We start from the raw sequence: 117681 nt of genomic DNA on the forward strand, positions 1-117681 counted from the left end.
AGAATTGTGAATGCCGGAGTGCCCTCCCATAGCACTGTCATGATATAATGCTATTAATTGCTTCCTCAAATTACCATGACAACCCACATACAATCTATTGTTGTAATACAACAGCCCTTGCTTCAAATGAAACTTGAAATGAGCCTTACTATCCAAAGAAAGTTGAGTAATTAAATCCGTAGCCTTAGAATCATTAACATAGCTATTAAGGACATTAGCCATCCAAGTAGGAATGATTTCAGAATGAGCAGCAGATAATTGATTCACAGCAGAATGTGGCCTTCTAGATAAAGCATCAGCCACTCTATTCTCCACCCCTCTTTTATACAAAATTTTATAATCTAAACCCAAGAGTTTAGAAATACCTTTCTGTTGTAGGTTAGTGTGAAGTCTTTGCTCTAAAAGGTGCTTGATACTTTCATGATTAATTTTGATAAAGAAGGGACCTTGCTCAAGGTAATGCCTCCATTTAGTGACAACAAAAGTGATTGCCAGCAACTCTTTGTCGTATATAGAAAGGCTTTGATTCCTAACCCCAAAAGCCTTAGAAATATAGGCAATAGGGTGTCCATTTTGCTGTAATACAGCTCCCATACCATAGCTGCTAGCATCAGTTTCAATGATAAATGGCTGAGTAAAATTTGGTAATGCCAGAACAGGAGCAGAAGACATAGCTACTTTTAATGAGTCAAATGCTTGTCTAGTAACTTCAGTCCATTGAAAGTTGTGCCTCTTTAATAAATTTGTAAGAGGCTTACTAATCACCCCATAATTTCTAACAAACTTCCTGTAATACCCTGTCAATCCCAAGAAAATCCTCAATTCCTTGACAGAAGTTGGATAAGGCCAAGCTACCATAGCCTCAATTTTGTCTGGATCTGTAGATACTCCTTTTTCTGAAATAATATGCCCTAAATAATCAACAGAATTCTGACCAAAAGAGCACCTAGACATTTTAGCAAAAAGCTGCTGCCCCTCCAACACCTTAAAAATAGATTCCAAATGCTGTAAATGAGATTCTAAATCAGGGCTATAAATGAGTATGTCATAAAAAAAAACCAGAACAAACTTCCTTAAAAATGGTTGGAAAATTTGGTTCATGAGGGCTTGAAAGGTGGCAGGGGCATTAGTCAACCCCAAAGGCATGACTGTGAATTCAAAATGTCCATGGTGGGTTTTAAATGCAGTCTTGGGAATATCAGGAGGATCCATTTGAATTTGGTGATATCCAGCCCTTAAATCCATCTTAGAAAACATTTTTGCTCCATGTAATTCATCCAATAGATCATCTATGATAGGAATAGGAAATTTATTCTTAATGGTATGGTCATTCAACTTTCTGTAATCAACGCAAAATCTCCAAGTGCCATCCTTCTTCTTAACTAATAAAACAGGGGAAGAAAATGGACTAGTGCTAGGCTGAATAACTTTGGAATTCAACATTTCAGTCACCAACTTTTCAATCTCATTTTTATGATAATGGGGATACCTATAAGGTCTCACATTTATAGGTTTAGTATCAGGTTGTAATGGAATATTGTGGTTATGACTTTTAAAAGGGGGTAAGGAAGTAGGTTCAGCAAAAACTTGAGGGTATTTATGAATAACTTTCTGAATATCAGGGTGTATATTACCTCTGTTAGCTGCAAACAGAGTAGTAGCAGCCACAAAATGAATTCCAATAGCCTGCTCTATCAAATTAACACAGAATAATGGAGACTGGAAATCATTTCCCTTCCTATGCAGCAACTGCTGCAAGGAATTACATTCTTGAAGGCTACCAGGTTCCATCCCCTCTTTAATCCCTTGCAAAGTAACTAAAGTATCCCCCTTTTGAAATGAGATTTGCAATCCCTTGAAATCAAATAAAATTGGACTCACACTTCTCATCCAATCTACTCCCAATATAACATCAAATCCACCCAACTCCAAAAGTCTCATAGGAAAAGAGAAACATTGGTTCTGAGTGTGCCAATGAAATGAAGGACACATTGTAGAACTTATTAATTTCCTTCCATCAGCTACAATAACCATTGACATAGGTGCTTGCACCACTGGAAGTTTTAAATCTTTGGCCATTTTTACATCCAAGAAACTGTTAGTGCTCCCACTATCCACCAATATAACTAATTGTCTATCCTTATGTCTCCCCATCACCTTAATTGTGTCTAAACCTTGACTGCCTTCCATAGCATGGACTGATAGAGTCATTTTTGGTTGTCCTTCCCCAATTTCCTCACCTTCTACCACTTCTTGATACTCTTCCTCCAATTTTTCTACTCCTTGTTCCTCCAACTGAATGGCCATAGCAGTCTTAGATTTACACTGATGACCAGGGAAAAACTTTTCCCCACATCTGTAACAGGGTTTGGACTGTCTACTTGCTGCTGGAGTTGGAAGAAAACCTGGTTTAGACAAAGGTTGAGGTAGTGAATTAGCAAAAGAGGACTTAGCAGTGGTTGCAGAAGGTTTTTGGTTGTGGTTGTTATCATTTGGGGGTTTTGGTGGATAAGAAAGTGGTTGAGAAATTTTGTAGGATTGGTTTGAAGAAGAATATGCAAAATTAGGCTTATAAGCACTATTATACCCAGATCTTGGTAGAGAAAAGGCTTTACTATTACAGAGCATCCACTGCTCTTGTAGTCTAGCTGCTTCAAAAGCATGAGCTAGGGTTGTAGGTCTAACCATTCTCACCATTGGCCTAATTTCATCCCTCAATCCTCCGATGAATCCAGACAAAAAATAAGTTTCCCCTAAATCAGGCATAAACCTCTCCATTCTCACCCTAAGATCCTCAAACCTATCTTGATATTCCCCAACACTACCCTCCTGCCTTAGTCTCATAAACTCCTCCACTACATCCTCAAAACCTTGTTCTCCAAATCTATTGCATACTGCTATCTCAAATTCTTCCCAAGATCCACTAATTTTAGACTTATTCCAATTTTGAAACCAAGAGTCAGCTCTTCCTACCATATACAAGCTTGCTATTCCCACCATCTTATCTTTAGGAACCCTAAAAACTTCAAAGTACTTGAAACACTTCCTAACCCAAGCCCTTGGCTCACTCCCATCAAAAGTTACTAATTCAATCTTAGGCAAAATCTTTTCTGACCCCATTGATTCCATAACAAAATCAGAACTACCTTGATCTCTAGAATGAAGATTCAGAGTTTCCTTTGGAGTTGTTAAAGAATTCTTACCTGTCACTCCATTAGAATTCCTTTCATCAGAGTTGATGATTTCCTTCCCTTTTTCCCCAAAAAACCCTAGCATTAGGGTTTCCAATCTTCCCACAGCAGTCTCAATTGTAATTTTATTCTTGGAAGCATTTTTCTTGATTCCTTCTTGTAACTTCTTGAAGTCCTGCTTCAGAATCTCCATTTCCTTCCTGGTCTCCCGAGATTCCCCTTGCAACAGATCCAACCTTTCTTCCATTTGTGCCATCTTAACAGCATTTTGACCCACCACTGCTGATTTGGTCATGGTTTGCGATTCCAAAGAACCAAATTGCAGATGAACCTACCCAGTTTTCAGGCTCTGATACCAATTGTTAGGTAGAAACCCTAACAAGCAGTTATTTCAGAGTTGAAATTAAAAGAACAGAAAATCAGAAAGAAGAGAGAGAGAGAGAGAAAGAGAGAGAGAGAGAGAGAGAAGAATTGTAAGGAAGAAGATAATATTTCATTGAGAATTTGAATGAATCTTTACAATATCTCACAGCCCTATTTATTGCCACTTTCCCTCCAAAAACAACTGCCTAACCCTTGCTACAATTTCTCCAACAACCTCTAACAGAAAGCTACAACAATTTCAACTACCATCACAACTAATTAATCAATTCACTTATTCTTATACTTCCTTCTTCTGTACGTGACAAATAATTGAATGCAGCGAGAAGATGGGGCAGATAGCTTTTTACCATGTATCCATCTCATGTTCAAGAATTGAGAGAGAGTTTTGAGAAGCACTTGATAAGGATAGACAACAATCTAATGTTTGGGTAGCTAAGGTGGAGAATTGGGCTCGAGCTTTAACACAAGCAACTAGCTAAGGTGGAGAATTGTGCTCAAGCTTCAACACAATCAGTAATGTAACTCCCGCTTAGTTTGCATGCTTTCCAACAAAATCATGTCAAATAAGGATATGTAAAGCTATCAAAAAGGGCAATAACCTATGCTTAAGGTATTCCATTAGCTATTAGTTTTTTAGGCTCCACTCTATAGATAACCACAATATGCAACTGTACAGTGTATACTGTTTAATGATATGACAGTCAACAATGCTGGCTAACCTGCAAAAATATGGTAAAAAAAAAAAATTAGAAAGAGCGTTATATACATGATTACTAAATAAAATTTCAAAGCAATGTTATGTATCCAATTCCTAAATATATAAGTTCTGGCAATGCGGATTCTTCCTATCAAAGATCAATTAAACATCTATCTCACCCTCTAACTGCAAATGCTATATCCCACATATTCCTTGGCTCTACTGAAACCAATTTTTTCCTTTTGCTGCTCTTACATAATGTGATAACCATATCCATCTTGTATCCTAGTATAACATGCCACCCAAGATTGGTAAAAATTTACGATTCAAATTGCACCAAATCTCAATGCTGAGATGAACCACAAGAAATATTTTGAAAGTTCATAAAAATATAACGTAGTCTCACCTTATAAAGATATAACATTAGTATCAATGTCTTTGCCACTTGGAGAGGAAAACAACATGTTCTTTGCCACTGATTAGTGAGTGAGGGTATTTATACCAAGAGGGAAATCATATCCACTGCCGAGCACCTTAAAAGTAACATGAGGTGTTTGTTCTTCTCCATGTTTCAGTCTTTTAAGGGGAGGCTGCTCCTCCTCCTCCTCTACGTGGATACCACACTTAACTATCCCATTGTAACTGCGTCCTTTATTGATATACTCAACAAAAAAATTGAAAGACCATGCTATTCTCTCTGAAATTAAGAGAAGAATGCCAAAAGAAGATGTGTTCTGAATGAAGAATGATTTTATCCTTCGCATGGAGATTACCATTAACATAGTACAATTTACCCCAATAGTAGTCAAACTGATATTGGCTATGTCCAGACTCATTTATAGAATGGACTGTACATCCAATTCTTTTGACATGACAAGGATGACAAACTTTGGGGTCAAAAACAACAAAAATTGTGAAATAGGTAGATTTCACCTGCTCCAGTTGTGTAAATGACAGAAAGAAAGAAGATCCACAGTCATTCTGATATTTGATCCATTGTGGCACTTGACTTCCAGGAAAACAAAAATTCTGTGCCATGTGAAAATCTTGTTACTCATTTACTATATATCATAAACTCTACCAACATTAGGAAAAAAAAGTCATAAAATACTAGAGAAAGAAAGAGAGATATACCACTCCCCTTTGCCAAGGAGTTTGCAGTAAATGGTCCACAATTTTATTATGTTCATCACCATCCAAATTGATGCAGTTGTCAAATTCTAAAAATTTAATACTCTGGAGTTGGAATAAACTGGATGCTGATTCAAGACAAGTACAATTCATTGCACATAATTTGAGGAGAGATGGAAGCTCCGGTAAATATTTTTGTTAGCATAATTACAGCAATTAGCATCATTATAATAAGTTACGCATCTCTCATCATGTTACCTTTTGGGACAATACTATGTTCTCTTCTGTTTCCAAATTTCATCACTCTGTCAATACTGACTCTCTATTTTTCACTGACTCCTCCAAAGAGCTGTTTCCAAGTCCTGATCCAGGTGATTGTGATGTGCTCAATATTAGCCCAACTACACCTGCCCCTGTTGAATCGGCACCAGTTGTTGATCCAGTACCTGCGCCTGCATCTCCTCCTAGCACTACTCTTCGTCGTTCTACCCGTGTAAGAGAAACTCCTCATTATCTTCTTGATTTTCACTATTACTCTACTATTGAAACCCTTCATGAGCCTCGTTCTTATCATGAGGCAAGTACTGACCCTCTTTGGCAGCAAGCTATGACTGACGAACTTCAGGCTTTAGAGAAAACTCATATTTGGGATTTAGTTGATCTACCACCAAACAAGACCCCTATTGGTTGCAAATGGATTTACAAAATCAAGACCCGTTCTGATGGAACTATTGAACGCTACAAAGCTTGCTTAGTAGCCAAAGGGTACACTCAAGAGTATGGTATCGACTATGAAGAAACTTTTGCTCCAGTGGCCCGATTAACATCTATTCGCAGTCTCTTAGCTATTGCTGCAGTTCGTAAATGGAAACTTTTCTAGATGGATGTCAAAAATGCTTTTCTTCATGGTGATTTAACAGAAGAGGTTTATATGCATCCTCCTCCTGGTTATCATTCTCCTCATAAGGTTTGCAAACTTCGGCGAGCCTTATATGGATTAAAACAAGCTCCCAGGGCCTTGTTTGCCAAATTTAGTTCCACTCTTGCTCAACTAGATTTTCTCTCTAGTCCACATGATTCTGAATTATTCACTTGCCGAACTGACAGTGGTATTGTTCTTCTGTTGCTTTATGTTGATGATATGATAATAACAGGAGATGATTCATCTGGTATTTTAGAGTTACAACATTGTCTCAATCAACATTTTGAAATGAAAGACCTGAGTTCTCTCAGCTATTTTTTGGGTCTTGAAGTTTCTCAAAATTCTGATGGCTATTATCTATCTCAAGCCAAGTATGCATCCGACTTACTTTCTCGAGCAGGCATCACTGATAGCAAAACAGTATCGACCCCATTGGAGCTCAATTGCAAACTTATACCTCTTGATGGCACTCCTCTTGATGATCCTACTTTATATCGACAGCTTGTCGGGAGTCTTGTTTATCTCACAGTTACTCGACCTAATATTTCATATCTTTGTTCATCCGTCACCGGTTTATGTCCGCTCCTCGCTCAACTCATTTCTCTGCGATGCCAGAATCCTTCGTTATATCAAAGGCACTCTTTTTCATGGTTTGCACTTTTCCGCTACCTCCTCCCTAGTATTATCTGGCTACTCTGATGCTGATTGGGCTGGTGATCTGACAGATCGTCGCTCTATAACTGGTTATTGCTTCTTCTTGGATAATTCTCTTATCTCTTGGCGTAGCAAAAAGCAAACTGTTGTTGCACGTTCTAGCACAGAATCTGAATATCGTGCTCTTGCTGATGCTACATCTGAATTACTTTGGTTACGGTGGTTATTAACTGATTTCGGTGTCACTCATTCTTCTGCCACAATGCTTCATTGCGATAATAGAAGTGCCATACAGATTTCTCATAATGATGTATTTCATGAGCGTACCAAACACATCGAAATTGATTGTCATTTTGTACATCATCATGTTGCTCATGGCACCATATGTTTGATTCTTATCTCCTCTGTCAGCCAAACCGCTGATATATTCACCAAAATGCATCCTCCCGCTCACTTTCAGGATCTCTTAAGCAAACTCAAGTTGGCACCTGTGTTACCACCTTGAGTTTGAGGGGGGGGGGGGTGTTAGCATAATTACAGCAATTAGCATCATTATAGGAGATTTGTGTAGCATAATTACAACAATTAGCATGATTATAGAAGATTTGTGTAGCATAATTATAGCAATTATTATTCTTGTCCAAATTAGCTCGTATTCTCATGTATAAATAGATGTAATATCTCTGTAAATAAGACACAGATAAATACACAATCCTTTCTTTCATTACTTGTATTCTTTCTTCTAACAATTTTAGTCTCTTGCAATCACTTAAATCAAGTTCAACTAGTCTTGAAAGTTGTTTAATGGTATCAGGTATTTTCTCAAAATTATTTCCACCTATGTACAAATGCTTCAATGACACTATATGGCAAAGAGTGTTGGGAAATTCTAATAGGCCACAGAACGCCAGATTAACCTCCTCTAGAAGGGGAATCCCTGCCAAAGCAGGGATTATCAAACCTTCACATCTCCTAAAATTTAATGTTCTCAAATTTCTTAACCGATTGATAGAAGATGGTAGTCTTTTTATCCCAGTGCCAGGTGCTGTAACATGCTCCAAAGATTCTAAATTCCCAAAGCTCTTTGGCAATCCATGCAGAACTATGCAGTGACTAATGTAAATAATTCTAAGTTCTTTCAGATTGCCAAAGCTGTCTGGTAATTCTTTTATACCAGTACCATGTGCTCCAAACTCCTCTAGAGATTCTAAATTACCAAAGTTCTCTGGCAGACTCTGCAGATATACACATTCATTAACAGATAAAATTTGAAAAATAGATACCCGACGTATAAAATTCGAACGCATTACTGTTTGAAATTCATTTCAAATCCATTTTAATAATATTCAGTTGGATCCGATACCGAAAATACCAGATCAATCGCTATCCCTACTTACACACGCACACATGTAATTTTTGTTAATTTGTAAAATCATTGTATGTTATGTTTTTGTAAATTTAGAAGTAACTTACTTAGTGTTATGCGAAACCAAACCAGCCATCCCAGCAATTTCTCTCAAAGCTTGGCACCAGCTCTCCACCTTGTCTAAAGAGTTCTTGAATTCTTCTCTATGCTTAGTAAGTGCATCTCCAAAGCTACCCGTAAGTTTTGGAACATGGGTTGGATCTATACAGTAGAAAACCGGTAAGACCATTTGACCCATGGTTTTCTTGCACTCAAGTATCTTTACAAGCTCATCCAAACACCAGGGAGAATAAGCATAATTTTCCGAGAAAATAACCACCCAAAAGTATGATTGTTCAATTTTTTCCAAGAGGGAGGATGAGATCTCTTCTCCCCTATCAAGTTTTTCATCCACAAAGGCATTGACGAGGTTTCGGCTCTAAGCCTCATGCAAATTGCTGAGAAAACCAACGCGGACATCGGCACCTCTAAAACTAATGAACACATCATACTTCTTCGATTGTAGAGTGATCAAGGAAGAAGAAGAATTCATAAAACTAATGAACTTTTATTTGGTGATGTTAAAATTTTTTATAAATAATTATTTTAATAAAAAAAAATTAAAATAATAAATCGATTGTAAAGTTGGTTATTAATTACAAAAATAATTGTAAATCTGCTTGTTTTATTAGTGTTCATAGCCTATTTCGAAAAAGAGTTCAACATAAAATTACTTAGCGATTCCATTCACATAATGGTATAAAAAAAAACAAAAAATCTGAATAAAATTAGAAGGAAAATCTCATATTGGTAGTCTCTAAATATTATTTTTTTAATAATAAATTTATTGAGGCAAAAATTTATTAGTTTTTAAATATTATATTACTTGTTTTTAATTCATTAAGGTTAATTTTATTTATATAAAAAAATTTTAAGTACCTTTTTTTTTTAATTTATCCCCAAAAAATTTATTTTTCATGAAAAAAAAATTCCTTTTTGTTTTGCACAACCTGCCGTCGAAGACGGTAAAAACTTACAATTCAAATTGAAAATTGTACCAAATCTCATTGTAACGACATCTATTCTCCTGAAATTAAGAATAGAACACCAAAATAAGATGCGTTTTGACTGAAGACCCAATTTATGCTTCCCATACAAACGAAAAAGGAAAATCTTCTTCATTCCAGTAGTAAAAGCTAGTTTAAGAGGAGAAAATTTATCCAAATCTTATATATAGTATAAATACTTTATTTTAAATTAATGTAGAACAACACACCCCGCTCAGGCATGAACATATAGAGCATGAAGTTTGCAGGTAAATACATTTACAAGTGGCTTAACATTGAAACATGGTAAGTTCTGATACTATATAGAGAAAATAGATCGGGCCTCACTCCATCTCAAAAGCTAGTTCAAGGAGAAAATGTTTGCTCAAATTTTATATATAGCACATACATCTTATCTCAAATCAATATAGGACAACAAATAATGAAGAAATAATTTATCACTTAAAGTAAAATTATGGATAATATTCTACATGTTTTTTGTAAGTGATAATTATGAAATTCTTGTGCAAGGTGGAATGAGATTTCACAAATATGATTTAAAATTTTATTCAATAAATCAATCACTATAGTAAAAATAAATATGATATTAACATATCAAACAGATTTTACACTGAACATCTAAAATAGAACATTTTTTGAAGAGATTGAATTACCGGACCAAAAAGTTCTCCATAATCATATTCAACACTAACTCCTTATCACCCATTCAAGGATACAATGAATCCATTGCTAGAAACACTTATGTTTGATTTTGATTATTGGAAGAATTTGGAAGATTTGGGGAGGAATCAGGTCAATTTTCTGAGACATTTATAAATGATTGTTGCATCTAATGGCACTCACAAACGGCATAGCAAGCATCCATCTCAACTCACGGCACATATTTGAGCTTGTTTGTAGGGTGTAATCTAATCGAACCGAGCCAAATTTTAACTTATTTAGGCTTGATTCACAAGTATATGGGTAAATTTTATTAACGGTTACTGAACTTTAAGGATTATTACAGTAAGATCACCCAATTTCGATTTTTTTTATAAAAGTACTCCAACTTCAATTTAATATACAATAAAGTCATTTTCACCATTTTCTGTCTAAAACTCCAGCGATTTGATCACATGACAATGCCACGTGGCATTTTAAAAAGAAAAAAAAAATTTCCTTCTCTCTTCTCTGTTATCGTCTTCTTCCGTTGATTGTGAATTTTCTTTCCTTCTTCCTCCCAATCCACCTCTGCTTTTTGTTTTCCTTAGTTCTTCAAAAATCTAGATAAGAGGAAGAGTTGCCGCCAAGATTTAAAAAAAAAAAAAAAAAATTAGAGTCTAGCCCGACATCATCGATACTGCAAAGGATGCGGCCTAAGCCTACGATGTTGCTGCCCTTTCCCTCCGTGGACCCAAGGCCAAAACCAAATTTGTCATTTCTTCCTTCCATATATCTCCTTTCACCTACCAAAGTCTCACAGATCCTTTCATAGATTACAGATATTTAGCAAATGGGTTTGATGAGCACCACATAAATCCTAGCAGTCAGAGCACTACTCTCTTTCTTATTTTTCTTTATTTTTTGGCAAAAACTAAAAGTGAAGGAGTTGGGTTCTAATGATGCAGCTTCACCTTGGATAGGGATTATGAGCAACTAAAGATGGCATGGCACCTCTGTGGCTTTTCCTGGGTTTGTTAGGTGGATGGACTCACATTCAAATGGTGGTGGGCTAATGGCTAATCTTATTGATTGGTGTACAGGTGAGGAGCTTGCTTGGGCTGCATGTGTTTGTTATTTTATCTGGCATGCGAAAAATCAATTGGTTTTTATTGGCCATTCTTGGTTGTCTTATGAGATTGTGAATAGAGTCGAGTATCTCTTGCTTGGATTTTAGCAGACTAGAGTGGATGATGTTGATGTTCAGGTGGACACCAATCGCCCAACAAATTGCAGGTGGACTCTTCCTCCAAAAGGTTGGTGAAACTTATTGGGAGCATTTTTTTCGTGATGATTAGGTGAGTATTGGCTTCAGCTTTGAAGAGAATGCATGGGTCTTGGGCTGTGATGTTGCAGACGCTATGGCTATTTTTTACGGGTTTTAGCTGGCGATTAATTTAGGTTTTAAGCAGTAATTATAGAATTAGATTGCTTAAAAGTTATTGAGTTATTATGGTCCATAGATTTTTTCCAGAATGGCCTTATTATGTGTTCCAAGATTGTTTAGATTTCGCTTAGCTGCTGGATTCCTATTCTTGGTCTTTTGTGCTTCCATCTGGCAACTCAATTACTCATGCTAAGGCAAAGCTTACTCTTGTAAGTGATGGTAAGAATGAGTGCATATGTATAGAAGAGATGCCTAATTCTGTTTCTAACCTTCTTCCTCCTAATGCAACAATGCAAGGAAGCCACAGCTCTCCCCTCTCTTTTCCAACCAATGTGGGACAAATCCCACGTAAGGAATGTTTTTTTTTTAATTTATTAGTTTTTCTTATTAAATATTAACTTTTACTTTTATTTATATAAATAATTTACTATAATAAAGACCTGATAGCACAGTATAATGTATTATTAAAATTTTATTATATTTATTATTACATTTATAAACTTTTAAGATTTAAATTTGAATAAAAATCATATTGACATTATACATATACTTAATCTAATTTTGTAGCTTTTAACTAAACTCAATAGTATTATGATTTAATTAAAAAGATTACTATATGATACAAATTTAAGATATTATATGATATAAATATATTAATTATAAATATAATTATAATCAACTCAATTAAATAATACAATTTAATTTTATAACCCTAACTAAACTCAATAGTATTATGATTTAAATTTAATATTCTAACAATTTAATTTTTAAGAAATAAGCGGACAATATTAAGTAGGAAAAGGTTTAAGAGAAAAATTTTTAAATGATGTATAAAAGAGAGAGTGCCTAAAAAGGGAGGAGGGTAATAATAATGGAAGGATAGCTCAGTATTAAAATTAAATATTATTCTTTTAAGGGTTTAAAGTTCAAATAAGAGTGAACTAATCAAAGACGTTGAGAGGGAGAAAGACTATATACAGAGAGAGTAATAATAATTATTGAATATATTGGTGTTAAAATTTGAAGTTTAACAATTAAAAATTCAAAATTTAGATAGAACAGGAAAAGAGGGAGAGAGAGATGATTCATATTTCAAATCACACCAACACCAAAAGCATGTAATTTTAATTTATTTAACAATTTAAAATAGATAAAATAGTTAAAATAATTTTTATGTATTCATTATCAAATATTCTAAATTTATTTCTCATATTAAAATTAACTTATTTTTGTAAAAAAAATCTAAATTGCAAATAACTATATAATTATAAATATATTTTATATATTGTTTATATCATTATTTTTAAATAATATATTATTTTTAAAATAATTATAAGTAAAATAAATATTTATTACATTATGAAACACAATAACTAAAATATTTTTTTTTTTCAAATGAGCCTACAAATGAGCTTATAAACAAGTCTGTTCATGAACTTATTTAATAAGCTAGCTCATGAGCTTGTTCAACGAACCAACTTACAAACCTATTTAACAAGCTAACTCGTGAACCTATTTAATAAGTCTGCTTGCGAGCTTATAAATAAACCAAACTTGAACTCGAGTTCAAGCTGAATATTATTGAGCTCAAATTCGGCTCATTTATTAAACTAATCTAAAATTCGAGCTCAAACTCGATTCATTTAGAAACAAGCCAAACCGAATTTTTATCAAACCAAACCTCAAGTAGCTCACAAGTGGTTTGGTTCATTTACACTCTTACTTGTTTGGGTTTATTTTAAGAGATTAGGGGTTGAATTGAGCAACTTGGACAAGAAAAGCCAAAATAATCATTGGGCCAAATACAAGAGGCTTAGGACAATGAATTTTTAATCTTTGAAAGCTCAAGTGAGCCTTGGCCAGAGTACTTTTGTCAAAATTGCCCCTAAACTTTCATTCTATTTTACTTTTTTTTTTTCCAATTTTCTTTAAAAGATCAAATAAATAAATTATTTTTTTTCATCATGAGTCTAAAATAATATATTTTAAATTATTTGGTTATATTAGAGATTGAAAATATTGAAAATTTTTATTTAATTTTAAAATAATCTCAATGTTATCTTAAGTTATTTATTTGGGAATTAATATAATCAGTCGTATAAAAATAAAATATTAATTTTTATAATGAAAATGATTTAGTGGACTTAGTAATTATATCTGTTTTAAATTAGTGTGGCAAATCTTTTTTCTTCCTTTGAATACAAATCAGATAACCATTTTAATTTTTATTTAAAAAATATTTATTTTTTTATTTATATTTAAAAAAGTTAGTAAAATTGTCACGACCCAACCTATGGGCCGGACCGGCACTAGGACCTGGGCCGGCCTAAAGCCCCCGAGGCCCGTAGTAAGCCTAACTATTCCTTAACCCAACTCAAAGGCCCATTTGGGCTCAATTTTAAGAATTCAATCGGACAGAGTCTGGGCATAAAGTGGACCTTTCAACAGGGAGTTTTTGACTCACCCGACCTGTAAACAAAATATATCATCAATTGGGGAGCTCAGCTCACCCTCCACATACTGAAATCAACATAAAGATAAATGGGAGCTCAGCTCCCTCATCCAGTCCATCAAACATGCATATAATAATTTTACAGGTCCACATGACAATTTATATTACAGACCCGAATCATTTAAATATTTCTAACACATGCGGAAATTCTAGAAGTAAATAAAATTACACAAATATTGATAAAACAACCTGCGAAGGAGAAAAGCAGGTTAACCACAATAAAATCCTCCTGTAGCCTGGAAAAATATTGAACATGAGTGAGCGTTCGACTCAGAGAGTAAAATATCAATTTTAACCATAATCTCTATAACTATCTAAAACTAATGCACCCTGTAGAGTGAAATGCAACACCAGCAATAATTTCACATCATAACATCAAAAAGGTAATTTGGAGCACTCACGCACCCAGTAATATCAATCATAATATATATGGGAGCTGATCCCCTATACAGCTCTCTTAGTTCCAACTGTGCCAGCCAAGAACTCAGCTCGGACTTCCACTTAATAACCAATTCGGGGTCCCAGCGAAGAACTCAGGCCGTGTCTACCCCGAAGGACCGAGTCCCAGCGAAGATCTCAAGCCGTGTCTACCCGTCCTATCCATAGTCCACACCACATCACACGCACGCCGACGCACGCACACTGCTCCAAATTACCACAACAACATACATGGCACTTTCACAGTTATGAATGCAACATAAATCGTGCCTAAAGTTTATCTACATAGATATATGCATATAAGTGATGCATGGGCATACTTGAACATATAATAATATCGAAATTACAATTAAAATTAATATTTTACTCACAGACTTGACAACGGTCACTGTGGCGGCTGGGAGGAGGAAGAAGGCTGTCCCGGTTCACCTGACAATTACATTACAATTATTTAACACAAATGACTCAATACAAATCATGAAAAGACCAAATACGTCCTAAGTCGTGCCGAAAATCCGGCAAAGTCTCCCCTATACCTAGGACCTACCCAACCTGCAAAAGGGCTCAAAACACACTTCTATATTCACAATCCATATATCCCCAACTCAATCACATCACACAGCCCCTCCTGGGCCCATCAAATCAGTCACCCATCACAATATGTAAAATTTCAATTTAGTCCTTATAATTGATCATTTTTGCAAAAACTGCCCAAATAAGCTCTAAAAATTCTAAAACTTTGCCCCGCGGTCCTTAGCAATATTACTAGGCTATTACAAAAAGAATCAAAATTTTCCGAGCTACCACGAATATTTTATGGATTTTTAATCCTATTTAAGCATTAGAAAATTACGAAAAAGTAAGGTTCGGGTTTACCTTTGCCGATTCTGACTTCGGGAACGCGCTCGGGATGTCTGACAATGGGGGGGTAGCCAAAACCTCGGTCCAATTCGGAGACTTTTCCGGTAATGGGTGCATGCGTAGGAAATTCACTGCACTGACAATCGTTGAATTTCCGCGAATTGAGGATACCTACACGAAGCCCACAACACGGGGGTTAGTACATAAATTTTTTGAAATTTTCTAAGCTCATTTAATGCTCGGAAAAACACTGCGAAGTTCTGTGGGACCCACCGAAAAACGGTGTCGAAAAAATTCAAAATTTATATCGTCGCGAAGCTCTCGACGAGTGGAGCGCTCTGGTACTCTCGGTTTTCTCGTGGGGTTCATGGTTTGCGAGAAATCTAGCCCAAAAGTCGAAATGAGTTAAAAACTTCCCGGGCAAAAATCGGACAAACCACTCGATGAATTTCGGTGTTCTTGGTGTCTATGGAAAGCTCTCGACGAGTAGATGAGTTTAGACACAAGACCCGATCCGATTGGTGGCCGGATCGGCTGGATTTCAGCCGGGAAGACGAACGGTTGCGCGCGCGCGTCGCTCCACTTCGGGCACCGTTTTCAGCGTTCAGTGCGGCCGGTGGATCGGGACGGTGGGGTGGCGGCCGTGGTGGGGTGGCAGGAGAGGCGGCGACGCAGCAAGGGGAGGAGGGAGGAGAGAGAAAACGGGAGAGGAAGAGAGGAGGGTCGGGACGCGCGCGGGAAGAAGAAGGAAGAAAATGAAAAGGCCGGTCCGATTCGACCGGTCCGATCCGATCCGGTTCGATTCGGCCAGTTCGATTCAGGATACAAAATTTTTAAATTTTTACTCTGCCTCGGGACCGAAAACAAGGTTCAAAAATTTCAAAAAATTCCAGAAAACTCAGAAAAATTCGTAGACTCCAAATATATTTTTAGTTTTGCCACGTGGTCTTTAAATTAATTTTTAAAAATCATCAAAGTTTATATTTTCAGAAAATCGAACCCAATTTTTAAAATCCGAAAAATCTCAAATAATTTCTTAAAATTTAAATAAAATTAAAATATCAATATTACTCATAAAATAATAAATTTAAAATTTTTGGGGTGTTACATTCTTCCCCCCTTACAGAAAATTCGTCCTCGAATTTTACACAAGGCAGAATAAAGTACATGATTACACATTGAACAGATAAGGGTACTTACTACGCATGTCCCGTTCTGACTCCCAGGTGCACTCTTCCACTGACTGGCTCCTCCATAAAACCTTAACCATAGGGATCTGTTTTGATCTTAGCTGTCACTTGGTAGTCCACTATGGCTACAGGTTGCTCCTCAAATGTCAAGTTCTCTTTTAGCTCTATTACATCCGGCTGTAGTACATGAGAAGGATCTGGAATGTATTTCCTGAGCATGGAGATATGAAATACGGGATGAACGTGAGAAAGGTTGGGTGGTAGTTCCAATCGGTAGGCTACTACTCCAACTCTGTCAGTAACCTCAAAAGGTCCAATATACCGAGGTGCCAACTTGCCCTTCTTTCCAAATCTCATGACTCCCTTCATTGGAGAAACCTTCAAGAATACATAGTCGCCTACTGCAAATTCTACATCCCTCCGTTTGGGGTTTGCATAACTCTTCTGCCTACTGAAGGCTGTTTTCAATCGTTCCCTGATTAAAGGAACTATCTCTGAAGTGTACTGCACTAGGTCTACATCATGCACCTTCGCTTCTCCCATTTCCGTCCAACACAGAGGAGACCTACACTTTCTTCCATATAGTGCCTCATAGGGTGCTACTCCTATGCTGGAATGGTAACTGTTGTTGTAGGCAAACTCCACCAAAGCTAGCTAATCATCCCATTGACCTCCAAAATCCAAAACACTCATGCGAAACATGTCTTCCAGTGTTTGGATTGTCCTTTCAGACTGTCCGTGTGACACCCCTTACCCGTCTACAGTATATCCGAGTAAGATATGTCACACGGTGTACCGGAACACTCTATTTCATCTCAATCATTTTTATTCTTCCTTAATTTATTTTTACTATAATTTTGAATATAACTTGTGAAATATAACTCATTTAAGTCATTTATTGAAACTTATATAATGTATTTTGGTATTAATGTAAATAGTAGATACTGTGTTTGTGAATGAAAAAGTGAATATTTATTTATGACTTTTACATGATTATCATATGAGATAAATGTGATTGGTGGGTAAGTGTTTAATGACATCATATGATGTCATAATTGGTATTTTCTTCCATTTTTTTTTCTTCTATTCTCTACTCATTTTCAATTTAATTTTTAGCAATATTTATTCATATTTTATGTTATAATAATTATTTACTTAACTGGACAAGTAGGCCAAAAATCATCTCTGAAGACGAAATGACCAAAATGCCCTCCGTTTGGCTTAACGGGTCAAAATTGTCTGTACCGATTGAAAAATTTTTCTAAATATTTTCTTGGAATTCTAATGCCATAGGAACCTCAATGACCCTTCTCTGGAGTCCCAAAAATTATTTTATGAATTTTTCCCCGGGTCTAGGGTTCCTAGTTGCGAGAACCGCAACTTCTCACTAGGTTACCCATCGCTTGGGCACCGGCTCATTTAACTTAGTTGTATTTTATTTCTAAAATTTTTACTAAATTTTTCTCATTAATATTTGAGTTAATTATGGTTCCTCACTTTAGTTTAAATATTTTTCCGAACGTTCTAGCTGTCCGGTCCGACACTGGTCACCGGAACAGTAGAATGTACGGAGTTGCTACAGGGAGGGTGTTACAGTCCGTCTGTCTGAGGGTGGAAAGCAGTACTAAAGTTCAACTGTGTGCCAAGTGCCTCCTGCAACTTTCTCCAAAACCGAGAAGTGAACTGGAGCCCTCTGTCAGATATTATGGAAGTCGAAATTCCATGCAATCTAACTATTTCTCGAATGTAGAGTCGGGCGTACTGTGCCACAGAATATGTAGTCTTCACAGGCAAGAAGTGAGCTGATTTGGTTAGGCGGTCTACAATTACCCATATCGAATCATATCCTCGCGTGGTACGAGGCAACCCAGTCACAAAATCCATGGTAATCATTTCCCACTTCCATTCTGGGATAGGGAGTTCTTGCAACTTCCCTGATGGTCTCTGGTGTTCAAACTTCACCTTCTGACAAGTCAAGCACTTGGACACGAAGTCTGCTATGTCTCTCTTCATGCCATTCCACCAATAACTATCTTTCACATCATGGTACATCTTGGTGGAGCCTGGGTGGACATTGTACAGTGTATAATGTGCCTCTTGCATAATTTCATTTCTGAGATTGTCCACATCGGGCACACATATCCTAGAACCCTGCACTAGGGCGCCATCATTGGTGAATCCAAACTCACCACCTTCACCTTGCTGTACTCTTTCTATGATTTTCATCAATTGTTGGTCTCTGTGCTGGGAAACTCTAACTCTGTCTCGCAAGTCTGGCCTCACTGAAAAGTGAGCCAACAATACCCCCTCATCTGAAAGATCTAGGATTAAACCTTGATCCATCAACTCATGTACTTCCTGAATCAATGGTCTTTTCTTTGCTGAAATGTGCGCCAAACTGCCAGAAGATTTTCTGCTCAAAGCATATGCTACTATATTGGCTTTCCCAGGGTGGTATTGGATGGTGCAATCATAGTCCTTTAGAAGCTCCATCCATCTCCTCTGTCTCAAGTTTAAATCCCTCTGGTGGAAGATGTACTTCAAACTCTTATGGTCAGTGTATATCTCGCACACTTCACCATATAGGTAGTGTCTCCAAATTTTTAGTGCAAAGACTACAGCCGCCATTTCCAAATCATGGGTGAGGTAGTTCTGTTCATGCCTCTTCAGCTGCCTTGAAGCATAAGCCACTACTTTTCCATTCTGCATCAAAACACACCCTAAGCCAACTCTGGAGGCGTCACAATACACGGTGTATCCTTCACCACTCACAGGTAGTATCAACACTGGGGCGGTGGTTAGACACTCCTTAAGCTTCTGGAAACTCCTCTCACAGTTATCTGTCCAAATGAATGGAACATTCTTCCGAGTTAACTTAGTTAGGGGAGCCGCTATCCTGGAAAAATCTTGCATAAAATGCCTATAGAGCTAGCTAGACCCAGAAAACTTCGCACCTCAGTGACTGTTGTAGGCCTAAGCCAATCAGTTACAGCTTCAATTTTCTTAGGATCCACTTGAATAACTTCACTAGAAACCACGTGTCCCAAGAATGAGATGCTCTCTAGCCAAAATTCACATTTTGAAAATTTGGCATATAGCTGGTGCTCCCTCAAAGTCTGCAACACCATCCTCAAGTGCCACATGTGCTCTTCCTCGGTCCGAGAGTATACCAAAATGTCATCTATGAATACGATGACAAAACCGTCCAAAAATGGCTTGAGCACCCTGTTCATCAAGTCCATGAAGGCTGCTGGTGCATTAGTGAGTCCAAAAGACATCACCAAGAACTCATAATGACCATATCTTGTCCTGAATGCCGTTTTGGACACGTCCTCATTCCTGATTCTCAACTGATGGTAGCCTGATCGCAGGTCTATCTTGGAAAAGAATCTAGTCCCTTGGAGCTGATCAAACAAATCGTCGATCCGAGAAAGTGGATACTTGTTCTTCACAGTCACCTTGTTCAGCTGTCTATAGTCAATACACAACCTCAATGATCCATCCTTCTTTCTCACAAATAGAACAGGAGCACCCCAGGGTGAAGTGCTCGGACGTATGAAACCCTTGTCCAAAAGCTCCTGTAGTTGCTCTTTTAGCTCTTTCAATTCTGCTGGTGCCATCCTGTACGGTGGCATTGAAATGGGGTTTGTACCCGGCACAATATCAATGCAGAACTCTATTTCCCTTTTCGGTGGCAACCCTGGAAGCTCTTCAGGGAAGACGTCTATGAATTCTCTGACAATAGGAACATTTTCCATGTTGACACCTTCTACAGATGTATCTCTCACTAATGCCAAATACCCTTGGCATCCACGCCTCAACATTTTTCTAGCACTAATTGCTGACACCAAATTATATGGAGCTACGCTCCTGTCACCATCAAAGCTAAACTCTTCCACACCAGGTATGTGGAAATACACCTTTTTGTTCCTGCAGTCTAAAGTGGCATAATGAGTTGCCAACCAATCAATCCCCAAAATTACATCAAAATCCATTACTGGTAGAGGAACCAAGTCGGCTGGGAGGATCCTTCCATCCACTACTACTGGGCTACCCGGAAAAACCATGTCTACCTCTATGTTGTCACTAAGTGGGGTAGCTACAGACAAAGGGCATTCTAAAGTTGTAGGGTTTCTACCCAATCTCATGGCAAATACAGGGGAGACAAATGAGTGCGTAGCACCCGGATCTATTAAAACACGAGCCTCATAGGAACAGACCAGAAGAATAACTGCCACCACTGCATTTGAAGCCTGAGCATCCTGATGGGTCAGGGTGAAAACCCGTGCTTGACCCCTACCTTGAGTGGCAAAACCCTGATACTGACTTCTACCTCCTGACCTGCCTCCAAATCCACGTCCCCCTTGTCCTCGGCCCTGTTGGCCATCGAATTTGCCATCTTTGCCGAAGCACCGGATACAATCGGCGAGGAACATTTGCAATGAACCTTGTGACTCCATCCGTGGCTCATCAACACGGGGCATTCCCTAGCAAAGTGACACGTTGGCCACACACAAGCATACTCCTGAACCCATCATACAAGGTCCTGAATGTCCCCTTCCACACTGTGCACAAGGTGCCAAGGAGGATCCTGAACCAGACCCAGAACTACTGTACCCTGAACTGTGACCACTGCTGGATCCGTACCCTGGTCTGAACCCTCGGGATTTATGTTTAAAACCACTCCTCTTATTCCTGCTTCTTCCTCTGTAATTAGTTTGGCCACCACTATCCGTAGTACCCATGTGTGGAACACCTGAAGAACCCTCTGCTCTGTTTTTCTTTGCCCTTTCGTTGTCATCCACAGCATAGCTAATCTCAATCTGTCTGGCTCGATCAACTACCACGTCAAAAGACTGATCAGACATCATGGCCAGGTTTGCATACCTCCTGTCAAGCCCCTTTAGGAACCGCTTCACCTTCATAGTTTCTGTAGCTACTGCTGTAGGGGCATACATGCTCAGTTCCAGAAATTCTGTGACATATTCATCTACAGACCTGCCATTCTGTCTTAAGGCCTCAAAGGCCCACTGTTTTTTATCTCTGAAACTTTCTGGCACAAACCGGTTGATGAACAGTTCTACAAACTGAGTCCACGACAAACCCTCCATCCGAGATAATATGTAGTCATTCATCCATTGTCTAGGCATAGGCTCCATGACATGCTGCATACACTCTATAAGTCTTCTATCAGTCAACTGCAACTCTGTTCCTACCTGTCTGCAGGAATCTAAAAACCGATAGGCATCATCTGACACATCATAAGTACCAGGCACCAACTTCTTAAAATTTATGATCTGTTTGTAAGGTTCTCCTCTTGGTGCGGTGGACTGCTGCTGCTGTGGAGGGTGGACCATATATTGTGCCATCATGTCGATGGTTCTCTGTAACCCAGCTAGAGTAGCTGCTATGGGGTCCATGGGACCCTGTGCCATAAAAGATTGATCTTGAACTAGTGGCAGCTGCTCTTCTACTTGAGCAGCTCTAGGCCTCCTACCCCGCCTCCTCGGGGCAGGCGCCTCATCCTGTGCTGACACCTCGTCAGCACATCCAGTTACAGTGCGATGGCGGCTCTCACCTTCTACGCATTTTCCTGAAATTCAGCAGCATTAGCCCACAAAATTCAAAACAACAGGTTACACAGCTCTATAGACTCATATTTACACACAATATATGAAGCAGAAACTAGAAGCAAAGATGACAATGCAAGACGAATATGGATCCTATTTTCCGCATGTGACTCCTATTAGACTCTTCCCAATACTTTAGACAAACATTCCCTAAGAATCTGGAGCCTAAGCTCTGATACCACATTTGTCACGACCCAACCTATGGGCCGGACCGGCACTAGGACCTGGGCCGGCCTAAAGCCCCCGAGGCCCGTAGTAAGCCTAACTATTCCTTAACCCAACTCAAAGGCCCATTTGGGCCCAATTTCAAGAATTCAACCGGACAGAGTCAGACCATAAAGTGGACCTTTCAAAGGGGAGTTTTTGACTCACCCGATCTGTAAACAAAATATATCATCAATTGGGGAGCTCAGCTCACCCCACCCTCCACATACTCAAATCAATATAAAGATAAATGGGAGCTCAGCTCCCTCATCCAGTCCATCAAACATGCATATAATAATTTTATAGGTCCACATGACAATTTATATTACAGACCCGAATCATTTAAATATTTCTAACACATGCGAAAATTCTAGGAGTAAATAAAATTACACAAATATTGATAAAACAACCTGCGAAGGAGAAAAGCAGGTTAACCACAATAAAATCCTCCTGTAGCCTGGAAAAATATTGAATAGGAGTGAGCGTTCGACTCAGAGAGTAAAATATCAATTTTAACCATAATCTCTATAACTATCTAAAACTAATGCACCCTGTAGAGTGAAATGCAACACCAGTAATAATTTCACATCATAACATCAAAAAGGTAATTTGGAGCACTCACGCACCCAGTAATATCAATCATAATATATATGGGAGCTGATCCCCTATACAGCTCTCTTAGTTCCAACTGTGCCAGCGAAGAACTCAGCTCGGACTTCCACTTAATAACCAATTCGGGGTCCCAGCAAAGAACTCAAGCCGTGTCTGCCCCGAAGGACGGAGTCCCAGCGAAGATCTCAAGCCGTGTCTACCCGTCCTATCCATAGTCCACACCACATCACACGCACGCCGATGCACGCACACTGCTCCAAATTACCACAACAACATATATGGCACTTTCACAGTTATGAATGCAACATAAATCGTGCCTAAAGTTTATCTACATAGATATATGCATATAAGTGATGCATGGACATGCTTGAACATATAATAATATCAAAATTACAATTAAAATTAATATTTTACTCACAGACTTGACAACGGTCACTGTGGCGGCTGGGCGGAGGAAGAAGGCTGTCTCGGCTCACCTGACAATTACATTACAATTATTTAACACAATTGACTCAATACAAATCATGAAAAGACCAAATACGTCCTAAGTCGTGCCGAAAATCCGGCAGATTCTCCCCTATACCTAGGACCTACCCAACCTGCAAAAGTGCTCAAAACACACTTCTATATTCACAATCCATATATCCCCAACTCAATCACATCACACAGCCCCTCCTGGGCCCATCAAATTAGTCACCCATCACAATATATAAAATTTCAATTTAGTCCTTATAATTGATCATTTTTGCAAAAACTGCCCAAATAAGCTCTAAAAATTCTAAAACTTTTCCCCGCGGTCCTTAGCAATATTACTAGGCTATTACAAAAAGAATCAAAATTTTCCGAGCTACCACGAATATTTTATGGATTTTTAATCCTATTTAAGCACTAGAAAATTACGAAAAAGTAAGGTTCGGGTTTACCTTTGCCGATTCCGACTTCGGGAACGCGCTCGAGATGTCTGACAATGGGGGGGTAGCCAAAACCTCGGTCCAATTCGGAGACTTTTCCGATAATGGGTCTATATGGCCGAAAATTCACAGACCCGGACAACTGTCGAATTTCAGCAAATTGAGGATACCTACACGAAGCCCACAACACGGGGGTTAGTACATAAATTTTTCGAAATTTTCTAAGCTCATTTAATGCTCGGAAAAACACTGCGAAGTTCCGTGGGACCCACCGAAAAACGGTGTCGAAAAAATTCAAAATTTATATCGTCGTGAAGCTCTCGACGAGTGGAGCGCTCTGGTACTCTCGGTTTTCTCGTGGGGTTCACGGTTTGCGAGAAATCTAGCCCAAAAGTCGAAATGGGCTAAAAACTTCTCGGGCAAAAATCGGGCAAACCGCTCGACGGATTTCGGTGTTCTTGGTGTCTATGGAAAGCTCTCGACGAGTAGATGAGTTTAGACACAAGACCCGGTCCGATTGGTGGCCGGATCGGCCGGATTTCGACCAGGAAGACGAACGGTTGCGCGCGCGCGTCGCTCCACTTCGGGCGCCGTTTTCCGGCGTTCCAGGCGGCCGCCGATGGACTGGGACGGCTGGGGGTGGGCGCCGGCGAGCTGGGGTGGCAGGGGAGGCGGCGGCGCGGTAAGGGGAGGAGGGAGGAGAGAGAAAACGGGAGAGGAAGAGAGGAGGGTCGGGACGCGCGCGGGAAGAAGAAGGAAGAAAAAGAAAAGGCCGGTCCGATTCGACCGTTCCGATCTGGTCCGGTTCGATTCTGTCGGTTCGATTCAGGATACAAAATTTTTGAATTTTTACTCTGCCTCAGGACCGAAAACGAGGTCCAAAAATTTCGAAAAATTCCAGAAAACTCAGAAAAATTCGTAGACTCCAAATATATTTTTAGTTTTGCCACGTGGTCTTTAAATTAATTTTTAAAAATCATCAAAGTTTATATTTTCGGAAAATCGAACCCGATTTTTAAAATCCGAAAAATCTCAAATAATTTCTTAAAATTTAAATAAAATTAAAATATCAATATTACTCATAAAATAATAAATTTAAAATTTTTGGGGTGTTACAAAAATAGTATAACTGATTGGAGGGCAATATTGAGAATTCCGCATAAAGTCTTCAGCCAAGACTCGCTTAAGCTTTCAAAGGCTAAAAGTTTCTCCAGATGAGATCCAAAGGAGTGCAAACAACTTCTAATGGAGCAAGAATAGCACAGTTGAAAGATTATATACACATTATAATTCAGTTTAGGAGGCAGTATTTGTTGAACAAAGAATATAAATGCAATAATCTAGATGATCTTCCCATCAATTGATCTTGAGTTTATCGTTCTACAAGAGTAACTTATAATAGAATCAATGGAAGATGCAAATATTCATGCCTGAATTTAAAAATTGCAACTGACCCTGACTCCAGAGTAAGCCTACTTAGTTCTATGCCATAGGACTCTACCTAATACCATCACAAAAATTTGTGCCCACAAGGTCATACATGCATACAACAATCAAAAAGAGAGACAATCTCAATATTTCTGCCATAGATATTTCCTGATGCCTCTTCACTTCTAATGTTTTTGTTAGTCTAAGTTAAATTGAAATTATGAGATTAGATAAAATAAAAAGTTTCATAGCATTTAAATTATGAAGTTTTGTAGAAAGCTCATGAAGTGAAGAGGTGTGTTGAATTCTATGAGTTTTGTTTGAGTGATTTTTAGGATGAAAAAAATAATTAGTGATTTTATAATTATTTTTTTTCTTTAATAATGAATTTGTTTGGTGGAGTAAGCTTACACCGAATCACGTTAAATGAGGATAATCCAACAAAATTTCTGTTCACTTATGAAAACCTTGAGAGAGGAAAAGAGTTCTCATTCAGCCTCTTGAAAAAAAAAAAATCAAGAATCGTGTATTCCAATAGTCATTTTCTCCATAAGCTGTGCATTTTCTAAATGGTGTTTGGATGAATTGGTGAAAATAATTGAATGCAAGGAGAAGATGGGACAGATAGTCTTACCACTTCTTTTACCATGTAGATCCATCTCATGTTCAAGAATTGAGAGAGAGTTTTGAGAAGCACTTGATAAGCTAATGTTTGTGTAACTAAGGTAGATAATTGGACTCAAGCTTTAACACAAGCAGCTAGCTAAGGTGGAGGATGGACTCCAGCTTCAACACAATCAGCAATGTAACACCCATTTAGTTTGCATTTTTTTCCAACAAAATCATGTCAAACAAGGACATGTAAAGCTATCAAAAAAGGGCAATAACCTGTCTTCTAGGGTATTCCATTAGCCATTAGAATTTAGGCTCCACTCTATAGATAACCAAAATATGCAACTGTACGATGTATACTATTTAATGATATGACAATGTACAATGCTGGCTAACCTACAAAAAAGTAATAATAATAATAATAAAAAAAAGAAATATTAGAAAGAGCAATATATACATGAATACTAAATAAATTTCTGTCGGAAATCCAATGTCAAATAGAATTAGGAATCTAAGTTAAAGTTGAATTAGAAAGTTAATAAAAAGAAAAAAGTTTGTTTAAATTCGCTCAAGCACCGAATTATGTTGGCAATAGGATTTGTAGTCAAAATTGGTCTCTTGACCAATAGAAGTCCAAAAAGGACTAAGTTTAGTGGCCCATATAAATATGAGAGCATATGGCCATTATGTTAGATGAAAGGGTGCACCGAAATTGTGAGGTCAATTTTCTTTGAGTTGTGGAGAGTGCTTTGCTTGTGAGTGACAACAAAGGTGGGAAAAATAATTAATGTGTGTAATTATTTTTCCTTTGATAGTGAATTTGTCGGTAGAATAGACTTACGTCAAATCACGTTAAATTTTATGTTCCTTTAATTTGTGTGGGCGAATTTCATAAGTAGTAGTAATAGAGACAAGGTTTGTCATGTCAAAAATAGTGAGAACAAAATTTAAGGTGGAGCCTTTCAATGAGAAAAAATAATTTTAATCTATGGAAAAACACTATGAAGGATGTCCTTGTGCGACATGGATCACTCAAAGCATTGAATAAGAAGCAACCGACAACTATGAAAAATAATGACTGAAAGGAGCTTCAATAAAGGGTAGTAAGTATAATTAGATTGACATTAGCCCCCTAATGTGAAGTACAATGTTTTGGAGGAGACTTTGCCAGTTATTTTAAGAAAGAAATTGGAGAGCTTGTACATGTCAAAGTTACTAATAAATCGTTTGTACTTGAAGAAGGAGTTGTATTAGCTCAGCATGGAAGAAGATATTGATGTTACAAATCACCTTAATGTTTCAATAAATTAATTACCTAATTGACTAGTGTTGGTTCTGAAGGAGACTTTGAAGGTGGAGGAGGTTATCACAATTATCTTGGATGATGAGAAGTTCAAGAAGACAGATTGTGGCAATGAAGGCGGAGCTTTTGTTGCTAGTTCTAATCATGATATAAGTAATCTATGTGGAAACAGTTCTAGAAGAAATAGTAGATCAAGCTAGAGGCGACATGTAGACCTTGACGATAGGGAATGCTACTACTGTCATGAGAAGGGCCACATTCAATACAATTGAATGAAGATAAAGACATCTTACAGAATTCAAACAATTTAAGAAGAGTCACTGAAAAGAAGGGACTACTATAATTACATGTGATAAGGAAGATAATAACAGTGAATATTTGAATGTAGATGACAACGAAGAGAAGGCAAATAATCCACTATAAAATGAGTAATTAATGAATTCTGCTTGCCTATTCTATATTTGCTCAAAGGAGTAGTTTGATGTGACTGAAGAGAAGAAAGGAGAGAAAGTGAAACTAGCCAATGGACAAAAGATAGAAGTCGAAGGTGTTGATAGTGAAAAGATCAAGTTACATGGTGATCGCATGATATTTTTCAATGAAGTGAAGTATATTCTTAAATTCGAAAGGAACTTAATTTCCTTGGGTAACTTGGATTCTCTGGGTTATGGTATTCTATTTATGGTGGAATTTTGAGAGTTATTCCAAGCACTCTCATGATCATGAAGGGTAAAAAGATTGACGCAAAGAGTGTATAAAAATTGGAAGAAAGCATATTAATTACAAGAATGCAAGTTGAGGCAAGAGACAACATTAACAATCAAGAGTGCAAGGAAGTGCTCAAGAAAAAATTGACATTCACAAAAATTGTAAAGACTAATTTTATTTGACTTAGAAGTGAAGATTGTTGGAAATCCAATATCAAATAGAATTAGGAATATGAGTTAAAATTGAATTAGAATGTTAATATAGAAAAAAGGAAAAGTTTGTTTAAATTGTCAAGCACCAAATCATGTTGGCAATAGGATTTGTAGTCCAAATTGGTCTCTTGACCAAAATATAGAAGTCCAACAAGGACTAAGTTTGGTGGCCTATATAAATATGAGAGCATATGGCCATTATGTTAGATGAAAGGAAGGGTACATCGAAATTTGTTTTCCTTTAATTTGTATGGGTAAATTTCACAACAATTTCTAAGCGATGTCATGTACAAAATTCCTCAATATATTAGTTCTGGCAACGCGGATTATTCCTATCAGAGAAATGCTTTCTTGTCAAGCTATCATTAAACATCTATCTCACCCTTTAATTGTAAATGCTCCATCTCACATATTCCTTGGCTTTACTAAAACCAGCTTTATCCTTTCGCTGCTCCCACGCAGTGTGATATCCACATCCATTTTGCATCCTTGTAAAACCTGCCACCGAAGATGGAAAAAAAAAACATACAATTCAAATTGAAAATTGCACCATATCCCAATGCTGAGATGAGCCAGAAGAATGTTTTGAGAGTCTCACCTTATAAAGATACGTTTGTATGCTTGCAATGCTTTAAATTCTGACAATGTTGAGGGTTATTACTTCCCTGTAAGCCAGAATTGAGGACAACAAACATCCCTTCCTATCATCCATTCCTTGCCATTAGGAGAGAAAAACGACATGCCTTTGCCACTGACTAGTGAGTGAGGGTATTTATATCAAAAAGGAAATCATGTCCACCACGCAGCGCTTTAAAAGTAACATTAGGTGGTTGTTCTTTGCCATGTTTCAGTCTTTTAAGATGGATACCACACTTAGCTATCGCATTGTAAGTACGTCTTTTGTTGATATCAACAAAAAATTGAAAGACCATGCTATTCTGTCTAAATTTAAGAAAAGAATGCCAAAAGAAGATGTGTTCTGAATGAAGAACCAATTTATCCATGTCCGGTCTATAACGACCAAAAAGAAAATAGTGATCAAATTGATATTGGCTATGTCCGGAATCATTTATGAAATGGACTGTGCATCCAATTCTTTTGAAATGATGAGGACAAACTTTGGGATCAAAAACAACACAAAATGTGAAATAGGTAGACTTCATCTGCTCCAGTTGTCTAAATGACAAAAAGAAAGAAGATCCACAGTCATTCTGATACTTGATCCATTGTGGCACTTCACTTCCAGGAAAACAAAATGCCTGTGCCACATGAAAATCTAGTTACACATTTACTATATATTATGATAAACTCTACCAACAATAGGGAAAAAAAACGTCTTATATATAATGCCAGAGAAAGAAAGAGAGACTTACCACTTGCCTCCGCCAAGGAGTTGCCAATAAATGATCCACAATTTTACTACATTCATCCCCATCCAAATTGATGCAGTTGCCAAATTCTACAGCTTCAATACTGTAGAGTTGGAATAAACTGGATGCTGATTCAAGACTGGTGCAATTCTTTGCAGATAATATGCTGAGAGATGGAAGCTCCGGCAAATATTTTAGCCTCTTGCAATCACTTAAATCCAGTTCAACTAGTCTAGAAAGTTTTTTGATGGTATCTGGCATTTTCTCGAAATTATTTCCATCTACATACAATTGTTTCAGTGACACTATATGGCAAAGAGTGTTGGGAAATTCTAACAGGCCACACAAACCTAGATTAACAACCTCTAAAAAGGGAAACACTGTCAAAGCAGGGATTATCAAACCTTCACAACCCCTAAAATTTAATGTTCTCAAATTTCTTAACCGATTGATAAAAGATGGTAATCTTTTTATACCAGCACCAGATGCCATAACACAATCCAAAGATTCTAAATTCCCAAAGCTCTCTGGCAGTCCATGCAGAACTACACATTGACTAATGTTAATAATTCTAAGTTCTTTCAGATAGCCAAAGCTGTCTGGTAATTCTTTTATACCAGTGCCATGTGCACCAAGCTCCTCTAGAGATTCCAAATTACCAAAGTTTTCTGGCAGACTCTGCAGATTTACACATTTCCCAACCGATAATTTTGTAAGATTTTTCAGATTGCAAATGCTTACTGGTAATTCTTTCATACCAGTACCACCTGCTAGAAGTCTCTTTAGAGACTCTAAATTCCCCAGTTTTGCTGGCAGACCAAGGAGATTCACACATTTCCAAACTGATAATTTCACAAGGTTTTTCAGATTGCAAATGCTGTCCGGTAATTCTTTTATAGCAGACCCATTTACGAAAAGCTCCACTAGAGATTCTAAATTCCCAAAGTTTTCTGGCAGACTCTGCAGATTTACACATTTCTCAACCAATAAATTTGTAAGATTTTTAAGATTGCAAATGCTTTCTGGTAATTCTTTAATACCAGTACCACCTGCTAAAAGTCTCTTTAGAGACTCTAAATTCCCCAGGTTTGCTGGAAGAGCAAGGAGATTCACACATTTCTCAACTGATAATTCCGCCAGCCTTTTCAGATTGCAAATGTTGTCTGGTAATTTTTTTATAGCAGAGTCATTTACAAAAAGCTTCTCTAGAGATTCTAAATTCCCCAAGTTCTCCGGAAGTTCCTTTAGATTCACACAATCAAAGATACCAAATTCTCTGAGAGATTTGAGATTGCCAATGCTATCTGGGAGACTTTCAAGCCCCGTCAAACAATTCAAATCCAACCGAGAAAGATGAGAGAGACATCCAATTGATGAGGGCACTTGTTCTGGAAACTCTGGAAACTCTATGATTTTTAAGCAATACGCTATAGAAAGAACCTTAAGACTTTTCAAATGAAGCAAGCTCGGTAAAGTGCAAAGACTTATACACCACTTTAGATCTAGGAAAGTAAGCTTGCTCAAATATTTTAGTGAAGTAACCTCAACCAAACCTGAACATGCATGCAAATTTAGAACCTCAAGATTTGAGCATCTAGACAAGTCTGGAAGTCTGACTAGATCCTTAGAGAAGCTGAGGTCAACATATTTCAAATTTGGAAGATGCTGTAAGGAAAAAGAGAAGATATATATGTTAGGGAGACGGACCAAATTCAAGACACTTTGAAAATATATAAAGCAGTATAAATGACTACCTGAACTCCATCCCAGAGTTCCTTAATTTTGCTATTAGTCAAGCAAAGATCAACAAGATTCTCAGCACATGAACTCAATGGCAAAGATTTCAAAGGGTATCCATACCAGTGCAGTAACCTTAGCTCATTTGGAAGAAATTTGAGTCCTTCTGAGAGGTTTACTCTGTTTTGAGGATGTACTGAGCAGTAGAACTTGAGAAACTTGAGATTGTACATTCTCTCAAAGACTGTAGGACTTAGTTCCACCTCTCTAATTTTAGACATGTCTAGTGATATACCTCTATTTGCTCCAGTCCCCTGCTTAAAACAACCAAAGAGTAAATCAGCCTCCAATATATGTAAAAAGAGAAAAGAAAATTATAGGCATTGTAGTCCATGTGTGACTGAAACTACATTTCATGGCAAGTTCAAAAGATAGGGAAAAAAGAAAAAGAGTAAAATCCCAAGAAACTTGAAAATATATCCAGGTATTTAATTCTTGCCTCAGCTCTTGTCAACAGGTAATATATGTCCTTAGGATGCCATAGTCTGCTACGTTGTCCAAGCTGTTTTTCCTCACAAATAATATCCTTGCCCATTTGTTGTAGCAAGTCATGAATATGTAACTTGTTATTTGCAGTAGAAATAAGAGACATATCAGCTAGACGACTAATTCCAATTATTGAGCCAGGGGTACCCAGTGTATTTTCAACATGATCTTTATCTTCCCCTTTGAAGAAGCACACGATGTCAAGAAAATTTTCCTTGTCATGTACAGACAGAGCATCATAAGTTAGTTTCAATATTCTCTGAATTTTTTCATCAGATGTACTTTCCAATTTTTCTAATTCATCTGCCCATTCTTTCACTCTTCTACTATATAAATTGGAACCCAAAACTTTAATGGCTAATGGGATGCCTTGAGCATATTCAACTGCGTTCTTTGAAAGCATCATATATTCTTTTCCTACGATATCTTGTTTGAAGGCATGAAAGCGAAAAAGCCAAGAAGCTTCACAGTAACTCAATTTCTCAACTTCATATATTTGAGCACCCATGTTCCTAAGCAGTTGTTTATCTCTGCTTGTTATAATGAATTTACTCCCTGGACCATAGATAGCAGGCTTTCCTATTGAAAGTTCTATTTGCTCTAAATCACTCACATCATCGAGAGCAATAAGAACTTTTTCTCGTGACAACCTTTCCCTGATGGAAAATGATAACACAATGGGCACACCTAAATTATAAGTCTCCCTTCCTAATGCTTGAAAAAGGATTTCCTGTAGTATAGCATCTGGTCCGCCCTTTTCATACTTTTCCCTCACATTTGCAACAAAGCATCGAATGTTGAATTGGCCAGAAATTCGGCCAAATAATTTAAGAGCAATGGTGGTTTTTCCTATACCACCCATTCCCCAAATTCCTAAAACACGCACTTCCATTGACTCAAGGTATAATAATGATTTAGCATTATTAATACGGGAGTCAATTCCAACTAACCCTTCATAATAAAAATCACTTGGAAACAGATCATTTAGTTTTTTTAAAATGTGGTTGACAATTTCCTCAATTAGCTTGGAGTCAGGCCTGGACAAGTATAAAAGGCAAAATGATCAACCATAACACATAAAGAAAATGAAAAAAAAAAAAAATCATCATGAAATGAAGACAATTTAAATGATTGATTCTACAATTTAAATGATCAAACACGATTTAAAGGTAAATTGTTAAATGCCATAATTCCTGACACAGAGTAAGAGGGAACAGAACAAACTGCACAAAGGAAAGAGGAAGACAACGTTTTTGTTTGCGACAAAAAGCTGAGAACATAAGAAATTTTAAAAAACACCAGAGAGAGACCAGGAAACACGCAAGCGAAATCTTGTTTGATCTTTCCGATTGTAAAAGAAGGCAAACTTTTACTTTGTCTAATGCTAATTAAGCACCGAAACTCAAGCCCACTAATACTTAAGCCCAAAAGTAAATGCAATATCACCTCTATCAAAGGAGAGATGAAGAAAATGTTGCACGTTGTGAGGGATAAAACAGGAATGTGAAAAAGGGTTAATTTTCCCTACGGAAAATGTGCAAGCTAAAGCATGGGAAGGAAAGCGCCTCAAAGAAGTAACAGAACCAACTTCAGTGAAGAACGCTGCATCAAAGATTTTCCACACAGTCTGTTAAGCAATCATTTTTAAAGAAATATTTAATATTTTAATTATAATAAAAATATTAATTTTTATTATAATTATTAAATAACATATAATATTTATATTAATATTTACAAATAAAAAAAATTATTTATAAAATATTATTTTTTTATTTTTAAATATTGAAAGAACATTTTAACTAAAATAATAAGATAATATTATTATTTTTATATATAATAATTATTTTTATTTAACTTTTTATTTTAAATAATTATATAATTAATAATTAAAATTTAATAATTAATAATTATTAAAATATTTAATATTATAAAATAAAATCTTAATAATAATAATAATAATAATAATAATAATAATAATAATAATGCGTCTTCAAAGAAGGAACATATGCCAATCATTTCGCTTTGGAAAGCCCATTAACAAATAATCACACCTGTTAATTGATGCTTTAATAAAACTTCTCCATTCTCTCCCAATTTAACTCGTTACAATTAGGGGTGGCCGGGAATCATTTCAGGGCTAGTAAAGTCGACGATTTCATTTCTAAGATTTAAAGAGATTAAAATGAAACGACTGCATTTATGTGTTTTCGTTTTGATTTATTTGATCTGATTTTAATCAATTTTTATAATTAAATTATTCAATTTTGATATAAATTAAATCAGCCGATCTTAACTAGTCATATTCAAGTACAATTTTAACCGATTTAAATTTAACTTATTTTAATCTGATTTTGATTTTAAATTTTATTAATTTAATTTTAATTTCAAACCAAACCATGTCCACCTCTAACTATAATGCAATACTTTCACCTTTGGACATTTAAAGTTTATAGCGTGACTTAAGAACTCCAGCCGTGTTAATTACTTCTGATTTTTCTCATAATGCCTACTATTATTATTATTATTATTATTATTATTATTATTATTATTATTATTATTATTATTATTATTATTATTATTATTATTATTATTTTACATTATTCATATTTTTAAAAATTAAGAAAATATTAATTATTTTTGCATCTTTAACTTTATTTATTATTACCCTTATCTTTATCTTTTTTCACCTATTAAAAAAATTAATTATTTTTTATCTCCTAATAATTACTCTTTTAAAATTTATAAAAAGTAATATTTAACCTTTAATTTTTTTTAACTTTATACCAAACACTTCAGTCAATTAATCTTTTAAAATACTAATTTAACTTAATTTAAAGGCAAAATCATTATAATTAAGTCTTTATTCTTTCAAAATTGTATAAATTAAGCAGTTCTGTTCATTAACCAATGTCAAACTCCCCAAGTCAACGTTAAAAATATACATTTTCCACATTATAGTCGTAAAACTTTTAAAAGTTTACATTTTTCACTATTTTTTCTCTAATTTGAAAAAATAAAAATTTCAAATCATATAAAACTATATGATAAAAATAAAAATAAATAAAACAGAAATGTTAATTTTTTTTACAGATTTAATTTAGAACTAAATATAAATAATGGGAGGATCTTACTCTTCCTTCTAATCTTTGGCAAAAATCATTTACCAGAATCAGAATTCGTTGAAAAATCACTCAAATTAAATACATTTGCATTTATTTACTTGTTATCCCTTTTTCCTTTTTCATTGATTACCTTGTGATCGGATTGAGAAATTGAAGTTTCAAGATTGAACTGCGAAGAAATAATGAATGAACTTTTATTTGGTGATGTTAATTTTTTTTTTATAAATAATTATTTTAATAAGAAATTAAAATCATGAATCGATTATAAAACCAATTGCTAATTGCAAACATCAATTTCAAATCTGCTTTTTTTTTTTTAGTGTTCATTGCCTATTTGATAAAGAATTCAGCATAAAATTACTTAGTGATTCTATTCACATATTGGCATCAATATTAAAAAAATCTGAAGAAAAGTAAAAGGAATATCTTTTATTGGTAATCTCTAAATATCTTGAAAACTTCTCAATACCTTATTTCATTGATAACATGAATATTGACAAGGCCCTTTGTAACTTGAAAGCAAGTGTTAGTCTTGTGCCCCTATCTATATGTCAGAAGTTGAATGTTGGAGAGCTTAAACCAACTATAATTTCTTTGCAATTAGTAGACAGATCTATGAAGTATCCAATACGAATTTTAGAGAACATCCTTATAAAGGTTGGTAAATTCTTTATACCAGTTGACTTTATTGTTCTGGAAATGGAGAAAGATGTTTAAATTCCTATAATCTTGAGAAGACCTTTCTTAACAACTGCTTGATGTTATAAATGGGCGGTTGACTCTCAAAGTGGGAGAAGATGAAGTGGAGTTCAACTTGTTTCATCCCATGAAATATAAAAGTTAGACATGGACAAGTGCTTAAGGGTTGACATTATTGAAGAGCTAGTTGAAGAGGAGTTCAAAAAGAGATATCAAGAGGATCTTTTAGAAGCTTGTATCCTGCACAATAGTACTACTAAAGATGAAAACAAGAAAATTGCAGCATATGCATAAACTCTAGACGCTAGCCCACCACTACCATTGGCTCAAGTACTTCAAGTGAGGAGTGACAAAGAGGAAACGCCAAAGGTAGAACTGAAACCTCTTCCTTCCACTCTCAGGTATGCATTTCTTGGCTCAAATTCTATTTTTCCTATAATAGTTAGTGCTAGTCTGACTAAGCTAAAAAAGGAAAAATTATTGAGGGAATTGAGAACTCATAGAAAGATAATTAGGTATACAATTGAAGACCTAAAGGGAATTAGCCCTTCCATTTTTATGCATAGGATACCTATGGAAGAAAATAACAAACCCACAATAGAGCATCAAAGGAGACTTAACCCTAACATGAAAGAGGTAGTTAAGAAGGAAATCTTGAAACTATTAGGTGCAGGTATAATCTACCCTATTTATAGTAAATGGTTTAGTCCAGTACAATTAGTACCCAAGAAAGTGGGGATGACTATAATTAAGAATGAAAACAATGAGCCAATCCCTACTAGGATAGTCACAAATTGGCAAATGTGCATTAACTATAGGAAACTAAATAATGTCACACGGAAAGACCATTTTCCTCTTTTATTTACTGATCAAATGCTTAAGAGACTAGCCAAGCATTCTTATTTCTGTTACTTAGATGGGTACTCGAGATTCTTTCAAATCCCAATTCACCAGAGGGCCAAACAAAGATTACTTTTACTTGTCCTTATGGCACTTTTGCCTACAGGAGAATGCCTTTTGGTCTATGCAATGTCTCTGCTACTTTTCAAAGATGTATAATGGCTATTTTCTCTGATTTTATTGAAAAAATAATGGAAATATTTATGAACAATTTCTCTATCTATGGCACTACTTTTAATGAATGTTTGACTAACCTTTCTAAGGTGTTACAAAGATGTGAGGAATCAAACCTAGTACTCAATTGAGAGAAATGCCATTTCATGGTTTGTGAGGGCATAGTTCTTGGTTATCTAGTTTTAGAAAGAGGCATAGAGGTGGACAAGGCAAAGATTGAAGTAATAAAAAAGATGTCACCACCAATATCAGTCAAATGAGTGTGAAGCTTTTTGGGACATGAAGGCTTTTATCGCAGATTCATTAAGGATTTTTCTAAGATAGCTAAGCCATTAGCATACTTATTAAACCAAGATGTACCTTTTGATTTTGATGAAAGTTACATAGCTTCTTTTTACAGGAAAAAGAAAGCACTAATTTTTGTGCCAATAATTCAACCTCTAAACTAGGAGCTACTATTTAAGATCATGTGTGATGCAAGCGACTATGCAGTAGAAGCAATTCTTGGGCAAAGGAAAGATAAGAAGGTTCATGCTATCTACTATGCCAGCAAGACGCTTGATGATGCATAAATTAATTATGCAACTATAGAGAAAGAGTTTCTAGCTATTGTATTTGTAATTGACAAATTTAGATCTCACCTAATTGGATCAAAAGTCATTATATACACAGACTATATAGCTCTTCGATATCTCTTGAATAAGAAAGAGGTAAAACCAAGGTTGATCTAGTGGATACCTCTTCTATAGAAATTTGACTTAGAAATTAAGGACAAGAAAGGAACCGATAATATAGTAGTTGATCATCTCTCCAAGATTCAAGGAACGGAAGCGTGAAAAACACAAGTTTATACCATTGAATTCAAAAATTTTCACCTAGGGTCACATGCATCATGCAATATTTATTTTTATCTATTTGATTTCAATGATAAACAACATATTAAAACTCTTTTAATATGTTTTTGCATCTTTATTTGCCATTTGAGATTTTAAAATTAATCAGATTAAATTTAGAACCCTAGATTAAATCAAGAACAAACACACTAACCTCTTGATGCATTGCAGTGTATTTGCGCCTTTGAGATTCGTCTTCAAGACACCAGATGTTGTCCCTCTAGCTTGTCCATACCAAGAATACCTATGAAAGCCCTTGAACAGCTTCTAAAGCTTTTTCTATTATTTAGAAAATCAAATTCTGCCTTTTAAGAGATTAAAGATGTAAACATGACACTAGAAACAATTTCTAGTATTTTTAATCCAAGAGATTGATGGCTAATCTCTTTGAATTAATGAGAGATGAAGAAGATGAAGAGAAGGGAGTCTCAAGGGTGGCGGCACACAATGAAAGGCAGCAGCTTGTGTTTTATTTTTTTCATGACAATACTTAAATAGCTAGGTCAACACATTAAACCCTTGCCACATGTCACCCTCTGATTGGTTCTAGGTTTAATTGACCCAATCACATTGTGCCAAGTGTCAAACCTATATTTAATCTTAATTTTAATCATCTTACATGATTAAAAAATATTTGGCAAGCTTATGTGTAATGCCATGTGTCACCATCTCATGGTGCCACATGTCACCCTGCGAAAATGACCAAAATGCCCCTGTGTCTTAATTTTGAGTTCTCAACCCAAAATAATTATTTCTCTTCTTCTAATCAATTTATATCAAATATAAATTAATTAATTAATCTCTATTAATTAATTTTTCATTAATTAAATTCATATTTAAACACTTTAAATATAAATTTAACTTATACTATACATCCAATAACCTAGATTTGGTTTCAAGTCATGCTAGGGACTTTGCAATCTAATTGTAAATCAAACCTATTTAATTAATCAATTAAAATCTTTAATTAATTAATTAAATCATATTTAATTAGGTGATAACTTGTGTATTGTGTGACTTACTTGGCTCATCACTAATTGGCAATGAGACATGATATCAACTCTTAATATCATCAGAACTCTTTCTTACCATAAATGATTTCTCTAAATCATTTTATGCTCCTCATAGACCATGGTTAACACCTAGCATAGCATGCCATGGCCACCCAATTAGTAATAAGGTTTACCTTAAAAGAACCTATAATCATATGTTACCATGCACTAGAATCTCTCTGTTACAAAATCCCAACTTGTAACACCCTCCCTGTATCAACTCCGTACATTCTACTGTTCCGGTGACCAGTATCGGACCAGACAGCTAGAACGTTCGGAAAAATATTTAAACTAAAGCGAGGAACCATAATTAACTCAAATATTAATAAGAAAAATTTAGGAAAAATTTTAGAAATAAAATACAATTAAGTCAAATGAGCCGGTGCCCAAGCGATGGGTAACCTAGAGAGAAGTTGCAGTTCTCGCAACTAGGAGCCCTAGACTAGGGGAAAAATTTATAAAATAATTTTTGGGACTTTAGAGAAGGGTCATTGAGGTTCCTATGGCATTAGAATGCCAAGAAAATATTTAGAAAATTTTTTCAATCGGTACAGACAATTTTGACCCGTTAAGCCAAACGGAGGGCATTTTGGTCATTTCGCCTTCAGAGACGATTTTTGGCCGACTTGTCCAGTTAAGTAAATAATTATTATGACATAAAATATGAATTAATGTTGATGAAAAATTAATTTGAAGTTAGTAGAAAAGAAAATACAATAAAATGCCAAATATGACATCATTATGATGTCATTTAAAAGTTTCCACCAATTATAATTAAACAACCATTTCATTAACTAATAAAAAGAGTTAAATGAGACCAAAGAAATTAAAAATACCATCAGCCTTCTTCCTCCCCAAACCAGCCGAAATCCATGCCTTGACCTAAACCTCCATTAACACTCCATCAAGCTCCATTTCCCTCTTCATTTCACCATAAAATCCCTTCTTCTCTTCATTAAAACTTGTCCACTCATCTTGGGGAAGTGTTTGGCAGCCTAGAAAAGGAAGGAAAGTGAAGTTTAAGCTTGGAAAATTCTGCCCTACAAGAGGTTAGTGCCTATTTACACTTATACCTCTTTTATTCCATGTTAATGACTTATAATAAGTATGAATTTGTGAACCAAATGAATAAAAGTTAAGTGTATGTAGCCCATGGATTTCGGCTGCCCCTAAGGAAGGAACAAGATTGAGTGTTTTTGATGGACTTGGAGTGCACTAGAGATTATGTTTAAAGTATGTAAATATAAGTAAAATGGATTAGTTAGTTGATTAAGGTATGTTGTGAAAACTCATAATGGGAATTAGGGTTTTGGGAGTGAAATTTAGACTTGGCTTATGAAATTGTTAAAGAACATTCTAATGGTCAATTAGTGACCATTTGAGGTAAGTTGACCATAATTTGAAGTGCATTAGAGTGTTACAAAGTGTTTTGGTAGGCTGCCTAGTGATAGCAGCAGGGAGGCTGTGAGTCCAGCCTGTTTGGACTGCCATATCTTTGGCTGTGTAGGTTCAATTGGTGTTTGGCCAATTGGACATAAAACTAGACATATAATGGCACAATTTTTCTGAAGAAACCATGCCCAAAAGACCAAAGCAAGTGGACCAAAAGTTGGCCCCAATCCGGATACCCTGCAAGCAGATTCTGCAGAATGACCAAATGAACAGTAACTGTTCATTTGGCCATAACTCACTGTAGAATGGTCCATTTGACCTGAAATTTTTACAGCAACAAGATAAGATATAGAAAAACAACTTTCATGAAGAAATCTACCCCAAAATATGACCATAACCTATCCAACAAGGCAGTTGCAGTCACTGTTCACTGCATTGTAGATATGGTCAATTCTGCAGTTTTTCAATCCGGTCAGCTGTGGTTTTTGGACCATAACTGGAGCTACAAAACTCCAAATGGAGTGATTCAAAAAAAGAAATTCAACTAGACAAAATAAGGAACAACTTTCATGTTTACCATTTCCTCAAATTTCCACTGTAACAGTCCCTAATGGAACAGTAAATTTATGGTACAAAATCTGAAAATTCTGCTCCCTTAGCTCTAAGCTTAGAAATGGTATTGGTGATTAATTCCAACAAGTTTTAAATGCAAAATGTGGTACATTGGGAGTGTTAAAACCAATGTACCTATTTTCTATCCAAAAGTCAACATTTTTGTTGACCAATGAAGTGAATAGTGACACCAAAACTTGAAATTCAAAAATTGAAGAATTCAAAAGTATCAAATGCCCTAGTATACCTAATAAGATTGGTTTGGATAGTTTGGCATGCCAATAGGGTTCAGTTAGCAGTACTGCACATGGCATTATGCCATTCTGTGATTTCATGGCTTTTAGCCATTCTGACCTTGTCTTGATATTTGGCCTTGTGCCTATTGTCATTACAGCTTATTAGCTGTTCTGTTGCACACCGGGAGATGCACATGTGACCGATGGTGTGACGGCCCGAGGTACTAGATACCCAGTGCCAGTTTACCCGTTTATCCAGTCCAGTCGTCTAGTGTAGGTTACTTGGGTAACCAAAAGAATGAAAGTGGGTAAAGTTAACGAAATAAATGATTATAACAAGTACAAAACCAGTAAAACATCGATACATTCAATGCATATTTATTTCTGTTATTTCTTTCTATTTTATTATTTGCACCACTAAGCATTATTGCTTAGCGCATTGCTTTTGCCACGCGTAGGTTCTGGAGATACTGATCGAGAGCCCAGTAGACCGCAGACTGGGTGAGACCATCCTGCAGCTCTGCATAGTGTCCGTGTCACCTCACCTTCTACAGTGCATTGGTAGGACACTAGGTTTCATTTTGGTATTTTGTAACTAATTTTTATTTTCTCATATGTAATTAAACTTATGTAATGTATTTTGATGTTCATGTAAATAATGAAAAATTGTGTTTGTGAATGGAAAAGTAAATGTCTATCTGTGACTTGTACATGATTATCACATGAGATGAATGATTGAGAAATGAAATGGAAAAATATTGAGATTTTGATATTGGAGTTTGAGATGATTGAATATGAATATAGGAAGTGTTTTTCACAGGTTCCGAAGAACTGTTTTCTCCATTTTTTAGCCGGTACTCTGCCGGATTTTCTTTAAAATTTTCGGAACCTCAAATAAATAATAATTTCGATAAATGGTTTAAATAAATTATATTTCATAAATTATATTCAAAACTATGACAAAAATTGATTAAGGTAAAATAGAGTGTGCCGATACACCGTGTGACATTGCTTACTCGGATATACTGTACACGGGTAAGGAGTGTCACATTTAGTGGTATCAGAGCACGGTTTAGGCGTTTCTGGGCCTAGATTGAGTCCATACCATGCATTGCATTTGTAAGAGTCGAGGTGACACTAATGCAGATCTGTTTGTCTTTCTTATTTTGAATAGGATATGGACCCTTCATCTCAGAGGGTAGTTGAGGAGGAACTGGAGAGTCATGCTCCACCTGCAGCAGCTGAGACTGGGGGTATGGGAGAACCTGCTCCGCCAGCTCAAGCAGAGCCTGCTCAGCCTCCACAGGCCATGTTCCATCAAATGACCGAATTTTTCAGACAAATGGTTGGGGTAATGCCAGCACCACCACCACTACCACCTCCACAGCAGAAATCACATCTGGAAAAATTAAGAAAGTTTGGAGCAGTGGATTTCTATGGTAAGAGAGAAGATGATTCTGTTGCAGCCGAAAATTGGTTGAACAGAACAGGCAGAGTTTTAAAACAGCTCCACTGCACTCCAGAGCAAAATCTAGAAGCTGTTGTATCTCTGCTGCAAGACGATGCATATGAATGGTGGGATACTGTGTCCAGTGAAGTACAGCCAGAAATAGTAACTTGGGACTTCTTTATCTCCAAATTTAAGAAGAAATATGTGGGTAGTGTATACCTGGAAGAGAGAAGGAGAGAGTTCATTAATCTGAGGCAAAGGCAGCTGTCAGTGGCCGAGTATGAGAAGGAATTCGTCAGATTGAGCCGCTATGGAAGGGAGATAGTCCCTAATGAAGCTGAAAGGTGCAAGAGATTTGAAGAGGGATTGAATGACACTATAAAGATCATGATCACTGCCTTGGGAATTATCGACTTCACTAAGTTAGTGGAAGCTGCAATAAAGGTTGAAAAAGTAAGAATAAGTGAGCAGACCAGAAGAGAGAGACAGCAGAAGAGGGGCCCAGGTCAGTCTAGTTCATCTCTTGCATTTGGGAAGAAGTTCAAGGGTCTACCTGCACAGAGTTCAGGGCAACCACAAGGTCAGGGTCACCTCGGGGCCCAGCCACGCTTTACCCCTAGGAGAGGTCACCCACACCATCGTGGGTAGCGCTCTCCGAGGATGGGGTTCAGAGACCAGCCCAAAGATCTTCCTCGCATGTCCACACCGCTTGAAATGGCATAAGGGGGAGTGTTGGAGAGTGACTGGTGCTCGCTAAGGTGTGGGTCAACAGAGCATCGCTTGAGGAACCGCCCACGCAGAACTACTACAGCCTACTCCAACACAAGCGCATGCACCTACTCCTGCACCACAGAGGGGTAGGAAATCTGGCAAATCTGAGGCAGTGGGACCATCTCAGAGGCCTGCATCTGAGCCAGCAGAGAGGCCAGATAATAGACCACCTGCCAGAGCCTATGCCATTAGAGCCTAGGAGGAGCAAGATGCCCCAGACGTCATCAGGGGTACGTTCTCCCTCTACAATACATCTGTGCATGCATTGGTGGATCCAGGATCCACTCATTCATACATCTGCATCAACCTACCCGTAGAAAGGGGGATACTAGTAGAGGAGAGTGACCAAGACATTCTGGTCACTAATCCATTGGGCCACAGTGTAGTAGTGAACAAAGTGTACAAGGGTTGCTCGTTAAGGATTCAGGGGTATGAATTCTTGGCAGACTTAATTGAGTTGCCTTTTCATGAGTTTGACGTGATTTTGGGAATGGACTGGTTGTCACGTCATCAGGCAATAGTTGATTGCAAATTGAAGAGAATTTCTTTGAAAACTTCTGAGGGTAATGAGATCACGGTTGTGGGTGAAAGGACAGATTTCCTGTCCAATGTTATCTCAGCCACAGTTGCAAGAAGAATGATAAGAAAAGGCTGTGAAGCCTACCTAGCAAATGTGGTGGATACTAGGCAGGCTAAGCCAAACCTGAGTGATATACCCACAGTAAGAGACTTCCCAGAGGTATTTCCTGAAGAATTGCCTAGTTTGCCACCAGAAAGGGAAGTTGAATTTGCTATTGAGACACTGCCGGGTACAGCACCCATTTCCATTGCTCTTTATAGGATGGCACCCACTGAATTGAGGGAGTTGAAAACTCAGTTGCAAGAGTTGCTTGATAAGGGGTTCATACGCCCTAGTGTGTCACCATGGGGAGCTCCAGTGCTATTTGTAAAGAAGAAGGATGGGACTTTGAGGCTTTGCATTGATTACCGACAGTTGAATAAAGTGACTGTGAAGAACAAGTATCCGTTGCCTATAATTGATGATCTGTTTGATCAGTTGAAGGGAGCAGGAGTATTTTCCAAGATTGATCTCAGATCAGGGTATCATCAGTTGAGGGTGAAGGATGCAGATGTGCCAAAGACTGCATTCAGGACCCGGTATGGGCATTATGAGTTCCTAGTGATGCCCTTTGGCTTAACAAATGCACCAGCAGCATTCATGGACCTTATGAACCATATCTTCCATCCATACCTAGATCGGTTCGTAGTGGTCTTTATTGATGATATTTTGGTGTATTCCAAGACCAGGGAAGAACATGATGAGCATTTGAGGATTATTCTGCAAACCCTGAGAGAAAAGAAGCTGTATGCTAAGTTGTCCAAGTGTGACTTTTGGTTGAATGAGATTGCATTCCTTGGACACATAGTGTCAGCTGATGGGATTAGGGTGGATCCCAAGAAAATAGAAGCAGTGATGGAATGGAAGCCTCCCAGGAATACAACTGAGGTCAGAAGTTTCTTGGGGCTAGCTGGGTATTACAGAAGATTTGTGAAGGGATTTTCCCTAATAGCTGCTCCAATGACCAAGTTGTTACACAAGAATGTCAGATTTGACTGGAATGACAAGTGTCAGACCAGTTTTGAGAAGTTGAAGGCTATGTTGACAGAGGCACCAGCAGTTAACATAGCGGTGTCGAAAGGACTTTGTGGTCTACAGTGATGCCTCTCATAATGGGTTAGGGTGTGTATTGATGCAAGAGGGGAAGGTGGTCGCTTATGCTTCCAGGCAGCTAAGGCCACATGAACAAAATTACCCTACCCATGATCTAGAGCTTGCAGCAATTATCTTCGCACTGAAGATATGGAGGCATTACTTGTATGGTGAAAAGTGCTACATTTACACAGACCACAAAAGCCTGAAATACTTGCCAATCCAGAAGGAGTTCAACCTTAGACAGAGGCGATGGATTGAGTTCTTGAAGGACTATGATTGTGTAATTGACTATCATCCTGGGAAGGCAAATGTAGTTGCTGATGCTTTGAGCAGAAAATCCATGACAGCTTTGAGATCATTGAATGCCCGTCTATCTTTGGTTCGAGATGGAGCTATTTTAGCTGAGTTGCAAGTGAGGCCAAACTTGTTACAACAGATTTTAGATGGGCAGAAGGTAGATGAGAAGCTAATGGCTATTATGAGCAAGATCTCAGAGGGAAAAGCAACTGACTATAGGGTGAAAGCAGATGGGTGTCTGTATTACAAAGGAAGACTGTGTGTACCAGATGATGGGGAATTGAAGGCCAGCATTCTAAAAGAGGCACACACCAGTGTATATGCTATGCACCCAGGAAGTACAAAAATGTTTCATGATCTGAAACTTCAGTATTGGTGGCCTGGTATGAAGAAGGACATAGCTGACTATGTGACTAAATGCTTGACATGTCAGCAAGTCAAGGCAGAACATCAAGTTCCATCAGGTTTACTACAGCCTATATGCATACCTGAATTGAAATGGGATCGGGTCACCATGGATTTTGTAAGTGGTCTACCTCTCACCCAGAAGAAACATAATGTAGTATGGGTGATAGTGGATAGATTGACGAAGTCAGCACACTTTCTGCCAGTTTGGACTGACTACTCACTGGAGAAGTTAGCAGAGTTGTATATTAGTGAGATAGTTAGACTGCATGGAATTCCACTTTCCATCATATCTGATCGAGACCCAAGGTTTACATCGAGATTTTGGAAGAAGTTGCATGAGTCCTTGGGTACACAACTCCATTTTAGCACAGCTTTCCATCCTCAGACGGATGGGCAATCCGAAAGAGTAATCCAGGTAAACAATTGAAACCAATGAAATTGATACAAATATTGAATTAAAATGATAATAATAACATGAAATATATACCAGGTCCTTGAGAATATGCTGAGGAGTTGTGTCATTGAGTTTGAGGGAAGTTGAGATAGATACCTCCCACTGGCAGAATTTGCATACAACAATAGCTACCAAGCTAGCATCCAAATGGCCCCGTATGAAGCACTGTATGGGAGAAAATGTAGAACTCCAGTGTGCTGGACTGAATTGGGCGAAGACAAACTGGTAGGGCTGCACTGTGAAACAGATCGAGGAGAAAGTGAAACTAATCAAAACCAATCTGAAGGTTGCCTCAGACAGATAGAAATCTTATGCCGACCTGAAGAGAAAAGAAATAGAATATGTGGTTGGCGACAAAGTGTTCCTCAAGGTGTCACTGTGGAAGAAAGTATTGAGGTTTGGAAGAAAAGGTAAGTTGAGCCCTAGGTTCATTGGCCCATATGAAGTCATTGAACGTGTGGGTCCAGTGGCCTATAGGCTAGCTTTACCACCAGAGCTGGACAAGATCCACAATGTGTTCCACGTGTCCATGCTTAGAAGATACCGCTCAGATCCTTCACCTGTCATCTCCAGGGAAGAAATTGAAATACAACCGGATTTGACATATGAAGAAGAACCTCTACGGATCCTGGCTCGGGAAGTAAAAGAGATGAAGAACAAGCAGAATCCAATGGTGAAAGTTCTTTGGAGGCACCACAACAACGAGGAGGCAACATGTGAAAGTTAAGATACGATGAGGAAACAGTTCCATCAACTGATTGAATCAGGTAAAATTCGAGGACGAAATTTAAATTAGAGGAAGAGTTGTAATACCCTCCTCAGATCAACTCAGACATTCTACTGCTCCGTGACCAATATCGACTGCATACCTAGAACGTTCGGAAAAATATTTAAACTAAAGCGAGGAACCATAATTAACTCGAATATTAATAAGAAAAATTTAGGAAAAATTTTAGAAATAAAATACAATTAAGTCAAATGAGCCGGTGCCCAAGCGATGGGTACCCTAGAGGGAAGTTGCGGTTCTCGCAACTAGGAGCCCTAGACCCAGGGAAAAATTTATAAAATAATTTTTGGGACTTTAGAGAAGGGTCATTGAGGTTCCTATGGCATTAGAATGCCAAGAAAATATTTAGAAAAATTTTTCAATCGGTACAGACAATTTTGACCCGTTAAGCCAAACAGAGGGCATTTTGGTCATTTCGCCTTCAGAGACGATTTTTGGCCGACTTGTCCAGTTAAGTAAATAATTATTATGACATAAAATATGAATTAATATTGATGAAAAATTAATTTGAAGTTAGTAGAAAAGAAAATACAATAAAATGCCAAATATGACATCATTATGATGTCATTTAAAAGTTTCCACCAATTATAATTAAACAACCATTTCATTAACTAATAAAAAGAGTTAAATGAGACCAAAGAAATTAAAAATACCATCAGCCTTCTTCCTCCCCAAACCAGCCGAAATCCATGCCTTGACCTAAACCTCCATTAACACTCCATCAAGCTCCATTTCCCTCTTCATTTCACCATAAAATCCCTTCTTCTCTTCATTAAAACTTGTCCACTCATCTTGGGGAAGTGTTTGGCAGCCTAGAAAAGGAAGGAAAGTGAAGTTTAAGCTTGGAAAATTCTGCCCTACAAGAGGTTAGTGCCTATTTACACTTATACCTCTTTTATTCCATGTTAATGACTTATAATAAGTATGAATTTGTGAACCAAATGAATAAAAGTTAAGTGTATGTAGCCCATGGATTTCAGCTGCCCCTAAGGAAGGAACAAGATTGAGTGTTTTTGATGGACTTGGAGTGCACTAGAGATTATGTTTAAAGTATGTAAATATAAGTAAAATGGATTAGTTAGTTGATTAATGTATGTTGTGAAAACTCATAATGGGAATTAGGGTTTTGGGAGTGAAATTTAGACTTGGCTTATGAAATTATTAAAGAACATTCTAATGGTCAATTAGTGACCATTTGAGGTAAGTTGACCATAATTTGAAGTGCATTAGAGTGTTACAAAGTGTTTTGGTAGGCTGCCTAGTGATAGCAGCAGGGAGGCTGTGAGTCCAGCCTGTTTGGACTGCCATATCTTTGGCTGTGTAGGTTCAATTGGTGTTTGGCCAATTGAACATAAAACTAGACATATAATGGCACAATTTTGCTGAAGAAACCATGCCCAAAAGACCAAAGCAAGTGGACCAAAAGTTGGCCCCAATCCGGATACCCTGCAAGCAGATTCTGAGAATGACCAAATGAACAAGAATCGCTCATTTGGCCATAACTCACTGTAGAATGGTCCATTTGACTTGAAATTTTTACAGCAACAAGATAAGATATATAAAAACAACTTTCATGAAGAAATCTACCCCAAAATATGACCAGAACCTATCCAACAAGGCAGTTGCAGTCACTGTTCACTGCACTGTAGATATGGTCAATTCTGCAGTTTTTCAATCCGGTCAGCTGTGGTTTTTAGACCATAATTGGAGCTACAAAACTCCAAATGGAGTGATTCAAAAAAAGAAATTCAACTAGACAAAATAAGGAACAACTTTCATGTTTACCATTTCCTCAAATTTCCACTGTAACAGTCCCTAATGGAACAGTAAATTTATGGTACAAAATCTGAAAATTCTGCTCCCTTAGCTCTAAGCTTAGAAATGGTATTGGTGATTAATTCCAACAAGTTTTAAATGCAAAATGTGGTACATTGGGAGTGTTAAAACCAATGTACCTATTTTCTATCCAAAATTCAACATTTTTGTTGACCAATGAAGTGAATAGTGATACCAAAACTTGAAATTAAAAAATTGAAGAATTCAAAAGTATCAAATGCCCTAGTATACCTAACAAGATTGGTTTGGATAGTTTGGCATGCCAATAGGGTTCAGTTAGCAGTACTGCACATGGCATTATGCCATTCTGTGATTTCATGGCTTTTAGCCATTCTGACCTTGTCTTGATATTTGGCCTTGTGCCTATTGTCATTACAGCTTATTAGCTGTTCTGTTGCACACCGGGAGATGCACATGTGACCGATGGTGTGACGGCCCGAGGTACAAGATACCCAGTGCCAGTTTACCCGTTTATCCAGTCCAGTCGTCTAGTGTAGGTTACTTGGGCAACCAAAAGAATGAAAGTGGGTAAAGTTAACGAAATAAATGATTATAACAAGTACAAAACCAGTAAAACATCGATACATTCAATGCATATTTATTTCTGTTATTTCTTTCTATTTTATTATTTGCACCACTAAGCATTATTGCTTAGCGCATTGCTTTTGCCACGCCAGAGGTTCCGAGATACTGATCGAGAGCTCAGTAGACCGCAGATTGGGTGAGACCATCCTGCAGCTCTGCATAGTGTCCGTGTCACCTCACCTTCTACAGTGCATTGGTAGGACACTAGGTTTCATTTTGGTATTTTGTAACTAATTTTTATTTTCTCATATGTAATTAAACTTATGTAATGTATTTTGATGTTCATGTAAATAATGAAAAATTGTGTTTGTGAATGGAAAAGTAAATGTCTATCTGTGACTTGTACATGATTATCACATGAGATGAATGATTGAGAAATGAAATGGAAAAATATTGAGATTTTGATATTGGAGTTTGAGATGATTGAATATGAATATAGGAAGTGTTTTTCACAGGTTCCGAAGAACTGTTTTCTCCATTTTTAGCCAGATCACGGATTTTCTTTAAAATTTTCGGAACCTCAAATAAATAATAATTTCGATAAATGGTTTAAATAAATTATATTTCATAAATTATATTCAAAACTATGACAAAAATTGATTAAGGTAAAATAGAGTGTGCCGATACACCGTGTGACATTGCTTACTCGGATATACTGTACACGGGTAAGGGGTGTCACACAACTCAAGCTGGAGTCATGGTTTATGTCAAACTCCATTTGCTATGAATATTATGTTCTCTTTTAATTCCTGTTCTTGATTAAAAAGATTTTCTCATCAGAAACTCTTTTCTGATTAAATCTATCTGTCCTGGCCAGGAACTTGAAACATCAAGAACAATTAAATGAACATAGGATGTTATCTCTATTTACTTAGAAGAACAGATTCCATCTTGATCAACACCTACCTCCATATATAACTAGTAGGAGCCAACACATGCCCATATACCCATACATAGTACAAGTATGAAAGCAGTATCAAACTCAAACTACCTATATACAAGATAACTGTGCTATCTCAGGTCTAAAGATTATATGCACTGATATGATTTATGACAATGCATTGACAAGAGTAAACTCCATGTGCTTGTCATAAGTGTCACTGGTTCGGCCTACTTATCATTTATAAGTGCCTATCATGTTTATCATATGGCATGAGACTCACCATTCCTTCTTATTTATATCTCATATAAATAACTTGAGAACAAACATGAATACAATCTTTCTAGATAAGTCATGTCCTTATTGTGAAGTATCATCGATTGTGAACCTATTTATGATACTTTGTGCTAGAAATATTGTCACTCATATTCTTAAAAACTTAAGAATAATATTTCTAACAAAATATCAATGGACCTTTTCTATTACACATAAATATATTATGTAAACGGAAAAGTGAAAATGCCTTTTTATTAATAAAAATATGTACAAGACACATACTAAATGATATGCTATAGGGCATACTACTAACAGCTGAAACAAGAAGAAAGGGGGAACTTAATAGATGACATGCCTATAAATGACTCTTTTCTAAATGAGCACCTCTTGTCCATAACTTAGCCGCCATGGTATCCAGATATAGTTAACTACCTTGTATGTAGAGTGCTACCACAAAATATGTCCTCTCAGTAGAGGAAAAAGTTTCTATTTGACATAAAGGACTATTGTTGGGAAGAGCCTCTTCTATACAAGAGATGCAATAATGGCCTCATCAGACTATGCATTCTAGAGGAAAAAGTTCAGAGTATACTCCAACATTACCATTCCTTACCCTATGGAGGACACTTCAACACATCAAGGACTGCAATAAAGATAATACAAGTAGGTTTCTATTGGTCATCCTTATTCAAAGGTGTGAGAAACTTTGTGCTTAAATGTGATCAATGCTAAAGAACCGAAAATATCTCAAGAAGGAATGAGATGCCCCTACACATAATACTTGGACTAGAGCTTTTTGATGTATGGGAAATAGACTTCATGGGTCCATTCCTGGCTTTATTTGAGAACAAATGTATCCTAGTTTTTTTTGGATTATGTATCCAAATGGGTGGAAGCAATAGCCTTGCCAACCAATGATGCTTGAATGGTCATCAAATTCCTTAAGAAATATATATTTACTAGGTGTGGAACACTAAGAGCCATAATCAGTGATGGGGGAAGCCACTTCTATAGTAGCCAATTTGAAGCGCTACTTAGAAAATATAGAGTGACTCGTAAAGTAAAAACACCATATCACCCACAAATAAGTGGGCAAGTGAAAATTTTAAATAGGGAATTGAAGAGGATACTTGAGAAAATAGTGAATTGCTCAAGAAAGGATTGGTCCTTGAAACTTGATGATACTCTGTGGACCTATCATATAGCCTTAAAAACACCCATTGGAACTATTCCTTTCCATTTGTTCTTTGGGAAATTATGTCACCTCCCTATTGAGCTTGAACACAAGGCTTATTGGGTAATAAAAGCACTGAAATTTGACTTGAAGAGTGCAACAAAAAAGAGATTTTTACAGCTCAATGAGTTAGAAGAAATTAGGCAAGATACCTATGAGGATGCAACAAAGAAAGGACAAAGAGTTGGCATGACAAGCACATTACAAGAAGAGAAATCAAAGAAGGAGATCTTATCTTGCTATTCAACTCTAGAATGAAGCTACTCCCTGGAAAGTTGAGATCTAGATGGTTTAGACCTTTCAAAGTTCTGCAAGTCCTCACTCATGTAGCAGTAGAATTATGGAGTGAGTCATCAGGAGCATTCAAGGTCAATGGCCAACGATTAAAGCCATATTTCTCCAGAGAGCCTATTAGGAAAGGAGCTACATACTCCTTTGTTGATCCACCTACCCTTTAATAAGCTAACAATACAATCAAGCTAAAGACTATAAATAGGCGCTCTTTAGGAGGTAACCCAAGTTTTTAAGTTTTTATTTTCTTTTACATTTCTTTTATTTTTCTTTGAACACCCCTTTCCAATCGCTAACCTTAAACTATTTCAGGTGAAGAGAGGATAAGCATGAAGCCAAAAGGAGGAAAGATTGGAACATGGCATAAAACCACACAACAGAAGTGAATTTCAATAAGGGGAGTTTCTTTACTTGCTAATTTCTGTATTGCATTGACATATTTAAACCAAAATTAGCATAGGAATAGAAGTCAAATAGGGAACCATTGTGCATCTGAATATTTTATTAAGTTTTCAATAGCTAGGTAGTGAAAAACTACCAAAAACACAAGAGGGACTGTGAAAAATTTGAAAACTTAGGTCCATAATGTTACACGGGGTACCCTTTGCATCAAAGCATGCCTCATATACCTTAGGAAACTAAAAAACACCAAGGAAAATGCACTCCAGATAGTTACACAGCTCATATAACTGTTGGAGCTAAAATAAATTACAAACTTCCTTGAGAAACAATAACTTACATGGAGCTCCCCTTGTAACACTACATGGCCCAGTGTAAATTATCATAGATTGCATTTTAAAAGGGTGTTGTTTTGCATGAAAAATCTCACCTACTTCGAATCGAGTTTTTAAAACCTATATAAACACTAGATGACCCCTCCCAAACATTAAAAAATACACCTCACACTCCTAAAACCTTTTAAACTTTCTTCCCTCCCAATAACCTAAATCCAAACATTAAGATTTCATCTCCAATTGGTCCAAGGAAGAGACCAGCAGCCCATGCTTCCCCTTCACATGCTAGAGAGGAAAATCCCCCCCTTACATTGCAGCCAAGAATGTGCTAAACATAGAGAGAGGAAATTGCACAATAAGGACAACTATGGCAGGCCAACAACAAGCACCATCACGGCCACTACACCAAGATTTTACGTTGGCCTAGCCATTCAAAGACACCACCCATAAAACCATGTGCCACCAACTCTCTGCTCTTAAGATAATCTCTACAAAATATCTTGATACTAACTTATTAGAGAAACTAAGGCTAAAAGCACAAGTGGATGAGTATCTAAGTAACATTAGATGGGTGAGATTTGCCACCTTAAGGTTCCTCACAAACAGGGAGCTAACTTCAAAATTTTTAGGAAGTTTTAAGGTCAACCTTTAGCCTATGGATAGGATTGACATAGAGCATATTGAATTCAATCTTTTGGGTATTGACAAGGCATTGAACGTGGACGAGTTCAATGCCACATTTGGATTCAATAATGAGGGCTTGTGGGAGATTCTCATTAATAGGATGGTATATAATAGCGTAACCTTTTGGCAGACAGTGGCCCCTAATGCACTGGAGTACCATCCCAGCAGCTTTAAGTCTTCAGGGCTCACCAACCCAACATTGAGATATCTCCAATGCTTAGTGACACACACCATCATGGGGAGAGGAGACAATTTGGGGTGGTCAACACCAATAAGCTATTCTTCTTATGGTGTATGCTGAACGGCAGGAGATGCAATGCAGGATACTTTCTTTGCTAGCACTTCAGAAGGATTTCACATTGGACAGTAGGGCACATAGTGAATGGAGGCCTCATCATAGCCATAGCCATTCACTTTGGATTCATGCTTACTCATGTACGGTTACATCCTATCATAGGAACAACAAGGATAGATGCAACCACCTACATAGCCATAGAGCTATGTAGAAGAGTAGGGGATTTGTGCTTCCTAGTTGATGAGCATGGAGATATTATACATAGAGTAGCACCACAGGAGCAAGGAGAGCCATCCTATGCCCAGCAATAACCTGAAGAGCAGCAACAGCAAAAAGAAACAGACCCTATCCTCTAAGCCTTATTGGCACGTGTTCCACCTTTCTCACCACATCCTATAGATCCTGTCCTTTCATACTTACAAAGAATGGAGAACACCTTTAACCAAAAGCTTAGAGACATTGAGGACAACCTCTAAGAAACACACAACAAGTTGGGCATACTTCTGGAGCATCAGTAAAAGAGTGGACCTTCCTTCCCATCGGAATCATTCTACACTAGGATGTATAGATAGGATTCTTTTTGGATTTGTAAAGTCATATGCCTATATTTAACCTAGCACCTAGTCTAGTTTGTTTAAAACTTGCTGCATTTTCTCGCATGTATATAATTATGCTTTGCTCATATTCTTTTTATTATGCTTATTAGCATGCATAGTATATTGATTGCCATTGAGGACAATGTCAAGTATGAGTTTGGAGGTGTGTGCAATTTCTTACATTTCTTGCATCATAGTTAATTTTTACACTTGCATATTGCATTACCTTTTCTTGCCTTTATTATACTTGTGTATTAAAATTCTAAAAATTTTTCAAAATTTTTTAAATTTTCCTTAGAAATATGACTGAAAATCTAATTAGCAAACAATTATTCTCTCATGAGTAAATGGATTGAATGTACTGGATAGGGCTAAAGGTTTTAATGAATTACTTGTGAAAAATTTATCTTCTAAGTGAAGCAAGACTAATTAAACTAATTCGTAATTATTAGTTTGTCAAAATGAATTTGTAAAGCTAGGAGAAAATTCCTAGAATATGAACAAGCTTAGGTATGTCTCACTAGGCTTGGAATAGATCTTTTTTATTTATCGAGGTGAAATCCTAGTATGCACTTGATGAAGAAATGATTTAGGCATTCCTTGTTATCAACCTCATTATAGCCTTAGCCATCCTTATTCAAAAATATCCCTTGTAGCCAATTTGAGCCTATGTTTTTACCTTTATATATGTTATTTTTTAACCCATAAAATTAACATAGACCTTAGCCCAAACACTTATCCTAACCCTATGAGGAGAGTCAAAATGCAAGGTGAGAGGTACACTATGTGTGTATATATATATATATGATGGAGTAAAAGTAGAAAAGTGCAAGTATGTTAAAGAAAAAAAAAAGAAGTATACTTCCAAACTAGTAAAAAGAATAGGTTTAGGTGTCGGCACCAAAAATGGGACAAAAAGCAACAATCAAAGTCAAATCAAATGCAAAAAGTCCTTGTTTAAAACACAAATAGGCATACTTGGCACTAAAATCAAAATTTTAAAAGGCTTCTTTTCTCCATGAATAAAGATGAAAAGTGAAAATCTAGTATGAATTGATCTTTTACCGAGTGTTTCTTCTTATATTTTACATTCCTTAAGCTTTTTTCATTAGCAGTCACATTAATAACCTATTAGCCCTATTACAACCTAATAAAAGAATTTTTGATTTTTTGAAAAAGTGTATGCTACATTAGTAGAGATAGAAAATTGAGATATACCTATAGGGTTAGAGATATATTCCTTCATCCTTCATCTTCTATACAATCATTCATGATAGAGGCATTTTGAGTTAGTGATTATTTCTTAAATTTGCCTAAGTGAGACAAACTCTTTATGACTTATTAATGATCTTGCAATTGGAATAATTGGTTAAAATTTCATCAAGGAGGTGGATTTCTAACAAATAACCATTGATTCCTTTATGCCTTGAAAGAAGGGAATTGGAATGTGGTTGTTAAGAGTTCAATTAAAAGCAAATTGAGTTTTTTTGTTGTAATTCTAGGAAGATAAAGGACCCTAATGAGGTTTTAAGCTTTAATTTGCTTGAGGACAAGTAAATATTTGAGTTTGGAGGTATTTGATACACTTATTATATAGGTATTTTAAGGTACTTTTTGTTGCATTTTGCTAGTTAATTGCATGATTTTTAGTTAATTTTATTATATTTTATGATTTTGAGTTAATTCTACTTAATTTCTTGATTTCTGTGTTTTATCAGATAATTTGATGCAGTTCTAAGGCCTAGAGCATGATTGAACAAGTTTGGAAGTCAAAAAGTACAAGTCAACCATTGGGAGAATTGCACAGCCTATACAATGGAGGTCCAGACTTGTGCAACCTGTTGCCAGGGAAAGGGCTAGTACACGGGCCATGTAAGAGGCCTCGTGTAATGGTCCCTACCACATGTAACTTACTGTACCACTAATTGAGAGCTATTTCATGTCCTCCAGAGACTTACACGGCCCTGCCTCGTGTAATGGTACATGGGTCATGTACTATAGCCAACACAAACCCTAACTCGACTCCAACTTTGTTTTGCATGACTCGAGAGGACTTCTGAAGCCTCTAGGACTCTAAATTGAGGTTTTTATGCTAGATATAAATACAAGAAGTCAGAAAAAAGTCAGGGATCATACCTTTTAATTCAAGCTTAGGTTTTTAGCAATTTCGAGATATTTCCACTTAGGGTCTTGGGAAAGATTCACAGCCAAAGTTTCACAAGTTTAAAGCTGCTGAGTTTTCTATCTGGTTCCTTGGTTCCATTTCTTCAAATGTTTTGAAATTGTTATTTTATTTTTAATTTGATTGTTAAATTTACCTTGAGTGAGTAGTTTTTCTTAGTTCTGGAATTAGGGATGTAGCACTTTTAATTCTTTTATGGATTTACATTGATTTTATTCAATAAATTTGGAGTTTTGTTCTTTGATTCAATTTCTTATAATCTTAATGCATGCTTTGTGCAGAGCTCCACTTAGTTATGATTCTGGATATTAATTAAAGGACTGAAAGATGAAGATTAATATTGAAAAATCAAGATATTAAACTTAGAATCTCTAACCTAGAGATAGGCTGAGATCCTATGTAGAGTTTATAATTAATCAAAGAGCTTAAAGGGTCTTAATTAAGATTGATTACTATGAAAGTAATAATTAAGATTAATTAAGGTTCAGGTTAATTATGATACACCCTGAGTGCCTTGAGAGAGGACTTAAGATAACTTAGGATTAATTTCCTTCAAAGTAATAATCGTTCAATTTATTGAATAAATGAGATTAGATATATAATAGATTGAAGTGTGAGCTCTTAATTCTAAAATTGCTTTCATTAATTGATTTTCTTAATTTAATAGCTTTGCTTTCTTTTACTTCATTGGCTCTAATTAATTTAGTTTTAAATTCCTATCATCATACTTGGTAGTCTAGATAGTTATAATTGCTTTTTAGTTTAGTATTTACAAATTCCTCATAAGAACGATATTATACTCACTTCTATATTACTTGTTAATGATCCATGCACTTGCGAAATTTTGCGTAACAATGAACCATGAATGTATAAACTCTTTTGTACCACTACCTAGGTGACTATTTCAGATCATATAAAGATTTCTTAATCAAGCAAACATAGTTTTCCATACTTGGAATGACAAATCCCTCAAACTAACTCATATAAATTTGCTCCATCAGCTCACCATGCAAAAATGTTGTCTTCACATCTAATTGCTGGAGCTTTAGATCATGAAGAGCAACCATAGCTAGTAAGGCCCTGATAAAATTGTGCTTTACAACTAGAGAAACATTTCATTAAAGTCAATCCCCTCCCTCTGAGTAAAGCCTTTTGCTACCAACCATGCTTTATATCGAGGTGCTTCAACCCCTGGAGTGCTTTCCTTTTTTCTTGAACACCCATTTGTAGCCTACCACTTCATATCCCTTAGGCAATGTTACAAGCTCCCAAGTCTGATTCTTGTGAAGGGATTTAATTTCTTCACCCATAGCACTAACCCATTGATCTTCATCTAAAAAAGAAATAGCTTCTCTATAATTACTAGGTTTATGCACATCAACTATCTTAGCAATTAATGAGGCAAACGCTCAACTATCTTAGCAATTAATGAGGCAAACGCAACTAGATCTATATATGCATATCTCTGCGACGGTCTAATCTATCTTCTCTCTCTATAGTTGTAATGTTATATGTTTCCTATTGTTGTTACTCAGGTGCATCCTCTTGTTGATTAAGATCTTGCACCTCATCCTTTGAATCACTAAACTGAATGACTGAAGTATCAACCTCAAGCTCCACCTATTCTCTGACACCATAATATGATTCTGTTATTGACTTCTCCTCCTAACTATCCAATGAAGCAAACTCATTAATCTCACATCTCTACTGATAATTAATCTTGGAGACTTTTGATCATTGCACCATAACCTATAGCCTTTCCTCTAGATGTATACCTTAGAAATATACACTTTCTTACCCTCAGCTCAAGTTTACCATCCCTTACATGAGCATAAGTAGGGCAACCAAACTCTTTTAGTTGAGAGTAATCACCAAGTGAATTGGACTAGATCTCAAAAGGAGTTTTATACTCAATAGCTGTAGATGGAGATCTGTTAACCAAGCAACAAACTGTATTAATTGCTTTAGCATAGAAACCTTTTCTTAATTTTGAATGTGAAAGCATGCTTTGTGTTTTATCACAGAGCACTCTGTTCATGCATTCTGCAATACCATTTTGTTGTGGTCTCCTTATACAAGTGCGGTGTCTCACTATACCTTCATTGCTGCATAATGCATCGAACTCATGATTGCAAACTTCTAACCCGTCATCAATTCTAAGACACTTGATCTTCTTTTTCTTAATCATCGTTTTCCACTTTACAAAGGTTAAAAATGCCTCATTTTTTTGTTTTCAAGAAATATACCTAAACCATTCAAGAATAATCATCAATCAAAGTCATGAAATACCTAGCACCGCTTTTGGAAAGGATTCTATTAGGACTCTATAGATTTAAGTGGATATAATCTACCATTTCTTTGGTCTTGGGCACTGCTTTTTTGTCAAACTTCACTCTGGTCTGTTTGCCAAACACACAATATTCATAAAAGTCTGTAGATTCTATTTTTCTACTCATTTTGCTCAACACAGATAACCCTATTTCAATCATATGACCAAGATGCATATGCCATAGTTGAGTCTGATTCTGATTATTGCTTTTTGGATGTTACTGCAGCTTTTCCTAAAACCAAACTGCCCTAAAGAATATACAATGCTAAAGCCAAACTACTTTTCATAAATACCATAGAGCCCCTGCACGCTTTGAGAACACCATTCTCTGTATGGTATCTGAATCCATGAGAGTCAAGTGTCCCAAGAGAAATCAGGTTCCTCTTCAATCCTGAAACATGCCAACACTCCATAGTTCTAACAACACCATCAAACATCCTCAATCAGATATTATCAATTCCTTCCACAGGTAATGCGCGATCATTGCCCAGAAACACCTTACCACTCATTTGTTTGCAAGTTACAAACCAACTTCTGTGTGGACACATGTTATAAGTAGCACCAGTATCAAGAATCCAAGAATTTCGTCCATGATTAAACTCATGGATAAAATTTCCCCAGTATTGTTGTAACACCCTCATATTAAGTAGCTCGTACATTTTACTGTTTCAGTGACTAGTGTCTGTCCGGACAGCTAAAATGTCTAGAACCATACCTAAGCCATAGAGAAAAAGCCATAAATAAAATTGATAAAGATCACATGAGGGTGGAAGAAAATAAGAGAAACAAAGCACAAATCGGTTAAATGAGCCGAAGGCCCCGGCGATGGGTGACCAACATGGGAAGCAACTGCGAGCTCAGTTGTTACCCTAAATTCGTGTGGGACCCCATGACATCCTTAGTTAAGGGATAATTGTGAAACCGTAGAGAATTAGAAAATCATGGAAATAAAAAGGGAACAAGTACAAATAAGAGAATCAGAACTTAAGGACTCATCAGGCATTATTAAAAAGATGGACTATAACCAATGAAGGGCATTTTGGTCAATTCACTTTAAGAGGTGATTTTTGACCTAAATGTCCATTAAATTGTGTGAGATTAAAATATTAAAAAAAAAAGAATAAAATATATAGAAATGTGTATGGAGAAGAAAAGAAAGAAATGAAATTTTCAATTTTAAATTGAATTATGACATAAGTATGATACAAGCATGATACAATTAAAATTATAATTTAAATTAATTCATTTTTGGGATAATTATGCATATAAGAAGACAAAAGAAATTAAAATCAAAATCATCTTCTTCCTTCTAGTTTGGCCGACACCTTTCTCTCTCTCCCTCTCACTCATTTTCTTCCATTGTTAACCCATTTGAGCTTTGAAATCTCAATTTCTTCCACAAATTTTCCCACCAAATTGCTAGAAAACTTCAAATTGGACCTCCAATTAAAGATTGGGAGAAAGAAACTCAAGAAAACTAAAAGGAATTTGAAGTTTGCAAAAGGCTCTATTAGAGGTAAGTTACATCCAAGCTTGAACTACCTTATAATTGTTGAAATTGAGAGTAATTATGAAGAATATACATGAAAAATGAAAGAAATCATGCTTGTATGGGGGAAGGGAATTTCGGCCAGCCAAAGGAACTTAGGGTTTTGAAGTGTTTGATGAGATTAAACATGAATTAGAGCTTAAGTGATATGGTATATATGATTAGTATGCTAAATTGCATGAGTTTGCATAAAATTGAGAAGATGAAGAATTAGGGTTTATGGAAAATTAGGGTTTTGTGATATGTTGACCAATTGATGTTTATAAGGCCTAATTATGGTCATTTGGTAGACTTTGATTGAGAATTGGTGTGAATTGATGGAAGGAATGAATGGATTGGTAGAGTGTTATTGTGCTGGATTCTGGACACTTAAGTCCAGTGTGCTTGGCAGCTTATATGTTGAGCTACATAACTCTAATTGGTGTGAAACCAATTGGAGAAGAAACCTAATACATAATGCTAAATTTTTCATGGAGACACCCTGCCCAGAAAATGACCATAAGTTACCCTAAATGAGCCTTGAATCCGAAATTGCTATTCTAGACCTAACCAAAAATGACCAAATAAATAGTACTTAGTAAATTAGGCATAACTCACTTTAGAAAACTCTAATTTAGGTGATTATTGGACCAATGAAAATCTGAAACATAGTAGAACACTTCTTATGGAGACCATAAAGTCAAATTATGACTCTAAGTTGATCAAATTGCTAGATAAAATTAGTCCAGTAAACCTGCCCTGGACTAAATCTGAACCTGGAAATCCTGAACTTAGAGTATCCGACCAGTTGTGGCGAAAATGCCATAACTTGAGCTACAGAACTGAAAATGCAGTGATTATAAAACAAAAATGCTCATAACACATAAAACTACAAGTTTTGTGTTTTGACTAGAACCCAGATCATAAGGCATCTTAGGGAAATTGTTAGGAGAAGTCAGGACTTCCCAACCTAGAATTCCTGCATTAGAACTATTTTGCCATTTGACCTCAGGACAGTAATTAGATCATAACTTCCACTAGAAAATTCTAATTGGGATGAATCAAAATGATCTGAAAACCTAAGAATTAGGACTACAACTTTGGTCAGATACCTTACTCAAATTTTGGGTGTAAGACCCTTAATTATTAATTGTAAGACTGACCTGAAATCTGAAATCTTTGAGTTGTAGGTTTCATGAGTCCAGATTGGTTAATTAGCCATAACTTACCCTACACAACTTCAAATTTAGTGATTCTTGAACCTGTGTAACCATGAGACACAGGAGAATAACTCATATGAAGAACACCAAGCCAAATTATGATTGTAACTTGCCCAATTGCTTGACAAAGTTGAGTTTTAGAATTTATCCTGTTCTGGAATAGTATTGGTCATTGGACTAGTACTTGGTAAATTGACCATAACTAGAGCTAAAAAACTCTAAATTGAGTGATTCAAAAAGGAAAATAAAACTAAGACATAGAAGAACAAGTTTCATTAAGATCACATAACCAAATTAGGACTGGAATTAGGTTGAATTTGGGTTCTAAAGTCAAGCTCCAAAACCGTCCAAAACCCAAAATCAACTAGAACTTGGGAATTCATTAGAATTTTGTTTAGTTAACTATGAATGGGACTTAGGATGAGTATTAAAGTTTGGTAATTGTGTGATTTAAGTGGAAAAAGAGACTTCCAAGGAAAGGAAGGCTTAAGACACAAATAAAGAGATTCAATTAAAGTTTGTGCATAACTAACCTTTTTCTTTGTTTTCTAATTCACAATTGATTTGAATAAGTTTATATGAATGACCTATGATTTTATTGCAATTGAGAACTTTAATTTGTAAAATGAATTTGTGAATGTGAAAAGTCGGATGTTGGCCCTTTTATATCATTGTAGTACAGGGGTGGGCCGATTTTGAATGCTTTTAGAAGTGTTTTGAGAAATTGTGTGTTGCCAACCCATAAGGGAAAATTGATGAAATAAATGTGATTATTGATTTGTAAAGAAATTCTTTGAATGCAATTATTTGGATTTGTTTTGAAATCACAGTTGGCATGACAGTTCTATTTAGGGGTGTGCAAACGGTCGGTTCGGTTCCGAACCGACAAAACCGAAAATCAAAAATAAAAAATTTTAAAAATCGAACTGAACCCATTGAGAAGAGAAAATCGAACCGAATCGAACCGATAAATTTTGGTTCGGTTCGGTTTTAAACCGATCAAACCGAAATTTATAAAATTTCATATTTTTAACATTAAATCTAAATAATAAAAACATAAAAACAAAAAAAATTAGAAATCAAAACTAAAAAATCTAAAGGTTTGGTTCGGTTTTTGTTGATTTCGGTTCGGTTAGATTCGGTTCGATTCAATTTGATTCGATTTTTTTTTATTTCCTATATATATTTAATAATTTCGATTCGGTTCGGTTTTTTTGATTTTTTTATGTAAATAACCGAACCGAACCGATTAACCGAAATTATCAAAATTATAAACCGAACCGAACCGATTAAATTTTAAAACCGAACCGATTGAACTGAATTAATCGGTTCGGTTCGATTTTTCGGTTTAAACCGAAAACAGCTCTCCCCTAGTTCTATTTGTGTTCCTCCTCCATCTATGAGGTTCAGTTTGATTATGTTTCCTCTCTCTCTGGCTTGCCAGTTGAGGTTGAGTTTGGATGAGTACTCACATAGCTAGCTAGCCACCTCCCTCATTAATTTCAATTAGCGAGGTTGTAGATTGCTTTGCCGTGGTGCACAACACGGCATTGATTGGAAATTTTGTATCATGACCTAAGCTGTGTGATTATTGGCAGCACTATTAGTTGTAAATGTTTTGATAAAATGCTATTAAAACAATTGATTTATATGATTGAAAATATTGCTATTGGTTTTATCAATTATGAAAATTTGGATATTTCAAATTCTTGGCTATGCCTAGCACAAATATGTTTTATATTAAGTTTTCAATTCTTAGTTGTGCACCACTGAGTGTTTTGCTCAGCGATAGCTGTTTCATGCTATCGCAGGTAAGGAGAAAGAAAGAGCTGCTGAGTGAGCAGCATGGAGCAGTATTGGATCTAGCTTTGGGTATACATCTTAAGTATACCCTTTTATATTCATTTTGATATAAATTAGCATGTATTTACATAAATACAAATAAGCAATTGTATAAACAAAATTGTAATAATATTTTAATGTCTTTTGACTTGTATCTTGTATAAGTATATTTCTTTTGATTTGTATATGTGACAAACTCATTTGCCTGGTATTCCTTGAATGAAATGTGATGATTTGAGATTGACTGAGTTCAAATTGGATATAATATATTTTTATGAATTGATTTTCACAGGTTTAGGAGAATTATTTTACCGTATTTTTAACCATCACCATGCAAAATTTTCATAAAATTTTAAAAAAGCTAAATTAATTCTAAATAAATTTTTATGTCATATACCTACTTAAAATGAATAATTTTTTTTAGTTAAAAAGAATTAATTTTTTTCATTTTCAAAATAAAAGTAATTAAAAAATTAATTCAGTTAAATTTTTATAAAATTTTAGATTTCAAAAAGGAGGATTAAGAATTTTCACTACATTAATCAAACATAAATTTAGAAGAAATTAAACATAATCAATGAATTTTTTATTTGGTGGTATTATAATTTATAAATTTCAATTTCAATTAAAATTTGAGATGCAAGGAAATAATTTGAAAGAAATTTGGCAAGTAGAAGATAATAATGTTTTATCTCTGTGTACAGGTCAACCTTATCTTGCAATTTTCCAAGGGACAATTAATTTCGGTGCCATATCTCTTTCTCATTAATTTTCCTACCTAATTTTGTTGAAAATTTATTAGCAAGAGGCTGATAGGTTTATATTGCTTTACGATTGTTTAGAAGGGGCACAATAATGATCAAATTTACAAGTTTCATTTCCTTTGTAACACCCTCCCGGTAGCAACTCCGTACATTCTACTGTTCCGGTGACCGGTGTCGGTCCGGACAGCTAGAACGTCCGGAAAAATATTTAAACTAAAGTGAGGGACCATAATTAACTCAAATATTAATAAGAAAAATTTAGGAAAAATTTTAGAAATTAAATACAACCAAGTCAAATGAGCCGGTGCCCAAGCGATGGGTAACCAGAGGGAAGTTGCGGTTTTCGCAACTAGGAGCCCTAGACCCGGGTAAAAATTCATAAAATAATTATTGGGACCCCAGAGAACGATCATTGAGGTTCCTATGGCATTAGAATGCCAAGAAAATATTTAGAAAAATTTTTCAATCGGTACAGACAATTTTTACCCGTTAAGCCAAACGGAGGGCATTTTGGTCATTTCGCCTTCAGAGGTGATTTTTGGCCGACTTGTCCAGTTAAGTAAATAATTAATATGACATAAAATATAAATAAATATTACTAAAAATTAAATTGAAATTGAGTAGAAAAGAAAAGAAAAGAAAATGAGAATAAATGTCAATTTTGATATCATATGATGTCATTTAAAGGAATTCCCACCAATCACATTAAAGCATAACTTAAGTAAGTGATAAAAGAAGACAAATAACACCAAAAAAAGGAAAAAACAATCTGTTTCTTCCCCAAATGAAAGAGCAGCCGTTTCCCTCTTCTCCCATAGCCAAACCTCTATTGATTTTGCAACAAAAGCTTCATTTCCCTCTTGTTTACACTACTAAACCCTAAAACCTTTCATTAAAACTTAACCACATCTCTTGGGGAAGTGTTTGGCAGCCTATAAAAGGAAGGAAAGTGAAGTTAAGCTTGGGGAAAAATCTGCCTACAAGAGGTTAGTGCATCTATACACCTAAAACTCCTTACTTTCATGATTAAGGACTTGAATTTAGTGAGAAATTATAGTTTAAATGAATAAAAGTTGTGTGTATGGCCACCATAAATTTCAGCTGCCCTATTGAAGGAATAGAAATGGAGTGTTCTGATGGACTTGAGATGGATTAGAGGTTATGTTTAAACCAACTATGCATGTGGTTAGTGAATGGGTTAGTAATTAAGGTGTGTTGTGAAAACCTATAATGGGAACTAGGGTTTTAAGGGTGAAAATTGGACTTGGCATTTGAATTGATTAATGGACATTCTAGTGGTCAATTAGTGACCATTTAAGGCAAGTTAATCATAATTTGAAGTGAGTTAATGCATGGCAAAGTGAATGAGTATGCTGCCTAGGGACAGCAGCAGGGTGACTGAAATTTCAGTCCACTTAGACAGCCATAACTTTGGCTGTGTAGGTCCAATTGGTGTTTGGCCAATTGGACATGAAACTAGGCTTATAATGGCACATTTTTGCTGAAGAAACCATGCCCAAAAGACCAAAGCAAGAGGACCAAAAGTTGGCCCCAATCCGGATACCCTACAACAGCACCTGCAGAAATGACCAAATGAACAGTAATTATTCATTTGGCCATAACTCACTGTAAATATGGTCAATTGACCTGAAATCTTTACAGCAACAAGTTAAGACATAGACAAACAACTTTCATGAAGCAACCTACCCCAAATTATGGCCAGAACCCATCCAACAAAGTGATTCCAGTTACTGTTCATGTTACTGTTGATATGGTAATTTCTGCAGAATGGAAATCCGGCCAGCTGTGGTTTTTGGACCATATCTGGAGCTACAAAACTCCAAATGGAGTGATTTAAAAAAGGAAATTCAACTAGACAAAATAAGGAATAACTTTCATGTTTGCCATTTCTTCAAATTCCCACTGCAACAGTGCTTAATGGAACAGTAAACTTAGGCTTCAAAAACTGAAATTTCTGCCCTCTTAGATTTAAGTTGAGAAATGGAAATGGTGACCAATCCCAACAAGTTTTAAAAGCAAAATGTGGTATGTTGGGAGTGTCAAAACCAATGTACCCAATTTCTACCTAAAAGTCAACATTTTTGTTGACCAATAAGGTGAATAGTGACACCAAAAACTTGAAATTCACAAATTGAAGAATTTAAAAGTTTCAATTGCCCTAGTATACCTAACAAGATTGGTTTGGATAGTTTGGCATGCCAATAGGGTTCAGTTAGCAGTACTGCACATGGCAATATGCCATTCTGTGATTTCATGGCTTTTAGCCATTCTGACCTTGTATTGAGATTTGGCCTTGTGCCTGATGTATTTACAGCTTGTTAGCTGTTCTGTTGCACACCGGGAGATGCATATGTGACCGATGGTGTGACGGCCCGAGGTACTTGATACCCAGTGCCAGTTTACCCGTTTATCCAGTCCAGTCGTCTAGTGTAGGTTACTTGGGCAACCAAATGAATGAAAGTGGACAAAGTTAATGATATACAAATTCAAAACAAATGAAATATATACATTCACTACATATTTATTTTCTTGCTATTTCTTTTATTTTATTATTGCACTGTAACACCCTAGGCAAATCCCACATCGACAAAACACGGGAGAGATGCTGGGTTCATAAGTTGATAGTTCGTAACCCCTATTGACGCGTTTTAAAACCGTGAGGGCTTCGGTCCAGAGCGGACAATATCACTAGTGGGACGGGCCATTACATTTGTGGTATCGAGCGCTCGCGTTCAACCTTGAACGATGGTGGGGCAAACCTCAGTGAGGACCCTTAGTCCCATAAGTGGTGGATTGTAACACCCTAGGCAAATCCCACATCGACAAAACACGGGAGAGATGCTGGGTTTATAAGTTGGTGGTTCGTAACCCCTAGTGACGCGTTTTAAAACCGTGAGGGCTACGGCCCAGAGCGGACAATATCACTAGTGGGTCGGGCCATTACATTTGTGGTATCAAAGCCGCTCCGCGTGCAACCTTGAACGATGGTGGGGCAAACCTCAGCGAGGACGCTGAGTCCCATAAGGGGGGTGGATTGTAACACCCTAGGCAAATCCCACATCGACAAAACACGGGAGAGATGCTGGGTTCATAAGTTGATAGTTCGTAACCCCTATTGACGCGTTTTAAAACCGTGAGGGCTTCGGTCCAGAGCGGACAATATCACTAGTGGGCCGGGCCATTACATGCACCACTAAGCATCATTGCTTAGCGCGTTGCTTTTGCCACGCGTAGGTTCTGGAGATACAGATCGTGAGCCCAGTAGACCGCAGACTGGGTGAGTCCATCCTGCAGTTCTGCACAGTGTCCGTGTCACCTCAACTTCTGCAGTGCATTGGTAGGACACTAGGTGTCATTTTGGTATTTTGTAATTGATTTTATTTTCTCATGTGTAAATGAACTTATGAAATGTAATTTGATGTTCATGTAAACAATGAGAATTGTGTTTGTAAATGGAAAAGTGAATGTTTATCTGGGATTTATATATGATTATCACATGTGATGGATGATTGAGAACTGAAATTGAAAAATATTGAGTTTGTGATGATATTGGAGTTTGAGAGTGATGAGATATGAATATTGGAAGTGTTTTTCATAGGTTCCGAAGAACTGTTTTCTCCATTTTTAGCCGGTACTCTGCCGAATTTTCTATAAAATTTTCGGAACCTCAAATAAATCATAATTTCAATAAATGGCTTAAATAAATTATATTTCACAAATTATATTCAAAAGCATGATATAAATTAATTAAGGTATATTAGAGTGTGCCGATACACCGTGTGGCATTACTTACTCGGGTATACTGTACACGGGTAAGGGGTGTCACATTTAGTGGTATCAGAGCACGGTTTAGGCGTTTTTGGGCCTAGATTGAGTCCATATCATGCATTGCATTTGTAAGAGTCGAGGTGACACTAACGCAGATCTGTTTGTCTTTGTTAAATAGGATATGGACCCTTTATCTCAGAGGGCAGTCGAGGAGGAAGTAGAGAGTCATGCTCCACCTGCAGCAGCTGAGACTGGGGGCATGAGATAATCTGCTTCGCCAGCTCAGCGAGCACCTTTCGGCCTCCACAGCCATGTTTGACAAAAATGGTCGGGGTAATGCCAAAGACCACCACCACCACCAGCCCCACGGTAAATCACACGGAAAGGCTAAGAAAGTTTGGAGCAGCGGTGGATTTCTATGGCAAGAGAGAAGATGATTACATTGCAGAGAATTGGTTGAGCGAGCAGCGAGTTCTAAAACAACTCCACTATGTAATGGCCGATCCTTCTCCGATTAGTATTGTCCGCTTTGGCCCATGGGCCTCACGGATTTATCCCTTGGGAGGTTTCATTCCCAAAAGCGCTAACGGTGAGGAAGGCTCCCACATATATGGCCCAAATCTTTTCTTCCGTTTCGATGTGGGACACGAAGTTTTCACCCGGTCGTAGCTGGTTGAACAAGCACGTCCCAACCCCATCCTCGGGTCGTGACAAGCCCACCAGCCTTCCGCAAGGCGTCCTCGCACCACACACCGTACTAGAGGAGTCCAACTCGATACCAAATTGTAACAGCCCGATCCTTCTCCGATTAGTATTGTCCGCTTTGGCCCATGGGCCTCACGGATTTGTCCCTTGGGAGGTTTCATTCCCAAAAGCGCTAACGGTGAGGAAGGCTCCCACATATATGGCCCAAATCTTTTCTTCCCGTTTCCGATGTGGGACACGAAGTTTTCACCCCAGTGCGTAGCTGGTTGAACAAGCACGTCCCAACCCCATCCCTGGGTCGTGACAACTGCACTCCAGAGCAAAACCTGGAAGCTGCCATATCTTTGTTGCAAGATGATGCCTACGAATGGTGGGACACGGTGTCCAGTGAATTGCGATCGAAAAGTCAGTAACTTGGGACTTCTTTCTCTCGAATTCAAGAAGAAATATGTAGATCTTGTATACCTGGAAGAGAGAAGAAGAGAGTTTATTAACCTGAGGCAGAGACAGCTGTCAGTGGCCAAATATGAGAAGGAATTTGTTCGATTAAGCCACTATGGAAGGGAGATAGTCCCTAATGAAGCTGAAAGATGTAAGAGATTTGAAGAGGGACTAAATGACAACATCAAGATCCAGCTCAACGCCTTGGGAATCCTGCACTTACCAAGTTAGTGGAAGTTGCAATAAAGGTTGAAAAAGTAAGAATAAGTGAGCGGACCGGAGAAGGAGAGCGAGAAGAGGGGCCAAGGTCTAGCTCATCTCCTGCACCTGGGAAGAAGTTCAAAGGTCCACCTGCACAGAGTTCGGGTCAGCCACAAGGTCAGGGTCAGTCTCAGGGGCCCAGGCCACAGTTCACCCCTAGGAGAGGTTAGTCCACACCATCAGTGGGCAGCTCTCCAGGGATGGGGTTGAGGACCAGCCAAGAACCGCATGTCCACACCGCTGAAGTGGCACAAGGGGGAGTGTTGAGAGTGACTGATGCCTCGCTAAGGTGTGGGTCAACAGAGCATCGATTAAGGAACCGTCCATGCAGAACTACTACTGTGCTCCAACACAAGCGTGCAGACTGCTCTCGCACTACGAGAGGTAGAAAATCTAGTAAATCTGAGTTGTTGGACCATCACGAGGCTGCATCGAGCAGCGAGAGGCTTGGCGAGACCACCAGCAAGAGCTTATGCTATTAGAGCTCAGGAGGAGCAAGATGCCCCGGACGTCATCAGGGGTACGTTCTTCCTCTACACTACACCTGTGCATGCATTGGTGGATCCAGGATCCACTCATTCCTACATCTGCATCAATTTGCCCGTAGAAAGGGGGATACTAGAAGGGGAGAGTGACCAAGACATTCTGGTCACTAATCCATTGGGCCACAGTGTAGTGGTGAACAAAGTATACAAGGGTTGCCCGTTAAAGATTCAGGGGTATGAATTCTTGGCAGACTTGATTGAGTTGCCTTTCCACGAGTTTGACATGATTTTGGGAATGGGTGGTTGTCACGTCATCGGGCAATAGTTGATTGCAAATTGAAGAGAATTTCTTTGAAAACCCCGAGGGTAATGAGATCACGATTGTGGGGAAAGGATGATTTCTTGTCCAATGTCATCTCAACCACGATTGCAAGAAGAATGATGAGAAAAGGTTGTGAAGCCTACCTAGCACATGTGGTGGATACTAAGCGAGCTAAGCCAAACACAGTGACATACCCACGAAAGGACTTCCTGCAGGTATTTCTGAAGAATTACAGTTTGCCACCGAAAGGGAAGTTGAATTTGCTATTGAGACAACTGCCGATCTGCACCCATTTCCATTGCTCCTTATAGGATGGCACCCATCGAATTGAGGGAGTTAAAAACTTCGGTTGCAAGAGTTCTTTGGATAAGGGGTTCATACGCCCATGTGTCACCATGGGGAGCTCCAGTCTTTGTTTGTGAAAAAGAAGGATGGGACTTTGAGGCTATGCATTGATTCTGTGATTGAATAAAGTGACAATGAAGAATAAATATCCGTTGCCTAGAATTGATGATCTGTTTGATCAGTTGAAGGGAGCAGGAGTATTTTCTAAGATTGATTTGATGATCTGTTTGATCAGTTGAAGGGAGCAGGAGTATTTTCTAAGATTGATCTCAGATCAGGGTATCATCAGTTGAGGGTGAAGGATGCAGATGTGCCAAAGACTGCATTCAGGACCCGATATGGGCATTATGAGTTCCTAGTGATGCCCTTTGGCCTAACAAATGCACCAGCAGCATTCATGGACCTTATGAACCGTATCTTCCATCCATACTTAGATTGGTTCGTAGTGGTCTTTATTGATGATATTTTGGTGTATTCCAAGACCAGGGAAGAACATGATGAGCATTTGAGGATTGTTCGCAAACCACGAGAGAAAAGAAGGCAGTATGCTAAGTTGTCCAAGTGTGACTTTTGGTTGAATGAGATTGCATTCCTTGGACACATAGTGTCAGCTGATGGGATTAGGGTGGATCCCAAGAAAATAGAAGCAGTGATGGAATGGAAGCCTCCCAGAAATACAACTGAGGTCAGAAGCTTCTTGGGGCTAGCTGGGTATTATAGGAGATTTGTGAAGGGATTCTCCTTAATAGTTGCTCCAATGACCAAGTTGTTACACAAGAATGTCGATTTGGAATGACAAGTGTCGGACCAGTTTTGAGAAGTTGAAGGCTATGTTGACAGAGGCACCAGTGTGCTAACACCAAAGGTCGAGAAAGGACTTTGTGGTCTGGTGATGCCTCACATAATGGGTCAGTGTGTATTGATGCAAGAGGGGAAGGTGGTCGCTTATGCTTCCAGGCAGCTAAGGCCACATGAACAAAATTACCCTACCCATGATCTAGAGCTTGCAGCAGTTATCTTCGCACTGAAGATATGGAGGCATTACTTGTATGGTGAAAAGTGCTACATTTACACAGACCACAAAAGCCTGAAATATTTGCCAACTCAGAAGGAGCTCAACCTTAGACAGAGGCGATGGATTGAGTTCCTGAAGGATTATGATTGTGTAATTGACTACCATCCTGGGAAGGCAAATGTAGTTGCTGATGCTTTGAGCAGGAAATCCATGACAGCTTTGAGATCATTGAATGCCCGTCTATCTTTGGTTCGAGATGGAGCTATTTTGGCTGAGTTGCAAGTGAGGCCAAACCTGTTACAGCAGATTTTAGATGGGTAGAAGGTAGATGAGAAGCTAATGGCTATTATGAGCAAAATCTCAAAAGGAAAAGCAACTGACTATGAGGTGAAAGCAGATGGGTGTCTGTACTACAAAGGAAGATTGTGTGTACCAGATGATGGGGAATTGAAGGCCAGTATTCTAAAGGAGGCACACACCAGTGTATATGCTATGCACCCAGGAAGTACAAAGATGTATCATGATCCAAGCTTGATTGGTGGCACAGTATGAAGAGGGACATAGTGACTATGTGACTAAATGCTTGACATGTCGCAAGTCAAGCGAACATCAAGTTCCATCGGGTTTGCTACTGACTATACGCATACCGAATGGAAATGGGATCGGGTCACCATGGATTTTGTAAGTGGTCTACCTCTCACCCAGAAGAAACATGATGCAGTATGGGTCATAGTGGATAGATTGACCAAGTCAGCACACTTTCTGCCAGTTAGAACTGACTACTCACTAGAGAAGTTAGCAGAGTTGTATATCAGTGAGATAGTTAGACTACATGGAATTCCACTTTCCATCATATCTGATCGAGACCCAAGGTTTACATTGAGATTTTGGAAGAAGTTGCATGAATCCTTGGGTACACAACTCCATTTCAGCACAGCTTTCCATTCTCAAACGGATGGGCAATCAGAAAGAGTAATCCAGGTCCTTGAGGATATGCTGAGGAGTTGTGTCATTGAGTTTGAGGGAAGTTGGGATAGATACCTCCCATCGCGTAATTTGCAAACAACAATAGCTACCAAGCTAGCATCCAAATGGCCCCATATGAAGATCTTTGTATGGGAGAAAATGTAGAACTCAGTGTCCGGATGAATTGGGCGAAGACAACCGGTAGGGCCGATCGTGAAACAGACTGAGGAGAAAGTGAAACTAATCAAAGCCAATCTGAAGGTTGCCTTAGACAAACAGAAATCTTATGCCGACCTGAAGAGAAAAGAAATAGAATATGCGGTTGGCGACAAAGTGTTCCTCAAGGTCTCACCGTGGAAGAAGGTATTGAGGTTTGGAAGGAAAGGTAAGTTGAGCCCTAGGTTTATTGGCCCATATGAAGTCATTGAACGTGTGGGACCAGTAGCCTACAGGCTAGCTTTACCACCAGAGCTGGACAAGATCCACAATGTGTTCCACGTGTCCATGCTCAGAAGATACCGCTCAGATCCTTCACATGTCATCTCCAGGGAAGAAATTGAAATACAACCGGATTTGACATATGAAGAAGAACCTCTACGGATCCTAGCTCGGGAAGTGAAAGAGTTGAGGAACAAGCAGATTCCACTGGTGAAAGTGCTTTGGAGGCACCACAACACCGAGGAGGCAACTTGGGAAAGTGAAGAAATGATGAGGCAACAGTTCCCTCAACTGTTTGCATCAGGTAAATTTCGAGGACGAAATTTAAATTAGAGGGGAAGAGTTGTAACACCCTCCCGGTAGCAACTCCGTACATTCTACTGTTCCGGTGACCGGTGTCGGTCCGGACAGCTAGAACGTGATTTTCGCAACTAGGAGCCCTAGACCCGGGTAAAAATTCATAAAATAATTATTGGGACCCCAGAGAACGATCATTGAGGTTCCTATGGCATTAGAATGCCAAGAAAATATTTAGAAAAATTTTTCAATCGGTACAGACAATTTTGACCCGTTAAGCCAAACGGAGGGCATTTTGGTCATTTCGCCTTCAGAGGTGATTTTTGGCCGATTTGTCCAGTTAAGTAAATAATTAATATGACATAAAATATAAATAAACATTACTAAAAATTAAATTGAAATTGAGTAGAGAAGAAAAGAAAAGAAAAGAAAAGAAAATGAGAATAAATGTCAATTTTGACATCATATGATGTCATTTAAAGGAATTCCCACCAATCACATTAAAGCATAACTTAAGTAAGTGATAAAAGAAGACAAATAACACCAAAAAAAGGAAAAAACAATCTGCTTCTTCCCCAAATGAAAGAGCAGCCGTTTCCCTCTTCTCCCATAGCCAAACCTCCATTGATTTTGCAACAAAAGCTTCATTTCCCTCTTGTTTACACTACTAAACCCTAAAACCTTTCATTAAAACTTAACCACATCTCTTGGGGAAGTGTTTGGCAGCCTATAAAAGGAAGGAAAGTGAAGTTAAGCTTGGGGAAAAATCTGCCTACAAGAGGTTAGTGCATCTATACACTTAAAACTCCTTACTTTCATGATTAAGGACTTGAATTTAGTGAGAAATTATAGTTTAAATGAATAAAAGTTGTGTGTATGGCCACCATAAATTTCAGCTGCCCTATTGAAGGAATAGAAATGGAGTGTTCTGATGGACTTGAGATGGATTAGAGGTTATGTTTAAACCAACTATGCATGTGGTTAGTGAATGGGTTAGTAATTAAGGTGTGTTGTGAAAACCTATAATGGGAACTAGGGTTTTAAGGGTGAAAATTGGACTTGGCATTTTAATTGATTAATGGACATTCTAGTGGTCAATTAGTGACCATTTAAGGCAAGTTAATCATAATTTGAAGTGAGTTAATGCATGGCAAAGTGAATGAGTATGCTGCCTAGGGACAGCAGCAGGGTGACTGAAATTTCAGTCCACTTAGACAGCCATAACTTTGGCTGTGTAGGTCCAATTGGTGTTTGGCCAATTGGACATGAAACTAGGCTTATAATGGCACATTTTTGCTGAAGAAACCATGCTCAAAAGACCAAATCAAGAGGACCAAAAGCTGGCCCCAATCCGGATACCCTGCAACAGCACCTGCAGAAATGACCAAATGAACAGTAACTGTTCATTTGGCCATAACTCACTGTAGATATGGTCAATTGACCTGAAATTTTTACAGCAACAAGTTAAGACATAGACAAACAACTTTCATGAAGGAACCTACCCCAAATTATGGCCAGAACCCATCCAACAAAGTGATTCCAGTTACTATTCATGTTACTATAGATATGGTAATTTCTGCAGAATGGAAATCCGGTCAGCTGTGGTTTTTGGACCATATCTGGAGCTACAAAACTCCAAATGGAGTGATTCAAAAAAGGAAATTCAACTAGACAAAATAAGGAACAACTTTTATGTTTGCTATTTCTTCAAATTCCCACTGCAACAGTGCTTAATGGAACAGTAAACTTAGACTTCAAAAACTGAAATTTCTGCCCTCTTAGATTTAAGTTGAGAAATGGAAATGGTGACCAATCCCAACAAGTTTTAAAAGCAAAATGTGGTATGTTGGGAGTGTCAAAACCAATGTACCCAATTTCTACCTAAAAATCAACATTTTTGTTGACCAATAAGGTGAATAGTGACACCAAAAACTTGAAATTCACAAATTGAAGAATTTAAAAGTTTCAATTGCCCTAGTATACCTAACAAGATTGGTTTGGATAGTTTGGCATGCCAATAGGGTTCAGTTAGCAGAACTGCACATGGCAATATGCCATTCTGTGATTTCATGGCTTTTAGCCATTCTGACCTTGTATTGAGATTTGGCCTTGTGCACGATGTATTCTGACTTGTTGCATTACTGCTGAACACCGGGAGATGCATATGTGATCGATGGTGTGATGGCCCGAGGTACTTGATACCCAGTGCCAGTTTACCCATTTATCCAGTCCAGTCGTCTAGTGTAGGTTACTTGGGCAACCAAATGAATGAAAGTGGACAAAGTTAATGATATACAAATTCAAAACAAATGAAATATATACATTCACTACATATTTATTTCTTGCTATTTCTTTTATTTTATTATTGCACCACTAAGCATCATTGCTTAGCGCGTTGCTTTTGCTACGCGTAGGTTCTGGAGATACAGATCATGAGCCCAGTAGACCGCAGACTGGGTGAGTCCATCTGCAGCACGATGTCCGTGTCACCTCAATTTCTGCAGTGCATTGGTAGGACACCAGGTGTCATTTTGGTATTTTGTAATTGATTTTATTTTCTCATGTGTAAATGAACTTATGAAATGTAATTTGATGTTCATGTAAATAATGAGAATTGTGTTTGCAAATGGAAAAGTGAATGTTTATCTAGGATTTATATATGATTATCACATGTGATGGATGATTGAGAACTGAAATTGAAAAATATTGAGTTTGTGATGATATTGGAGTTTGAGAGTGATGAGATATGAATATTGGAAGTGTTTTTCACAGGTTCCGAAGAACTGTTTTCTCCATTTTTAGCCGGTACTCTGCCGGATTTTCTATAAAATTTTCGGAACCTCAAATAAATCATAATTTCAATAAATGGCTTAAATAAATTATATTTCACAAATTATATTCAAAAGCATGATATAAATTAATTAAGGTATATTAGAGTGTGCCGATACACCGTGTGGCATTACTTACTCGGGTATACTGTACACGGATAAGGGGTGTCACATCCTTTCTCCCCAAACATAGCCTTGATGTCACTTTGCTTTTGGTCAACTTCAATGGAAATTCTTGCCACTTGCAAAAGATATTTTTAGGCTGTGTTTGAAACTACTATAATAATATTGATATAACATTTTAATATAAAATTTTGTGGAGAATCTATTTCCACAATCTAATTTGTTAGAGCCATAACCAATTTAATAAATAATTTATAAAGAGTCTTAAACACCCTTAATTAAAAATTTTTAATAATTTGCTTTCTTTTTAAATTGACATAAGTTTGGGAGAAAATATAGGATATAAATATAGCAACAATTTCAAATGAGATTGCTATATTTGTTTTGTTTTATTTAATTTTTAAATTTTTAAGGGTGTTTTAATCCTTTTTATTTTAATTGTGATCCTAGTATATTAAGTTGTGAAATAGAGACTCCAATTTTTATAAGAATTTAAAAAAAAAAAACATAAAATGAATAAAGAAAAAAAAAAGTGATATCAATATTTTTATTTTATTAATATATGCATGACAATAATTTATTCAATTAAGGATCTGTAACTATAAAAATAAAATTATGAATATTAAATAAATCATAATAAAAATTAAAATTGCCAATGAATTTTTTATGTAAAGTTTAACTTGAATTTTTCTTGAATTAAAATTGGCCGAGGGGTTAAGTTAACTATCTCTATTATCATGCATTATCTTGATGAATTTTTCTTGCCTAAATTCATCATAAATCCAATAAAATGTATGATAGAATGCATTTATTAAATATATAGATCCCACAATTTATTATTAGATAATTTATTATAAATAACTTGTTTAATCATAATTAAAAAATATTTATAATTATTTATTTAAATGTTTAATATTTTTAGTCCAATTGATTATTATTATTATTATTATTATTAGTCTTTTAAGGGGAGGCTCCTCCTCCTCCTCTAGATGGATACAACACTTAACTATCCCATTGTAACTGCGTCGTTTTTTAATATCTTCAACAAAAAATTGAAAGACCATGCTATTCTGTATGAAATTAAGAGAAGAACGCCAAAAGAAGATGTGTTCTGAATGAAGAATGATTCTATCCTTCCTATCGATTACCATTAACAAGAAAATTCTTTCCATCCCAATAGTGATCAAATTGATATTGGCTATGTCCGACTCATTTATGAAATGGACTGTGCATCCAATTCTTTTGAAATGATAAGGATGACAAACTTTGGGATCAAAAACAACAAAATGTGAAATAGGTAGATTTCACTGCTCATTGTGTAAATGACAAAAAGAAAGAAGATCCAGAGTCATTATGATACTTGATCCATTGTGGCACTTGACTTCCAGGAAACAAAACTCTGTGCTACATGAAAATCTTATTACTCATTTAATATATATTATGATAAACTCTACCAACAATATGAAAAAAATAAAAATAAAAGTCTTATGATACAGAGAAAGAAAGAGAGATATACCACTTCCCTCTGGGAAGAGAAGTTTAATAAATGGTCCACAATTTTACTACATTCATCACCATCCAAATTGATGCAGTTGCCAAATTCTAAAATTTTAATAGTCTGGAGTTGGAATAAACAGGATGCTGATTCAAGACAAGTGCAATTATTTGCACATAATTTGCTGAGAGATGGAAGCTCTGGCAAATATTTTAGTCTCTTGCAATCACTTAAATCAAGTTCAACTAGTCTTGAAAGTTGTTTGATGGTATCTGGTATTTTCTCCAAATTATTTCCACCTATGAACAAATGTTTCAATGACACTATATGGCAAAGAGTGCTAGGAAATTCTAATAGGCCACAAAACTCTAGATTAACCTCCTCTAGAAGAGGAAACCCTGCCAAAGCAGGCTTCACATCTCCTAAAATTTAATGTTCTCAAATTTCTTAACCGATTGATAGAAGATGGTATTCTTTTTATCCCAGAGCCAGATGCCATAATAAGCTCCAAAGATTCTAAATTCCCAATGCTCTCTGGCAGTCCATGCAGAACTATGCAGTGACCAATGTAAATAATTCTAAGTTCTTTCAGATTGCCAAAGCTGTCTGGTAATTCTTTTATACCAGTACCATATGCCTGAAGCACCTTTAGAGATTCTAAATTACCAAAGTTCTCTGGCAGACTCTGCAGATATACACATTCATTAACCGATAATTCTGTAAGATTTTTCAGATTGCAAATGCTCTCTGGTAATTCTTTTATACCAGTACCATCTGCAATAAGTCTCTCTAGAGACTCTAAATTCCCCAGGTTTACTGGCAGACCAAGGAGATTCGCACATGTTTCAACTGATAATTCCACAAGGTTTTTCAGATTGCAAATGCTGTCTGGTAATTCTTTTATAGCAGAGCCACTTAGAAAAAGCTCCTCTAGAGATTCTAGATTCCCCAAATTCTCCGGAAGGTCCTGTAGATTTGCACAATCATAGATAACAATATTTCTGAGAGATTTGAGATTGCATATGCTGTCTGGCAGACTTTGAAGCCCCATCAAACGATTCAAATCCAACTTAGAAAGATGAGAGAGACAACAAATTGATGAGGGCACTTGTTGAACTGCAGTATTACTTAAATCTAAACGTCTTATATTACATGGAACCTCTGGAAACTGTATGATTTTTGAGCAATTGTTCATAAGAAGAACCTTAAGACTTTCCAAATGAAGCAAGCTCGGTAAATTGCAAAGACTTACACAAAACATTAGATTCAGTGTAGTAAGCTTGCTCAAATGTTTTAGAGGTGAGGGAATCTCAACCAAACTCGTACATAACATCAAATCTAGAACCTCAAGATTTGGGCATTTGGACAAGTCTGGAAGTCTGATTAGATCCTTACAGTCACTGAGGTCAACATATTTCAAATTTCCAAGATGCTGTACCAAAAAGAAGAAGATATATATGTTAGGGGGATGGGCCAAATTCAAGACACTGATGAAAATACATAAAGAAGTATAAAAGACTACCTGAACTCCATTCCAGAGTTCCTTAATTTTGCTATTAGTCAATCGAAGATCAACCAGATTCTCGTTACATGAACTCAATAGCAAAGATTTCAAAGGGTATTGATACCAGTGCAGTAACCTTAGCTCCTCTGGAAGAAATATGATTCCTTCTGAGAGGTTTACTCTGTTTTGATGAGGTATTGAACAGTAGAACTTGAGAAATTTGAGATTATACATTCTCTCAAAGACTGTAGGACTTAGTTCCACCTCTCTAATTTTGGACATGTCTAGCGATATCCCTTTATTTGCTCCAGTCCCCTGCTTAAAACAATCAAAGAGTAATTAGCTTCAATATATGTAAAATCTCAAAAAACTTGAAAAATATATCCAAGTGTTTAATTCTTGCCTCAGCTCTTGTCAACAGGTAATATATATCCTTAGGATGCCACAGTCTGCTACGTTGTCCAAGCCGCTTTTCCTCGCAAATAATATCCTTGCCCATTTGTTGTAGCAGATCATGAATATGTAACTTGTTTTTCGTAATAGAAATAAGAGACATATCAGCTAGACGACTAATTCCAATTATTGAGCCAGGGATATCCAGTATATTTTCAACAAGACCTACATCTTCCCCTTTGAAGAAGCACACAATGTCAAGAAAAATTTCCTTGTCCTTTGCAGAAAGAGCATCATAGCTTAGTCTCAATATTCTCTGAATTTTTTCATCAGATGTACTTTGCAATTTTTCTAATTCATCTGCCCATTCTTTCACACTTCTACCATATAAATTGGAACCCAAAACTTTAATGGCTAAAGGAATGCCTTGAGCATATTCAACGGCCTTCTCTGACAGCACCATATATTCTTTTCCTGCAATATCTTGTTTGAAGGCATGGAAGCGAAAAAGACAAGAAGATTCACAGTCATTCAATTTCTCAACTTCATATATTTGAGCCTCCATGTTCCTAAGCAGTTGCTTATCTCTGCTTGTTATAATGAATTTGCTACCTGGACCATAGATCGCAGGTTTCCTATGGAACGTTCTATTTGATCTGAATCACTCACATCATCAAGAGCAATGAGAACTTTTTCTCGTGACAACCGTCTCCTGGTGGACAGGCCTAAATTACAACTTTCCCTTCCTAATACTTGAAAAAGGATTTCCTTTCGTACAGCATCTGGTCCGCAGTTTTCATACTTTTCCTGACTTTTGCTGCATAGCATCTCATATTGAATTGATCATAATTTTGTTCAAATTTTTTTTCAGCAATGGTGGTTTTTCCTATACCACCCATCCCCCAAATTCCTAAAACACGCGTAGACTCAAGGCATAATAAGGATTGAGCATCCTTGACACGGGAATCAATTCCAACTAACCCTTCATCAAAAGAATCACTTGGAAACACATCATTTAATTTTTCTGAAATGTGTTTGACAATTTCCTTAATTAGCTCGAGTCAGGCCTGGACAAGTATAAAAGGCAAAATGATCAACCACAACACATGAAGAAAATAAATAAAAATATTCATCATGATATGAGAATAATTTGAGGGTATTTAATTTAAATACTTATTTATATATTTATAACTTACTTAATGTTATGGGAAACCAACCCTGCTATCCCAGCAATTTCTCTCAAAGCTTGGCACCAGCTCTCCACCTTGTCTAAAGAGTTGTTGAAAACTTCTCTATGCTTAGCAAGTGCAGCTCCAAAGCTACCTGTAAGTTCTTGAACATGGGTTGGATCTATACAGTAGAAAACTGGTAAAACCATTTGTTCCATGTCTTTCATGCACTCAAGTATCTTCACAAGTTCTTCCAAACACCAGGGAGAATAAGCATAATTTTCCGAGAAAATGACCAACGAAAAGTATGATTGTTCAATTATTTCCAAGAGGGAGGATGAGATCTCTTCTCCTCTATCAAGTTTTTCATCCACAAAGGTATTGACTTCGTTTTGGAGCAAAGCTTCCTGCAAATGGCTGAGAAAGCCATCGCGGATATCGGCACCTCTAAAACTAATGAACACATCGTACTTCTTCGATTGAAAAGTGATCAAGGAAGAAGAAGAAGAAGCCATAATTGAGTAAAAGGGAACACAACAATTGTATATAAAGGAAAGAGGAAGACAAGAACACAGCAATTGTATGAAGGAAAGAGGAAGACAAGGCTTTTGCTTGTGGTGAAAAAAAAGAAAAAAAAGCTGAGAATATGGGAAATTTAAAGAAGCACCAGAGAAGGGCTATGTTTGGATCGGAAGAAAATAAGCGGAAAGTTATGAAGGAAAGTAAGATTTTTTTTTTTTTTTTAAATTTGCAATGAGGCAAAATTAAGGATGAAAAACAAGTGTGAAAAATAATAATTAAAAATTACTATTATTTTCCTTCCAATTTAGACAGAGTGAATAAAATTATTTTTTAATTCTTATTATTATTTATTTTAGGTTTAAATAAAAATAAATATTTTATTATTTAAAAAAATTTATTTTCTCCTCTTATTTTCTTCTTAATATCCAAAAAAATATAATAATTTTTCTATCACTTTTATTTTCTTCCTTTATTTTTTTTTTCTAATAAAGTTTCCAAACATAAAGCCAAATAAAGGAACGTGACGATGACTTATCAAAAAAATTAAAATGGATAAAAGCTCTTTTTTTCTCTAAATTTTTTATTTATGTTTAATTTTATCTATATTTAATCTAATTTGTCAAGTATTTTAATTTAAATTAGTATATAAATTTATTTTTTAATATTTTTTAATATTAATCAATTAAAATATTAATTAATTACGTCAATAAGCTTTTTTCCAAATTAAAATACAGGACGGGTGGCACAGCATGCAAGTCTTGGTGAGAAAAATTATTGCTGCCCCACTTTTTCAAGGACTGACTTTTTTGTTTTAAATTCACATTACTTTTTCTGCTTTATTTGTAAGCTAGGGACTGTTATTGACTTGACTTGGTGCCTTTTTTTTTTTTTTTTATTGAAAGACTTAATTGAAACTAATCTCAAGATGTGTAGTTTAATAAAAAAAAAAAAAAAAGTAAATACCATATATAATCACTTAATTTTATATGTATTTTTATAAATATTTTTAAATTTTAAATTTTAAATTTTTAATTTTTTTTTAAATTTTTAATTTTTTATAAAATTTATTAAATTTTAATTTTTATATAAAATTTATTAAATTTTAATTTAATTTTATAAAAATTACTATAATTAAAAATTAAAATTTTTAAATTAATTTATAAATTGATAGACTATTTTATAAGTAAAATTATTTTATTTTATTAATTTCAAAAAAATAAAATGTATAAAAGCATTCAGTTATCACTTTCGCAATTAAATTTCTCTTCTTTTCTATTTTTTTTTATCAATAATTATTAATTAAATAATTTTATTTGTATAATAGTTAATAAGCCAATAAGTTAATATAAAAACTTTCAATTTCTAATCACTGTAATTTTTATGAAATTAAATTTCTGTAAGTTTTATTAAAAAAATTAAAATTTAATAATTTTATGAAAATGCTCATAAAATTAAGTGATCACATATAAAATTAAGTGATCACATATAAAATTACCAAAAAAATAAAGTGTCACAATACTCAAGGGTGGCAAATTCCTCTTTTATTTGGAATGAGCCAAAAATTGAGAATGATGGAAAATAAGAGTGAAAAATAACATATAGAAATAACTATTTATTTTCCCTTTAATTAGAAGAGAGTAAATAAAAAGTAAATAAATTATTTTTTATTTGTATAATTATTTATTTTAATTTTAAATAAAAAAATAAAAATAAATATTTTACTATTTAGAAAAATATATACTTTTGCCCTTACTTTACTCATAACATATCCAGACAGAAGAGAAAAATAATTTTTCTCATTTTTATTTTCTTTCTTTATTTTCTTTAATAAAGATTCCAAACATAACGCTAAATAAAGTAGCTTTTCAATGTTTAAAATTAAAATGTTTTAAAGCCTTTTGATTTAAATTTAAATTAGTCCCTCTTTATAAAAGCATTACATAAGTTTATATTTTTAATGTTAATTATTAATAAATTACTTTCATATAAATTTAAGTTAACTATATTAAGAACTTAAAAATAGATAAAACTACTAGTACGCTCGTACATTGCACGTGTTTACATTATTAATAATTTAATTTAATTATTTATATATAAAAATAATTATATTGATTAAGATATTTTTATTTATTTTAGACATTATTTTGATTATAAGAAAATTAGATATTGTGAAAATAATTTAATAAATTAGTTTAGGTATATATTTGTTGAGTATATTTTATATATTTAAAATTTTAAATATTAAATATCATAAAATAGTAAATTAATAATATACAAAAAAATTTTAATATTTAATAATATAACTAATATGATTAGATTTTTAAAGTCATAATTAATTATAAATAAATATTAATTTTTAAATTTAAAAGAAATATACTAATATGTCCATCAAAACATAGAAAAATAGAAAAAAAAACTCAAAAATACTTAAAAATAGAAAAATAGGTTTAAAATTTATAAATTCATGAGCAGAAAAAATTTAGACCTCATAAATATTCCATATGAACAAAAAAAATAACTTTTTCCGATAATAGAAGTGATAAACAATGTAAAAATTCTTTACATTAATAATAATACAATATTGCTCACAACAGTTTTGTTGACTAAAAGTTGTTGCAACAATTTCTTTAACATTAAAATGGTTAATGATTTTAAATATATGAAAACAATAACGAATTATGCACTTTAGGAATTAAATTTCTCGTCTTCCATTAGGAATATTACAAAATTTTGTATTGTAATTTATTAAGCAAAATTCTATGCTATAAACTTTCATTCATTGAAAGATTATTAGACAATTTTGATTTTGTCTCTATTTAAAACACTATTTCTTAGACTATAGCCATTTCAAACTTTAATTTTCATAAAGTGGGACTCTCGAAGTCTAGGATTATTAGTCAAATACCAATTTCACGTTTAGAATCACATTCTTCCCGACAAATTTTAAATAACATTTGAAAAGATAAGGAGAAAAAAAAAAAGAAAATGAGATGTCATAATGTAGAAATTCAAATAAGACTTGACATGCTTGATGGTAGGAGAGCTATTTGGAAATTTGCTGACAATTATCTATAGCAAGTTCATACAAAGGTAAATCATCTAAGCACCCCTTTAATTTCTCCCATTTAAATGCAACCCTTGTAGCTTTCTTAACCTTATTGAAATGATCTTCATTTCTCACTAAGAAATACAACCCTTTTGGTAATTCAGTCACCATATGCACAAATAGGAGTATAAATGAATCAAGCTGCTTGTGAGCTACTCGAGACTCGGCTTGATAAAAGCTCTTCTCAGTTCAATTCATTTTCTAAACAAGCTAAGCTCGAGCTCGAATTTTAGGCTCGTTTAAACAAGCGGAGCTTGAACTTAGCAGTATTTGGCTCAAGCTCGAGTTCGAGCTCAACTCATTTACAGGCTTGTGAGTTGGCTCGTTAAACAGGCTCGTGATTTGGCTCACTAAATAGGTTCGCGATCTGACTCGTTAAACAGGCTTGTGAATAAGTTCGTAAAAGGCTTATTTTAAGGCTCGTTCATAAACTCGTGAATAGCTAGTTTATAAAAATATTTATATTAGTAATTGTAATGTATAATGTTATAAATATATTTATTGTAACACCCCTATTTGTATAGTCTGATATATTTCACTGTTCCGGTGACCCGTGTCGGTCCGGACAATTAAGGGGATTAGAACTACATCTAAGATACGTAGATAAGCCCTAAATGCAAATAATTAGTAATTGCCAAATAGTTAAATATAAGTAAGAAAAACAGAACATAAAAAGTTAAATGAGCCGGGAGTCACAGCGATGGGTGACCTTCTCGGGAAGTGATCATGAGGTCGATCTTAACCCCACTCGAACGAGAAAATGTGATGTCGCGGTTCTTAGGACTATGCGAACACAATTGAAAAGAGAAAATCACATAAAATAAATGTTAAGTAGATCAAATAATTAGGTCGAGATCAGGAAGAAATATGGAATAACTTGCAAACCGGATTGAACTGAATAAGGGCAATTTGGTCAATTCACCCTTAGAGTGACTCGACCTAACCGTCTAATAAAATCGGAGAAATAAAAACTTCGGGATCGAAAATTAAATTAAAGAACTAATGAAAAAAAATAAATGAAAATAAAAAAAGAGAAAAGAAAAGTTATTGCATCACCATGATGAGCTCATATGTGACATCATAAATAATTTTAATTTTCCTAAATAAATTGACCAAGTCAAAAGCATATGAAATACATAAAATACATTAAAATTAAAATAGAAAAATCACTCCTTCTTCTCCAAATTTTCGGCAGCCACCACTCCCATAACCCACCATTTGCTCAACCTCCATTAACAAGCTTTTAAAGCTTGAATCACTTGATTTTATCCCATAAATTCCAACCCTAAACCCTAAAAAGCTTCCAATCTACACTAGACAAGGTGATTAAGCAAGAAAGAAAGAAGAAAAGAGGAGAAGAAGTGAGAATTGGAATTCAAGTGGAGGTATGTTGTAACACCCTAGGCAAATCCCACATCGACAAAACACAGGAGAGATGCTGGGTTTATAAGTTGGTGGTTCGTAACCCATAGTGACGCGTTTTAAAACAGTGAGGGCTTCGGCCCAGAGCGGACAATATCACTAGTGGGCCGAGCCATTACATTTGTGGTATCAGAGCCGCTTCGCGTGCAACCTTGAACAATGGTGGGGCAAACCTCAGCGAGGACGCTGAGTCCCATAAGGGGGGTGGATTGTAACACCCTAGGCAAATCCCACATCGACAAAACACGGGAGAGATGCTGGGTTTATAAGTTGGTGGTTCGTAACCCATAGTGACGCGTTTTAAAACCGTGAGGGCTTCGGCCCAGAGCGGACAATATCACTAGTGGGCCGAGCCATTATTGTAACACCCTAGGCAAATCCCACATCGACAAAACACGGGAGAGATGCTGGGTTTATAAGTTGGTGGTTCGTAACCTCTAGTGACGCGTTTTAAAACCGTGAGGGCTTTAGCCCAGAGCGGACAATATCACTAGTGGGTCGGGCCATTACATTTGTGGTATCAGAGCCACTCCGCGTGCAACCTTGAGCAATGGTGGGGCAAACCTCAGCGAGGACGCTGAGTCCCATAAGGGGGGTGGATTGTAACACCCTAGGCAAATCCCACATCGACAAAACACGGGAGAGATGCTGGGTTTATAAGTTGGTGGTTCGTAACCTCTAGTGACGCGTTTTAAAACCGTGAGGGCTTCAGCCCAGAGCGGACAATATCATTAGTGGGTATGTAATTTAACTTTAAAATTTTAGCTTATTTATTGTGTTTATGGCTTAATTAACCAAGAAAGTTACTTAAAATGAAAAGAAAACAATTGTTGGGGGAGGAATTGGGATTTCGGCCAGCCTAAGTGAGGTTAGCAATTGAGTGATTTTGATGAAATTAAATGGCTAATTGAGGTAAATTAGTTATATGGACAATATATGTACACTTTAATTTCATTGAATTACATAAATGAGTAATTAGGGTTCTTGGCATCTTGGAAATTGGGAAAAATTTGTGGAATTGGTCAATTAATGCCATTGACCTTACTTGAGTTGAGAAATGGTCAATTGTGACCATTTGTGGTGTATGTGAATTGCTAGAACCAAGTTACAATTCGGATTGGTTAGTGATCAGATTCTAGCAGCTTGACCTAGGTCCTTTTCAGGGACCAAAACTGAAAATTTACCAACCCAATTGGTGTGAGGCTAATTGGGAATGAAACTAGACACATAATGGACCATTTTTCGTTTAGGAAGCATGCCCAGAAAATAACCATAGCCTAGTGAACAATTAGGTCAAACTCGGGTGTAGTGCACTACCACTGTACCAAAATGACCATTTAGCCATAATTGGAGCTATACAGGTCCAAATGGCCTGATTTTTGTGGCATTGGAAAGGTATGACATAGAACTACAACTTTCATGAAGAACACAACCCAAATTCTGCCCATAACCCAGTCATTTTGCTACTCAAACTTAGTGATTCAAAACTGCCAGAACCAAATTAAGTACCTAGAAATTTTGGGTTAGACCAATCAGGCCAGCCATGTTTAAATAGCCATAACTTGGGCTAAAAAACTCCAAATGGAGTAATTCAAAAAGGAAATTAAAGTTAAGACAATAAGGAACAAGTTTTATGAAGACCACTTTACCAAATTCCAACAATAACATGACCAATGGAACAGTACAAAACAAGACACCAAATCTGAAATTTTAAAATTTCACCTAAGAGACTTAAAATTTGAGGAAACAACCAAAACCAACAAATTAGGTAACCAAAATGTGGTATGTTGGTGAAATTAAAATTCCCATACCTACTAAGCATGAGAAAGTCAACAATTTGACTTTAATAGTGTCATGAATAGTAACCCCGAAAGGAAAAATTTTAAAAATGTTAATTTAAGCATATTATGACTCGAAATAAGTAATTGTGAAATTCTTTAGTGGATTTATTATAAATTTTGATACTGAAACACTGTAAAATTATGTATTCCAGTTGAAAAGAATACCGAAAAAGAACCCGAGATATCGAGTCAAGGCCTAGAGGCGACTCGCACAAGGTTTATGCACAATATAAAATTTGTTTTTAAATTTCTTTTGCAATTGTATAAAATGAATTGTGATTTATTTTTATTGCAACTTTGTGATTGAAATGAACAAATTGTGTTGACCTAAATTGTTATAAAGTTTAATTGTATGTGTTTGATTTGGCAATAAATGCTTTGTAAATTGCTAAGATAGTTTTGAAACCACAGTGTCATGACCATATATTTGAATGCCTCACTAGCATGACTAGTGGTAGGAATTAGTTTTGAATTTTGATTCCCTCTCTGACTAAAGTATTGAGGTGTGTGCCAGTAGAGGAAGAAATTCAATGGGTACCAATAGATTGAGCTAGCTAGCCTTGTGATTCCTCATAAGCCTCTGGCTATTGAAATGAACATTGTTCTGATGGCATGATATAACTGTGTGTTTTTATTAAATTGTTTTGAGACTTTCGAAATGAGACTGTTTTGACTAAAATTATAAATTGTCTTTTGTATCTACTTTTCATTTTCAGCACCATATTTGAATAAATGTGATTTGAATTATGCATAAAATGTTATTTTAGTATGTTGTGCACCATTGAGTTATAGTACTGAGCAATGGCTGTTTATTGCTGTCGCAGATAGAGAGACTAGTAGAGCAGCAAAGTGAGCTGCTGAGGATCTCGGAGCTACATCCTTGAGATTTTATCGGGTATAATTTTATACCCTTATTGTAATGTTTATTTTGGTGTATGTAACTGTATGTACATATATAAACTGGTCTTAAACAGTTGTGTAGATTTTGTAATAATATTATTTTGGATTTTCTGATGTAATTTTTGGGTTGATGAATTTAAATGAATTTTTCTTTAATGCAATGTGTATAAATTTAATTATTACTAATTTTGAAAATAATTGAATTGACATTTTGAGTTGTGAAATATTGATTTGAATTATGGAGTTGGGAGAAATTGTGTTGAGTTGAATTTGGTGGTTGATTTTGGTTGAAGTGATATATTTGGAAGTGTTTTCTACAGGTAAAATTTTTTGTTTTTCTCAAATACAGCCGGCACTATGCCGAAATTTTTCTAAAATTTACGGAAAAATAAAAATGAACAAAAATTTTAACTAGTCTTAAAACTTCAAGTAAATATTTGTAATACCTGCAATAAAAGCTCACCACTTTAAAAAAGTGAGAAAATTTTTTTAAAATCTCTTGTAGTATATTTAATGGGTTATCGGTAAACAGAGTCAGTAATTCATTAAGTATACTATGGGATCATGTTATGCCTTACAGAGGAGTAAGGTGTGACATGTTTTAGTGGTATCAGAGCAAATTTTTAAAGTATGTTTTTACTTGTGACTTTGTCTATTTCTTTGATGAGTACAACTGTTCAATGTCCTTATTTATTACATACAGTGCATTACATTATAAATATGAACTAACGGAGCGGAATCTTCTTGTGTTATTTGTCCAGAAGATATCCTACCCCCAAATTGTAATAAAAGAAGGGGACCGCTCAGTTGAGCAATCTGTGGAGGCTGAGGCACAAGAGGAAGCCCCAGCTCTCCAAAATGTTAGTGGTTTAGTGGCACCGGCCCCACAAATGCCGTATTTTCCTGCACAATTCGCCTAGCAGATGGCTGCTATGTTCCAACAGATGGCTGTAAGTATGCCTATTCAAGCTCCACTTCAGACTCCTGTGGTGCAACCTCAGGCTCCAGCCAGACAATATGATAAGCTATTGAAATATGGGGCTCTGAGAATTCAAAGTACAGTAGATCCTCTAGAGGCAGAGCAGTGGCTGGAGAGAATGGATAGAGTATTCAATATTTTTTATTTTATTAATATATGCATGACAATAATTTATTCAATTAAGGATCTGTAACTATAAAAATATAAATATAAATATTAAATAAATCATAATAAAAATTAAAATTGCCAATGAATTTTTTATGTAAAGTTTAACTTAGAATTTTAATTTATGTGTTTACTTTTTTTTTTCCATTTACTTTCTCTCCCAAACAAAGCCTTGATGTCACAAATGGCCGAGGGTTAAGTTAACTATCTCTACTATCATGTATTATCTTGATGAATTTTTTTTGCCTAAATTCATCATAAATCTAATAAAATGTATGATAGAATACATTTATTAAATATATAGATCTCACAATTTATTATTAGATAATTTATTATAAATAACTTGTTTAATCATAATTAAAAAATATTTATAATTATTTATTTAAATGTTTAATATTTTTAGTCCAATTGATTATTATTATTATTATTATTATTATTATTATTATTATTATTATTATTATTATTATTTTGCCAAATGCCCAATTCAACTTTTAAATTTCAGGTCTTATGAGTTTGCTACCTCTCTCCTAAGTTCTCAACTGCGAGTGCTTTAATTTTTTTTTTTTTTTTTTATAAACTCTCAGCTGAAAGTTTTATTAATTTATTAATTTATTTATTTTCATTTTCAACTATCTTACTATTTTATTATACATATATAGCTATAAGTTTGGTGAGCTATCATAAGATATGTTTAAATTTGCGTATAGTTTTGTAAAAAATAATTTTATGAGTCATAGAGAGAGTCGATGAAAAATATATAAAAAAAAAAATATATGTAAATATGATTTTTTGTAGCAGAAGAAATTTAATTATTAGAAAAGAAAATGTGAAAGTCGAAATAGTGGGAAATAAAAGAAAAAAAAATTTAAATAGAGTTTGATAATTAGTTTAAAAAATATTTTGATATTAAATAAATAATGGTAATAATTTTGTGATATATATTAAGATTTTTTTTTTTTTTTTACTTATTGTGACACCTACTTCTAATATCATCATAATGTGCAAGAGAAATGTTGAAAAAAATAATAGTAAAAAAGACATAGAAGAAAATATATTTAGAATTCTGTAGAATATAAGCAAAGGTGAATTTTATGGTTATTTTTTTTTTATTAAAAAGTATTATTATTATTATTATTATTATTATTATTATTATTATTATTATTATTATTATTATTATTATGGAATTCCATTCCAGAGAAAGATCAGTCAACATCTTTGGAGCAACCACATAATGCATATGCGAAGCCATTGTGTGAGCACAACTCTTTAACGTTCTATAGTAAAAAAGTTAAAAAAGAGGTCGAAGTGGGAATTTTATAGCAAGGCAAAAGAAATATGAAAAAAAAAATGATCGGGAGGACTAGAAAAGAAAAAAAGGAGAGAGATAAGGGCGAGTACTATTCGGTTTGAATAAATAAATCGATCTGAATTGTTTTAATTCGAATTTTTTTATTGTGATTCGATTTTGATTTTAAAAATATGCTCTTAATCTTTTGGAGCAAATGAACTTTGTATTATTTTTCTTACCTTAAAGAATTCTATATCTATTGAAGGTGGCAAAAAAAAAGAAACTGGCCTAGACTTTAGAATAAGCCTGTTAGTTTTATACCATAAGACCTGCCTACCAAGAAATTTTTATACGGTCCATCATAATCTGAGACATAATATATATTGTATAACTTATATAAGAATGACAATGAGTAAGGTATTCGCGAAAATCATCTTATTTGATTTCGAACTTGATTAATATTTTTAATACTCAAATTTACGCTAAACCTAATTAAAATTTATTTTCAACCGATTAAATCGGTCCCTAAAAAATTCTTTTATTAATAATTTGTACTAATTTTATTTATTTAAAATATAAAAACAGTAACCTCCAAATCACGAAGAGACAGAAAATTAAAAGAGAGATGGGATATCAGCATTTCACCCATAGATGCTTATCAAGAAAAAAAAAAAAAATCCGCCATTGGCATCTCTTGACACCTCTTCACTTTGATGAAGAAAGTGAAGAAATCAAGTGCATGGCCTGTGAAAGACTAATTATTGCTATTGAACCGTCTCATGGTTGCCTTTCATGCAAATATTTCCTCCATGACCAATGCCTCAATCTAACACGCTGGCGTCGCCACACATCTCACAATTCTCACTCACTAACCCTCCTTCCTACCCCAACATATTCTTATGGGTCCTATTCATACGATGCATGTGGGGTTCCTAGAAGCTCCTTCAGCTTTAGCTGTGCTCAATGTGAGTTTGATTTGCATACCCATTGTGCCGATTTACCTAGCACAGTCATTATTGATGCACACCCTCATGAGCTTAAACTCACCTTTGATATTCCTTATGATGGGAATGGGAACATTTCCATTGTGCGTGATGAGTACGGTGGAGTGGACAAGAGTTTTTGGACCTACAAATGTGTTGATTGTGCGTTTGATTGGCATTTGAACTGTGTGAAGACTGATCAAGGGACAGGATTAAATCAAAACCAGCTAGAGACACAGGAAATGGTGGGTGGGCAACCAAAAGGAGCTAATGATGCATTGGATCCAATTAGGCAAGCAGCAAATCAGATGATGGAAGATCAGCTTGAGATGATGAGATTGCAAAATCAGTTGAACAGAACCAGACTGATGGCATCCGCAAATCTAATGACGTGGGCATGGCGTTGGCTTGATTACGTCAACTAAATTTCAATATAGTCATCTTTGTTTGTCTTCGTTTAGTTTGCATGACTTCCAACAAATTAAACGTCAAACAAGGCTGTAAAAAGACATAAAAGGGGCAATAAGCTGCACTCAAAGTATTCCCTTAGCTATCAGAATTTTAGGCTCCAGTCTATAGGTAACCACAATATAACTGTACAATGTACACTATTTAATGATATGACAGTCTACTATGCTGGCTAACCTGCAAAATAATAATAATAATAAAGACCTAGCCCAACTGACTTAACTGACTTAAATAACTTTCAGTCTTAAATCACCTGATCCAAAATGGTTAATCAAGTTATTTAGTAGCTAGGACTAAGGATTATATTAACCCTTTATCTTCTTCTTGCTCCAGCGAATACTAAATAAAATTTATAAGCAAAGTTATGTATGCAATTCCTAATGTATTAGCTCTGGCAATGCAGATTCTTCCTATCAAAGAAATGCTTTCTTGACAAGCAATCAATTGAACATCTATCTCACACTCTGATTGTAAATGATTTATCCCACATAATCCTTGGCTCTGCTGAAACCAGTCCGCATTCATTTTGCATCCTTGTAATTGCAGGACCTGCCACCCAAGAGAGTAAAAACTTGCAATTCAAACGAAAATTGTACCAAATCTCAATGCTGATATGAGCAAAACAAATGTTTTGAAAGTTTATAAAGATTTAACATTAGTCTCACTCTTTAACATTAGTCTCACCTTAGAAACATAGGTTTGCACACTTCCCTGTAAGCCAGAATTGAGGACAAGAAACATATCTTCCTATCATCCATTCCGTTTGGAGAGGAAAACGACATGTTCTTTGGCGATTATTAGCAAGTGAGAGTATTTATATCAAGAGAGAAATCATATCCACCGCCCAGCGCTTTAAAAGTAACCTGAGGTGGTTGTTCATCGCCATGTTTCAGTCTTTTAAGGGGAGGCTCCTCCTCCTCCTCTAGATGGATACAACACTTAACTATCCCATCGTAACTGCGTCGTCCTTTCATATCTTCAACAAAAAATTGGAAGACCATGCTATTCTGTATGAAATTAAGAGAAGAACGCCAAAAGGAGATGTTTTCTGAATGAACAACCATTCTATCCGTCCAACCATAACCAAGAAGAAAATTATTTTCATCCCAATAGCGATCAAATTGATATTGGCTATGTCCAGACTCGTTTATGAAATGGACTGTGTATCCAATTCTTAGGAAACGATAAGGATGACAAACTTTGGGATCAAAAACAGCACAAAATGTGAAACAGGTAGATTTCACCAGCTCCAGTTGTCTAAATGACAAAAAGAAAGAAGATCCAGAGTCATTCTGATACTTGATCCATTGTGGCACTTCACTTCCAGGGAAACATAACGCCTGTGCTACATGAAAATCTTGTTACACATTTACCATATATTATGATAAACTCTACCAACAATATGAAAAAAAAAATAAATAACAAATAAGACACTAAAAGGTCTTATGATACGGAGAAAGAAAGAGAGATATACCACTTCCCTCTGCCAAGAAGTTGCCAATAAATGGTCCACAATTTTACTGCATTCATCCCCATCCAAATTGATGCAGTTGCCAAATTGTAAAGCTTTAATACTCTGGAGTTGGAATAAACAGGATGCTGATTCAAGACAAGTGCAATTATTTGCAGATAATATGCTGAGAGATGGAAGCTCTGGCAAATATTTTAGTCTCATGCAATCACTTAATTCAAGTTGAACTAGTCTTGAAAGTTTTTTGATGGTATCTGGTATTGTCTCGAAATTATTTCCACCAATGTACAATTCTTTCAATGACACTATATGGCAAAGAGTGCTAGGAAATTCTAGCAGGCCACAAAAATCTAGATTAGCCACCACTAGAAGAGGAAACCCTGTCAAAGATGGTAGTGTTTTTATACCAGAGCCAGATGCCGTAATACGCCGCAAAGATTCTAAATTCCCAAAGCTCTCTGGCAGTCCATGCAGAACTACGCAGTCAGAAATGTCAACCACTATAAGTTGTTTCAGATTGCCAAAGCTGTCCGGTAATTTTTTTATACCAGTACCATATGCCTGAAGCACCTTTAGAGATTCTAAATTACCAATGTTTTCTGGCAGACCCTGCAGATTTACACAATTGCCAAGAAATAAGGCTGCAAGATTTTGCAGACTGCAAATGCTTTCTGGTAATTCTTTTATACCAGTACCACTGGCACAAAGATTCTCTAGAGACTTTAAATTCCCCAGGTTTGCTGGCAGACCAAGGAGATTCACGCAGTTCTCAACTGATAATGTCGCAAGTTTTTTCAGATTGCAAATGCTGTCTGGTAATTCTTTTATAGCAGAGCCATCTGCTGAAATCTTCTCTAGAGATTCTAAATTCCCCAAGTTCTCCGGAAGTTCCTTTAGGTTCTCACAGCAACCGATACGAAATTCTCTGAGAGATTTGAGATTGCAAATGCTGTCTGGAAGACTTTCAAGCCCCGTCGACCAACCCAAATCCAACAAAAAAAGATGAGAGAGACCCCCAATTGAAGAGGGCACTTGCTCTATTGCATTTGTACTCATATATAAACTCCTTATATCACATGGAACCACTGGAAACTCCATGATTTTTGGGCAATTCTGTACGAAAAGAACCTTAAGACTTTTCAAATGAAGCAAGCTCGGTAAATCGCAAAGACTTGCACAACTTGATAGAAACAGTGAAGTAAGTTTGCTCAAACATTTTATAGATGGGGGAATTTCAACCAAACTTGTACATGTAAGCAAATTAAGAACCTCAAGATTTGGGCATCCAGACAAGTCTGGAATTCTGATTAGATCCTCAGAGAAGCTGAGGTTAACATATTTCAAATTTCCAAGATGCTGTAATGAAAATGTGAAGATATACATGTTAGGGAGATGGACCAAATTGAAGACACTTTGAAAGTATATGAAGAAGTATAGAAGACTACCTGAACTCCATTCCAAAGTTCCCTAATTTTGCTATTAGTCAAGCAAAGATCAACAAGGTTCTCAGCACATGAACTCAATGGCACATATTTCAAAGGGTATTGATACCAGTGCAGTAACCTTAGCTCATCTGGAAGAAATTTGAGTCCTTCCGAGAAGTTTACTCTGTTTTGACTGAGTACTGAACAGTAGAACTTGAGAAACTTGAGATTGTACGTTCTCTCAAAGACCGTAGGACTTAGTTCCACCTCTCTGATATTGGACATGTCCAGCGATATACCTTTATTTGCTCCAGTCCCCTGCTTAAAACAACCAAAGAGTAAATTAGATTCAAATATATGAAAAAGGTGCACACTAGTATTATAGGCATTTCATGCCAATGTCAAAAGAAAGGGAAAAAGGAAAAAAGAGTAAAATCTCAAAGAACTTGAAAAATATATCCAAGTATTTAATTCTTGCCTCAGCTCTTGTCAACAGGTAATATATATCCTTAGGATGCCACAGTCTGCTACGTTGTCCAATCTGTTTTTCCTCGCAAGTAATATCCTTGCCCATTTGTTGCAGCAAGTCATGAATATGTAACTTGTTATTTGCAATAGAAATAAGGGACATATCAGCTAGACGACTGATTCCAATTATTGAGCCAGGGGTACCCAGTATATTTTCAACACGAACTTTATCTTCCCCTTCGAAGAAGCACACTATGTCAAGAAAAATTTCCTTGTCATATGCAGATAGAGCATCATAACTTAGTCTCAATATTCTCTGAACTTTTTCATCAGATGTACCTTCCAATTTTTCTAATTCATCTGCCCATTCTTTCACACTTCTACTATATAAATTGGAACCCAAAACTTTAATGGCTAATGGATTGCCTTGAGCATATTTAACTGCCTTCTTTGAAAACACCATATATTCTTTTCCTACATCATCTTGTTTGAAGGCATGGAAGCCAAAAAGCCAAGAAGCTTCACAGTCATTCAATTTCTCAACTTCATATATTTGAGCCTGCATGTTCCTAAGCAGTTGTTTATCTCTGCTTGTTATAATGAATTTACTCCCTGGACCATAGATAGCCGGTTTCCCTATGGAACGTTCTATTTGATCTGAATCACTCACATCATCAAGAGCAATGAGAACTTTTTCTCTTGGCAGCCTTCTCCTGATGGGCGGACCTAAATTACAAGTTTCCCTTCCTAATACTTGAAAAAGGATTTCCTGTCGTACTGTATCTGGTCCGCACTTTTCAAACTTTTCCCTGACATTTGCAGCAAAGCATCGCCTATTGAATTGACCAGAAATTCGTTCAAATAATTTCTCAGCAATGGTGGTTTTTCCTATTCCACCCATCCCCCATATTCCTAAAACACGCACAGACTCCAGGCATAATAAGGATTCAGCATCCTTGACACGGGAATCAATTCCTACTAACCCTTTATCATAAGAATCACTTGGAACCCCATCATTTAATTTTTCTGAAATGTGTTTGACAATTTCCTTAATTAGCTCGGAGTCAGGCCTAGACAAGTATAAAATGCAAAATGATCAACCACAACACATGAAGAAATTAAATGACTAAAAAAAAATCACCATGATATGAAGACAATTTTAAATGATCAATCACGATTTAAATGCCTTTTTTTTTTATTATTTACCTTGATTGGAACTCGAAGTCAACACGTGATTAAAGGTTATAATAAAAAAAAATTAATATGTTTTAGTATCTTTGTAGGTTAAATAGAAAACAAATAAAAAGTAACTTGCCTAATGTCACGGGAAACCAACCCTGCTATCTCAGCAATTTCTTTCAAAGCTTGGCACCAGCTCTCCACCGTGTCTAACGAGTTCGTGAAATCTTCTCTATGCTTAGCAAGTGCGGCTCCAAAGCTACCTGTAAGTTCTTGAACATGGGTTGGATCTATACGGTAGAAAACCGGTAGAACCATTTGTTCCATGTCTTTCTTGCACTCAAGTATCTTCACAAGTTCTTCCAAACACCAGGGAGAATAAGCATAATTTTCTGAAAAAATGACCAACGAAAAGTATGACTCTTCAATTATTTCCAAGAGGGAGGATGAGATCTCTTCTCCTCTATCAAGTTTTTCATCCACAAAGGTATTGACTTCGTTTTGGCGCAAAGCCTCCCGCAAATGGCTGAGAAAACCATCGCGGATATCGGCACCTCTAAAACTAATGAACACATCGTACTTCTTCGATGGAAGAGTGATCAAGGAAGAAGAAGAAGAAGAAGCCATAATTCCTGATAATAGTAAAAGGGAACACAACAAACTGTATAAAGGAAAGAGGAAGACAATGTTTTTGTTTGTGCTGAGAAAATGCGAAATTTTGGTTAATCTTTCCAGTGAAAAAAAAAATCGCTTTTACTAATGCTAAAGCACAAAAGCAAAACACAATAATTCTTATTAATTTGCCTACCTAATTTTGTTGAAAATTTATTAGCAAGAGGTTGATAGGTTTATATTGCTTTACGATTGTTTGGAAGGGGCACAATAATGATCAAATTTACGAGTTTCATTTCCTTTCTCCCCAAACATAGCCTTGATGTCACTTTGCTTTTGGTCAACGTCAATGGAAATTCTTGCCACTTGCAAAAGATATTTTTAGGCTGTGTTTGGAAGAAATTTACAAGCATTTTTTTTTTCTCATTTAGTGGCACCTTAAATTTTAGTTCAGCTTCTTGAACACTCCAACTTCTATTTTTATCTATTAAACACAATTTTTATATAATTAATAAATGGTTGTGTAAATGTACATAAATATGCATTATTGAAACTACTATAATAATATTGATATAACATTTTAATATAAAATTTTGTGGAGAATCTATTTCCACAATCTAATTTGTTAGAGCCATAACCAATTTAATAAATAATTTATAAAGAGTCTTAAACACCCTTAAGTAAAATTTTTTTATGAATAAAAAATATTTAAATTCAACTTAAAATAGCTCTCCATATTAATATCCTATATTATTTATTGTTTCTATCTTTAAATGAAAGAATAGAATAAGAAAATAATAATTTTTTCTTTATTTATGTTTTAAAAAATCTAACTATTATAAATTTTCAAAAATATTTTTTATTAATATTGGTTATTTTATGTTCAAATTTTATAATATAAATATATATTGGTGTCTAAAATTCTCAATTTGTACATATTTATAAAAAAAAAATTTGATATGAATATATTAATTTCTTTAATCAATGTGTAATTAATCATTATGTAATATTTGTTTAAATATTTAAAATTTCATTGATTTAATATTTTTCTAAAAAATGTTTTTTAGAGGATTATTTTAAAAAAATTCGTTTATGAATAATTAAATATTTATTAATATTAAAAAATAATTATTTATAAAATAATGAGTGAATAAGGCATACCTCAATAAGAATGTATTATTAACATTTTTCTTGATAAGAGTTATTGTTTTATATTTTTTAATTTAGCTATAGTTGATAATTTAAAAAAAAAAAATTGATAGTGGTAATTTAAATGAAAAGAGTTAATTTATTTAGAGAACTGTTAACTTATCAAGAATAAAGGTGTAAAAAATTTTTTATTGGCTACAAATTTTTTTTTTAATTTAATTAAAATCTTTTTAATAATTTGCTTTCTTTTTAAATTGACTAATAAGTTTGGGAGAAAATATAGGATATAAATATAGCAACAATTTCAAATGAGATTGCTATATTTGTTTTGTTTTATTTAATTTTTAAATTTTTAAGGGTGTTTTAATCCTTTTTATTTTAATTGTGATCCTATTATATTAAGTTGTGAAATAGAGACTCCAATTTTTATAAGAATTAAAAAAAAAATAAAATGAATAAAGAAAAAAAAAGTGATATCAATATTTTTATTTTATTAATATATGTATGACAATAATTTATTCAATTAAGGATCTGTAACTATAAAAATAAAAATATAAATATTAAATAAATCATAATAAAAATTAAAATTGCCAATGAATTTTTTATGTAAAGTTTAACTTGAATTTTAATTTATGTGTTAAGTTTTTTTTTTTTTTTTCCATTTACTTTCTCTCCCAAACAAAGCCTTGATGTCACAAACGGCCGAGGGGTTAAGTTAACTATCTCTACTATCATGCATTATCTTGCTGAATTTTTCTTGCCTAAATTCATCGTAAATCCAATAAAATGTATGATAAAATGCATTTATTAAATATATAGATTTCACAATCTATTATTAAATAATTTATTATAAATAACTTATTTAATCATAATTAAAAAATATTTATAATTATTTATTTGAATGTTTAATATTTTTAGTCCAATTAATTATTATTATTATTATTATTATTATTATTATTATTATGCCAAATACCCAATTCAACTTTTAAATTTCAGGTCTTATGAGTTTGCTACCTCTCTCCTAAGTTCTCAACTGCGAGTGCTCTAATTTTTTTTTTTTTATAAACTCTCAGTTGAAAGTTTTATTAATTTATTTATTTATTTATTTTCATTTTCAACTATCTTACTATTTTATTATACATATATAGCTATAAGTTTGGTGAGCTATCACAAGATATATTTAAATTTGCGTATAATTTTGTAAAAAATAATTTTATCAGTCATAGAGAGAGGGTTTATTTTTTTCGAAAAAAGAGAGTCGATGAAAAATATATAAAAAAAAAATATGTTAATATGATTTTTTGTAGCAGAAGAAATTTAATTATTAGAAAAGAAAATGTGAAAGTCGAAATAGTAGGAAATAAAAGAAAAAAAAAATTAAATAGAGTTTGATAATTAGTTTAAAAAATATTTTGATATTAAATAAATAATGGTAATAATTTTGTGATATATATTCAGAATTTTTTTTTTTTTTTACTTATTGTGACACCTACTTCTAATATCATCATAATGTGCAAGAGAAATGTTGAAAAAAATAATAATAAAAAAGACAGAAGAAAATAAATTTAGAAATCTGTAAAATATAAGCAAACTGATCAGTCAACATCTTAGCAGAATTCAGTTCAAATTAAAAAATCGAATTAAATCGAGTCAATTCGATTTAATCGGTTCGATTTTAAAATTTAATTGATTCGGTTCAATTCGATTTTATATTATAAAAATTTCGATTATTTCGGTTCGGTTCGATTTTAAAGAGAAAAAAATCAGTCAAATCAAACCAAACTGAATAGTAATTTATTTATTTAAATCGAACTAAATCAAACCAAATTGATTTTTGAATTGATTTATTTTTATGGAAAATTTATGAATTATATTTAATTATATATATATATATTAATTGTTTAATTTCATTGATTAATGGTTATTAGGTTCAAACCAAAGTCAAAATTAGACCAAATAACTTGAAAATCAAGTCTAAATTAAAAAATAATCAAAAATCAAAACTGATCAGTTTAAACCGAATCGAACGGAAATAGGGCAATTTGGTTCGATTCGATTTTTCAACCATTTCGATTCGGTTCGGTTTCTAAAATTTAAAATTCGATTTTTATAATTTAATTCGATTCAGTTCGGTTCGAACCGAATGCTCCACCCTATCAACATCTTTGGAGCAAACCTCTATCACATCAATAGGAAAATTAGAATTGAGAATTAAAGGACCAACCACATAATGCATATGCGAAGCCATTGTGTGAGCAGCAATATTGCAAGAGCGCGCGAACATATGTGACCTGAATAGATGAGAAACTACAGCACAACTCTTTAATGTTCTATAGTAAAAAAGTTAAAAAAGAGTTCTGTTGACCCCACAAGCTCAAAGGAGCATAGATTTTGATGATACCAAAACTCAACTAGAATCAAACTAACATTGTTTTAAGTGTTGTGCATCTCAAAGAAAAAGGACACAAGGATTTTATGATGGATTCGTGCTTCTGAAGAAAGGATGACATTCTAAGGATAACACAGGACGAATCAAAGGAGATAAAAGAAGAAAAGGTTATCTTCCAAGGCTGCATTGAAAAATCAGATTTGAAGGTACACATAGTATAGAAGTTAAGTCTTATTGATAGGATTACTTGTGAAAAGAATTGAGGAGTAAAAGTCAATGATGCTTATTTTTAATCCCTCAAAAGATTTTCCTTTTAAAATATCATTATTGGCCTAAAAAGTGTTTGACTATGATTTGGTGTAAAGTTTTATAGTTTTGAAAGTTATGCAGAAAAGTTTTCCTGGTATGCTAACTGGTTTGCTACTTATTTTAGTATGCTAACTGGTTTGCTATTTTCTCAAGTACGCTAACTGTTTCAACTCTGCACAACATCGCAGAAAACGACAAAATAACGGCTATTTTCTTGAAATTCGTATCTGTAACGTTCAAATGAGTTCTGCAACGGTAAAAAACGTTCCAAAGCTATAAATACACCTTCCTTTGGCCATTTTGCACTTAATGAAAGTCCCTCTACTGTTCAAAATCATAAAAGCTTTCATTCAAAGTGCTCAAAGTGATTTATTGCTCATCATTGGCTTATTTACTCAACTCTTCTTTATAGATTCTATTGTATTGAGTGAGAGTGAGTTTTAAACACATTATTATCATTTGTGAGAGGTCATTCAAGCACCTATTGAAGCTTGGTTGTGAAAAGTGTTTGGGATAACACTTGGTAGAAGTGTGAAGCTACTTGTAAAAGCTTTGTTGAGAAGATTTGTAAAGGGCTTTGTCTCTTGCCTTGAAAAGAGAAGAATAGTGAAGTGAAGACTCAAAGTGGGATCTTTGAGAGAGTGGATGTAGGCTAGTTAAAGCCGAACCACTATAAAAATTTCAGTGTTCATTTTCTCAACCCTTGCTCTTTACATTTATGCAATTTAATTTTATGATTGATATGCTTTTGCTGATATGAAAGTTGATATCATATGCTGTTGATCTTGCTGCTATCTGAGAAATACAGTTTACTGCTAAATCTGCTGATATCTGATATAATCTGCTTGTTGTTTAATCTGCCGCTTAGTATATCCGTATTCTCGCTCGTTGCCGTGTTAAAAATCATTCAGACATCGATATATTTACTGAATGCTAATATAGTCTGTTATATCAGTATACTGATTGCATATAGCTTAACCTTGAGTCAACCTGTCAATAGAGTTATATTGTTCATATTTCACATTAGTCAATTAAGTTGAACCTAGCTGCAATTTTCAAAGGTTTTGAGCAAGAACCGAAAATTGTTTTTAAAAGTCCAATTCACCCCCTCTTGGACATATTTGGGACATCAATTTGGTATCAGAGCTTGTCTCTCTTGCTTGAGGATTAAACCCCTTAGAGTGATCCACACACATGGCTAGTTCATCTAGAAATTCTGCTGGTATACACCGCCTCTTAGTGAAGGTTATTCCATCACTAGACCACCACTTTTTAATGGCACAAATTATTCCTTTTGGAAAACTAGAATGAGAAACTTTATACAATCTGTTGACATTGATGCTTGGAGAATAGTTAAAGATGGTCCTTATATTCCTTATAAAACCAGTGAAGGAACTGTACAAATTCCTAAAGCTGAAGTTGAATTTGATGATAATGATTGGAAGAAAATTTCTACAAATGCCAAGGCTATTAACATTCTTCATTGTGCTCTTGATATTAATGAGTATAATCGTGTTTCAGGATGTCAAACTGCAAAAGAAATATGGGACAAACTAGAAGTCACATATGAAGGAACTGATGTGGTGAAAGAGTCAAAGGCAAACCTCCTCATCCGTGATTATGAATTATTTGAGATGAAACACGTGAAACTATTCTTTGAGATGAGTACCAGATTTACAGACCTTGTAAATCTACTTAAAGCTCTTGGAAAGAGATTTGAAGAACAAGAACTTGTAAAGAAAATTCTGAGGTCTCTTCCAAAGACGTGGGAAGCAAAGACTACTGTTATTCAAGACACCAAGGATTTCAGAAAGTACACCTATGATGAGCTGATTGGTTCTCTCATCGCACATGAGATGATTTATAAGAAAGATGAGAATGAAGGTGATCAAAAGAAAAAGAAAGGCATAGCTTTCATGTCCGAAAAAGTAGATGAGAAAAAGAAAAATGTTGCTCTTAAAGCTAGTTCAAGTGATGATTCAAGTGCTTTAAGTGATGATGATGAAGATATGGCTATGATAGTCAAAAGATTCAAAAGAGCATTTAGAAAAGGTGGAAGCAAATACAAGAAGTTCACAAAGAAATATGCTCCAAAGACTCAAAATCATTCAAGTGAAATAGTTTGTTATGAGTGTAACAAACCAGGCCACATTAAGCCAAAATGTCCTACATTGAAGAAGAAAAATAAGTTTAGAAAGGACAAAAGCAAAAAGGCAATGGCGGCAACATGGAGTGATAGTGACTCTTCATCAAATGATGAAACAAGTGACAAAGAGGCTGCAAACACTTGTATGATGGCAATTGAAGAAAAAGGTGAAAGCTCACACATCGAAGATAGTGAAAATGAGGTAAATCTTGAACTTTCTAATGTTGATGAATTAGAACTTGCATTTGTGAAGACATATGATAAATATAGAATATTTAAAAAGAAATGCAAAATTTTAGTTCATGAAAATTGTGCTTTAAGATCAGAAAATATTTCATTGAGTATGGTTTCAAAGGAAAATGAATTTTATAAATCTCAAATGAAATTATTTAAGGAAGTTAATGATGAGCTTCAAAGATCAAAAGAAGTGTGTGAACAACTTCTTGAGAAAAACAGAATCCTTGAAGAAAAAGTTGAATCTTTGACAAGAGATTTAACTAAATTTACAAAAGGAAAAGAAACACTTGATATACTTCTTGGGAATCAAAGATTCACAAATGAAAAATCTGGAATTGGATATGATGGATTTATGAAGTATGAAAAATACAAACAGTTTTTTGTTAAAGCTACATCCTTTTCTCAACCAAATATTACATGCTTTTATTGTAATCATAAAGGTCATATGATTAATGCTTGTCCTATTAGGAAAGGAACCTTTAAGGCAAAGAAAGTATGGGTGCCTAAAGGAACTCTACCTAATGTTACTAACATTCAAGGACCCAAAGTTGCTTGGGTACCTAAGAACAGTTAACTGATTTCAGGTCTGCCTAAAGAGTATGCTGGAAACAGAACATTGGTACATTGATAGTGGCTGCTCTAGGCACATGACAGGAAATAAAGGCAAGTTTTTCTCTCTTACCTTGAAAGAAGAAGGTTATGTTAAATTTGGTGATAAAAGCAAAGCTAAAATTGTTGGATGTGGAACTATTGGTAAAAATCCTTGCATTGAGAATGTTGCATTAGTTCAAGGATTAAAGTATAATCTTTTAAGTGTTAGTCAATTATGTGATAATGGTTTTAAAGTTATTTTTACTTCTACACATTGTGAGATTCATGGAAATAATGTTATGTTTGCTGGTGCTAGAATAGATAATATTTACTTACTTGATTTAACAAGTTTTGAAGAAAATTGTGAAACATGCTTTATGACATCAGATGATAGTGCATGGTTATGGCATAGAAAATTAGGACATGCTAGCATGAGTACACTTGCTAAACTCTCTAGCAAGAACCTTGTTAGAGGACTTCCAAAGCTAAAATTTGAAAAAGAATTTCAATGCAAAGCTTGTGCACTTGGTAAGCATACAAAATCATCTTTTAAATCAAAAAATGTTGTAACTACGTCTAGACCATTGGAATTATTGCATCTTGATCTTTTTGGTCCAATCACACCTAGAAGTCTAGGAGGCAAGACATATGCATTTGTAATTATTGATGATTTTTCAAGATTCACATGGACTTTCTTTCTTGCTCATAAAGATGAAACCTTTGATATATTTGAAGCTTTTTGCAAAAGAACTCAAAATGAAAAAGGATATTGCATTACATCTTTGAGGAGTGATCATGGAAAAGAATTTGAAAATAATTTGTTTGAAAATTTCTGCTCTCAAAATGGTATTTATCATACATTTTCAGCTCCTAGAACTCCACAACAAAATGGAGTTGTTGAAAGGAAAAACAGATCTTTGCAAGAAATGGCAAGAACAATGCTGAATGAAAACAGTTTACCAAAATATTTTTGGGCGTAAGTCAGAATCTGACATGCTACATTTTGAAACGAGTTTCCATTAGAGCTATTTTAAAGAAAACTCCTTATGAACTATGGAAAGGAAGAAAACCCAATATTGCATATTTTCATGTCTTTGGTTGCAAATGTTACATTTTGAATAACAAAGACAGCAATCTCAAGAAATTTGATGCTAAATCTTGTGAAGGAATATTTCTAGGCTATTCAACAAATAGCAAAGCATATAGGATTTTCAATAGAAAAACATTGACCATGGAAGAATCAATGCATATACTTTTTGATGATGCTAACACTTCCTTGCAAAGGAAAAATTCTTGTGATGATGAAATTGAGCAGATTCTAAATTCAAAGAATTCGAATAATGATGAGCTTGAATCAAAAGAACAAGTGGAGGATGATCAAAATGACAAAGAAGAAGAACTCCCTTGCTCCACAAATATTGAAATTCAAGATGACTCCCAACCAAATGTGAAAGAACTACAAATTGAGGAACCTCAACATCAAGATATTCCACAAGAATGGAGGTACCATAGAAATCATTCCAAAGATGATATTCTTGATAGTCCATCACAAAGAATGATGACAAGAGCTCAACTTAGAAGATACTTTGGTAATGTTGCTTTTGTTTCTCAATTTGAACCTAAAACATATGATGATGCTCAAAATGATGAAAATTGGCTTTTTGCTATGCAAGAGGAATTAAATCAATTTGAAAGAAACAAAGTTTGGAAACTTGTTCCTAAACCTAAAAAGCACTCTATTATTGGAACTAAATGGGTATTTAGGAATAAGATGGATGAAAAAGGACATGTAGTTAGAAATAAAGCTAGACTAGTAGCTCAAGGATACAACCAAGAGGAAGGTATTGATTTTGATGAAACCTTTGCTCCGGTTGCTAGAATTGAAGCTATTAGAATGTTATGTGCATTTGCATGTTTTAAGAATTTCATGCTTTATCAAATGGATGTTAAAAATGCATTTTTAAATGGATATATTGATGAAGAAGTTTATGTAGCTCAACCTCCTAGTTTTGAAGACCCTCACTTTCCAAATCATGTTTACAAGCTTACTAAAGCTCTCTATGGTTTAAAGCAAGCTCCTAGAGCATGGTATGAGAGACTTAGTAAATTTTTGCTTCAAAATGATTTTAAAAGAGGAAAAGTAGATACCACTCTTTTCATTAAGAAAATAGGAAAAGACATGCTTATTGTGCAAATTTATGTAGATGATATTATTTTTGGTGCTACTAACCATTCTCTTTGTAAGAAGTTTTCCAACATGATGAAAAGTGAATTTGAAATGAGTATGATGGGTGAACTTACTTTCTTCCTTGGATTGCAAATTAAGCAAATGAAAGATGGAATTTTTATAAATCAGTCCAAGTACATAAAGGATATGCTAAAGAATTTCAAAATGGAGGATATGAAAAGTATTGGAACTCCCATGAGTTCAACAATTAAATTGGAGAAAGATGAAAAAGGTAAAGAGGTAGATAACAAATTTTACAGAGGTATGATTGGTTCTTTACTCTACTTGACAGCATCTAGACCAGATATTCATTTCAGTGTATGTTTATGTGCAAGATTTCAGTCATGTCCAAAAGAATCTCATCTTATAGCTATTAAAAGAATTTTTAAGTACCTCATTGGCACTCACAATATTGGCTTATGGTATCCAAAATGTGAATCATTTGACCTTATTGGTTATAGTGATTCAGATTTTGCTGGTAGTAGATTGGACAGAAAAAGCACTTCTGGAACTTGTCAATTTCTAGGTCATGCATTAGTTTCATGGCACAGTAAAAAGCAAACTTCAGTTGCACTTTCTACTGCAGAAGCTGAATATATTGCAGCTGGAAGTTGTGTTGCACAGATTTTATGGATGAAACAACAACTTGAAGACTTTGAAATTAAATTTGATCACATTCCCATAAGATGTGACAATACTAGTGCTATAAGTCTATCAAAGAATCCTGTTCAACACTCTAGAAGCAAGCATATTGAAATTAGACATCACTTTATTAGGGATCATGTTCAAAATGGTGATATTCAAATTGAATTTGTCCCTTCTGAAAAACAGCTTGCTGATATTTTTACAAAGCCACTTAATGAGGAAATTTACTGCAAAATAAGAAGAGAACTTGGTATGATTGATGCTCTTGATTAAGTTTTGATGCATTCTCATGTTTCTATATGAAAATGAAGTGATATATGTTGGTTTGTTGTGTTAAAGATGCATTCTGATATTTTTGGTGCAATTTGAAAAATTCTGGGTTTTATCAGATATGAACAGTAATCAGCAGAATTTGATTGCAGTGGCATACTGATCTGTTTGCTAATCTCCGTAATTGCTAAATACTTTACTACTGCTCCTACTTTTTCGTTGGCAAACTGGGAATCAGGTCTGATTGCACTAAAACTCTAAAAATATTTTCGAGCGCCTATTCTGCATGTTTAAAGCCCATTTTACTTAAATACCCCTCTACTTAAAGTATTGCATCTTTATGTATTTAAGGGCAAAATGGACTTTTAACACATTAATTTGCGCAGGATTCAATTTTTTTTCTGAACCATCAGTCTTCTCGCCGTCTCTCCTCTGCTACACGCTACCTATTCCCTGCAAAAACCTACAGTTGTGTCTTTTCAAGTTTTAAAATTCAAAACTTCATTTCCTTCCGTCGCTCCGTCTCCCAGAACCCGAACGGCTGCGTTTTTCCTTTCCACCTGCAAACCCATTTCGGTCGCACCCTTCCAAGCCATCGTCTCCCTTCATCATTCTTAAATATTTCAGAAACCTGTTGATAGTGAATCGATTAAATCGATTGTTTGCAGAAAGAAAATCCCCAATATTTTTCGTTACCTTTATTTTACTAAATCTGCCGAAAGAAATCATTTGGTGTTGGATATTTTTCTTTGTCGATTCGCACTCTCTGTTTCAGCATATTTCAGGTATAAAATTTAAACCTTTAATGGAATCGTGTTTTACATTTTATCTATGCCTGTTTTATTTGCTTTCGCAATGTGCTGATAATTTTTTTTATTTGCTCTCGCTTGTTTGTTCTGTTTTAAGCGCTCAGTTGTTAATTTTTTTTTTGGGCATTAACATTTCGTAAAATGTGGTATATAATATAAATCGATTGTCATGGATTCGTAAGAACCCGAATATCTTTTGCTGTCTGTTCTAATTTTTTTATGACTTTGCGCTCTGTTGTGCTCAATAAATGTTGATATGCTTCGATTGATTATGTATATGAATATATATTGGTTGCTCATATCGCTGAATTTATAATCTCAGTTCTCACTGTCCTTACAGCCTAATTTGCTTTTGAGATTGGTTATGGCGCGAGAAAAAGGAAAAGGGAAAGCCAAAATCCCCACATATTCATCATCGGACTCCACTGACGCAAGTGTTCCTGCGTCTCCTCCTCCACAAAAAGATGCTCCTCTGGTAATTGGCAAACCAAAAGAAACACCCAAGAAAAGAACCAGTGAGCCAGTGCAGGAAAAAGGAACCAAAAAGAAAAAGACTTCAAAAGCTCCAGTTGTGCATATGGAGAGGGCCATTCATGAGCCAAGGTATATCCACTGGCCTGCTTTTATTGAAGTTTCAGTTCCTTTACAATCCTTGTTTGAGTATCAAAAATGGGATAAACTGTGTTCTGACACTGAAGGAGTGTATGTGGATTTAGTTCAAGAATTTTATAAAAATTTGAGAGTTGATGATTCTGACAAAGATGAGTCTTTTAAGGTGAAAATGAAAGGGAAAGTGTATGAAGTGACAGTTGCTAGATTAGCTAAAGCCCTAGGAATCCCAAACAGTGGGAATAAAATCTGCTCCCACAAAGATGTTTTTGCTGTTGGTGGATTTAACAAAAGGGATTTTGAGGGTGAAGTGTTTAAAGGGGAAGTTAAGGATAAAACTAGCATTACTCATGCTCATCAACACATTAAAATTCTTCATAGTTTTATCATCTATGTGTTGAATCCTAGAACTGGCAGTCCAAACTATCTGAGTACCCTTGATCTCTGCATAATTTGGCATATTGTGAACCAAATTGAATTTAATCTTGCCTATTTTATGCTGAAGCAAATCATGAAATGGAAACCACCTTACAAGCTACCCTATGCCCATCTTCTTAATGGTCTGTTTAGAGACTTTGGGATACCTTTGGAAACCGAGAAACTTAGGACCAATATGATCCCAATCACAAGTTTGCAAAAAGATGATGATGGTAGAAAGCTTAGGTTTGAACAAGGTGCTAGCTCCAAAGATAGTGCAAGTGGTACTGTTCATGTTGAAGGTATTTTGGAGGAAGTGAACAATTTGAGAGAATTTGTTGAAATGGAACTTGGAGAGCTCCAGAAATTTAGAGGTTTTCAAACTGTTCTTATGAATGCTCTTGATTCTAAAGTTGATGGGACTTTGATGTTAATGTACAAGATTGTGGAAGAATTGTTTAAAATCAAAGTTCATTTGGGTATTTCAACCACTGAGGCTGGAGAAACCAGTAAGGCTGCTACTGGTTCTGTTCCTCAAGTCGAGAAAGAAACAGAAAAAGAGGAAGAGAAAGAAAAAGAGGAAGAAGAAGAAACAGAAGAGGAAGAGGAAGAAGAAACAGAAGAAGAGGAAGAGAAAGAAACAGAAGAAGAAGAAGAGAAAGAGGAAGAAAAGGAAGAAGAGGAAGAAGCTGAAGCAGAAAAAGATGACGATGATTCTGATGATGAGAATGGTACTGGAGGCAGCAAAAAAGGTAGTGGGAAGGATATGAGTGACTCAGAATCCGAGGCAGAACCACAAACCCCTGCTCCTGCTGCTCCTGCAAAAGGAAAAAGAAAAACTGCTCAAAAGGAACAGAAAAGCAAACAAAAAGAGGAAACTGGTAGACCATCTGGCAAAAAGGCCAAAACTGGCAAAAAGAGTCTTAAACACCCTTAATTAAAACTTTTTAATAATTTGCTTTCTTTTTAAATTGACTAATAAGTTTGGGAGAAAATATAGGATATAAATATAGCAATAATTTCAAATGAGATTGCTATATTTGTTTTGTTTTACTTAATTTTTAAATTTTTAAGGGTGTTTTAATCCTTTTTATTTTAATTGTGATCCTAGTATATTAAGTTGTGAAATAGAGACTCCAATTTTTATAAGAATTTAAAAAAAAATGAATAAAGAAAAAAAAAGTGATATCAATATTTTTATTTTATTAATATATGTATGACAATAATTTATTCAATTAAGGATCTGTAACTATAAAAATAAAAATAAAAATATTAAATAAATCATAATAAAAATTAAAATTGCCAATGAATTTTTTATGTAAAGTTTAACTTGAATTTTAATTTGTGTTAAGTTTTTTTTTTTTCCATTTATTTTCTCTCTCAAACAAAGCCTTGATGTCACAAATGGCCGAGGGGTTAAGTTAACTATCTCTACTATCATGCATTATCTTGCTGAATTTTTCTTGCCTAAATTCATCATAAATCTAATAAAATGTATGATAAAATGCATTTATTAAATATATAGATTTCACAATTTATTATTAAATAATTTATTATAAATAACTTGTTTAATCATAATTAAAAAATATTTATAATTATTTATTTGAATGTTTAATATTTTTAGTCCAATTAATTATTATTATTATTATTATTATTATTATTATTATTATTATTATTATTATTATTATTATTATTATTATTATTATTATTATTATTATTATTATGCCAAATGCCCAATTCAACTTTTAAATTTCAGGTCTTATGAGTTTGCTACCTCTCTCCTAAGTTCTCAACTGCGAGTGCTTTAATTTTTTTTTTTTTTTTTTTTATAAACTCTCAGTTGAAAGTTTTATTAATTTATTTATTTATTTATTTTCATTTTCAACTATCTTACTATTTTATTATACATATATAGCTATAAGTTTGGTGAGCTATCACAAGATATATTTAAATTTGCGTATAATTTTGTAAAAAATAATTTTATGAGTCATAGAGAGAGGGTTTTTTTTTTCCGAAAAAAGAGAGTCAGATGAAAAATATATAAAAAAAAATATATGGAAATATAATTTTTTGTAGCAGAAGAAATTTAATTATTAGAAAAGAAAATGTGAAAGTCGAAATAGTAGGAAATAAAAGAAAAAAAAAATTTAAATAGAGTTTGATAATTAGTTTAAAAAATATTTTGATATTAAATAAATAATGGTAATAATTTTGTGATATATATTCAGATTTTTTTTTTTTTTACTTATTGTGACACCTACTTCTAATATCATCATAATGTGCAAGAGAAATGTTGAAAAAAAATAAAATAAAAAAGACATAGAAGAAAATAAATTTAGAATTCTGTAGAATATAAGCAAACTGATCAGTCAACATCTTAGCAGAATTCAGTTCAAATTAAAAAATCGAATTAAATCGAGTCAATTCGATTTAATCGGTTCGATTTTAAAATTTAATCGATTCGGTTCGATTCGATTTTATATTATAAAAATTTCGATTATTTCGGTTCGGTTCGATTTTAAAGAGAAAAAAATCAGTTAAATCAAACCAAACTGAATAGTAATTTATTTATTTAAATCGAACTAAATCGAACCAAATTGATTTTTGAATTGATTTATTTTTATGGAAAATTTATGAATTATATTTAATTATATATATATATTAATTGTTTAATTTCATTGATTAATGGTTATTAGGTTCAAACCAAAGTTAAAATTAGACCAAATAACTTGAAAATCAAGTCTAAATTAAAAAATAATCAAAAATCAAAACCGATCAGTTTAAACCGAATCGAACGGAAATAGGGCGATTTGGTTCGATTCGATTTTTCAACCATTTCGATTCGGTTCGGTTTCTAAAATTTAAAATTCGATTTCTATAATTTAATTCGATTCAGTTCGGTTCGAACCGAATGCTCCACCCTATCAACATCTTTGGAGCAAACCTCTATCACATCAATAGGAAAATTAGAATTGAGAATTAAAGGACCAACCACATAATGCATTTGCGAAGCCATTGTGTGAGCAGCAATATTGCAAGAGCGCGCGAACATATGTGACCTGAATAGATGAGAAACTACAGCACAACTCTTTAATGTTCTATAGTAAAAAAGTTAAAAAAGAGTTCGAAGTGGGAATTTTATAGCAAGGCAAAAGATATATGAAAAAAAAAATGATCGAGAGGACAAGAAAAGAAAAAAAAAGGAGAGAAATAAGGGCGAGCACTATTCGGTTTGAATAAATAAATCGATCTGAATTGTTCTAATTCGATTTTTTTTATTGTGATTCGATTTTGATTTTAAAAATTTGCTCTTAATCTTTTGGAGCAAATGAACTTTGTATTATTTTTCTTACCTTAAATAATTCTATATCTAGCGAGTTGGCAAAAAAAAGAAACTGGCCTAGACTTAAGAATAAGCCCATTTAGTTTTATACCATAGGACCTGCCTACCAAGAAATTTTTATACGATCCATCATAATCTGAGACATAATATATATTGTATGACTTATATAAGAATGACAATGAGTAAGCTATTCGCGAAAATTATCTTATTTGATTTCGAACCTGATTAATATTTTTAATATTCAAACTTACGCTAAACCTAATTAAAATTTATTTTCAACTAATTAAATCTGTCACGACCCAACCTATGGGCCAGACCGGCGCTAGGACCTGGGCCAGCCTAAAGCCCCCGAGGCCCGTAGTAAGCCTAACTATTCCTCAACCCATGAGTAGGCCCATAATTTAGGCCCAATATGCATATAAAATAATTTAAATTAAACTGTTATAATTTCATTTCGGACCAACTTAACTCAGTAATTATCAAAAACTGAAATTAGAGGAGCCCAGCTCAACCCTGTTACATCATTTACAAACTATTTAAAACTTATAAAAATTTTTTATTTATTAATACAAAAACTTAAATTCACGCAGTCCCTGACAGGATTAATGCTACTACTAGTACATGCGGAGTTCTAAACTACAAATTAGATAATAATAATACAATTAAGTAATCTTTTCATAACCTGCGAGGAAAGGGACAAGTTATTCTGAAAAATGTCTCCTCCTGTAGCCTGAAAAAATATGGTGAACAGGAGTGAGCGTTCGACTCAGAGAGTAAAATATCAATTTTAACTATAATCTCTATAACTATCTAAAGCTAATGCACCCTGTAGAGTGAAATGCAACATCAGCAATATTTTCACATCATAACAGCAAAAAGGTAATTTGGAGCACTCACACATCCAGTAATGTCAAATCATAAATATATGGGAGCTGATCCCCTATACAGCTCTCTTAAATCCAACCTATGCCAGCGAAGAACTCAAGCCGGACTTTCGCTTAATAAACCAAATCGGGGTCCCAGCGAAGAACTCAAGCCGTGTCTACCTCGAAGGACCAGGTCCCAATGAAGATCTCAAGCCGTGTCTACCCGTCCTATCCATAGCCAACACCACATCACACGCACGCCAACGCACGCACACTGCTCCAAATTACCACAACAACATCCATGGCACTTTAACAGTTATGAATGCAACATAAATCGTGCCTAGAGTTTAACTACATAGATATATGCATATAAGTGATGCATGGGCATGCTTGAACATATAATAATATCAAAATTACAATTAAAATTAATATTTTACTCACAGTACACCGATGACTATTGTGGCTGCTGGATGCAGAAAAATAGCTGATCTCGATCACCTAATAATTAAATTATAAATTTATTAGTACTAAGTTAAGATAAAACTCTAAAGAGGCAATAGACAGCCTAATTAATGCCGAAAATCCGGCAGAATTTTCCCTATACCTGGAACCTACCCAACCTGCAAAAAGGCTCAAATAACACTTCTAAATTCAACTCATATCTCATTATCATTATATGGCCCCTCCTGGGCCCTCCAAACCAAGCAATACTCAAAACCTTAAAAATTACGTTTTAGTCCCTATAATTGACATTTTGTAAAAATCTACTCAAACAAGCTCTAAAAATTCTAAAATTTTGTCCCGCGGTCCTTAATAATATTATAAGGCTATTGCAAAATGAATTGTAATTTTCTAATCACCCATGAATATTTTATTCAATAATATTACTCAATTTCATAAGTTTCCAACAACTAACATATTCTTAATTCAACCCCATTCAATATTCACATATTTAAACCTCCATCCTCAAGCTTCAACCAATTATATAAAATTTAAATATCTTAATTTCAAATAATCTTATATGCCCATATGCTAAAAATCTAACTAAAATCCATCTATATTTTTCAAAAATATTCTACAATCACTCAAAAATTCAACAAACACCATAGAATATCACCAAATAATTTTATTTCATCATATATTTTTCTTAGAATTTTTCTCAAATTTTTCCTGTTTAAGAAACACTGCATTTATGCTCCACAGACAGAGAAATAATGAAAATAGTCTTACCCGAAGTTTATCTGTGTCTCAAAAATTCCAAAAATTTATGAGGAAGCCTCTGGAAGTTGAATCATCTCCAAAGCCCACTGGAGCCACTGCCGGAACCACCGCGCACGGTGGCCGGCCGCAGGTCGCCGGTGACATTTGCCGGATCTGATCATACCATCATATTCCTCTCATCTTCCTCAGTCCATAGGTGGTCTCGGATCGTCGATCCAACGGTCGGATCGTCCTAGATCTGACGAAAAAGCTTGAAAAACCCGAAACTTCTCTCCTCCATATCTCACTCATCCGACCTCCATTTGCTACAAAATTGGTATCAAAAGAAAGCTCTCGGAACAAGCTTTCCAACGCCACCTGAATCGCCTCGATCGGACGTTGGATGAAGCCGGAATCACGCCGGAAAGCCACTGCCCACTGTGCGCGCGTTTTCTCTCTCTTCTCCCTCTCTTGCCGCCGTTTCTGGTGGTTCTGGCCGTTGCTGGAGGGTCGCCGGCGTTGCCCAGGGTGGGGGGGCCACCTTGCCGGCTGGCCATGGTAGCTGGAGGCTTGCCGGCCAAAAGAAAAAGGGAGAGGGAATGAGAGTGACGGGAGAGAGAGTTTTATGGGGGGGGGTGCTGATTTTCTGATTTTTTTTTTTTTTTGAGTTGTTACATTCTTTCCCCCTTAAGAAAAATTCGTCCTCGAATTTTCGAATAAACAAAAGATAAGGAAAAGAAGATTATTAGAATAAGTGCAATCATTACTCCTCCAGCTATGTAGATATTAGTAAAACATTTATTCTTCAAACTCTTTGTATATTATATATGACATTCTACTGCTCTCTGATTTTACTATAGTATCCTATTTGTAATCATCTCTTTCTAGAGATGCTTTTATCTCTTGGCTATTCACTGACCATTCTTCTGACATCTCAGGTATTCATTATAACTCTATTACTCTCGACTTGATCTCTGATAACTTTAATTAACTTTGGCGCTTACCTCACTTTTATTGCGCCCTAACGTGTCTCTTGGTGACTTCAGTCCTCATCCCTTTGTTTCAATAATCTCTGTTTCCCCAAAACATGACTTGTGTTCCTTATCTTAAGGCATCCTATGTGTCGCAAGGTGTTTTGCGGTCGCCTGAACGAACCCTCACCGAAGTGGGAAAGAGTGAGGAGTCGCCACTTGAATTTTGAGGGAAATTAAAGAAAACCATTTGTGAAAATAAATTAAAATGACCACTTCAAAACAGAGATTCTAGGTTCGGGGTCCGTAAACGGGTGGGGAAGGTGTTAGGCACCCCACCTCGTCCCTCAATAAGGATAAGTAGATTTAACTTCGCGTTCTTTATAAATTAGTTAGGAGGGCTCGAATGGAAATGTTAATGCTTTTGACAAAAGGAATATTCGATTTTTCACTAATTCGGATTACCCAGATACATAAGTAAATGAGACAACCTTAGTGAGTTACTGTTGTATGTTAATTTTGTTTGAAAGTGCTATTTATTTAGAATTCGATTTTGGGAATTGGATAAGAACTCTCCTCCAATCTCTATTAAAATTTTTAAGCTTGAGGATCGGATAAGAACTCTCCTCCGACCTTTTTTAAATTATTCGTTAAAATTCTAGGTGGGAATCGGATAAGAACTCTCCTCCGATCTCTTTAATATTTATTAAAGTTTTAGATTTGAGGATCGGATAAGAACTCTCCTCCGATCTCTTTTGAGTATTTATTAAAATTTGGGTTGAGAACCGGATAAGAACTCTCTTCCGATCTCTTTTAAATGTTTTTTTTTAATTTTAAATTGAGAACCAGATAAGAACTCTCCTCTGGTCTCTTTTGAATATTTGTTAAAATTTTGGTTGAGAACCGGATAAGAACTCTCCTCCGATCTCTTTTGGGTATTTATTAAAAATTTTTACGCTTGAGGATCGGATAAGAACTCTCCTCCGACCTCTTTTAAATTATTTGTTAAAATTTTAGGTGAAAATCGGATAAGAACTCTCCTCCGATCTCTTTAATATTTAATAAAATTTTTAGCTTGAGGATCGGATAAGAACTCTCCTCCGATCTCTCATATTTTAATGGGGGTCGGATAAGGACTTTTCCGACCAATTGAAGTTTGATTACAGCTACACATCATAAGAGCTTAAGACCAAGGGTTCTGATATTCACGGGTGCCAGGGATCGGAATAAGACTTCTTTTAACTCCTTGATACCTCGTGACTAGACAAGGGATACTGAACTGAATTTTACCAACCTCCTGAGTGGTCGCCTAGCCAATACCCTTTTGATACCCGATCTGTTCTATTCATTTAGCTAATATTTAGTTTTATTTCGCTTTGTGACGTTTTCCCAATCGCTTTCTATATTGGTCTAATACTTTACTATTTTCCTGACTTGTTATCCAGACCGTCTATTATTTCAAAGAAACGCTTAAAACACAGTTACCTACATTTTGTCTAACTACTTCTACGCTATTCGGGACCGGAACTCCTGTATTAAGAAGTAATAAAGGTTAATAAAAGGATGAACTAATTAACAAAGAAATAAACTCGAGAATGACCTTCTTCGCATTTTTTAACTTGGTGAAAATCACAAACACAGAAATAAAGGAAATAAAACGAGCACTTGATAGAGCAGCAATATAAACACTCACCTGTAAGGAGCCAAATCTACTAAAATAACTATGGAATCACGAAATGTGATAGGACTGCAGGTTGATAACCGGAGGACTAAGGTTCGCTTTGAGATGAAGGACACTTTGCCGAAATACCGTCAGGTTGAAATAACCGAGTTTGAATGAATTTAAGTTTGAACAGCGTGAGTGAAAATGAAGACAGAAAGTAAGAGTGTCACAGAATAATGAACGAACTAAAAATGGAGAGTTTCAGTATTCAAAATCCTTTTGCAAGAAAACACTTTAGAAAACCGGTTTCAAAAGCTTTTTCTTATGAACACTAAAAAAAATAGCAGAGTAACGAACTGAATTAAGTTTCAGAGTTCTTCCACTATAG

The 117681-nt window shown here is 35.3% G+C and overlaps 5 protein-coding genes and 1 long non-coding RNA gene across 8 annotated transcripts; 2 read left to right on the forward strand and 4 right to left on the reverse strand.

Moving 5' to 3' along the window:
* Positions 1-14020: 14020 nt before the first annotated feature.
* On the reverse strand, positions 14021-15461 carry LOC131182296 (uncharacterized). The gene is made up of 2 exons (XR_009150596.1): positions 15364-15461; positions 14021-14916 (listed from the first exon to the last, which is right to left on the reverse strand). It is a non-coding gene; the product is annotated as an uncharacterized LOC131182296 (long non-coding RNA).
* A 7152-nt stretch (positions 15462-22613) lies between these two features.
* Positions 22614-81374, reverse strand: LOC110660910 (disease resistance protein RPV1). 3 transcript variants are annotated; one of them, XM_058151350.1, is made up of 9 exons: positions 80652-81374; positions 31765-32848; positions 31283-31579; positions 29532-31193; positions 28757-29417; positions 28541-28656; positions 23908-24065; positions 23403-23460; positions 22614-22829 (listed from the first exon to the last, which is right to left on the reverse strand). In XM_058151350.1, exons 1-5 carry the CDS (start codon positions 81137-81139, stop codon positions 28914-28916), a joined length of 4035 nt encoding a protein of 1344 aa, XP_058007333.1. In that variant the 5' UTR covers positions 81140-81374; the 3' UTR covers positions 22614-22829; positions 23403-23460; positions 23908-24065; positions 28541-28656; positions 28757-28913. The 3 variants fall into 3 exon arrangements, with proteins under 3 accessions (XP_058007333.1, XP_058007332.1, XP_058007334.1); XM_058151349.1 differs by having other exon boundaries at positions 24168-28656; XM_058151351.1 differs by lacking the exon at positions 23908-24065.
* Positions 81375-91472: 10098 nt separating this feature from the next.
* LOC110660908 (protein VACUOLELESS GAMETOPHYTES-like) lies at positions 91473-92255 on the forward strand. Its single transcript, XM_021819363.2, has one exon. The coding sequence runs from the start codon at positions 91473-91475 to the stop codon at positions 92253-92255; it is 783 nt and encodes a 260-aa protein (XP_021675055.2).
* Positions 92256-93677: 1422 nt separating this feature from the next.
* Positions 93678-94867, reverse strand: LOC131182054 (disease resistance protein RPV1-like). Its single transcript, XM_058150684.1, has 2 exons — positions 93773-94867; positions 93678-93689 (listed from the first exon to the last, which is right to left on the reverse strand). The coding sequence occupies exons 1-2, from the start codon at positions 94865-94867 to the stop codon at positions 93678-93680; spliced, it is 1107 nt and encodes a 368-aa protein (XP_058006667.1).
* LOC131182055 (disease resistance-like protein DSC1) lies at positions 94685-97580 on the reverse strand. Its single transcript, XM_058150685.1, has 3 exons — positions 96977-97580; positions 95672-96731; positions 94685-95511 (listed from the first exon to the last, which is right to left on the reverse strand). Exons 1-3 carry the CDS (start codon positions 97465-97467, stop codon positions 95110-95112), a joined length of 1953 nt encoding a protein of 650 aa, XP_058006668.1. The 5' UTR covers positions 97468-97580; the 3' UTR covers positions 94685-95109.
* Positions 97581-108588: 11008 nt separating this feature from the next.
* Positions 108589-110187, forward strand: LOC131182056 (uncharacterized). The gene is made up of 2 exons (XM_058150686.1): positions 108589-108827; positions 109995-110187. The coding sequence occupies exons 1-2, from the start codon at positions 108589-108591 to the stop codon at positions 110185-110187; spliced, it is 432 nt and encodes a 143-aa protein (XP_058006669.1).
* Positions 110188-117681: the final 7494 nt, after the last annotated feature.

This window comes from Hevea brasiliensis, chromosome 8 (genome assembly GCF_030052815.1).
Source record: "Hevea brasiliensis isolate MT/VB/25A 57/8 chromosome 8, ASM3005281v1, whole genome shotgun sequence".
NCBI classification, from domain to species: domain Eukaryota; kingdom Viridiplantae; phylum Streptophyta; class Magnoliopsida; order Malpighiales; family Euphorbiaceae; genus Hevea; species Hevea brasiliensis.

Bases quoted from the DNA above. Each gene is read 5' to 3' on its own strand.
- LOC110660910 (XM_058151351.1), bottom strand. From the start codon at position 81,139: ATGGCTTCTTCTTCTTCTTCCTTGATCACTTTTCAATCGAAGAAGTAC. The intron at 31,580-31,764 runs GCAAGAATTAAA...TGTTTTAAGCAG, and splicing joins ACCTGTTGACAAGAGCTGAG to GGGACTGGAGCAAATAGAGG. The intron at 29,418-29,531 runs GTAAGTCTCTCT...CATGTGGCACAG, and splicing joins CTCCTTGGCGGAGGCAAGTG to GCATTTTGTTTTCCTGGAAG.
- LOC110660908 (XM_021819363.2), top strand. From the start codon at position 91,473: ATGGGATATCAGCATTTCACCCATAGATGCTTATCAAGAAAAAAAAAA.
- LOC131182054 (XM_058150684.1), bottom strand. From the start codon at position 94,867: ATGGAGTTTCCAGTGGTTCCATGTGATATAAGGAGTTTATATATGAGT.
- LOC131182055 (XM_058150685.1), bottom strand. From the start codon at position 97,467: ATGGCTTCTTCTTCTTCTTCTTCCTTGATCACTCTTCCATCGAAGAAG. The intron at 96,732-96,976 runs GCAAGTTACTTT...ATACTTGTCTAG, and splicing joins TTGGTTTCCCGTGACATTAG to GCCTGACTCCGAGCTAATTA. The intron at 95,512-95,671 runs GCAAGAATTAAA...TGTTTTAAGCAG, and splicing joins ACCTGTTGACAAGAGCTGAG to GGGACTGGAGCAAATAAAGG.
- LOC131182056 (XM_058150686.1), top strand. From the start codon at position 108,589: ATGGCGCGAGAAAAAGGAAAAGGGAAAGCCAAAATCCCCACATATTCA. The intron at 108,828-109,994 runs GTATATCCACTG...TACTGGAGGCAG, and splicing joins AGGGCCATTCATGAGCCAAG to CAAAAAAGGTAGTGGGAAGG.